General features: G+C 39.5%; 29 protein-coding genes and 1 long non-coding RNA gene across 43 annotated transcripts in view; 18 read left to right on the plus strand and 12 right to left on the minus strand.

Moving 5' to 3' along the window:
* Nucleotides 1-456: 456 nt before the first annotated feature.
* LOC120958412 (uncharacterized) lies at nt 457-6,992 on the minus strand. Of its 3 annotated transcripts, none has more exons than XM_040381202.2 (11): nt 6,905-6,992; nt 4,025-4,647; nt 3,759-3,846; nt 3,265-3,436; nt 3,007-3,178; nt 2,766-2,918; nt 2,210-2,296; nt 1,759-2,129; nt 1,603-1,680; nt 1,122-1,434; nt 457-984 (listed from the first exon to the last, which is right to left on the minus strand). In XM_040381202.2, the coding sequence occupies exons 2-11, from the start codon at nt 4,247-4,249 to the stop codon at nt 658-660; spliced, it is 1,986 nt and encodes a 661-aa protein (XP_040237136.2). In that variant the 5' UTR covers nt 4,250-4,647; nt 6,905-6,992; the 3' UTR covers nt 457-657. The 3 variants fall into 3 exon arrangements, with proteins under 3 accessions (XP_040237136.2, XP_040237137.2, XP_040237135.2); XM_040381203.2 differs by lacking the exon at nt 6,905-6,992 and adding an exon at nt 6,217-6,898 and having other exon boundaries at nt 3,265-3,400; XM_040381201.2 differs by lacking the exon at nt 6,905-6,992 and adding an exon at nt 6,217-6,898.
* Nucleotides 6,993-9,560: 2,568 nt separating this feature from the next.
* On the plus strand, nt 9,561-14,479 carry LOC120959632 (myosin-3-like). Its single transcript, XM_040383192.2, has 6 exons — nt 9,561-9,674; nt 9,745-10,044; nt 10,139-10,275; nt 10,345-10,484; nt 10,578-10,635; nt 13,208-14,479. Exons 1-6 carry the CDS (start codon nt 9,602-9,604, stop codon nt 13,355-13,357), a joined length of 858 nt encoding a protein of 285 aa, XP_040239126.2. The 5' UTR covers nt 9,561-9,601; the 3' UTR covers nt 13,358-14,479.
* Nucleotides 14,480-16,078: 1,599 nt separating this feature from the next.
* Nucleotides 16,079-17,255, plus strand: LOC120955457 (pupal cuticle protein Edg-84A-like). The gene is made up of 2 exons (XM_040376346.2): nt 16,079-16,246; nt 16,349-17,255. The coding sequence occupies exons 1-2, from the start codon at nt 16,235-16,237 to the stop codon at nt 17,078-17,080; spliced, it is 744 nt and encodes a 247-aa protein (XP_040232280.1). The 5' UTR covers nt 16,079-16,234; the 3' UTR covers nt 17,081-17,255.
* A 2,115-nt stretch (nt 17,256-19,370) lies between these two features.
* On the minus strand, nt 19,371-20,239 carry LOC120955462 (larval cuticle protein A2B-like). Its single transcript, XM_040376352.2, has 2 exons — nt 20,130-20,239; nt 19,371-20,066 (listed from the first exon to the last, which is right to left on the minus strand). Exons 1-2 carry the CDS (start codon nt 20,139-20,141, stop codon nt 19,536-19,538), a joined length of 543 nt encoding a protein of 180 aa, XP_040232286.1. The 5' UTR covers nt 20,142-20,239; the 3' UTR covers nt 19,371-19,535.
* A 4,184-nt stretch (nt 20,240-24,423) lies between these two features.
* On the minus strand, nt 24,424-25,416 carry LOC125907543 (cuticle protein 7-like). Its single transcript, XM_049610497.1, has 2 exons — nt 25,311-25,416; nt 24,424-25,176 (listed from the first exon to the last, which is right to left on the minus strand). The coding sequence occupies exons 1-2, from the start codon at nt 25,320-25,322 to the stop codon at nt 24,709-24,711; spliced, it is 480 nt and encodes a 159-aa protein (XP_049466454.1). The 5' UTR covers nt 25,323-25,416; the 3' UTR covers nt 24,424-24,708.
* A 3,166-nt stretch (nt 25,417-28,582) lies between these two features.
* Nucleotides 28,583-29,221, minus strand: LOC120955472 (larval cuticle protein A2B-like). The gene is made up of 2 exons (XM_040376365.2): nt 29,111-29,221; nt 28,583-29,049 (listed from the first exon to the last, which is right to left on the minus strand). The coding sequence occupies exons 1-2, from the start codon at nt 29,120-29,122 to the stop codon at nt 28,654-28,656; spliced, it is 408 nt and encodes a 135-aa protein (XP_040232299.2). The 5' UTR covers nt 29,123-29,221; the 3' UTR covers nt 28,583-28,653.
* Nucleotides 29,222-29,979: 758 nt separating this feature from the next.
* On the plus strand, nt 29,980-30,611 carry LOC120955466 (larval cuticle protein A2B-like). The gene is made up of 2 exons (XM_040376356.2): nt 29,980-30,078; nt 30,151-30,611. Exons 1-2 carry the CDS (start codon nt 30,067-30,069, stop codon nt 30,544-30,546), a joined length of 408 nt encoding a protein of 135 aa, XP_040232290.1. The 5' UTR covers nt 29,980-30,066; the 3' UTR covers nt 30,547-30,611.
* A 2,345-nt stretch (nt 30,612-32,956) lies between these two features.
* On the minus strand, nt 32,957-33,750 carry LOC120955463 (pupal cuticle protein Edg-84A-like). The gene is made up of 2 exons (XM_040376353.2): nt 33,599-33,750; nt 32,957-33,540 (listed from the first exon to the last, which is right to left on the minus strand). Exons 1-2 carry the CDS (start codon nt 33,608-33,610, stop codon nt 33,010-33,012), a joined length of 543 nt encoding a protein of 180 aa, XP_040232287.2. The 5' UTR covers nt 33,611-33,750; the 3' UTR covers nt 32,957-33,009.
* A 2,633-nt stretch (nt 33,751-36,383) lies between these two features.
* On the plus strand, nt 36,384-37,003 carry LOC120955470 (larval cuticle protein A2B-like). The gene is made up of 2 exons (XM_040376363.2): nt 36,384-36,482; nt 36,558-37,003. Exons 1-2 carry the CDS (start codon nt 36,471-36,473, stop codon nt 36,921-36,923), a joined length of 378 nt encoding a protein of 125 aa, XP_040232297.1. The 5' UTR covers nt 36,384-36,470; the 3' UTR covers nt 36,924-37,003.
* A 529-nt stretch (nt 37,004-37,532) lies between these two features.
* LOC120955464 (larval cuticle protein A2B-like) lies at nt 37,533-38,639 on the plus strand. Its single transcript, XM_040376354.2, has 2 exons — nt 37,533-37,790; nt 37,854-38,639. Exons 1-2 carry the CDS (start codon nt 37,779-37,781, stop codon nt 38,238-38,240), a joined length of 399 nt encoding a protein of 132 aa, XP_040232288.2. The 5' UTR covers nt 37,533-37,778; the 3' UTR covers nt 38,241-38,639.
* A 2,247-nt stretch (nt 38,640-40,886) lies between these two features.
* On the plus strand, nt 40,887-41,763 carry LOC120955469 (larval cuticle protein A2B-like). The gene is made up of 2 exons (XM_040376361.2): nt 40,887-40,954; nt 41,018-41,763. The coding sequence occupies exons 1-2, from the start codon at nt 40,943-40,945 to the stop codon at nt 41,402-41,404; spliced, it is 399 nt and encodes a 132-aa protein (XP_040232295.2). The 5' UTR covers nt 40,887-40,942; the 3' UTR covers nt 41,405-41,763.
* Nucleotides 41,764-45,966: 4,203 nt separating this feature from the next.
* Nucleotides 45,967-55,640, plus strand: LOC120955468 (larval cuticle protein A2B-like). 7 transcript variants are annotated; one of them, XM_049610500.1, is made up of 3 exons: nt 45,974-46,106; nt 51,474-51,758; nt 55,489-55,640. In XM_049610500.1, the coding sequence occupies exons 1-3, from the start codon at nt 46,095-46,097 to the stop codon at nt 55,564-55,566; spliced, it is 375 nt and encodes a 124-aa protein (XP_049466457.1). In that variant the 5' UTR covers nt 45,974-46,094; the 3' UTR covers nt 55,567-55,640. The 7 variants fall into 7 exon arrangements, with proteins under 7 accessions (XP_040232294.2, XP_049466457.1, XP_040232293.2 ...); XM_040376360.2 differs by lacking the exon at nt 55,489-55,640 and having other exon boundaries at nt 45,967-46,106; nt 51,474-51,916; XM_040376359.2 differs by lacking the exons at nt 51,474-51,758; nt 55,489-55,640 and adding an exon at nt 46,170-46,591 and having other exon boundaries at nt 45,984-46,106.
* Nucleotides 48,681-49,266, plus strand: LOC120955471 (larval cuticle protein A2B-like). The gene is made up of 2 exons (XM_040376364.2): nt 48,681-48,736; nt 48,804-49,266. The coding sequence occupies exons 1-2, from the start codon at nt 48,728-48,730 to the stop codon at nt 49,167-49,169; spliced, it is 375 nt and encodes a 124-aa protein (XP_040232298.2). The 5' UTR covers nt 48,681-48,727; the 3' UTR covers nt 49,170-49,266.
* Nucleotides 55,641-62,016: 6,376 nt separating the features above from the next.
* On the plus strand, nt 62,017-63,437 carry LOC120956050 (putative uncharacterized protein DDB_G0271606). Its single transcript, XM_049610493.1, has 2 exons — nt 62,017-62,107; nt 62,172-63,437. The coding sequence occupies exons 1-2, from the start codon at nt 62,096-62,098 to the stop codon at nt 63,231-63,233; spliced, it is 1,074 nt and encodes a 357-aa protein (XP_049466450.1). The 5' UTR covers nt 62,017-62,095; the 3' UTR covers nt 63,234-63,437.
* A 974-nt stretch (nt 63,438-64,411) lies between these two features.
* On the plus strand, nt 64,412-65,339 carry LOC120955461 (larval cuticle protein A2B-like). Its single transcript, XM_040376351.2, has 2 exons — nt 64,412-64,545; nt 64,624-65,339. Exons 1-2 carry the CDS (start codon nt 64,534-64,536, stop codon nt 65,173-65,175), a joined length of 564 nt encoding a protein of 187 aa, XP_040232285.2. The 5' UTR covers nt 64,412-64,533; the 3' UTR covers nt 65,176-65,339.
* A 2,186-nt stretch (nt 65,340-67,525) lies between these two features.
* Nucleotides 67,526-68,390, plus strand: LOC120955460 (cuticle protein 7-like). The gene is made up of 2 exons (XM_040376350.2): nt 67,526-67,616; nt 67,725-68,390. Exons 1-2 carry the CDS (start codon nt 67,605-67,607, stop codon nt 68,292-68,294), a joined length of 582 nt encoding a protein of 193 aa, XP_040232284.1. The 5' UTR covers nt 67,526-67,604; the 3' UTR covers nt 68,295-68,390.
* Nucleotides 68,391-70,687: 2,297 nt separating this feature from the next.
* On the plus strand, nt 70,688-73,562 carry LOC120955453 (uncharacterized). The gene is made up of 4 exons (XM_040376341.2): nt 70,688-71,042; nt 71,119-71,351; nt 71,430-71,627; nt 71,703-73,562. Exons 1-4 carry the CDS (start codon nt 70,791-70,793, stop codon nt 71,899-71,901), a joined length of 882 nt encoding a protein of 293 aa, XP_040232275.2. The 5' UTR covers nt 70,688-70,790; the 3' UTR covers nt 71,902-73,562.
* Nucleotides 73,563-73,998: 436 nt separating this feature from the next.
* Nucleotides 73,999-75,976, plus strand: LOC120955455 (uncharacterized). The gene is made up of 4 exons (XM_040376344.2): nt 73,999-74,407; nt 74,468-74,703; nt 75,396-75,593; nt 75,654-75,976. Exons 1-4 carry the CDS (start codon nt 74,168-74,170, stop codon nt 75,856-75,858), a joined length of 879 nt encoding a protein of 292 aa, XP_040232278.2. The 5' UTR covers nt 73,999-74,167; the 3' UTR covers nt 75,859-75,976.
* Nucleotides 75,977-76,034: 58 nt separating this feature from the next.
* Nucleotides 76,035-78,692, minus strand: LOC120955456 (cuticle protein 8-like). Its single transcript, XM_040376345.2, has 2 exons — nt 76,822-78,692; nt 76,035-76,733 (listed from the first exon to the last, which is right to left on the minus strand). Exons 1-2 carry the CDS (start codon nt 76,831-76,833, stop codon nt 76,047-76,049), a joined length of 699 nt encoding a protein of 232 aa, XP_040232279.2. The 5' UTR covers nt 76,834-78,692; the 3' UTR covers nt 76,035-76,046.
* Nucleotides 78,693-78,813: 121 nt separating this feature from the next.
* LOC120955452 (cuticle protein 7-like) lies at nt 78,814-83,055 on the minus strand. 2 transcript variants are annotated; one of them, XM_049610494.1, is made up of 2 exons: nt 82,977-83,055; nt 78,814-79,595 (listed from the first exon to the last, which is right to left on the minus strand). In XM_049610494.1, the coding sequence occupies exons 1-2, from the start codon at nt 82,986-82,988 to the stop codon at nt 78,912-78,914; spliced, it is 696 nt and encodes a 231-aa protein (XP_049466451.1). In that variant the 5' UTR covers nt 82,989-83,055; the 3' UTR covers nt 78,814-78,911. The 2 variants fall into 2 exon arrangements, with proteins under 2 accessions (XP_049466451.1, XP_040232274.2); XM_040376340.2 differs by lacking the exon at nt 82,977-83,055 and adding an exon at nt 79,684-80,080.
* LOC120955458 (cuticle protein 7-like) lies at nt 82,121-83,052 on the minus strand. The gene is made up of 2 exons (XM_040376348.2): nt 82,977-83,052; nt 82,121-82,887 (listed from the first exon to the last, which is right to left on the minus strand). Exons 1-2 carry the CDS (start codon nt 82,986-82,988, stop codon nt 82,204-82,206), a joined length of 696 nt encoding a protein of 231 aa, XP_040232282.2. The 5' UTR covers nt 82,989-83,052; the 3' UTR covers nt 82,121-82,203.
* A 2,576-nt stretch (nt 83,056-85,631) lies between the features above and the next one.
* LOC120955451 (serine/threonine-protein kinase dyf-5) lies at nt 85,632-93,972 on the plus strand. 3 transcript variants are annotated; one of them, XM_040376338.2, is made up of 8 exons: nt 85,632-85,988; nt 87,621-88,234; nt 88,317-88,651; nt 90,455-90,626; nt 90,733-92,048; nt 92,990-93,250; nt 93,318-93,427; nt 93,497-93,768. In XM_040376338.2, exons 2-8 carry the CDS (start codon nt 88,079-88,081, stop codon nt 93,571-93,573), a joined length of 2,427 nt encoding a protein of 808 aa, XP_040232272.2. In that variant the 5' UTR covers nt 85,632-85,988; nt 87,621-88,078; the 3' UTR covers nt 93,574-93,768. The 3 variants fall into 3 exon arrangements, with proteins under 3 accessions (XP_040232272.2, XP_040232269.2, XP_040232270.2); XM_040376335.2 differs by having other exon boundaries at nt 93,318-93,972; XM_040376336.2 differs by lacking the exon at nt 85,632-85,988 and adding an exon at nt 86,001-86,284 and having other exon boundaries at nt 93,318-93,972.
* A 2,706-nt stretch (nt 93,973-96,678) lies between these two features.
* Nucleotides 96,679-109,443, plus strand: LOC120959153 (histidine-rich protein PFHRP-II-like). Its single transcript, XM_049608908.1, has 4 exons — nt 96,679-96,836; nt 104,655-105,347; nt 108,485-108,622; nt 108,753-109,443. The coding sequence occupies exons 1-4, from the start codon at nt 96,825-96,827 to the stop codon at nt 109,422-109,424; spliced, it is 1,515 nt and encodes a 504-aa protein (XP_049464865.1). The 5' UTR covers nt 96,679-96,824; the 3' UTR covers nt 109,425-109,443.
* Nucleotides 97,694-102,153, plus strand: LOC120956051 (cuticle protein 8-like). Its single transcript, XM_049610496.1, has 2 exons — nt 97,694-99,480; nt 99,569-102,153. The coding sequence occupies exons 1-2, from the start codon at nt 99,469-99,471 to the stop codon at nt 100,271-100,273; spliced, it is 717 nt and encodes a 238-aa protein (XP_049466453.1). The 5' UTR covers nt 97,694-99,468; the 3' UTR covers nt 100,274-102,153.
* On the minus strand, nt 101,308-102,461 carry LOC125907544 (uncharacterized). Its single transcript, XR_007452761.1, has 2 exons — nt 102,252-102,461; nt 101,308-102,034 (listed from the first exon to the last, which is right to left on the minus strand). It is a non-coding gene; the product is annotated as an uncharacterized LOC125907544 (long non-coding RNA).
* LOC120955454 (uncharacterized) lies at nt 105,421-106,833 on the minus strand. Its single transcript, XM_040376343.2, has 4 exons — nt 106,532-106,833; nt 106,237-106,472; nt 105,804-106,001; nt 105,421-105,743 (listed from the first exon to the last, which is right to left on the minus strand). The coding sequence occupies exons 1-4, from the start codon at nt 106,769-106,771 to the stop codon at nt 105,539-105,541; spliced, it is 879 nt and encodes a 292-aa protein (XP_040232277.2). The 5' UTR covers nt 106,772-106,833; the 3' UTR covers nt 105,421-105,538.
* A 10,731-nt stretch (nt 109,444-120,174) lies between the features above and the next one.
* On the plus strand, nt 120,175-125,689 carry LOC120959152 (cuticle protein 8-like). 3 transcript variants are annotated; one of them, XM_049610495.1, is made up of 3 exons: nt 120,175-120,320; nt 120,409-120,885; nt 125,392-125,689. In XM_049610495.1, exons 1-3 carry the CDS (start codon nt 120,309-120,311, stop codon nt 125,620-125,622), a joined length of 720 nt encoding a protein of 239 aa, XP_049466452.1. In that variant the 5' UTR covers nt 120,175-120,308; the 3' UTR covers nt 125,623-125,689. The 3 variants fall into 3 exon arrangements, with proteins under 3 accessions (XP_049466452.1, XP_040238271.2, XP_040238272.2); XM_040382337.2 differs by lacking the exon at nt 125,392-125,689 and having other exon boundaries at nt 120,176-120,320; nt 120,409-121,199; XM_040382338.2 differs by lacking the exons at nt 120,175-120,320; nt 120,409-120,885 and adding an exon at nt 124,765-124,826 and having other exon boundaries at nt 124,915-125,689.
* Nucleotides 125,690-126,331: 642 nt separating this feature from the next.
* Nucleotides 126,332-128,704, minus strand: LOC120959751 (dynein regulatory complex subunit 3). Its single transcript, XM_040383383.2, has 8 exons — nt 128,458-128,704; nt 127,913-128,375; nt 127,610-127,819; nt 127,407-127,547; nt 127,116-127,338; nt 126,850-127,044; nt 126,639-126,778; nt 126,332-126,560 (listed from the first exon to the last, which is right to left on the minus strand). The coding sequence occupies exons 1-8, from the start codon at nt 128,639-128,641 to the stop codon at nt 126,446-126,448; spliced, it is 1,671 nt and encodes a 556-aa protein (XP_040239317.2). The 5' UTR covers nt 128,642-128,704; the 3' UTR covers nt 126,332-126,445.
* Nucleotides 128,705-130,369: 1,665 nt separating this feature from the next.
* Nucleotides 130,370-131,818, minus strand: LOC120958428 (enoyl-CoA delta isomerase 1, mitochondrial-like). The gene is made up of 4 exons (XM_040381247.2): nt 131,659-131,818; nt 131,269-131,516; nt 131,037-131,183; nt 130,370-130,963 (listed from the first exon to the last, which is right to left on the minus strand). The coding sequence occupies exons 2-4, from the start codon at nt 131,503-131,505 to the stop codon at nt 130,496-130,498; spliced, it is 852 nt and encodes a 283-aa protein (XP_040237181.1). The 5' UTR covers nt 131,506-131,516; nt 131,659-131,818; the 3' UTR covers nt 130,370-130,495.
* A 5,826-nt stretch (nt 131,819-137,644) lies between these two features.
* Nucleotides 137,645-138,858, plus strand: part of LOC120954782 (ornithine decarboxylase antizyme) — a 3,913-nt gene continuing 2,699 nt past the window's right edge. Inside the window, 3 exon segments of the mRNA XM_040375019.2 lie at nt 137,645-138,090; nt 138,637-138,757; nt 138,759-138,807. Of these exon segments, the coding sequence (XP_040230953.2) occupies nt 137,990-138,090; nt 138,637-138,757; nt 138,759-138,807 (271 nt within the window). The 5' untranslated portion in view covers nt 137,645-137,989.

The raw sequence follows: 138,858 nt of genomic DNA on the forward strand, positions 1-138,858 counted from the left end.
AGTTAGAAAATTCGTTTGCTCCTATGCTGCGTATTTGTTAGTTTGCTACATCGAGTCAATCAGCTCGAACGTTTTGAAACTATAAGGAACTGGTTATGCTACTGTAACAAGGTGTACAACGTATGACAGCTAACTGGAATATACGGTCAGCAGATGACAAACGGTAAACCAAACGTGTAAGGAACTTTTAGGGCCAATATTTAAATGTACTCATTGAAGCAATCGCCAATAGTGTAAAGATTCTTGTTCGCTAATTTAAAAAAAAAAACAATAATTTAAGATTCACTCCCACTGCGTACAGATTGCACATAAGTATTTTGAGAGATCGTTTTAAAACATACTAACATTCACAATAGAAAACTAAAAGGAAGCAATAATTTCGTACATCATACCTACACCTATTTCACTTTTCTGTGTTTAAATCGTGTACTCTAGCACATTGGAGTCACATTGGTGTTTCTCTCACCATATTTTATGCAAACTATCCCAGAATACAATAACGTTCGGAATTTCGCTACGCAATCCTTATCAGCTCTGTGGTCACTTTTCATTCTAGGCTGTATAGTTTAAGGAAACTGATAAAGTTATTGCAAATTATAAAAATCATTAAATGAGTATTTGCCCATGTTTCGACTTTTTTAGTTGTGATGTTCATCCTTAACGAGTCTTGAGGATGACTTCCATTGGAACGGTCGCCGATTGCTGTGTTATTGCGCCATTACTAATCCCGTTTGGATGGGGTTTGGTTGTTTCCGCCGTCTTCTTATCGCTTTCCGGTTTGAGTGGAATTCTTATTTTAAGTTCTTTTTTGCGCGTTGGAGGAGGCTTTGTAGGTGCCCTAGGAACATCAGGTAAACTACACACATCCTTCAGGTAGTTGTACACCGTTCCCACTCGATCCAGCAAGCGGTTAGAATAGCGATGAGCGGTACGATCGACGACCGATGGTGTTTTAATGCAATCATCTCCACCGAATTCACATACCTACAAATGTAAAAATAAAACATTTAAATCCAAACATATTTGATCGTAGGACAAAAAGATATTTCTAAAGAAAAGCAGAAGTAAATTCAAAAGAAGTCATGTTTTACAGGTGCGTTTCGATAGATTTTTCAGCCTACCCGGTAATGATGCAGAATAGCTGCATCCGCCGGAACGTTCAACGACCCTCGACCTGGACAAAACTCCCACACGAAATGATTCCCTGCCTCGACGACAGCTTCCGGTTTGCAGATGTATTTCGACCGCTGTTTCTGTGGATGCAGTTTCGATCTTCGGCGAGTCTTCCGTTGCGTGGTCAGCGCTGCCCGCAAGTGTGCCTGCCTGTCTGATGCCGTGTACATATGCTCATCGTCAGCAAATTGTAGATAGAAAAATGCGTTCTGAAAAGAATACGCTCCCGTGTTGCGATTATTGATGCGCTTCGACAACCATCTGAACCGGCGTAGCGTGGGTGACCAGGGCAGCATGTAAGAAGAAAACAAAACACGTAATTATCGTCATAAGCAGAGCATCAAGTGTCATTCAACACTCTCACTCTTGCGCTTCACCGTAGCATATTTTTCAAAGGCATACTGAAGTGCATACTTCGGAACCACTTACGTGATGAGATCGATCAAAGTGTCATTGTGGTGCGGTATGATAAACTCGTCCAAGTCAATCAAAGCAACATGTGAATATCTGCAGGATGGGATAGCATAATTGATTATTATCTCGCCTTTGCTGCAACTAGAAACTGCCCCAGAGCATCGCACTTACCTGTACATACTTCTATACAAGCAGTCATTGAGTGATGCAAATAGCCCCTCGGTACGAATCTCTTTTTGGGAACGCATTCGTAAATTCCATGGCAAAATATTTACAGTAATTTTTGGCTTTAGTTGTGCAGTATTGTCTTCATTGTATTTGGTAGGCATGTGATAAGAAGCATCGGTCGTATCGACCGTTGAGCTGTTGCGTGCCTTTGCCGGGCTAGCATCCTCGTACGGTACGATGTGCTGTGGCAGATCGCCATTTACGTAATGTTGTAGCACGCAGGACGCTTTTGGGCCAATCGTGTGGTTGTAGAAAGTAAAGTGACTTACGCCCAGCAAGTTATTGAGCTCCAGAAACTCCAACAAGTACAGGGCCTATGAAATAAAAAAAAAAAGAAATGAATACCATATTTTCAATGTGCAGTCTGCAAACAAGTGTTGATATGTGATATTACCTGATCATAGTTGAAATGTAAGGGTTTTACACACACCCCGATGCTGTTCGGAATGTTGCTAAATGTGCGATTTGTAAAATCAGGATCCTATATTGGCGAGTTGCAAAGAAAAGCATAAACAACAGGTAAAAAAGTTTATTTGTAGCATTAGGTCTTTTTTTATTTCCTGCATAATTGATAACTAAGTTCGATTTAAAGTTTAAGCTATGTTTAGCTATTGACAATCTTACTAATAATCTTACCACAACATAAATCAATTTCAATTTCTACAATACGAATCAAATTAACTAAAAGACATTAAGAAGATACTCTATATATGATGCCTGTGTCAAGAATACCTCATCAACCTAATATTTTTATTTTACAGAAACTATATGACCGCAATAAAACTTTACAAAAATCGGTAATATAGTGCACCTATGTAACAATTGATAAAAAAAAAAACATACAAACTCATTTTTTAATTTGTAATATTTCTTTAAAAAGAATTTATCTGTGTTTGAAAGGGTACGAGTATCACCTTACGTTATATCATTCATAGCAAGAAACTACTTACATTGTCTGTATTCCGCAGCATGAGTACGTTGCCCGGGGCCGCTCTTATCTTACTAACCACACTCACAGCGTGAGGAATTTCTGGGTACGGTCCCCTTATGGGACACAGGATAAAGCAAGCGCTATATTTAAGATTCCAGTTCTCTCGAATGATCTATAATGTAAGCGTTGGGAGAAGACAACCAAAAACCTTATTCTAGTAGCCAAATCACCATTACGGTGCAAACTCCCTGCTTACTCACCTTCACGCGTGCCATCACCGAAGCCGATCGATATTTCGTACTGTTTACCCCAGTTTGGTACCAAAACCGGCACCACACTTTTTCCGGACCACGTGTTTTGGTTGCCCCAATAACACGCACCAGCTTGCCGTCACGTCGATCATAAAAGGCGGAAAACACAAAAAACTTGTACCTGTCGAAAAAAGTAAAATATGCAGAACGAAACCGGGTTCATCGTCGCACTATCGTGTCGAATGCACTCGTATTCAAAGCAATTACCTTGTACCGTTAACTATCTCCCACGAGCCGTCCGTGGGCTTCATGTCGGCCGGAAAGCGGGGCAGCGTTTGCTCGATCTTCGACGGCAACATCTGACCCCAAGGCACAACGGGAGGGTTCCGCGGCTCGGCCGAATCTGTTAGCACGGATATGCCAATAGAGTTTTTCAGATCTTTGAAATTGATAGGAGAAAAGTACAACCATTCACTAACGGCAATGTCTACCCAAGGATTACACAGTGAGAATAGAACCAAGTGCGTAGCAAGCAAGGGAAATGCAGACTAAAGATTCTTGCATTAATTGAACCTTATGCTTAGTGAAATTATGTGTAGTTGAAATTAAAATAACATGAAAAGTGTAACGATTCAAACCCAACCGAGTGATACTGCTATTGGTAAAACAAATCGTTCAAATAAACATAATACAAGCAGCAAATATAGCAACCAAAAACTATGTATTCGCTAAAGTCGACTAGCCGACGCAAAGCAGTATACCTTTTTGATTCTTAAGAATGTTCTTCACAGCTGCACCGCCGTACTTGGTCTCCCGCACGAAGATTCCTGTGTCGTCTAGATAGTCATCCTGTGGAGGCACACACACACACGAGGCAAATCCCGAGCCCGATTCGAACGAGCAAGTAGAAAGCAAAGGGTTAGTGTCGATTGTTTCCGCTACCGTGTTACTACCCGGCTCATTTAGCTGTATCGACTGCTATCTTATTAAGCCTCCACGCTTACGGAATAATTTAGCTTCAGCTTACCTTCACGTCGTCATAGTCCGGGACAGATTCACCGAACCGGCCTCCATTGCTGCCGTGCCGCACGATGATGCTACCCGCCCGGCCCCGGTCATCTATCATGAGCACCTCCGTCAGGATGATCAGCCCGAAGACGGCGAAGAACGCTACGACAATCAGGAAGCTCATGCCCGCACGCTCCCGCGCTCCCCATGACGTTTTCTTCATGCGCTTCGTACGGGAGGACATCGCCGCTACTGCTGCTGCTACCTATCACTTCAATCGGCGTGGCGTGGATTATGCCTTCTCCTTCTCTGTGTCCGATGTCTGACGGTGTCTTAGCGAACGAAACCTCCGCAGCAGTCTTGGGTCGCAACGTGTCGTGACGTGTGGAGAGTCAAGGATACCGAGGACTCAATCAATGACGCCGTGTGGAAGGAGTCCTCTGATAGTGAACTGATGGTTGCATGCACCCACACACACGAACGCACAGCGATACATTCGTGAGGACAATGTCTCGTTAGCGGTGTCCTGATGGCCGGGCTGGTACACGAGTGATGGGCCGTTCGGTTTTATCCTTTCAACACGGCAGTCCACTTCCATCTGCTTTGCGGCATTGTGGTTGACATTTAACCCGTAGATCGTGGCTGTACGATACGGAAAGGACACGATCATATACATATGCATTAACAGAAGCTACATTGAATTCATGAAATTGCCGGTGGAGCCGACGGCTGCACTGCGAAGCCTTTGCAAACACTTGCAAAAGATAATGCTCATCGCAAATAACGACAAGCACATGCACTCGTTCCGTTGCCGGCTTCGGTTGCCTTGGCTGAGCGGGGGATCGCCAACCGTACCCGGATAGGCCATCCATTGCAGCCATCCTGTTGGCGCAATGATAATAATAGAGTGGAAAGCGTACAGCGCTTCGTTGTGCAAGGCTCGTAAAATTTTAAACATCACTTGCAGCGCACAACGCAAACCATGTGAACGTGGAGGACAACTTAAAGACGCTTTTGCGACGTGGCATGCAATCGGCGTCGAAGAAATCTTTTCAGTTTTGTAGTGTATCTTTAAAGACATCTGTTATGCAATCCTAGATATTGCAAACACGAACTTTTGCTTTCACTTATATCAATTACAAAACTAGATATGGTTTAAGATATGTTTTGGAAACAATAATAACTTGATAACATAATTTTATCAGAGTCAAAGATGTAAAAATATTACGATAAAGCAAAAGGCCTAATGTGACATATGAAGAGAACAGTTCTTTTGCTACATCATTTGAGGTTTTATCGTCATGCTCTCACAAACTCTAATAATCTTTTATCAGCTAGGAGTAGAAGCTTATCGTGCGTAGTAGCGGTCGGGATCGATAAATATTTACCATGCATCTGCCGCTACGTCTCCTAGGGAAATTATGCTGGTTTGCATACGAAATGCTCGAAAATGTTCCTCCCATCTCCTCCGCTTCAAACTTTCCACCCGCCTTGTGCACCTAATTTATTGTGTTCGTTGTGCCACACATTACGTTCTTCCGCAACAGGACCATCGAACTAACAAAGATATCGCTGCTGCATCACCGATGGGCTTGGCCGGTACGTCCGCTGTTCCGGTTGACACTCATCAATAAAGTATCTAATATATTGCCCCAAATAAACGGTACACCCCATCCTTTACCCCATCCAGTTGTCCGAAAAAGGATCCTTCTACTGCTGGTTTGATCTTGGTCAAACTTTTTCCGTTGTATAACAAAGTACAATCATTTCGTAGGACACATGAAAGTGAGCAGTATCAAAAGGGTGTGTTTCTAATGAATCCCATGACCACGATAAATGTCAAGGATCATCCACTTTCTCATTTCTATGCAATTCTTTGCTTCGAGTTGCTTGAAGCAAATGTGTCTTTCCTACGAAGAAATGTAGGTCACGGCTGGGTTTTTGTTTTCGCTTAGCAAACGCCTTGAAATGGCCGGTCGAGAGGCAAACTGTTGCCAGCAAGAATAGTCCGTGCGGATTAAATGTGTTGCAAATCTATTTTCCTCTTTGCTCAAACATCCAGTATGCTCGAAGGTATGGTATGGTCTGTTGAGCTTGTGCATATCTTAGTTTAGAAAACCATCCACTATTATGCTATGTTCATCCGAGATTCCGACAAACGTCATGCCGGTTATGAAACAAACAAATAACATAATGTAATCCACTACTTACGGTCGTCGTGTTAGGCCAAATATTAGCAAACGTAGCCTCCGGTGTTACCATCAACAACATTCGAAGCTGAAATTATTCTGTCGTTTGTCGAGTTATTTCACTTTTGCCACTTTAGTGGCACACACCATGCACAGCGGTAGATGTGTGGAACGGTGGGAGGATTTATGTTTGTCAACCAATAATAATTGAACGACAGCTCCGCTTCTGTGCAAATCTTCACGTTCAGTTCCCTTCACTTTAACAACCCCTCTCCGAAATAAGCATCAATTTCCACAATATCGGTAGGACTTTCTCTCACAACACTTTCCTGTCGCCGCACGAGCAGGACACATCCTTTGAGCACAAGCACATTTCACACCAGTCGGGGTGGAACCAACCCTAGACGGCCATATTTAGTAGCAAACAGCTAGCATTGTTTTGACGAGCAGCGTACAGGATGAACACTGACACTGGACCGACGAAAACTAGCTCTGTTTTCCGTGCACTGTTACGACAGTCTGAGTGCGTGTTGGTGTGTGACATAACGACGGTACATATCTATGCACAAAATCACTAACACCAATGGAAATCTCTTCGCTCTGTTCAGGGAAACGGCGCTAAAAGGATTGCCTCATTTTAGCTTCTGTCGTTGTTATTTCACATCTTTTTCACCAGCAGTATGTTTGTTGTATGTTTTTAATGTTTTTACCTTAAATTTTATATCCTTATGGGTGCTTTGTATGCTTCTCACACGAATGCAATAGATAATTTCAACACGTGCCATTTGTCATTGTGAGCAGGATGGAAGTTGGTATGTTTATGTACTACTGCGCAGGTGCACAGTGGGGTTTTCTTTTGAATCTACCAATACTTATACATTTATTTGACATCTATTAGCACGGAAAAATATTTTCGACAGTTGTCAGAATTTATTGTTATCATATTTTACAATTTCCTGATGACCAAATCAGTTCTTTTTCCTAATCATTGAAATTCTAGAGAGTTTTCAAAAATATGAAGAGCTGATTTTTTTATTTTTTTATTATTTCAGCTACACAACAACTATCATACTGGCTTTAATTATTAGTATCAAAGGTTGTCAAACTTAATTTTAGCAATCAAACTTATTCGAGTAGATGCTGCTCTCTTATTTTGCTTTGTTTGTTAATTGTTATTAATTTGAGTGGGTGATATTATTGAAATAATAGAATACTTTTTTTTTTATTTTGTGGTACATGTATTCCTCGAAACATACATGCCTATTGTGCATGAATTATGAGATATGCATTTTTTTTTAAATTTGACAGTTTTTCCACATTGCAATAGTTCAATTGATATATTTGTTATACCTAATACAAATATCCGTTATAGATCATTCAGAATCTAAAAAAAAATTCGCGTTGTTGAGAATCATCTTCTCATTCTATTTGGCGTAACGTCTTACGCGGACATGCCGCCCTATACAGCTTTCGAGATTTAAGAATCATATGGTATAGATAATTGACCTGCTAGAACCACCCTATTCAAACATAGCATATAATATTTTGATTACAGTAGGTAAATTCGTCTTAGGCGGAAAATGTAATATACACGGTTTAGCTTTACATCAGATTTATTAGACATGTTTGGTGAGACATTAACACGGTAAAATGTTAATACTACTACTAATCGTATCTATGTATCTAAAAGCACAATCAATCGTTTTGAAAATATATTTTATTATTTATTCGTAAAATTGTCAAATAAGATAAAAAGTTACATCATTCGAAAACCAAAACTATTAAAATAGTGTTTAAATGTGTGACGATCATTTTCACGATATAGATCATAGTTCTAATGATTTCAAGAACTAGCGGAATTTGGGGCAAGTGTGCCATACGGGGCAAGAGTACCACCAAGCATTTTTCCTTAAAAACTTTAGTTTAATGATCAATTGTATATACAGTTGGTTGCTTTCCAATGACTAGGTATACTGAGCCGAATTTCATATAGACCAATCGATATTTCCCATTGTTTTGAACTGATTTACGTTGAGTTTCAAAATTGAGCAGAATATTATAATTTTTTAATCCAACCAAATAAGCTCTCAAAAATCATGCGAACAATCAACCGAGGAAATATTTACACCACCGTATAGCTGAGAAAACGTGATTTTTTGTGGGGTTAGTTGAAAAAAACTTTCTTTTTGTCACTGAAAAATTCAATTTCAAAAAAGTTACAACTTTTGGGGCAAAAGAGCCATCTCTATTTGGGGCAAGTGTGCCACCATCTTTCATAGGCGCGAGCTGTCAAAAATGTAAACATTGTTGTAGCGTTCACCGGTATGGTGCGCTTTTACGAGCGGATTCTACTCCGGAAAAACAGACCAGCAACAACCCATATTGCGATACAGTTTGTGATGAAAATGGGTTCATTGGTGACTCAAGACATGTAGTAATACATACACTAGTGGTACAAACGTAATAATTTCCAATTACATTATCTAAGAAATACGGAAGAAATCTAAGAAATAAATATAATTATCTAAGAAATACGGTTATTTAACCAGGTGGCCATTTTGCCCCATACGAGTGGCACTCTTGCCCCATAGCCCAAAAAACAACGTCTTTTTGGACCCTTTTTAAAACGCTTCAAAAACTGTTTTGTTTGCAATTTTTTCAAGCGAAACTTAGTTATAAGTGAGGAAATAGATGTTAAATGGTTATGAGATTGAAATCGGCTTTCGAAAAACACGTTTTAGTGAGTTATAACTTGAAATGCTTAAGGTGGCACACTTGCCCCAAATTCCGCTACATGTTCATAGATAGAGCTACTCCCCTAATCACAACTAGTAACAACTTAAACGGCCTGTTTAAAATTCGATACAATTTGATACAATACTATGATACAATATTGTATATTCGTTTCAGACTTTACCAAATTAAGTCAAATTGTGTGACTTGATGTGTGATCCTGGAGTACGTTTAATTATACAAAATTATTTTTCTGTCAGTTTTCACATTTTTCACTCATGTTTCATTTATAGGTTTGACACCCTTATCGCCATGAAATATTTCATGAGTTTCGAAATGTTTCATTGAAAGTATCATAACGAAAGTATCTTGATGTTTATTTTTATTATTACTGTTGTTTGTGGTTCTAGTTACGTTCAATATAATGTAATTCACCATTTACTGCTTAATACGAATTATATTTCTTAAATTTTTAAAACAATACCGCTTTTCAAAGGGAAATCGCGAGAAACCCAGTATGTACCCGTATCTCCGTATTAGAGACTCGGAGTCAAAGTAATCTTATCAGCAAATCTTATGCTTTGGCTTGATGTTTTGATAAAAAATAGACCTTCCCTTCGTAGCCAAAGGTTGTTGATGCATTGATCGCATAAACGGTTTACTGTAAAGTCGTGATGGATAAATACGAGGAGAATTTGTTGAGGTTAAACATAAAAATACGTGACCTAATTACACAACTCGACTGTAGTGAGTGCGGCTCATTGCTTTTATTAAAGTGTGTAGTTAATAGTGTTCTGATATGATATCCTCATTTCAGTGGAAACCAAAAACCGGAAGCTTCAGCAAGAAAACAATGTGCTAGTAGAAGATGTGGCAAACTTTCGCGCACAGTATGCGTTATCCGAAGAGGGACGGCTGCGTTGTAAGTCGGTGCTGGAGAAAGAAATAGCTCGTAATAGTGAACAGTACGAGGCACAGGTGTTGCTCAAAAAACGATACAATGATCTAATTCGCGAGTACGTTGCGCAAAACCAGAAGCTTAAATCTTATGAACAAAATGCTTTGGAAGTGAAACAATCTAGAGCGAAAAGAAAGCAAGCCCCTGTTGAGATTATTGGCAAGTGGATAATACAACTCACACAAAATTTGACTTCCTTGGAAATGAAGTGACTATTAATATTATATCATTTTCTATTCTCATTTTCTGATAGGCAAGCTATCAGACATAGGAAAACCTAAGGCTATCGAAGACAAAGTAGCCTCACTCGAGCATCGCTGTTCTGTTCTGGAGAAGGAACTTTACAAAGCATATGCGACAATTGATGATTTAGAGTTTGAACTGGAATCGGTAATTATAAGCTGTGCCAAGTGATTAACCTAACAAATATTAAAAAAAGTTATTGATTTTCTATTTCAGATTGACCATCTCGAAAATACAAATGAACGGTTGGAGCAACAGATTAAAGTTTTAAAAGCTCAGCTAGACCAATGTCATTGTGAACCGCTAACACCTGACACTGCAAACAGTGTGACTTCACCATTGAGTCAAGATACATTGTAAGATACTTTACTTTACCCTCACGCTCAAATCATTGCACAGCTAAAGTTTTATGTTACTAATAACATTTTATTGGGTTTCTCATTCTTAAGCTACCCATTTGAAAGTGTAAAAGACGCCCAACAAAGTTCAACAGCAAAAGGACCAGAGGTAAGTTAGGCTTATGATGGAGTCTGAAATACATATTGAAAATAAAATCCATTCGCCAATTCGGCTCTGCGACCCAGCTAAGATTCCACGCCCATGCGGGTCGCCCATGAACGGTCTACAATGCCCACGGCGATCACAATCGCGTTCGGGAAGGACATCTAAAATATGGCAGCGATCGATTCATTAACTATCAACTAGTGTTGGCCTACCACCAGGTGACTTCGGCTGCGCAAACCATGCGAAAGCCATTTGCTTGCAATTCTTCCCGGTCAATTTAGACCACATTTCGGCGCTCATTGCCATGTTTTGGCAATCCGACATCCTTTCTGTCTTGTTCACCCGCTATCCCATAATGTGGTATGCCTGTACGCTGCGCTTTATCGGCACTTAAACGAACTGTTCCAATTTGGCACTGCACAGAATGGATACAAAAAAAAAGTTCCTCTTTCATAGCCGCGCAGGTCACTGCGGGTGTTCAAAGCCATACAGGCTGGTAAGTGAGAGCTTTTCAAGGCTGAACTCGGCTGAAGAAATGTTCAACAGGGCAGAGAAAGGGGTCGCGAAAACGACGTTTAATTTAAAAGCGTACGAAACAGCCCATGTCTGTCGACCTCTTTCGTCGGCGTTTCCATAAGGCGAAACGAACAACAACAACAAAATCCACACAAAAAACGGTACCGGCACAATCATCCACTGACAGATAGGTGCACCCGGTGAGTAAATAGTAAGCGATTGACTTCGCCACCGAGGTCGCTGTAACGATCATTCTTCAGGAGCAAGTTGTAGAAGAAACAAATGATAGTCCTAGCTCTGACATTCATTCGAGTTAGTTCACGCATTTCTGTCTTCTTGATTGCAAAGTCCTGCAATTAGTAACAATATCCTCAATCCAATTTTAAATAATATATGTGTATCAACAAAAAATATTCCACACGGAATTTCGTACCAGTTTAAAAATTATGGAAAATTAAGCTATTGAAGGTTGAACATGGTACGCTACAATTTATTCATTCCCAACACTGTTCAATCCTTTTACTCGTATCGTAATATTGCGCTAGGCAGGTAAATGAACCAATTACACGGAGTTCGCCAATAATCATTCAACATCGGCTCGCTTTTGCTCGTTCTTTAACGTGGACCCCGTTTGCTCCAGACGGCACCTTTGTACGTGGGTGATTGGTGACCTCTTTCTGTGCCACGTTTCGGCGGACGTATGTGACTTAAGATTGAAAGTGATCAAATCTCACAGATCGTAGCTTCAATTTTCACGGTCGAGGACTCAATCCAATATGGTGCAGCTTTTGCTGTTACATCACACAGTCGCTAAGAGGGCGAAAGTTTTGTTTTGTGGCAATTTACTATCACCATTTTTTAGATAATTTGGGATGAGGGAAGGTTTTCTTTACTTTGCTTTGCTTTGGAGCAGTCAGATGGCCAATAACCTATAGACGTCTGCATAAACAAAGCTAGTCAAGTTTAATTCTCATCTTTCACTTTAATAAGAACTGATCGTTTGTAGTTGCATGGTAAAATGAGTTTAGTAAGCATTTACTGACCGGCTTTACCAAGTTAACCGTTACTTCCAGCATACAGGGTTTCCCACGATTTATTGGTTGGCTCCCATCAGTTTTTGGAAAGTTCCCATATTTTTTGGTGCGTTTCTACAATTTTTGGGCCGTACCCTGTAACTTAAGTATTGCAATAAAATATTTATTTTTGTAGATAGTTAGATTTGTTTTTTTGAAATTACAACTTTTTTTCGAAGTTGAAAACATGCAAATTTAAGTGTTTTCTTTTATATGATTACTTATGTTTTTTACTTCGTACATGTTATTTTTAATTGTTTTTACAAATTTCATACATATTTACGTATATTCAGATTATAATACACCTATTGATCAACTATTGATTGATTTGAAAAAAAAATGCTAGGTTTTTGATAAATAAAAAATCCCCAAAGTTGTCCGAAATGTGACTGCATCGCAAAAAGGCGTCTGATTCCTCATGTTATAACGGTAAGCGCAAAGTCAAGTTCACGGCATTTCACTCACAAATCTTCTTCACAAGTTGCCTCTCCTACTTCGACGTTAATCTGCACTTTATTGGGAACCACAGTAGCGGGAACTGGTTTCCTCAAGAAAAAAACACACACAAAAGATCAGATTTCATCAAACGACATATCAGCAGTGAAGTAGATGAGCTGGCACACGTTGATGGCACATCCTCCGTTTGCCAATCATTGTCAAATTTGAATTTTATATTGTCTAATTATAACTGTTATTTTGTAACCTTTGAATAAAAATAAAATTAACTGTAATAATTTCTGTAGCTCAAAGGATTAGTTCTTGGAATCTACGTAACAAAATAACGCAACTGTATGTTTTATTTTTGTCTTACTATTTTTTGACAAAACTGTATGTGAATAGATTATCTTTCGTTGGACATTTCACAAAGACTTTATCAGGATAAAATACTGTACTGTAATATGAATATGAATACGTAATATGAATTATAAGTAATATGGACATATTTTGTAATTAATATACTACATATTTCCAACTCTTCTTTACAGATCTACCACAATTTGACTTTAGATGATCCGTTTTGTGTGATGGAAGAAAATTTAGATAATATACAAGAGCTAACAATACACCAATCAAGTGTAAATCGTGCCTCAGAAGCTATGGAAAGAGAAGGACATCATGAACCAAACCAAAACTAACCAAAACCAAACCAAACTAAACAGTAAAAAAAATATTGAACAAAACTCAAAGATACACTTGTTGAATTATTCAAACCAAATATTCAAGTATCAGTTATCATTCATGTCACACAGTTTTATTTTACTTAAATATGTAATCAAAATCAACTACTTCTGGAATATACTTCTGGGCGGTCCCGTGGTACAGTCATCAACTCGTACGACTGAATAACATGCCCGTCATGGATTCAAATCTAGAATGGACCGTCCCCCCGTAGCAAGGATTGACTATCCGACTGTGCGGTAATGAATTAAGTCTCGAAAGCCTGTGTAGTTCGGCATGTCCGCGTAGGACATTACGCCAAAGAGAAGAAGATATACCTCGTTAATAGTTCAATTGATTTTAAAATAAAAATGAAAATCTAATTAACCGCATTAAGCTCCATCATTCCAATCAACGTAAAAGGAAGAAATTGAGACATGTGTATGAATCAATCTTCAATTTTGTTTCATTTCTCAAGCTAGTATTAGCTGCAAACTGTCCCACTCTTCAATAATTGTGAATTGACGAAATAACACATTACAACAAGGTCAATCTGTTGATGACGAGTTGTATAAGATCTTTGTTGCTTATGTGCAAAAATATGTCTCCAACCATGCCACAGAGTAAAACTGAACGAAAAATGTACACACCGTTGATCATTACCATCGTTCGTTTGCAGATTGCAACGCAGCGGCTATAAAAGTCGTGTCGCGAGATGTCAATCAACTTTCGTTGCATGCCACACACAGCAACATGGCAGCTGGGGATGGATTGGGGAAGGATGAAAAAATGTAAGGAACGCATTTCCCGCTCCCCATTGCGATCTTACCATTCACAAATATCAGTGGTGCCGCATCGTTACACAACACCCAACTTCCATTGAATGACCATTTTCCAACGATCTGCTGGAATCTGGTATGAGCGGTTGGATCAATTCGATGCTAAGAGTGTCTGTTTACTTAACACACGTGGTACAGTCTATGATTTCTAATGAACAGTGTTAGTAAGAACACTGATTGCTTCTGTATCATTTTGGTAAAATAAAAATCATTTTTATTCAATATGCATTTGTGTGAGTGTGTTCGACATATACCACATGATCTACAGTATCAAAATGACTCATTGTCATTTGTGGTTCAATTTTATGTGGTTCAATTTTATTGTCTGCGGGTATATTCCAAAACGACTTCCAATCTTGTAGCCCTCTTTCGTTGTTTTTTTCATTTTTTTTTCAAATACGCTTTTCGTCTGATTGATTGATCCACTCTGCAGGAGTGAGACGCACCTCCAATTCAAAAATAATTGAGACATTCGGCATGCAGATTAATGATTATAACAAGCATGATTTATATCGCGACGCATATTCGCTTAGCAACACATTTGCCTGAACATTTTTATTTGATACTTTTGTCTTTCTTTGCTTCTTTGCATCATATGTAATCAATTGCAAATGATCAAAACTCGCCACATGACGGCATATACACATATCCATCTGTTGAAAACACATAATGCGCAAAAGTTGATATACACTTCTAAGCATAAGATCTGATTTAAATGTAAATTTCAAGGCCTGATTCTAGTTGGCACTAGGCTAAGTTGTTTCACCAAATTTCACATACCCTTTGTGTGAGCTCTACCAAACATCCATCCTCAGTGTGCAGTCGAAAACATGATGAATGCTTTTAAAGGGCTTTTGGCTTTGAAAATCCCAAGAGTATCTAAATATAGGTATCGGTTAAGCTGAAACAGCCATCCCATGTGTCCTCGAGCACGTGCCCTTTGATGCTTGACAAGAAATTCCGCCCATCGATCCATCTTCCATCGATCAGTCACTAATTGATAAACGTTTAAGCTTAGGCGTCTTTCAGGCGTCGTATCTCGATGCTTGCTGGCAGGGCGGGATTTTTCTGTTTCGAACGGACAAGTCCTTGCTAGAAGATTAATTAAAAAATACGTGGATTTGAAGCCACTTTGCAAGCATACAGTCCGGTTCACGTGGAAGGGTGTCAAAGAAAAAAAGGTTCATACATCACCTGAACTTGAACTGCGTGTGCTTCGTCAATGGCTGCATAGCAAAGGTACTCATTAATTATGTTTGCTTCTAACCATCCGGCGACCCACAACTATGGGTTGAATGTTTGTGAACGCGTTGCTCTAATCTGGACACACTTGCCGGAGGCAACGCCAATGGGCTGCATTTCCATGGGGGTAATATTGAAAAAAAAACCCAATGATCTCAAAATTGAAGCATTCGACGGATTCCACCACTCCGCATTACATGCTTTGACCCCCAAAATGCTTCCCCGTCAATGTGTGTGTCATATGGATCATTGTCCCTTCCCCGGTACGAGCCACTGGCAGCGGATGCTAATCCGGAGCAATGGCGTGGCGCTCTGAACCCTGCAGCAGCAAAAAGGTGTGGTTAACGCCCGGAATAATGATCTCATCGTTTGGCGTAGATCCCCTTCTCTGTGTGGTTTGTGCGGCTTCCACCTGCTAGCCTGCACGATCTCATGCTAGTTTGCCTTCTGAACCGTAGGGTGAGAGTGAACGAGACAACACGTAAAAGTAGTTGCGGCATTGTGACACATTTCACCGAAAATTAGTGCAACCCCTGGCGAGATTCAAACGGTTCGGTTTGTAGGCTGGAGGGCTTTTTGCCTCGTTGAGCTTCGGATGACGGGTGGATTCCATTGGTCCTATGAAGTTATATGGAGCAGTTTGCTGAAATCAGTATATAAAGTGAATGTTGACCCGAGAATTAGCACAGTTCACCAAAGCCTTCCAGTCAGCTAAGATCGTTGTCTGGTGTTTCAACTGGTCCTGAAAGCATACTTGCTAGTTTTTCGGTCGTGATGGCTTTCAAAGTGCGTATTTCCATGTGCAGTGACATTTAAGTGCATTGTGAAAAGTGCTATTTCTACTTGTTTGATTCTAACATACGTTTCATTGTTGTTCACTCTCTTCAGTACGTCGCTCTGTTCGCTATTATCGCTGTGGCCAGCGCCCAGCACTATCAGCAGTACCAGCAGCCACAGTACCATCATCAGCCCGAATACCACCAATACCAGCCACAGCAGGTTGTTTACAAGCAACCAGCGCTGCTCAAGACTGTCCAGCCCGCTCTGGTTAAAACTGTCCAGCCTGCTCTGGTCAAGACCGTGAAGCACGTCGAATATCCCGATGCTCCGGCCGAGTACCAGTTTGCGTACGATGTCCATGATGATCACACCGGAGATGTTAAGAGCCAGCAGGAGGAACGCCATGGGGATGTCGTCAAGGGACAGTACACCCTGATCGATGCTGATGGTTACCGCCGCATTGTCGATTACACTGCTGATGACCACAACGGATTCAACGCTGTTGTCCGTCGTGAACCAGTCGAAGGTCACAAAGTTGTAAAGACTCTGGCTCCTGTTGCTAAGGTTGTTGCTCCTGTCTATGCTGCTCCGGCTAAGGTCTATGCTGCTCCGGCAGTCACCAAGGTGTTTGCTCCCCAGCCAGTGCACTATCAGCACCAACCCGTCCAGCAGTACTACCAAGCTCCAGCTCCGGCTAAGGTGTATGCCCCTGTCGCCAAGGTAGCTCTTCCGGCCGTCACTAAGGTTGCTCTTCCAGTTGCCAAGGTGGCCTATGCTCCGCATCAAGAAGCTGTCAACCACGTCCAGTTCCACGGACCGTCCAGCAACTACAACTACTAAGTGAACTCCCGCTTGTCACACTGAGATGAACGAATCTGATCATAATGAAATTCGCGAATGAATGGCTGTTACGTTAACTAATTGTAAATACAAATGTAGATACAGTGCCTTCGATCAAGGCTGCAAATGTGCTATAATAAATGATAAAATCAAACATTTCTGTTTGAAATGATAACACTGGGTAAAACCATCTGGCCTTTTTTCTCACAATCTGGCCAAAAGCATCCCAAAATGTATTTGTTTCATAGTATTATAGTTATATTTTTCTGCTTTCAAATCATACATTGTTTGGATTATGCATATACCTTTAAGGCATGCAACGAAGATTTTCTACAGTTGAAGTTGATTGCTATAATAACATTAAATAACTACTTGATCTAAAACTTTGTATGATTCGTATCGAAGCTTTCCAATGTGATCTGTTTCTTTTTTGCTCTAAATGATGGTATTTTTATTGTCCTTAAAATGAATTTTCGTAAGAATAATCAAAGAAAATAAATGATATGTTTTTTTTAACATTCATGGTGAAAAGTAAGAACTTTGATAGTTGTAGAGCTTATGCATTCATATCATGCCATGTAGCTAGCCAATTTCACTTGTAGTTTTCCAATTCAGCTTCATATCATGTAGTTTCCCAATTTGAAAGCTAACATTATGGCATTTATTCAGCAATTAGAATTTACAGCATTAGAATTTAAGCCTAAAATATTTCAGATTACAAATATAAAAAAAAAAACTATATGCATTAAACATGCTCGATACAGAATTAACTAATGATTTATTTTTTACTGTCCAGGTAAAAATACGTTTTTAAGAAAAGTTAGAAACTGTTCGAAATTTTAATTGAAAGCATAATTAAAGCAATATGACCATTTCACAGCAAACAAAATATAAACCACAAACAAGTATTTCCAGAAAGATTTTTTTAAACTCATGCAATATCACGGTGAAGCATATTTTACTTCCACCAAATTAACATTTTTAAAAGGTATCCAAAATGAATTTTTTCATAATGTTCGTTGATACAATCCTGTGACCCGGGCACTTAAATGCGTTCCAACAAATAATATTAAGTACGCAAAAATAATGACAATAACAGGAAATGACTAACTAGATTGGTTTATCCAAGGCAGAATAGTAAATGTAAAAATAATTGAAATGTCAACAATATACCGTAATACAATAACAATAACAATAATAATAATAAAAATGTCAACAATAGTAAAAATTATATGTCAATTTTATTTTTAATATGTTCGAGCGCCGGATAAGTAAGTAAGTAATGTTCGAGCTGATATTGATTGTGAACAGCATTTGTTAGCAATAGTGAGTCCTTATCTTTGATGCTATCTAAGATACATAAGGTACAATACTACAGGTCGGTTCGTTCAGTGTACTTAGACAAGTTTTCATTGGACAGTCAAGGAGTTCCTCTTCTATTTGGCGTAACGTCCTATGCATACATGCCGGCGTATTCAGGCTTTCGAGACCTAATTAATTACCATGCAGCCGGATAGTCAATCCTTGCTATAGGAGAACGGTCCATTCTAAGCTTGAACCCATGAAGCAAAGTGTCATACAAGTCCTTAATAATCGTGACTCCTGCCAATCGCCATAGATGTCCCCATTCATTATGCCAACATCAGAACCATAAGCTTATCACATGCAATCTAAAGTAACACGTGTTTTTGCTGACATCTGGTTAGCTGCAACTATGCCTAAATAGGGGTTAGACCTGATACTTTCCCGAAACAATACGCCCAAAAAAGTGTCAAAGTTTGCGTTTTATATTCTTGTTGATTGAGCGATTTTGTTAATTGTTCGATGAAATTGATCTTTTGCTGACCAAGTACTCTGATTGATTGCTTAAAATTTCCAAAGCCACATAGGGTATATATCACTTAATTTCCAACATTTTGACATCTCTGGATTACAATATAAACATTTAAACATAAATTTTTTAATATAAACATAAACATTTAAATCAATCTAGAAAAAATTACAACAATTGTCGTTGAAAGTTGCTCAATTGGTAGAAAAAAAGGCAAATCCTCTTATAGGATTTGTTGAAGAAATATTATATTTGTTTTCTTAAGTAGCTTGTTCTATCGCAACAACAACCGCATTGGAATACAATTAGAGTTATCAAATTGTTGTCAATCAGTTTTTTGTTGTACTACACATCACTGCAGCATCAGAATGTTAATTACTTTTTGTTAAAGTATTACTGAGCAGCTATAACAGATTTTTCACATGATTGATGTACGTAGTACTCATTACTGCACACGAATTTAGTTTGTATACATTTGATATTTTATTTACATTGTATTTTCATTACAATTGAGCTAGCATGAATGGAAGATGAGGCAGCATAAGATGAGGGTGAAAATAGAGAGTTGGTTCGCTAGAATTCGCTCGGTAAATGGAAGCGCCGTCTTATCGATCCAGTGATCGTTTAATAGTGCTGGTCGTAGTGAGGCTGGTGGCTGTAATGGACCTGAGGGGCGACGACCTTAGTGATCGGGGCGCTGTATACCTTGGCGACCGGCAGAGGGGCAATCACTTTGGCAACTGGAGCGATCGTCTTGACGATCTTGTGTCCCTCCAGGGGCTCACGGCGGACGACGGCGTTGAAACCGTTGTGCTCATCGGCGGTGTAGTCAACCACACGACGGTGGCCATCGGCATCGATCAGAGTGTACTGTCCCTTGACGTCATCACCATGACGTTCCTCCTGCTGGCTCTTGATGTCACCAGTATGGTCATCATGTACGGAGTACTGGAACTGATACTCGGCCGGGGCTTCTGGGTATTCGACGTGCTTGACGGTCTTGACCAGAGCGGGCTGGACGGTCTTGATAAGAGCGGGCTGGATAGTCTTGACTACGGCTGGTTCATGGTGATACTGGTGGTACTGTGGCTGGTAATGGTGCGGATCGTAGTGCTGTGCACTGGCAACTGCCAGGAAAGCTACGACGGCCAAGAACTGTGAAAGGTTTGTGGAGTTTATAAAACGTTTGCTGTGATTATTCCCTGTTATCGTTCTTACTTTGAATGCCATTTTATGTATTTTTTTAGACGTGGTAGCTGTATGCTTCACTGCTCGATTGTGTTCCGCTGAAGGCTCTGAATGAACTGATGCTGATTTGTTGCCAAAATTCGCTATTTATATCCGATGCGATGCGAGCCCCCCAAATAGTTGAACTATCAACCCCAAGTGATCGGTGGCAGGTCGTGTCTTGTCAGTAATGCTGTACGGCATATTCTTGCATCTTTGCCACTTCCAATGCGCCACATTCGTATAATATTCGCGACCGAGTTTTTTGGCCCCCATTGATTATCTGTTTCCAATTTTTTGTAGGTTGCCCTCTCTACAATCCGTCCGATCAGATTGTTCGTTTTTGGCAGTACATGCAAAATATGATTTTTGTTATTTTTCTCCATTCCTTCTACCATTCCTCGCAAAATCACTCTCACAAAACGCTTGCGGGCATGATTCGTTGGTTGCAAAAATCTGTCTCCCCTCCTAATTGAAAGCCATCACGTCGAAGGCTTCACGTCACAAAGCGGGCAAGCGAATCAGTAAAATCTATTTAGTGAGTCACTTTGGTTGAGCAGCCCATCGTTTGAGTAGGACCATCTAGCAACGAACAAGTATTTACTTAATGTATCAGACATCAGCACTTGTATAATATAAGAAATACTACAAAAGCATATTAAAAAAAAAAAAACATATTTAGCTTCATCTCAAAAACCCTTGACTGGAATTCCTAAATATTTCACAAAATCTTTCAATTTCGACCTCAAAGTAATTAAAGTTATCGCTTTTAGACGTTAAATGACATCCTAAGGTAAGGTGCTTCGAGGCTGCCTAAAAACCAATCTTATGTGTACCTCTCACATTGGGACAAAGTTGCGTGTCCGATTATTTAACATGCATTCCCATTGAAAGATAGGAGATGTTATATGTACAAAACCAATGGCTAACGCTGCTTTGGGTTTATGGTTGATTCAAATTTGGCAGCAACGGGCCCGAAGCTATCCCAATCATGTCTACCATGACCTTAACATTCGATCCTTCGTTAAATTTCCCACGAAATCAATGCGTTGAAAATTATGCGTTTAAAAAAAGGGTTGTTTTGTGTTGATAATTTATCAATGATCAAATTTTGAACATCAAGAATAGACCATCATAGCACCATCATTAACAAAGTTCCATATTCATAACTCTTATTCCACATTACTAATTATTTTTAAAGTAATCATAGCGATGTAATATCTATCATATTGCATACTTATACACTTCATCGTAATGTTTGTTATTGCTCGATTAGCTTTTGATATTGTTTAAAATTTAGTAAAATTCAAAAATCAAGTTGTTTTAATTGTTTCCATTGACCCCAATTAAAATTACATATTACGCGCATATTATTTTTCTTCCTCTTTCGCGCAAAAACCGTTGTCGGCCAAGTTCTGCCTGTATCACTAATGCGCTTGGTTATGAGTGACATATTGATTACCCATAGCAGGATAGTCAGTCCTACGTATGGGCAGCACGGTTTATACGGGACTTGATCTCATGCCGGGTATATTGACCCAACAAGTATGAATGGAACACTGTACCAGAGGACCAACCTTTATGATTGTTTATTATTTTATTATGTTATTTTAAGTCTTCAAACATTGCTATGCTTTCAAATCATAAAATGACATCAAATTTTAAGATATTTCCAAACTATCTATCAAAATGAACATCAATCAACATCTGAGAAATCTGTTAAGGAGCAATCAATACAAACTTTTTTTCAAAAATTACATAACACAAGACATTTTTAAAGTTAAATCGGATATGTATTCCTGAAACTCGTTTACAAGATTCGACTATAGAAAGTTATAGAAAGTTATTTGTATTTCCATTGGTAAAAAAAATTATAAATAAATTAATGAATAAATAAACTTTACGTTTGACTCTCTTTTTATTTTCACACTTCAAAAACCCTATACGTGCTCAAGTTTACAAAAAAGTTTTCTTGTTTTTTTTATACAATGTGATGCTCAAAAATATCATTTATATTTATATATTTCTTGTGATGTTGAATCTTCGATAGTAACATACTTGTCTGATATTAAATTTTATATCGATTATTTTACAAACCAAGCTCACTATTGATACAGGCAGATCTTGTCCGACATCAGTTGTTGTGTCAAAGAAGAAGAAGAAGAAGAAGAAGAAGAATTCTGCGTTCTATCCTTGTAAATCCCAATAAATTTCTCAATTGACTTTAACCCTCAAACAAACATGAAATAATAATATCAACATGGCAACAAGTAGATTGTAGTGCCCAATACATTTTTAAATTCTTTCATATTCTAATCATTTTACAATAACACCAGTAAACGATAGAACACCATATTATCAAACAATCATAAAACATAAGACTGTTTTTTTTTCTCTACCAAGTTGGTAGTAGATTACCGACATGCAATAGCTCTTGGAATAATCTTTTCACTGTTTCTAAAGGAGATACAGAATGCTCGTTTTTAAAATTAGCTGTTGCTCATGCAATACTTTTTTATGCAACAGTTTTAATCTAGACTGATCTGACAGGTTTTTAATAAGTGCACATTGTTAGATTACAATCCAGTAGCAAATAAAATTATGCGTAAAGTATGGAATATTTAAATTCAAATTATCTAAATCTACAGCAAATTTAAACCATATCTCAAGACTGGTGCTTCCGAAATTTACTATGGTTATTCTTTGAAAAAAAAAAGGTTTTGAATGCTGCAAGAGTTCGTAAGAGCATTTAAGATATAGTGCAGTAAATGCACCGTAACATTATGTACACAATATGTGTTTACAGTAATCATTATGTTTATCACTGTATTTATTGGGTTGAATACACTAAACTCAATACATTGTTGAAACCATTACACAAGAAATGGTACATTATCCGTTCAGTTACATGTACTGTACTTAAATACTTTAGTATGCGATTTAAAAATATCCAATGTAACCATGCTTCCATCACTAAGGTGCAATTATATTTTGTAGCGATCCTTACACAGCATCGAACGTTTTCTGGCCGGTGACCTTCACGCAATGCTCATTAAAAGCTTCCAGGAACAAACTGGTAGGTGCCACTCCCAATTGTTACACGAGCAACATACGCATCGTACTTTTTTTAAACGAGGCCGCAGACATTGACATGCTCCTTTTATATCGTCCACGGGTATACAGACGTTTTCACTTTCATTCAATTGACACACATATTTTGCACCAGTCTGACTCGACCGAATGTTGTTCCTGTTACCCCAATCTTTCTCCCAAACATGCTGAGGACTTCACCTCACGCCGTTGCTCCGAAATAAAAACCCGTTTCCAGACCACCAGCATCCCATGATCTCCATCGAACAATTTGGGATCAAGAGTATCGTGTTTCGATTATATAACACCACCATTCGTCTGCTTTCAAGGTTGCCTTTTTGCTTGGCTGAACGGTACCCAGAAGAGTTTGCTCGCCAACTACTACCTGTAGGCGATCGCGATCTTTTCCTCGCACTAACTGGTACGCTCTTGAGAGAGAGAAAGAGTGAACGAGAACACTCCACTGCAGTCACCCCTTCTGTGTGTACAGCACGAATGCGAAAGAAAAAGCCCTATTTCTTCAATGACCGGGGAAGGAAGGTGGTCAGCACAAATCTATCTCCACCAAACTGGGAACTCGTATATGACCTGGAGCAAATATTTCGGCCATCCCTTCTCTTCGTTTTGGATCGACTCGACGGGTGGTAAGTGAGGGTTTGGCAGCAAACTACATGGTCGATACTGAATAGCCGGCTGCCAAAAGTTGCTCATTTTGATGCGGACTGAACACAAACCCTTTCCACCATGGCCCAGTCGGCTCACGAAGTTGTGCATGAGGCGTTATACTTTTACCGAAATTTCAAACCACCAACAGCCTACGGGCAAAACACCCGTATAACCCATGATTCGAGCGCCGTACGTTTTTGTTTTGTTTTGCCAGCATTTTGTGATCGGCGGAAACCTGTTTGGCCGTGTTTTGGAGGTTATTTTTTCTTCTTTTGGTTGCTTTAAATGGAGTATGCTTGACAAGTTCAGCACTTGACATGGTCACTTTCTTTGGTAATGTTTTTTTAACCGCCAGTCGTGCACACACGACGAACACTGTATGATACACAAGTTTCTGCATTTCTTGTTACAGGCGACATCAAAGAAGAATGTGAACAGCCTTTCCGACAGTCATTTACCAATACAACTACCATTTGCAGCATGCAACTTTAGTATGAAAACAACATGCGTTTGTTGCTAACACGGAATGAACGTGGTAAATAATCATTCATTATGCACATTACATTGCATCTACTTTAATTTGTAGCAGTCACTGTTATGCTTATGATATCGTACAGTTGAGGCAAGTAAAGTAATCGTAATTACGGAATACTATGTGTAGCTTTTCATGTGACATTTGTTATACTTCTGAGATTTATACTCAAATTATGATTATACACTCACTTTTTAAACACTTTTTTGAAAATAGAAACGAATTTTACTACATTTATTGCAAAGTACTGACACTATTTCATATACATCGCGTCAAACGTTCTTAGTAGTGGTAGGTAAGACTTGGTGCAGAGAAGCTCACAGTAGCTACATGAGCCGGAGCCAGAACCTTGGCAACCGGGACAGCATATTTGGCAACAGGAACCGCAACCTTCAGAGCAGGGGCAACATAGTGTGCCACTGGTACAGCAACTTTGTGCACTGGGACGACGGTCTTTACCAGCTTGTGTCCCTCCAAGGGCTCACGGCGGACGACGGCGTTGAATCCGTTGTGCTCATCGGCGGTGTAGTCAACCACACGACGGTGGCCATCGGCATCGATCAGAGTGTACTGTCCCTTGACGTCATCACCGTGACGTTCCTCCTGCTGGCTCTTGATGTCTCCGGTGTGATCGTCGTGTACGGAGTACGAGAACTGGTACTCGGCCGGTGCTTCCACTTCCACTTTCTTAACCAGCGTTGGCAGTAGAACCGCGTTGGCAACACCCATGATGGCCAAAATAACGCAAAGCTGATAAACAAACAAAAATACTATTATTCAATCTGCTCACAATCCCCATGCTCCCGGACTGATACTTTTCAAAACGTTTAAGTTTCAGAAGATTCTGAAAATTCTTGACAAATCATCACAAATCAGAAACTTACTTTGAACGCCATTGCAATAACTGCTGTAGGGGGACTGAATGTGTCTTGTAACGAAGCTCTAACTAACTGATGCAGTTCCGTTGATATCCAGTGCTTTTTATAGCTCAATTCCTTACAAATATCACTAAGCTTGCCTACTACGAAGCTATTGGCCGACTTACATCAAGTTCAACTGCTTCTGCGGTAAAACCTACATCTAGAGCATATCGCTATGACAGTGGCATGTATTATACATCAAAAATCAAATATCAAAAACCGGTGGCAGAAGCAACGGTCCACACGATTAGTCGTGCCCGAGTATTTGCTGTAATCGGGCCGTAAAATCAACTTCATTTCTTCTTAAACCCTAATGTAACGGAAACCTGTTCGGTGTACCAGCACCTTCACCCTCGCCTCGTCGTCGGCCAAATTTTGCTGTATTTCATACACGAATTAATCCGTCCCTCAATCCTGCAAGGAGCAAGATGTAACTAAAACCCGCTGACAACTAAACAACCTTGCATTAGCGGGCACATTTACCAGTAAACGACAACTTGCACCTACGCAAAGGCCGCAATAGCAACGCACTCTAAAAACTCGTTTCCAAAACGGTTCTTCTGTGCTGTCAATACACCGAAAAAAAATGTACTCAAAACGGGGGCAAAGGTGTAAGCGACTGTGCTTTTTTTCACACTCCCACCTTATGTTTCCCGCTCACGAAATACTGTCACCAGTGCTATTACTTATTAATTTGTCACTTCACGGCACACGTCTTATTTGTGCTTCGCAAATAATCCTATTACTGCGTGTCTCGCATGTCCATTTCACACTCGCAATATGCAAAGATTATGTAAGGCACAATTATACCAGCCATGGAATCATCCGCTCTTTGGTTTATTACCCAGCCCTGCCCGACATTACAAGACATGGTAATTGCTGCAGTTAATGTTAGGTATCATGCAGATGCAACCAACTCCAATTCTTGTCAGAATTGCCAGTACCAGGTGCAAGTGATCGTATTTTGCAAGGCAAAAGTAAAACCAAGTAATGAAGAGATCGAACGGCAACGGCAACGTAATGCAACCGACAACCATTAACTTAACTTTGCGTGTGAACATTTTGGCACATACTTTAGATTGGTACTTGAGCTTGAGCGTTGTCTTAGGTCTGATGAAAAATTCAAATGATTGAACAGTGCGTCAAACGATGATTTAAAAAAATCAGATAACTAAATTGTATCTATCAATTGATATATCAACTTGTATTAACATTTGTATATTTGTAGCTTTTTCAATGTAGAATCTTTATTTTGTTCCAGCGCTTTTGCATGCACAGTAGAAATGCTGCAAAGTTATGAAGCCAATAAATACATGTAATATAATAAAACCTGATAAAATAAAAATGCCATTTTTTTTATTTGAAGTAGGATAAAATAAATTCTCATCAATTTTATAATCAAAGCATCGAACAAAATCGTAGTATTCGTTATTTATTACCCGTTACAACAATTTATTTTAATACTTCTATATTCAAATAATAGAAATATTTAAATGTTTCGTAGCCAGGTTATCACTGATTCTTCAAGATCATTGTAAATTTGTTTACTCCTGTTACCTAACTCAAATCTTCCAAATCCTCTACGATTTGCGTCGAAAAACTAATAGCCGGCGAATAGCTTCCCGATGAGAACAAGGAATGTAAAATGCATCCAAATAAGGTTTTTAACCCCTTTACAGCTTTACCAGAGCAGTGCGTGAGCGGGCCTTTACAGTTTTGCCCGAACAGCATCCCCGGGTTGTCTCTTTAGGATTTACAAAATAAATATTTTTGACTCATTGTAGCCAAGTTAAAATTATTTGTACTCCCATTCTACAAGATGAATTAATGTACCTTCCAACCTCCCTAAAAATCAAAACCAAAATGAAATGTTTACGCTTAAGATAGAGGGATTTAGATTAGGGATTCAAATAATCGATAGCTTTTTAATAGATTACCTCACACAGTCCATACCTCAATACGCGAATCATTCAAGACACTTCAAGTACCAAAAAATATTTGCCGATCTTTATGGGATCACACACCACGAATCTTCGTCAGATAAAATTATCGTAATTTACCAAAAAGTTTCGTACTATACGAGTTCTTGTTATAAGAAATGAATAAACCACCACTTGGAACTTGGAAATTATTGAAAAATAATGTTTAAACACGTTATATTTCAATTTTTCTCTTGATCTGCCGAAAAATTGTAGGCCAATATGTTTTTATTCATCCAGCGATGGATAGCTTGGATTCATTGAAAATGATTCACAACAGGATGCTAGACTTCCCCTACCTCAGTGAAAAAGTGAAAATTTTCTTTTTTCTTTTTTAATAATAAGGATAAAAGATTTTGCATATAACGTTAAAAGTACATTAAAAAAAATTTAAATACAAAGGAACACAATGAAATATAACATCGCAAATTTGTAAATAAAAAACCATTCCAGATTTGAAGCGACGAGTACAAGAAGTCTATTTGTTTAACAATAATGATTTTCAATATTATTTTATATAAATATTGGGGTATATTTTTTATCAACTATGCAACCTTTGTCGGAAGCAAATATCATAATTTCACAAAATTACTCGTAACATCGCCAGCTCCTGTTCTAGGAAAAGCCCAATATAGCACAGTTACAACACTTTTGTCTTAGTGGAAATAACAAAATAATGTTTATACCCAAAACTATACGATTATGTTCTCACCCTATCAAAAGCTTACAAGTAAAATTGTTGTTCTCCATTTAATAGCGGATAGCTTTGATTTGAAATGATTCGTAGAAGTCAGCTCGACTTCCCTTACCTATGTGAAAATTGTGTTTGACAAAGACTCTCGAGTTAGTGAAGAAGGTTGTTGATGAACTTTGAAAATATAATCGAAGTCAACAAACATGATACTGCATGACAAACCCATCAATCGCTTTGTTCAATGTATAGATAGTCATAAATCATTATCAAAACCAAAATTCTCAGTGCATATACTCGATTACGAAGAGACCTGAAAAAATCATCAAATTTCCACCCAAAAGGTAATAATGTTCAGTTTTTGTATGATTCCTTAATTATAATGTAAACTACCATTTTTCATCTAAACACTTTATTAAAATTTGAATGGCTAATATGGCAGACATTTCAAAATGTTCCAGTTATAAATTATCTTATCATACGATGACATAACAACACTTCATTGGCATAAGCAAGTAAATAATTAAAATAAAAAATAATCGATAAAAACAAAATCACTCTACAAGTCATTTACGATTTCATAATTTATTTTTACACAATTTTTACTACTTAGGCAACAAAAATTTGGTATAACATCCTAGTAGTGGTACGCTGGGTAGGCAACCTTGGCAACCGGGACAGCGACCTTGGCGATAGGAGCAGCGTAAACCTTGGCAATGGGGGCAACGACCTTGGCGACTGGGATAGCAGTCTTCACAGGCTCACGGCGAACGACGGCGTTGAATCCGTTGTGCTCATCGGCGGTGTATTCGACCACTCGGCGGTAGCCATCAGCATCAATCAGAGTGTACTGTCCGACGACGTTGTCACCGTGACGCTCCTCGTGCTGGCTCTTGATGTCTCCGGTATGATCATCATGCACGGAGTACTCGAACTGGTACTCGGCCGGAGCATCCGCATATTCGATATGCTTCACGGCCACCGGAAGTACGGCAGCGCTGGCAGCGGCAACAACAGCGAACAGGATGCAGTACTGAAGAATTAAAAAAAGGTTACTCAATATTTGTATGGTGTATTTCGATTTATACTCTTACTTTGAATGCCATTTTGAAGGATTAATTTGTTATTTGCAGTAAGAGACTCTGATTTGAACGAGGTGTGCTGTTCGTTTGATGTCAATATCGTAATACCACCGTCCTTTTATACTACGATTTACAGTTCTAGGTATTTACTGCATCACGAAAGTACTGGTATGCCTTGCACTGATACTAAACTCAAACGTTAAACTTGATTCTGGCCGAACCAAGTATCCTTGATCAATTGCTTCAAAAAACTTACGTACATAAAATTCGTTTGCTCGCACACCACAATTTCGCGTATATACTAATAATCCCACGAGATTGAGGAAAGGGTTGGGGCTACTGCAGATATGTCCAAAGTCGCAGCACCCACTGTGTTGTGTGTGTGTGTTTTTTTTGGTAGTCGTCGTGCTCTGTGTAGTTTAATTTCATTGCAAATTTTACACACTAATTTCGATCAGACCCTGGCAGCCCCAGCGATAAACTAATCACGGATAAATGAGTAAAATGGACACACCGACAAGGTGACCTGTCTGGTCTGTCTGGTGTCATGTACGCATACCTTTCGTCCGCACGTGACTTTTGTGCAGGAATCGCGACAGCTAGTAGCACGGTTCCACCCCAGCCAATTGCGAAAGGCGTGGTAAAATCTGCTAAGAGGAAGAGAACATTGCTGTGATATAGTTGAACCTTTGAGTGTATGCGAGGTTTGCCACATCTGTAGGATAAAATTGTAGCATTTTCGATAAAATCTTGGGTGGGGACACCCCATTTTCGATTTCGCGGATACAATTTACATAGCATGTGGGAGGTTCACCGATACTTCCAATCTAAATAGCAAGGTTTGACATGCAGTTGCATAGAATCTGTAGCAAAACCGAGTATAAATATTCATGCAAAAGCGAATTCAAGTACCAGTTATCTACCAGCTTTCCAGCAGCTCACTGTAAAATCAAAAAACAAATTAAAAAATGGCATTCAAAGTAAGCACCATTGCTTAGAACCAAATAAATTGTCATAATCTGGATTAACAATAATATCAATTTATTTCACAGTACTGCATCCTGTTCGCTGTTGTTGCCGCTGCCAGCGCTGCCGTACTTCCGGTGGCCGTGAAGCATATCGAATATGCGGATGCTCCGGCCGAGTACCAGTTCGAGTACTCCGTGCATGATGATCATACCGGAGACATCAAGAGCCAGCACGAGGAGCGTCACGGTGACAACGTCGTCGGACAGTACACTCTGATTGATGCTGATGGTTACCGCCGAGTGGTCGAATACACCGCCGATGAGCACAACGGATTCAACGCTGTCGTTCGCCGTGAGCCTGTGAAGACTGCTATCCCAGTCGCCAAGGTCGTTGCCCCCATTGCCAAGGTTTACGCTGCTCCTATCGCCAAGGTCGCTGTCCCGGTTGCCAAGGTTGCCTACCCAGCGTACCACTACTAAGTTGGTTGAAAAATGTGTTGATAATAAGTTGGCTAGTTCAATAAATAAAATCCTGTTGTAAATAACATCGACTCTTTTCAAACATGTTGCTACTACTCATTTTACGACTTCGAACATGCATGTAATACATGCATTGCTTCCCTTCTAGTGTGTAGATTGTATCAAAATCCTTTAAAGAAAAATGGTACCAATTGGATAAAAAAAAACTATACAGCAGTTGTGACGCTAATAGTTTTCGCAAATCAAACACTGTATCACAAGCATAAAGTTAACCCGACCAAGGATTGACTTTCTCACTAATGGTTATGGAATATCAGTTATTTGATTTGTATACTTGTAGCACCTTCTGCGGGGAAGACTCGGTCATTGAAAATTGTATAGTTTCGGACTGTATCACGTCGATGACCCTACATAAAACAAGAACAAAAATTAATGAATAGAATCCATTTAGAATAGACCAATGGAGGTTTTTATTTAAATAGTAACATTATAGGACTATTGAAATGTATTTTTATGCGTATATAATCGTATGCTCTGTAAGTACCTTCTTTCAACTTTAGAATCTCCACTTTCTTGGTTTCTGACATACGCGATTTTCTAAATTTAACTGATCAAATGTCAAATCAGTACAATTTGCTTCAAGAATTGTCCATTGGAGTATAAATAGAATTTTTGCTAGAAATTTTAAACCCCTTTAAAGGCCAAAAATATCCAAATTTTGTACACGAACCTTGTCAAATAAATGATAAAGTGTTTTAAAGTACTAAATTTATTCAAAACTACCGAGTTATCAAATTTATTTTGGTAGAAAAACGTGAAATTCCACATACGCGGATATTCGAGTGACGCGGATTCCTCGGGAATGCAATAATTCCGTATCTCGGTTCTTGGTGCTCAATTCTAATGAGGAACAAATATGATAAAAATTTGTATATATTTCCATTATGCATGTATGCATGTATGTTCTCCATTATGCATGTATGCATGTATGTGTATGAAATGTTCTCTAGCCTTTCACGAATGGTTTAAAAGATGAATGGGGCCACATGCGATCCGCGAACCAATTGAATCCGGCCCGCGAATAACTTTGGCAGTTATTTGATTTAAACTGAAGTAGATTGTAGATTACGAGACAGGAAAAATGGGTGTATCAGATTTTATACACTGAGAAAGACGATTTCAACATTCAGTGTGGATAGTTCGATTAACGAAGTGAGTAGTAAGTTACTCATAGTGGCTATGTTGGGGAGGTGCCCTCGAAGATGGTATGTAGCATGTGTTTCAGTTCTTCTTTGCTGGCGGCTCCTCAAAGTCGGACTCATATTTTTCCACATTTTCTGACTTTGAGACTTTCTGAAAAATTCGGAAACCATGCATAACACTCGGAATACCACTTTCTTCTCTTAGTTGATGAGGGTACTCTTTCGATATATTGCTGCAAAAATCAGGTCGATGTATTAAAACCATGAAAAACCAAGCACTCAAAAAAGATATGAATTGTATGAGGTCGACTGTATGCTGGTAGTCTCTTTTCCTCAACAAAATGGTCACATATCTAGAAAATATTTGCCGATGTATCGATAAATTTTGATTTATCGTTATTAGTCATTACCGTTGTCAAAATGCAACATTAGTACTTGGTGTGTCGATATGTTGAGGCGATCGAGGTTTAATACGAGGTTTAAAAAACTGTCCACGTAGTCTCAAAGTTAGCATATACCCGGGATTGCATAAGAATGAAAAAATGTCCATGTTAGGGCGACCGCTGCTAAAGTTAAGTATGAGTTAATGTAAACTGCTGTGCGTATTATATATGCATTTCCATTTTTTTTCTACACAATCAGATATGGTAGATGATGGGGTTTGGTGGAGAATTTTTCATGAATAGTTTTATAGGAGGCTACGAAAAAATGTAGATACGATTCTAGGCCAAATAATAAGTCCTTAATGATTTTCGCCGATCGAAAGCCCCAGGTGGTATAGTGGGTGATGGAGAAAACAAAACCTGGACCCAATACTTCAAATATCTTAATGATATAGTTTGGTTTAAAAAGGTAGAATTTTATGCACCACATAATTGTCGCAGAACGTAATTGTCGAAGCGATACCATCCGGATGATGTATATGATTCCAGACTCCTATATAACCAGTTATTCGTACATGTGGTATAACGGGGGGTCATTATATTAGAATAATATATATTACACTCAAATATTGACAGTCCAACCAAAACATTTAACAAGCGTGAGATGATTTTCTTGTTTTATTTTTTTTTATTTTTTTCAATGTATTAAGTGTATTACCATTGCTATTAAGCTTATGGGTGGAAACTTACCCATGTGTAACGACATACAATTGAATTATTCAAAAGACTTCATCTGTGTCACATTAAACTATTTTCAAACGCACGTTTACAACATACACGATAATAATGTTTATTATTCTTTACAGATTTTACATTTTTTAATATTGATAGCTGATATTTCCACTTTTGAAACTGGTATGAGAATGCACAGTGTTACGGTTTTTAGATGTATAAACTATCGGCTCGCTCAACTTGGGGGTAACTTTATGAACCTTCACATAATGTGCCTGTTCGACAGGATGGAAAGATTCAATATGAGGGTTTATTGGAACCAAAGGTAATGATTTCAATAGCTCTACTACAGGAACTACAGCAGCTTTTGTAGACGAAGTAGTTTGATGGAATCCTTTTATTAGCTCACGACGTACGTTAGCCACAAATCCGGTATCCTTGTCTGAGGTATAATCCACAACACGTCGATATCCATCCGCATCGTTAAGACTATACTGTCCAGTAACTTTATCTCCGTGCCGTTCTTCTTGCTGATGCTTTATGTCTCCACTCCGATCATCATGTACAGAATATTTGAAGTGATATTCGACTGGGCCATGCTCACCGTAAAGCTGACGCGCTACTGGAAATGCTGCTGCAGTACTTGCAGCAACAGCCAGAAACACTGCAATGCACACCTTTAATTGAACAATGGTTAGTGTCAAATAATTTTGGAATTAATGATTATTGCTTTACCTTTTCCATCATGTTAGGTACTTTCTTTCTATTTTTATTGGGCAAGAGCTGATGTCTTTTTGCAAATGGCTAATTTTTGCCGGCTGCAAATGATTTTATATCCCACAAACGGAGAGAAAAATTAGATCAAACCCTACCTGTCTTGCCAACAATTCATTTCCAGTATACGCCTTCGCATGTCTGATGACATAACAACAACATTCGCAATACGAATCCTAAATATGCTTAATACCTGAACCACGGTTGACAAACCACAATCTCACTAATATGATCAGAGCCGGATTTTAATCCTGCCTAAAAACATGAACCAGTTTACTAGTTTACAAACAATGTGAGACTCACTAACGAGAAGAAATATTTACATGCTGGCTGTGTTTACATGACATAATCTCAATTTAGCAGCTGTTTTCAAATAAGTCTATCGCGTCAATGCTGTAATTGCCGTTCCAATTAGTAACACCATGCATCTTGCAATATGTCCCTTACAAAAAACCCTTCCAACTGCATTTTGTCACGCAATATGCAATCTGGGCTATTCCTCAGTCAATGTCGTATAAATATGATACGATCAAGCACACAGTTGTCATTTTCAAGTAGACAATCTGTAGGACTAAGTTTACCGAGTTAATTGTTGCTTTTTTAGTATCCATTTTACCTTATCGAAATCATATTGTAGAATGATAATAATGATATTAGGTAGCACACGAAAATCCCAGATAATATTAAGATGCTTTATCATGATTGGGCTAAATTGTAGTACTATACATGCAATTAATTTGAGTAGTGAACGAAAAGCAGATGATCTAAGTTACGGTTTTGGTTATGCTGTCAACAACTATGAAACTAATGACATAAAGTCACACGAAGAGAGAAGACTAGGAGATGCCGTCGTTGGAACATATTCTCTACTGGACCCAGATGGATACAACCGCACAGTAGTTTACAAAGTAGACGGAGCTAAAGGATTTCAAGCGAAAGTGTTTCGGCTACCAGTAAAAGGATTATTAAATAATATTTCGGAGAATATACCAAATCAGAACAGAACCCGTGATTGGGAAAGAAGGCGCAGGAGGTTATTTCGGTTTTATAACTTCAGAAAAAATAATGGAATCTTCAAAGGATTTTTTAGTTCAAAAAATTAACTATCTTTAAGAGTGTCTTTGGGTTGCGATTCACACATAGTTACGTTATAAATTAAGATACATGAAATAACATTCATCAATACAACATTTGTAACTTTTAACACACGTTTGAATACATCATAAAAATTTAATTTTAATTTTTAGAGATCTTTTTATTTATTCAGTAACAACGGCTTCGGCCATATTGTTTAGACCAAATGTTATCTATAAAACAGAAATTATGAGTATATTTGTTCTTGATAATATTTTTTGTTAAAGTTTAAAGATCAGGACATAAACTACTCCTGTATTAGGATGTGCATATAAACTCATGTGCCGATAAGCAACCGTCTATCCTCACTGGCACTTAATCGTCAAGTTTCTTCCATGTGCTAGGAACGCACTGTATGTTCCCTTTGATTCAGTATGTTTGATTCGACCGTTAATGATGGAAAAATGCCCAAATTATGATCCCAAATACTTCTCACGTATTCTCACGCATTCAAAAATACATTAATCAGGCATACAGATCTTCACATTCCTTCATCAAATCAATGAAATACATAACTTACACACTGAAAGTCTGTACGTTCCTCTTCTTTTCCTTTTCTGCCTTTTTTAACACTGTAGCAACGAGACAACCGAAGAATCCTGAAAATGTAAAAGCAATAAAATGAATATTTTAAAATAATTTCTATCATAATGAATATTAATGTAAAATACTTCCCTTGCATATTCAATACAGCTTAAGCTGATATTGCTTATTAGATAAAATAAGTTATGGAGTGAATTACTAAATTTACAAATTTATTCCGCAGAAGGAAGGCTCTTGCAAGTTCCTACTCGACAGAATTTTAATATTACATTAAGGTTAGAGCTCCTTTAATTAGATACAAAATAAATATAAATCTAAATCTTATATGTTTCAAATTTTGTTCCACTATAATGAGAAAACATTCGGAGAAAAAATGAGAAAAAAAGGGAAAATTTAGAATTTTAAATATGGTGTTGGATAATCTTACATTCATAATTAGCCGCACTACAGATGGCTTTGGTAAAAAAAGACCGTTTTTGTCTTATGTCAATCGTTCTTCGCAGATCAATCAGATTCATAGCTGCCATATCAAAATACAATGTTGTAAGTGCTTCCGGTACATAATTGCTGTATGTACGTTGAAAAATGTTTCTAACAACGTTTCTCCAATACTTCAGCTGCATGAATACCACAAACGTAGTTAATCATTTTCATCCCCACCGAAGAAAATCTGCCGTTTACCTCATATGCATTGCCTCATTTCATTGAGCATCACTTTCAACTGGTTGCAACTGATGATCTTCACATTGAAACCAGTTTCAATGTGAATTTCCTACTCAGGCGCAAACAGGCTTCATCTCGCAGCTAGCATCATCTCATAGTGTTTCCTGATTCACCACCAGTTGCAGACAAACCGGACCCCAAAACTCCTTTTCGATCGAACGAATGTAATATTGGTACAGTTTTATGACCGCCGATTGCCTAATTGAAGTTAAAGAAACGCTCACAGTTTAACTATCGGATAGAAGGAGATAGATGTCCCGGTTATGGTTCAAATGAGATATCCTGTTTGTGCATCGCACTTTCTCAATTGAAAGTGAAACCATCCCACGAAGATGTTTCAAACTTTGGTATAAATACCATCACAGGAAATGGACCAGGCATCAGTGATTGGTAGATAACCGTAAAACGACAAGCAGAAATTACATCAAACATCATGTTTCTAAAGGTATAAATATCTTCTACATCAAAACATATTGATTTTTCTAAACACAAATAACTAAGCAGTGCACTTTTTTGACAGATTGTGGGAATACTTGGACTAGTGGTTGTTGTTTGCAGCCAAAATCATTACGGTACACACAACGATGCACAACATGATGTAGTGCATTATCATCACGACGAAGAGCATCATGGACCAGCACATTATGAATATCACTACGACGTCCACGATGATCACACTGGCGATGTTCACGGCCAACATGAAGCGCGTAAAGATGATTCGACCCACGGTGAATATTATCTAATCGATGCCGATGGTCATAAGCGTACTGTGAAGTATCATGTTGAAGGAAAAAGCGGTTTCATTGCTGAAGTCCATCGAGAACCAGTCAAAGGCTTCCACGATGCACCTCTTAATTTCCATCACAAGTTCGAAGAGAAATACTGATCACATAATTTTAAGTCATTGTAACAAAGTTACGAAACAAATATTTTATAAATCGAATAAAATAGTCTAAAGCCACTTTACACTATGTTGCAGTTATGCAGAAAATGACATTGATGACGACAAAAAAACAGATACTTCGGCACCCATTCACAAAAACAAGTCCACATCAAGTATAAAAAAGCAAAAATGTATCGATAGTAGGAAAAAACACCATTATCTGGTATTAAATCCTTCCTGCTCAACCAGTCGGAGCACTTGACCAAATGTTACCATAATCTTTCGGTTACTTTCCTTATTTTTACTTTTAACGAAGAGGAGCGTCAACAACATGCATCGATCAACTCTTGGGGATCAATCTTCATCCCCAATGACGCGCCCGAGGACGACAATGACCACAAACTTACAAAGCTAATATTACATGCCGGATACGTGCAGCTCCAGCGGTGTTCCTTAGTTACTGATTTTCATAAAACATTTTTTCACCAATACTACATTGAATGATACAACAAATGTCTTCCGTTTAAATCATTTATGACCTTGACAATGAATATCATTCATTACATAACAGTACCCTGCTCCATTTCATTCCGATATGATTAAAGAGATAAATTGCCTAATTTTTTCTTCTTTCTACTCCCAATCCTTTCACTTCAACTAGAGCGGTCCGGTTCAACCGGTTGGTGCATTTGGCATGCCGTAGACCCTGCTGAATTTTGGTAACTTTTCTTTTTAGCAGTATTCCCGTATCATGATCAATACATTTCCTTTCGCTATATAATGACAGTTTACCCACATTGTCGGCATCAGTGACCATTTGTTCGCCCCATACACAACACCTCACAAGTATTTTGCAACATGTATTCCAAGGTATTTGCATGAGCGATTCTTGTGCTTTTGCAGCTGTTTTCTATAATCTTTCGTCCTTTGTAGATCATTGTTGTTCTGGCCCTTGTCGCCGCCGTCAGTGCTCAAAGCCACTACGGACATCAACAACACTACCAGCCCCAGCACTACCATCACGAAGAGGAGCATCACGGACCAGTGCACTACGAATATAACTACGATGTGCATGATGACCATACCGGTGATGTTCACGGCCAGAAGGAGGCTCGTAAGGACGACTCTACTCAGGGCGAGTACTACCTGATCGATGCCGACGGTCACAAGCGTACCGTCACGTACCACGTTGAGGGTAAGAGCGGATTCATCGCGGACGTGCACCGTGAGCCGATCAAGGGATACCAGGCACCGCAGCCACAGCACCACCAATATCAGCCGCAATACCATCATCAGGCTCCGGCTCACCACAAATACTAGTTTAAAACTGTGTATAGTATAGCCCTGTAAATCGAATTTAAAGCTATGATAAAATGTTTTATAAGTGATAAATCTAATCAAATTTGTGTTGGGCCCTAGATATATCTCATCCATTACTCCATAACTTCGTTATCTGATGCGTTGAGTTTGAATGTGGTTGATTTTCTCTGCGTTAGACGACGCAATATAAGATTCCCATGTCATAGAACTGCTGGGTGATGCACTGTAGGACCGTAGACATACATGTACTCGTTTACTGTTGTGCTCTTCGTCCAGCAACACGTGAGAAATGTTTTTGCGGATGTTTGTATTATTGTATGCATGCGCAGCTGATACTGTAGTGCTGCAAACCAAAGGTGCTTTCATGAATTACACCTGTTTCCAGGTACGATCGAATTTCGTGCCGTTCGCATCGAATAACGTGCCGTTTGCTCGAACTCGAATAACGAACCGCAGCTCACTATGATCGAATGCGTGGGATCGAACGCTTCCGTTCCGTTCCATCGCCAAACGTTGTGACCGACAGAGCCAAATTCTACAAATCTGTGCGTAGAATTTCACGTGAAGAGTCTAATTGTTAAATCAAGAGCAAAAATGTGTGAAAGTTTTATTAAATATATGAACTGTTTAGATCCGCCATTTAGAGCGGCTCGCGAGCTATACTTTGCCGATCGCTGGGTTATACAAAACGCGTATAATAATACTGGATAGTAGAGGCATACATACGGCAGAAGTCTAAAATGACATTTTCTCAAACTAACTCAAAAATACACAAAAACTGAAATTCCTAGCCCGCTGAGACGTGGTACATCTCACTGGGAATATATTGAACACTGTTAGGTTTGGTGCAAGATTTGATATCTGATTGAAGATGATTGATTTTTATATCCTCTGTACCCTTAATGACGGGGTATTCGTTGGAAACGATGGCGATTTTAGTTATTTAAAAACAAAGAAGTAACGAGACCAGTACCAAGCACAAGCCCCCCTCCCTCCGTTTGACAGTTTGTCGTCTTAGCTCTGAGTCGGTTCTTTTGGGATTTAGGTTCACGTTTCATTCCTTTTGAAAAATGAAGTAGTTACTTTGTTTTAAATTAAATTCCCAACACTATTTTGTAGTACGTCTCCGATTACTATACTATTTTTCTCTTTACTTATTGGATTAATTATCGTGATATTGGTGATATTTCATACCAGACATTTCTATTATATGACGACTATTGTTATGATCTGATCAAGTTTTAAAGGAATGTTTAGCAAAATTTATTTGTTTTATAATATATATTTTTCGTAAATTTATTTTCTCATTTATCTTTCATTTGTGCAGTAAATCGTTGGTTTTTTTCTGAGCTTTAATTTGTCAAAGTTATGTTCGATTTAGATGTATAATTATATTTGTTATGTAGGCAGTAATTTTCCAGATAATCTTAACCTAAATAAATAAATAGATAATGAAATAAATACATAAATAAATAAATAATGAAATATATAAATAAATTAATTAATACATAAAAAATAAATAAAAGGATAAATAAATAAATAAAAATTTAAGATAAAATCCAAAGTGAATTATTGTTACAAGTTTGGGCGGGAGCTTACAGCATTTAACAGTCAACAAATCAAAATTTACCGTGTATCGTTGAAAGTAAAAAATAACTTATTTATCGCGATTGACTGCAACATTACAATCTGTTATAGAAAAAAATCGTTCATTGGTTTACTGTTCTGGTTATCTTAACAACGAAACCTACCGAAATATTGGCTGACAGCAAATCTGCATAAAAATGATGAACTCTGCATATTTTGTTTGATATTTTTAAAAAATACGTAAGAAGATTATGTTACAGATGACCTTTTTTTTACTTCAAAATTGTATGCTGAGACTCTTTTATTTTGGAAACAAAATCTGATTAAGGAAAGGGGATTCTAGCACTATGCAAACTAAACAGCCACGTGCGGCCTAATTCTCGAATCACTGACCGCTCGAAACATCAACATGGCCGCAATACTGTGACTACTTAGGTGCTTATCTTTCCTTATCGCGCCCCAAATTAGCCATATGCAATTCACTATCATTAGAAAAAAGAGCCATCATCTTCATCACTTTGCCGGTTGAAGGATTTTGAGAGGAAACAGTGTTAAAAGACATTTTTTTAATATACTTCATGTAGCAAGAGTAAAAATCACTGAATTACTGATAAAACTAAGCTTAATCCTTTGAAAATTATTACATCTGTTACAATCTTACTGTCTGAAATTAATTAATCATCGTTCGAAACCCATTTTAAATTGCCCTATAACCAACAATGAAAACTAAAAAAAAACAGTATTTTAATAAGCATCCTTTCATTTCATGTCTGAAGTAACCTTGATCATGAATACCACGCCTTACATAATGAATCTATACACCATTTCGGTCCAAAAAAGTTTTGAAATTGTTTTAAATTTCTTCTTTCCTTCTGTCAATGTCCCTTTCACTTCAAATAGAGCGGTCTGGTTGAACCGGTTGGTGTATTTGGCAAGTCGGAATCCCCATGATACCGAATATCGTTACTTTGTTTTAATTTTCCTTTTGTTTTGCAACATTCCCCATACAATCTACTCGCTTTTTCATTCATTATATAAAGAAAGCTCACTCTCATTTTTGGCATCAGTGACCATTTGTTCGCCCCACACACAACACCTCACAAGTATTTTGCAACATGTATTCCAAGGTATTTGCATGAGCGATTCTCGTGCTTTTGCAGTTGTTTTCTATAATCTTTCGTCCTTTGTAGATCATTGTTGTTCTGGCCCTTGTCGCCGCCGTCAGTGCTCAAAGCCACTACGGACATCAACAACACTACCAGCCCCAGCACTACCATCACGAAGAGGAACATCACGGACCAGTGCACTACGAGTATCACTACGATGTGCATGATGACCACACTGGTGATGTTCACGGCCAGAAGGAGGCTCGTAAGGACGACTCTACTCAGGGCGAGTACTACCTGATCGATGCCGATGGCCACAAGCGTACCGTCACGTACCACGTTGAGGGTAAGAGCGGATTCATCGCGGAGGTGCACCGTGAGCCGATCAAGGGATACCAGGCACCGCAGCCCCAGCATCATCAATATCAGCCCCACCATCAGGTTCCGTCTCACTACAACTATCAACATTAAATAATAGTATAGTCATACAAATTTATCGAACAATGTTAATAAACTAACGATAAAACTTATCTATATGTGAACTTGTATATATTTTTTGCGATGGAATTTATAGACATGAATTGGGACCTAGAACTCGAACGACTTAATAACATGCCCATTATAGGCTCAAATCTCATATGAATGGTCTCCCGAAGCAAGGATTGACTATCTGATTGTGTGGTATTAAAATAAGTCTCGAAGGCCTGTTTAATCCGGCATCCGCCAAAAAGAAGAATAATGTGGAGGTTTCATTTATTGATAAGAATGTTTTATTCAAACCATCGTAGAAATTTTCTTATTACTAAACATTTGAAAGTGATCTATTGTGTTTTCCTTTAATCTGTATAGATCAGGAATATCCAGCTCACCCGACTATGTTGCCCAACATGCTACCAAAAAAGCAAAATGGTTTAAAAGTAAATTTATATTATTAATTACTTATTAATATTATTAATTTAATTCATAAATTTATATGAAGTATATGAAAAATACTTCACAAGCAGCTGAAAAATAAGACAAACAACTTGGTGTTGTTAAAAGGATAAATCATTTGGATACACCTATGGTACAGACTAAAAACTTTTAACGGGCTTGTACAACACAAAATTATTTTTTTGTAATACACGCGCTCAATTAAGCACTTATAATATACCACAAACGGAATTAAACTCGTTTGCTAGTTGTCTAGCTTACAGCATACTTAGTGCCTAGCATTTACAACCATAAAATTACTATTGTTGTTTTTTCAGGTATAACCAGAAGCGACCGATCTGGTAGTACCGTCGTCAACTCGTACGACTAACAACATGCCCGTCATGGGTTCAAGCCCCGAATAGACCGTGCCCCCATACGGTAGGACTGACTATCCTGCTATGGTAACAATAAGTCACTGAAAGCCAAGCTCACTTTACTAGTGGGTACAGGCAGGCCTTGACCGACAGCGGTTGTTGTGCCAAAGAAGAAGAAGAAGAAGAACCAGAGGCGAATTTTCCTATAAGTAGACTGAGCGGCCGCAAAGGGCCCCTGCCTAAAGGGGTCGCCGAGATAAACCTCTACATGTGTTAGTTCGCTTTAACAAGCGATTTTTTTATACATTTTTTTATAGCTCAGTTTTCAATGTGAACATCATCATTCAAAACTTTTTTGTTTTTCAACAGCTGTCATTATTTGTGACAGCTGGGCTGTTAAAAAAAACCCCGCGCGATTGTTGAATTCTTCTTCTTCTTCTTTTGGCACAACAACCGCTGCCGGTCAAGGCCTGCCTGTACCCACTAGTGAAATGGGCTTGGCTTTCAGGGACTTTTTGTTACAGTAGCAGGATAGTCAGTCCTGCGTATGGGGGCACGGTCTATTCGGGGCTTGAACCCATGACAGGCATGTTGTTAGAGTCGTACGAGTTGACGACTGTACCAGCAGACCGGCCCAATTTGTTTGATTTGGACCCAACCCGGATTGTTGAATTAGGCTTTCCAAATATGCCTTTTAGTTGTACTAGACCAATTGTCAGGTTGTTACCTTGGTCAAATTGGTGAAGGTCAGGGCAACTGAATCAAGTTAAACCAACTAGATCAGCACTAAAATTTGTAAAGTCAGTAGTTTTAATAACGACATTTTATCATTTCATTATTTGATTCATTTCCATGTAAAAAACTCTTAGTTCATATAAAAACAACGAAATGCGTATTTGTTTTGAAAAATTACTTTATAAAATAAACATTTTCTTACACCAAATACTGGCTAGTACGTGAATATAGTTTTGAAAAAAATTCACTACCGGAAACAACGATGATGGACAACCTAAATTATCGAAATAAGTCCGACTGCCGTCGCACAGGTTTTTTACCACTTAGATAACCAAAAATAAAAGTATCTGTCACGAAATTCACCGTGATCTTTTGCGAACTTGTTACCAATCCTTAAATTTTATATCCGAGTAGCGCGTCATTTTCACGTAGATTGTTTGTTTTCCGTTCTGACAAAGAGGCGTTTTAAATAGATGTGATATTATAAATAGATTTGAAAAATGTTTCATTGATCCGTTTGTAAGCTATTCTTATAGTATTTGTATTGGTTTTGCATTTAGAAGTTTTGGAGGATGCTGTCTGCTGCATCATTATCATACATTACATTACTTTATCCGGCGCTACAACCGCTTTGCGGTCTTGGCCTGCCTCAGGAGTGTCCGAAACCGCTCGCGGTCTCGCGCCTTCGTCTGCCAGTCCGTTATCCCGGCCTTAATGGCGGACGCCTCCACGCCATCTTGCCACCTCAATTAGGATCTACCACGCCTCCTCCGTCCTTGTGGACGGCCTAAAAAGACTTTACGGGCTGGGTCGTCCGGTTCCATGCGTAAATCATCGCCAGCCCACCGGAGCCTGGCGAGCTTGATACGCTGCACGACAATGAGGTCGCCGTACATCTCGTATAGCTCGTCATTATAGCGGCTGCTCCAATGTCCTTCCACACATACGGGGCCAAGTATCCTTCAGAGCATCTTCCTCTCGAACGCGGCTAAGAGGGTTTCGTCAGAATTGGACAGTGTCCATGTCTCAGAGGCGTATGTGAGTACCGCATGATCATACACTCAGACAATAAGATATTTGCGCATGTCAGTATTCTCTGATTCGGCTTGCCTAAAGATTGTTTCTTAATTATTGCATTTTTTTATTTAATGGGTCTTGTTACGCGTAGTCTTGCTGAGGCAGGGTGGCAGATGTTTGACGGGAATTTGGAGATATGCTAGAATTTAGAAATGAACTCGGACATAAACTGTGTAGAGATGAACTTCGGCAACGATTGAAGTCTATGAAATAATTTAGTAGCAAGAAAGAACTCGCAATAATAAGAGCAATCGAAACACGTCTTCTTATACTAAAGTGTCCAATCAAGTTAACTCTTCTCCTGATGCAAGACGTACTCCACATATGAAAGTATTATGTATTTTCAAAACATGAATCATACAAACATGAAGATGACTCTTTTATCTCTTGATGTTATTTTTTAAAACCCGTGTTGCTTTGGTTCAACTTTCTCAATTTTGTTCTTTTTTGTAGATCTCGCCGCGTTCCGTCCGCTAGTTATTTGTTAAAATTACGAAACTTGAAAAAAGTCCCAATACAAATGTTCGGAATGGGTTCAAAGATATCCGTTGTATTTAATTACAAAAAATAAACAGTGACATTATCAACCATTATGGTTTTTTCAAGTGGATTTTTGTTGTAATTTATTTATAGCCACTCATTGTAATGTATGTAAATAATGCAATGTAAAATGAATGGCTTCTTTATGCCACCTAAGTCAAACATGATAAAAAAAACGTTGGCTATCGTTGTAATATTTTTTGCATTAGAGACATGTTCCTTTAAATTGAAACCAGACCATTGAAACCATAGTATTCCAAGCATAGCGAAACCGTATTTCTTGCATTGAAATGAATCGACTGGATTACACTTTACACAATGCAAATTTAACTCCTTGCTGGTATTTAAAATAGTTTCAACTATCAATTTTTTTTTTTGCAAAAGAATTTCATTTTCAATGCCCGGTATCCTTCAAAGTGGTGCCCGGATTCCTTCTTTTCATTTTTTTAATTTACGGCCTAGTCGTAAGAACGACCTAGTTGACCGTGTCATCTTTTTATCTAATTAATTACTAAATTATCAAAATAATATATCATCATACTAATTTGATGATGATTGTTCAACTTTACTAACTAAGGTGGCTTTTACGATATCACCCAGCTGTTTTATATGGAGTTTGACACTTGACGGTTGAAATCATGTCAACACTCCATACAAAACCACAAGCATTAGCCTCTGTATTTCAGCCTACATTATTTCAACCTGAAAAAAATCTTAACAAACGCCGATGAAGGATTGATTTTTTTGCTATTGGCTGGAAATAGAAAACGGATATATAAAAGAATTTCTGACAACTGTTTCTTGATAGATTATTAGTCAGATTAATAGTACTTCAAATTTATTATAACAAATTTTTTTCAGATTAATAATATTTCCTTCATTCGTTCATTATTGATTATTTTTATAATTATCATGAAAACTTAAAGTGTGTTAAGCACTAGTTTTTTTTTCTTCTAAAAATAACATTGCTAGGGTATGTGGTACTTCCCTTCAAGTGGCTTCCATCATGATGGAATATAATAAAAACTTATCAACGTATAGACAAATAAACGTTTTAAATTAAAATTAAAATATACGATTCGACAAAAAATGCAAGAATCATTATCACAATAATCAATTGCGAGAAGATTTTCAACTAAATTAAAAATCTCATACATGCAATTTTACTATGACCTTGCCCATGAATATCATATGTTACGTAATAGAGCTATGCTCCATTTCAACCCTAGTTTGGAAAGATTTCCTTCTTTGATTTTTTTTTTACTTTCTGCCACTATCCCTTTCACTTCAAATGGAGCAGTCCAGCTCAACCGGTTGGCGCATTTGGAAAGTCGTGATCCCCATGAGTGGCCACAATATGTCGAATTTCGGTACATTGTCTTAATTTTCTTTTTGTTTTGCAACGTTCCTCAATATGATCTATGCTTTTACTCCACTATATAAAGAAAGCTCACCCATATTTTTGGCATCAGTGACCATTTGTTCGCCCCACACACAACACCTCACAAGTATTTTGCAACATGTATTCCAAGGTATTTGCATGAGCGATTCTTGTGCGTTTGCAGGTGTTTTCTATAATCTTTCGTCCTTTGTAGATCATTGTTGTTCTGGCCCTTGTCGCCGCCGTCAGTGCTCAAAGCCACTACGGACATCAACAACACTACCAGCCCCAGCACTACCATCACGAAGAGGAGCATCACGGACCAGTGCACTACGAATATAACTACGATGTGCATGATGACCACACCGGTGATGTTCACGGCCAGAAGGAGGCTCGTAAAGACGACTCTACTCAGGGCGAGTACTACCTGATCGATGCCGACGGTCACAAGCGTACCGTCACGTACCACGTTGAGGGCAAGAGCGGATTCATCGCGGAGGTGCACCGTGAGCCGATCAAGGGATACCAGGCACCGCAGCCCCAGCACCACCAATATCAGCCGCATCATGGAGCGTCCGTTCATCAAAATAACCATTATTAGAAACAAAATATTGAATTAGAGTATTAGTCGAATATTTCAAACGTTCTTTGTGATCAATTGTTTGCTTAATGTGTGTAAGTGAAAGAAAACTAGAAAAATAACGAATAATTTTCTAGTTGTGAGTTCGCAGGCTGAAATTTTAACCTGTCAGCTGTTTGCATTGTATAGCAGTTTTCGAGCAGCTATCTATGTGAGTTTAATATACAGGTTGGCTTATCTCAAGATGTATGAATATAGAAGGCTGATTTTTATCGCTTCTGCTTCTGAATGAAGATTTTAAGAGTGTTTTGAGTATTCGTCAAGCCTCAAGAAAGCTTGTTTGAACAAAAGTTTTCACCCATCCTGTCAAAAAATGATATTCAAATTTAGTTATAAAAAAACATAGTATGAGACCACCTGGACTACATACACTTTGACTTTAGATTCCACCACGTGATCTCTTTAATGCACCTTGGGATAAAAGTAGACAACACCGTGTTTTCGAGCAGGTACTCGAATCTAATTCTAGCTTAGAGGCTAGAATAATCTAGACTGAAAATTGCAGCCGAGTTTTGTGTGTGGTTTTGTATGGAGTGTTTACATGATTTCAGCCTCCAACTGTCAAACTCCATACAAAAAACTAACTAGAATCGTGAAGGGTCCCAATAATGATAATAGTCTGAAATTTAACGGCACATAAATGTAAAGGCAAATAACCCATACCCATACGTTTATTTTATTGGTTGACGAATAATAATGCGTCTTCGAATTCCGAACCCTGAAAGCTTACTTGTCTTGCTTTTTGCAGGAAGAGAATCCAAATTACCTGTGTTATCCGATGAAGACCAATGAAATTGATGCTAAGTCGGAAGGACACTTTTAAGATTCGCCTTGAGTGAAACCTGAAACTGCAGCACGATGCTTTTGAACGGTGACGTTTCGCGGTACTGCAGAACTTAAACACATGAACACGGAAAACTTTCTAGGACACAAAACCAGCGGCAGTGCCATTCAAATATACATCAATCTTGTCTTATTTTCCTTATTAATCAATAACTTTTATTGTATTTTGTCATACTCCTGTGTTACTATTACTATTGTTTTATTTTGTATAGTTGTTTTTTCCTAGTTGGCATCATTCTGTTTTTTCTTTCATAAATCTTTACCTATGTTTTCTTTGTTCATGGTGTTATGTTGTTGATTTTTTAGATTATATTTTAGGTTGATTGCTATTCTTACGTTGATGAATCATTATTAATCCGAATGTTTATAATTTAAACATAGATAGAACAATAAAATATTACAAATTATACACCAGCCAGATTTTAAACCCTTTTTGATACATATATCTATGTTGAATGAGTTAAGTTTATTCAGCTGTGTAGAGTCAAACCATTGAAAATAAAATAAAATAAATGAAATAAAATTGTCAATTCGAGTTACATTTCTTAACATGGTCGATACAAGAATGTGATTTTTTTGTACCTAGAATGACAAAATCAATCAAATTTATTATGTGCCATTTGGGAAATTTTAAATAAAACGAATGTACAACATGAGTTTTTGGTTCATGGTATGAAACCATTTAAAGTGTGATTAAATTTCATCAGTATCAGTAATCAAAAAAGCTTCCTTTCGAATTGTCTCTCTGAATAGCTTATCTTTATTGATCCTTTATTTAAAATTCATCCCACCTATAATCATTATCCTTATCTAATCACGAGGTTAATCTGGCAGTTTGGCTGATAGATGTGCACAACAAAAAATATAAGCTTGCTCAAAAGATGCAAGTACCTGCATCATAACCTTGACAATCAAATATTTTAAGTAGACATGCTTCCTGTTTGATGTCGTTTTTGCATAAAACAACAACCAGTGAAACGTGGACTCAAGTGTCTATATCGTAATATGTGATTATATAATCCTTCAACTCGGTGCTACTATTCCTTTCACATTAACCAGACCATACAACTGGTGCGTTTCTTTTCAGTAGTTTGAAATCGAACGAACGAATCGTGACTTTCCAAACTTCTTCTTGTAGAAAATTGTCTGCTTTATTTTCATCGTTTGCTCCTTTCACGTCAAAACGTCGGGGTATAAAAACGCATTCAAAAAGCGTTTTTCCTCCACAACAGCCGCAGTTGCCGAAACAGTTGGACCATTATTTCCAAAACATTACATCCAAATTCAAAATGATGAAGGTTTGTAAAGATTTACATAAACTAACTTTAGATTATTAATCCTGTATTGTGGATTTTCTTTGTGTAGTTCTTGGTACTTCTGGCTCTTGTTGCCGCCGTCAGTGCTCAAAGCCACTACGGACATCAACAACACTACCAGCCCCAGCACTACCATCACGAAGAGGAACATCACGGACCAGTGCACTACGAGTATCACTACGATGTGCATGATGACCATACCGGTGATGTTCACGGCCAGAAGGAGGCTCGTAAGGACGACTCTACTCAGGGCGAGTACTACCTGATCGATGCCGATGGCCACAAGCGTACCGTCACGTACCACGTTGAGGGTAAGAGCGGATTCATCGCGGAGGTGCACCGTGAGCCGATCAAGGGATACCAGGCACCACAGCCCCACCATCAGGCTCCGTCTCACTACAACTATCAGCATTAAAGAATAGCATAATATTAAAATAGATATCTGTACCTTTATCGTAGTAATAAACGTGGGGCACACTTAATTGAACATTGTGTCATTTTAACTCTCTTAATCATTCTCATGTCATTTGAATCTTGAATAACATAAGAAATAATCAGTAGTGTGCTGAAAATTAGCAAATCTGGTTTTATTGGGGTGTTATTTATGTGTATGATTTGATAGAACATTTTATTTAAAAAAATTAATAAGTCATATACTTTGAGAATTAATATTCCAAAATCATTTTTTAAATGATACATGTAATATTTCACTATTAATATCCCGAGTTCTATTCATGGTTTTGGAAAAAAAATTCTTTTGTTTATTTATGGTAACATTTTGCTCTTTATGTTATTTTAAACACACGGTATGTAGCAATTTATGAAAAGAATATTTTATGCTTTTTTGTAAGCTATCCTCAGGGTCTCAAATCTTATTTCTGCTTAGAGCCCCTGACACTGTAAACCCGCCACTGACTGCAGCTAAACATGACTTATAGTCTCAAATCCTTCTCATCTTTAATATCATCATCGCTTAACCCTACAAACTAATTTTGCCAAATAAATATATTAATTCTTAGTCTCAGATTTTACTGTATTTTTAGTTTTCCTGCTACAGTTTAGTTCATCTCGTTTTTATAACTCTTTTGTGCGCCATTTGTCTCTATTTCTATCCTTTTATCACTTCCTATTTATTTCTCTTTTTTCTATTTCTCTTTCTCTCTCTGTCTCTATCTCTCTCTATCTATCTCTTGCTCTCTCTTTGGCTCTCTGTTCTCGATCTTTCATGTAATCTTTTTCACTAAAAAGAATAGTTTGTCAAGCTTATGTAAACAAAGCTACTTTACAATTGAGATACATTTTAAGAACTAGATTAGAGCTAGAACTGGAATGTTTCAAGAATTGTCAAACTGTTTTAGCTTTACATTGAAAAAAATCTATACCAATGCAATGAGTCCTAATGCATGGTTACCCCTGGATATAACACTTTCAAGATGTTCATTAAAGTGTTATATCCAGAGGTAACCAGGCATTAGAACTCATAATAAAAATGTGTAAACAGTTTCACGATCCTATGTGCCTAAAAGTCGTATATTGCGCTATCTTTCGGTCCCTCGTAGAATATTGTTGAGTAGTATGGTGCCCCTTAGCAACCCGCTCAATCAATCGCCTGGAAAGTATTCAACGAAAGTTTACTAGGTACGCTTTATGATTCCTTCCTTGGTCTAAAGGAGTCCAACCTTCTTACTACCAACGGTGCCTGTTGCTTGGTTTGGAGACGCTTAATGTCAGGAAAAAAACATGCAGCGTGTATTTACATTTCGACTGTTGATTTTTTTTTGCACCATCTAGGATAGTTAGAACTAATTTTTACTTTTGCCCATAGCGAACGAGGACAAAATGTTGTGAGTGACCTGTTTGATTTTAATATTTCTACGTCAGTGTTCAAAGATCGTCTTCGTTAGCGTTTCCATTCTGGTAGTTTATAAGTAAAAGTATTAGTTAAGCTATTTGTGTAGACCTGCGGAGGTCCGACAATTCATCCTAAAAAATTAACTTAAATTAATTCTATACATATATGCAACAATAATTTCAATTATAGCTGTATCTGCAGCATTTGCCTTAGGCGACAAAGCACCATTACAATGTTTCAATTTTTTAGTTGTCTGAACCATTTTTTTATTGTACCTAATCTGGATCGTCCACAGCCCTAACTGGTATTGTGGTATCAAAAGACCTCCCAAAAGTCTGTTTTCAAGGATTTTTTTAACATTAGCCATTTTCACTCCAACAAATCACTTCAGAATGAGTACACGACAATATTCGTCGATTTCTAAAATAAATAAAAAAATTCTTCAGACTAGGATTTTCCAAAAGATTTTTTTTTTAATTTTTGATCAATCCATTGAAAAGATAATTTCCTTGATTTTTTTTTCTTTCGAATTCGCACAACCCTTTCACTTCTACTACAGTCATCCAGTTCAACCGGTTGGAGCATTTGGCAATTCCTTGTCTTCACGAGTGACCGTAGTCTTCATGAGCAAATCGACATTTCGGTACATTTTTTTACTTTTATCGTTTTTTTTAAATGTTTCTCGTGCATCAGTTCATTTCACTTTGCTATATAAAGAAATCTCACCCACATTTTTGGCATCAGTTAGCATTTGTTCGCCCCACGTACAACACCTCACAAGTATTTTGCAACATGTATTCCAAGGTATTTGCATGAGCGATTCTTGTGTTTCTGCAGTTGTTTTCTATAATCTTTCGTCCTTTGTAGATCATTGTTGTTCTGGCCCTTGTCGCCGCCGTCAGCGCTCAAAGCCACTACGGACATCAACAACACTACCAGCCCCAGCACTACCATCACGAAGAGGAGCACCATGGACCAGTGCACTACGAATATAACTACGATGTGCATGATGACCATACCGGTGATGTTCACGGCCAGAAGGAGGCTCGTAAGGACGACTCTACTCAGGGCGAGTACTACCTGATCGATGCCGACGGTCACAAGCGTACCGTCACGTACCACGTTGAGGGCAAGAGCGGATTCATCGCGGAGGTGCACCGCGAGCCGATCAAGGGATACCAGGCACCGCAGCCCCAGCATCATCAATATCAGCCCCATCATGAGGCTCCGGCTCACTACAACTATCAACACTAAAGAATAGTTTAGCTCTACACAATAACGATTATAAACTTACGATGTAACTTTGAAAACCTGATTCGGTGATTTAATTTATTTACATTGATCAGCTATTTATACATTTCATAGAGAGATGTTTAAGGGACGGACCCGTGGTACAGTCGTAAACTCGAACGACTCAATAACATGCCCGTCATGGATTCAATCCTAGAATTGACCGTCCCCCCGTAGCAAGGATTGACTATCCGATTGCGTGGTAATGAATCAATTCTCGAAAACCAGTATAGACCGGCATGTTCTCGCAGGCTTGGATTATTTATTGGTAGGGGCGCAGATGTTGCCACCAATAATTTAGTCTTTGCCTCGTTCATTTTCATTCCTAGATTCTCTGCCGCCCGCTCGATCCCTTGGTAGGCTACTGCTACATGGGACAACCGCAGACCAATGATGTCTATATTATCCCCGTATACCAGGATCTAGGTTGACTTTTAGAATATATGTTTAGACTGGGGAAATTCAACTCATTAGAATTTGCGCCAGAATACTACTTAACAAAACAGAATGATGCAAAAAGTTTAGTTTCTTAGGTATATGAAAAATGGATTGTAAGCAGCTGATGAAATAATTTAAATTATTTGAAATATTTAACCGTTTCAGTCCCTGGTGATCATATTTTACAAGGCATCATTCTAATATTCGTGTAATTAACTATCTTTGTTGTTAACAGCTACGTTATTTACATGTACATTATTCCCACAACAGTAAATGCTGAGTTATAACGTGAATTTAATTTTTTATATGGCACTCGCGGTATCGATTTTTGAAAATATTTGAACAATTATTTATTACAATTAAAACATTCAATAAATAAAAACTGAGATATATTTATCTTTTTGGAGTCACAGGCGATCCTACTTGCTTTAGTGTCCAGACCAGATTTAATTATCAAGGTATTTTTCACATTATCACATCACATTACATTCACTCTGTCGTACCACTTTAGGTCGGATCCGATTATAACGTTAATCTCTGACGAAGCCTTAGGACAAGTTTACAGTTTTGATGACTTTAGTATATGCGTTTCGTGAGCGTTTACGTGATAATCAATAAAATTAAACAAATAATTACTGTGTTTCTATAATGTTCTGTTATATAATAATAAAAATTGTTCATCAAGACGTGTACGATGAACCCAATAAATATTGTGAAATTTAGAAACTTTTACAAACCTTTTTCAAGTGCTAAAAAAATTGATCAATAGCGCTGCACACGCGCAGGCTTCAACACTGTTTTACGAAAGATGAGAAAGTAACTGCGACGTACACACGTGATCTTTTTCGTTTAAGATTTAAATAGCAAGTGATTCTTACGATTCTAAAATGTTCCATGCATTATATCTTATTTTCTATTCAAGTCTGATTTTCCGGGGCTTGTTTTCCCTTATCCTGCCTGAATCACTCGTCTCTTTCTTTTCGATCGATTACCGATGTTGGTAAACATTCCTTCGGCTAGTCCTTTATTTTGCATAACCTATTCATGAGTTTATTATTATTATTATTGTTGTTTTTACCAGAAACTAGGTTGACTTACAGAATATCTGTTTAGACTAATCTAATCTTTAGACTTATCTGTTCTATATTATAATTGATATTATTCTTATCATTATTATTATTATTATTATTATTATTATTTTTTTACTACAACGCGTACAGATACCTTATTGAGGATTTACACGTTCAGTAATAATGATGATGCACTACAGCAGTAGCTGTCACAGTAATGAAAGTAATGCAGCAGCATTATATTAACCATGGCAGCAGTCGAAATCCATCTTTGAACGGCTCTGAGGATACCCCAATGTTAAATGCAACGGAGCTAGCATTGGACTCCGAAGAAATACAAACCTAGGGTCTGACTGACCAGCACTGGATCGAAGCTTAGTTATCCGTCAAATGTTCCTAGTCCGGGGGAGATTGTGCAAACATGTTGATGCGGGGCAACAGAGACGGTGAGTCGATGGCACCGTTGAGCAGATCTCCAATGAAAAGGTTTGTTTCCCTATGCAAAATAGCTAGGTATTTCTTGCGATATTTTTATTTAGACTCTTACCATGATTTATGATTATGGCATGATTTATGTTCGTACACTTATGTTGTGCTTATCGCTAGCTTCGCAACAACTTTGCAACAATTATCCAACGCACGATTTACTTGCTAAGGCTGTGCGACATAGACAAAAAAAGGTCTGAAGCGCTTTGAGCGGGTTGCTCGGCTTTAATAATAATCGAAACAACATGGTGATGAGACGCAGCATCATGTCTCGCAAAGTAGACTAAAGATGTTGTTGGCGGATGTGGTTTCAACACTTCACCCAGTCTACTAATGATGATTTCGTCACAATCTTCACGTCATCAAGACTAGTAGCCTTCAAATGTCGAAAGAGTTTGGAAATGAGTCGGGCTGAAGATGGGATGTTTGCTAGTTCCTGTATAACTTTTCTCAGGAACTAGCAAACATGTTATAGAAATGTAGTTTGGAGCAATTCCTGTTCCATAACTTCCCGGTTAGCTAGCAGAACGTTTGAGACGATTATGGTAATGCGCAGTGTAAGGACCCCACAGATATGGAGATTTAATATTAAACATTATTAGCATGACTTTAAGTATTGACATAAACACATTGCATCATTATCATTGTAGAATATTGCATTACGCACAAATATCGAGTAAACTATTCCAGTGAAAGGTGAGTTTTGCTAGATTTCATACAATTTTGTTAATATTGTTTATACTAAAAACATATCAATTAGTTGAAAATAAAGCTCACTAGAGCTAATTTGACTAAATAAAATGTATGATCAAAACAACACAAAAATATATCGCAGGAAGAATTTTGACAAAACTTATCATCTCATATAAGACATTTGGATGTAACCTTGCCCATGAATACCATATGTTACGTAATAGAGCTATGTACCATTTCAATCCTATCTGTTTGGAAAGATACCTTCCTTGATTTTTCTTTTCTATATATTTGTACCCCTTTCACTTCAACTAGAGTGGTCCAGTTCAACCGGTTGACGCATTTGGCAAGCCATTATCCCCATGAGGGGACACGATACATGTCAAATTTCGGTACATTTTCTTAATTTACTTTTTGTTTTGAAACATTCCTCCAGTATGATCATTCTGCTTTTACCCCACTATATAAAGAAAATCCATTCACACTTTTGGCATCAGTTAGCATTTGTTCGCCCCACGCACAACACCTCACAAGTATTTTGCAACATGTATTCCAAGGTATTTGCATGAACGATTCTTGTGCTTTTGCAGTTGTTTTCTATAATCTTTCGTCCTTTGTAGATCATTGTTGTTCTGGCCCTTGTCGCCGCCGTCAGTGCTCAAAGCCACTACGGACATCAACAACACTACCAGCCCCAGCACTACCATCACGAAGAGGAGCATCACGGACCAGTGCACTACGAGTATCACTACGATGTGCATGATGACCATACCGGTGATGTTCACGGCCAGAAGGAGGCTCGTAAGGACGACTCTACTCAGGGCGAGTACTACCTGATCGATGCCGACGGTCACAAGCGTACCGTTACGTACCACGTTGAGGGCAAGAGCGGATTCATCGCGGAGGTGCACCGTGAGCCGATCAAGGGATACCAGGCACCGCAGCCCCAACATCATCAATATCAATCGCAATACCAACATTAGGTTGTTAATTGCACTATTGATAAAACTTTAGGAGTTAAAGAAATAAAGATAATGACCGAAGTTGTTTAAAATTATATTTCCTTTTTTTTTCCTTTGTTTTGCATTATACAATGTCTAAAGTGTTACATTATTAGGTATTCGAAATGGACATTACTACGAAATTTACAATAGAGTTCGGCCGCTCTTCCTTTTTTTTCTGACCTATATGTCAATTTCCTAGAATTATAAATCGTCATGGAAACTGTGCACTTGGCTTCTTTTATTACCTTTCTACACGAGAATGTGGAACAATAATCAAAAATTAACTTTTATATGCAAATATAATGAATTTCTTCATGGCAGGAAGATCGTTCTAATTGGAAGGGTCCGACCCAGCACTGTATGTTTGCCGGTATGAAACAGCTTCAATTTGGAAAGTCATTATAAGCATTCTTAAACATATTTAATTATTCCTTATGTATTCGAGTCACATAATCCTCATTGTTGGCTAAAACAATGTTGTGATTGATGAGAAAAAAGATCTGTAATACTTTTTATGGAAAATATTATTTAATTAAATGTATACTTTTTTACATGATTTAATGTGTTAGTTAGGGCGGTCCCGTGATACAGTCGTCAATTGTTATTGTTTTACTAAAATTATTTGCCTTTTGACCATATTTATGCATTTTTAAGTGTTTTTTACCATAGTGCCATTATAGGTGCACAAAACAGGCATGTTCCTATAGTGGTTATAGTTATAAAATCAATAAAAACAGGTCGTTTTAGATTGTTTCGAGGATATTTTTGACATGTCGTACTGTTTTCACTAAAATAAGCAACAGAAATGAGTTTTATGTAGGTAATTTACCAAAAACAGGCAAAAATTCGCTTATATGGCTGAATGAAAAATTGACTTCAAATTAAGCACACTCTTCCGGGTGTAGGTTGACGACAGGTGTGATGCAGTACTTTAGTCAATAGTTTCATCGATCAAATTTATACATTTTTTTACGATCAAATTACGTAAGCAACCAATATTATGGCAGTAATCCATGCTATTCATACGAAAACAGTTTCGAAACTAAGTTTCATTGATATTATACACCGTTTTTTATACATCTTTGTTAACCACCACTATAGGAACACAATACGACGACTATAGGAACCATACCACCATTATAGGTACAACGAAGCAGTCACAAAAATATGTATTTTTTCGTAAATTCGATGTATTTCATGGTAAAAATGGTTGTGATTGCGAAGATAAAACATTCCAATTGCGATGTGTTGAAATATTCAGAAAATGTCTTTCCTGACACTTTAAATCCATTAAAACACATCGGTACCACTACAAATTGCACCACTATTGGTACATTTACCCTATACCCTCTTGCATCCTTTTCTTTGCTTGTTAAGAACCAATAATGAATATGTCTCACCACTTTTCCACACAAAACTGAGCAATGTTATGGCTAGCGAGTGGTAGTATCAGAGAGTGGTTTCATTGCACAACATCCCCCGACTCGGGGGATCCTGTATTTAAAAAAAGGCCATTAGTGAATCTCGTTGTTACTTCCCAAACGGCATATGGAATTTGATGGAATATGCAAATATCGTATGGTGGCCAACTGCAGCGCGTCCGTTAGCTCGATTGGAATCATTCCAGCGCAAAATTTCACGATTTGCACTTCGCTCATGGAACCAAAGGCTCGATTACCGGACTAGGTGTTTACTACTCGGGCTACCCACCCTAAGTGAGCGAATACGAAAAGCCAGGTTGTCGTTCATCACGGGTCTTCTCGACGGCCTTATTGACTCTCCGTCACTACTGGCTGCCATCAACCTGTACGTTCCGGCCAGGCCGCAACGGACTCGGGCAATGTTGGCCCTCGACGACCGTAGAACGCAATTTGGCTCCTCTGACCCGTTCCTACTCATGTGCCGTGCTTTCAACGCAGTCAGCGACGCTTTTGAGCCGAGGGTTTCGAAAACTGAGTTTAATGATCGTGTTTCTGTGTTAAATTTGGTTCCATAGTGCACATTTTTATGTTCTATGTTATTGTAAATCGTTGTAAAGAACTCATTGTAAAACATTGCTAAAATGGTTCGAGAGGGCATTATTGTCCATCGATAGACAAATAAACATAAACATAAACATAAACATAAACATATAGACAATGCCCCAGTGTTTCTTTCTTTGTATATTTTAAACTAATTTAAGCCGTAATATTAAATAGTAAAAATATTATCATAATAATATTGATGATAAGCACAGTTCTAAATCAAAATTGGCATAGGACATCTACAGATATATTACATTAAACAGTTTGTTTCACATACACAGAACACTTTCGTATGAAATATGGAAAATAATTCGCGTTCCTAATATATGGAGGAAATCTGTTATACGATTTTGTGTCTTTTAAAAACAATGATCACTTTGGGTGAGTAAGGTGGTAACGACTATGGGTACGTTAGTAACTAAGAGAAATTATGTAATATGATCAATCCGCCAAAATGATCATATTAAATGTACGATTCATGAAATTGTTGCTTATAAAGATTGTACATTGTACAGTGGAACCCCGGCTGACAAGTTCAACCCATTAAAGTGACTCAATTGTTGTGCGAAAAAAGTATTCGTTATGATGGATTTCTCTGTACAGCGGAACCCTTCATAACGAATACTTTTTATTACCAGTTTTTATTCATAACGTGCAAATCTAAATGCTCTACAAATATTCCTCTTAATGAGTAATATCTCGTATAACGAGCAATTCCATTTTTGTCATTCCGAGTGTTTCAATACCATTAAATACAGTCAGAATTCAATAATTAAACGCTTGGCATGCTTTTTAGTTGGCATGCTTTTATACGCCCGATAGTTGGCTGACAGTTCAATTAAATAGCATGCGTTTGTATAAAAAAATCTGTTTTTGAAAAATTCACAAAAATCTCATGATCTGCCGTGAAAAATTTCAGATTTTTTGTATGGAAAACGTGCCAACTATAAAGCACATGTTCAATAGTTGTGAGTTCAATCAGTGAGTTCAGATTGTATCAAGCTATTTTCAAACGGAGCAGTGTATAAGTGAGAAGGAAAAGTGTAAGGGAGGTGACACACTAATGCCAACTACTAGTCCAAAAATCACAAAGTCATACAGAATCTGAACTCTGATCATTCTGAAAATAACTATTTTCTGAACAGATAGCGGAGATGAGAGTTTTTCTGCGCTTAACGATAGGTGGAGTAAGTGAGGTAGTGTATTCAGTTTAATTGGTCCATTTCCTTCCTTCTTATTTGACAATATTTTCACTTTTCGACTTTGGCCGTGGAAGTGGGTAGGGCGTGGATTTTAGTGTGTAGTATATCTTCCTAAGAAGCATATGTTTCACAAGTGTGAGGTGTATTGATGATTGTGTTCTTGCATGCATTCTTGATCTATTTGCTCTTGCAGGTGATAGTTTCGATACTAAGAATTGATTTCTTGACTTGGAACTAATTATTTTCTTGTCTTAGAATCAATTATTTCACTTTTCATACAAATTGTATGAACAAGAGCCTGCCACATAACGAGCTTTTAGCATAAAAAGTGAGTCATTGGAACGGATTACACTCGTTATGTGGGGTTTTTCTATATATGATGATCAAAACGCATTTATGCTGGTATATTAGTTACAATTCCCCTTTACCTGAGAACGCGACACTTTATCGGACACAAGAAACAAATTTTACAACATGCTTACTTACTTACTTATCCGGCGCTATAACCGCTTTGCGGTGTTGGGCTGCCTCAGGAGTGTCCGAAACCGCTGACGATCTCGCGGCCTCGCCTACCAGTCCATTATCCCGTCCTTAATGGAGGACGCTTCCACGCCATCTTGCCACCTCACCTTGTGCACGGCCTAAAAGGACTTTACGGGCTGGGTCGTCCGTTTCCATGCGTACATCATGGCCAGCCCATCGGAGCCTAGCGAGCTTGATACGCTGCACGACAGTGAGGTCGCTTTAACAGCTCCTCCATTGTCCTGCCACACACATGAGGCCAAGAATCCTTCTAAGCATCTTTCTCGCGAACGCGGCCAAGAGAGTTTACAACATACTAACAAGGATTAATTCCGGATCACTTGGCAATGATACCAGATGTCCCTTCTAAAATATAGCATATTCGCCTGTTGCAGCTTGGAATACCTGTTGTAAAGCTTCAATCAAAATATTCAGAGCTCAATAGATAAATGCTTTTTAAGTGGCATACTTTAGCTCTCTGTTAGATAATTGGCTAACAGTTCAATTAAAATGTACGTATTTACATAAACAATTCCCATTTTTCTTTAAAATCTAATGGAACAGTTTAAAAGGTGCTTTTTTATACATAAATACGTGCCAATTAAAACGCTCAAACTCAATACTTGGCAGGCTGTTCACGTTTACTTGATGAGTTCAGGTTGTATAAAAAATATTGAAGATATTGAAAAATCAATCTTGGTCTTGTACTTTGATCATATTAATGAAACAGTATAGGTTTACTTTTCTAGGCTAAATTCATTAAAACAAATTTTAAATAGTATCATATTATTTTTCTAATAGAGAGCACTAGTTTTCACTAAGTTTGTTAAAATATATGACTCACACTTGTTTTAGTAATTAGCTATCTTTATTACGGTAATAGCTATCTGGATATATTTTTTTTACTGCCGTTTTTTAAGTTCAGCACGTTAGCACTATTTCTACACACAATTAACACCGTATAACCACAACCTATCACACTTATTCTTTTACCACACTAGCTACGAAATTCACTTTTCTCTTATCTCTTAAGATGATCTCTTTCCATATTTCTTTCGACACAACACACACTCAATTTGTTCTCATCTTATGCTCGAACGTTACACTACCACGTGTGAATACATACTGCGCATCTTATGTGCAGAAAAGCTACAATTAACTTCGGCTCCCATCCAAAATACTTTTTAATCCAGTTCAACACCATGCTCTAGGCTGATGCAACTTTTAGCAACCCAAAATCAGCCAACCTTACTCGATGGTCTGAAGAACTGTACCAGTTTCGTACAGGCGACTGAATTGTTTTCAATATTGTGTACTACATTTCACTTTTTCAGTCTTGAGCTTTGATTCGGTTGCGATCAAAATGTCAACCGAGTTCACGACCATTCATGAGTACACTTTCAATTTAGCTTCGCTGTTACTCCGTAACGGTTAATGTTTTATAGTTTTCTTTATTGTTCTAGAATTCCTGGCACACATTGCAAGCTGTACCAGCTATGGACTCATGGGCAGTGTTGTACCGTATCTACCCCACCTTTTTACGCGCTATTTATTTTTTTTGGGTTTTTACTTTTTCTGTTTTTACCCGGGTAAATATAGGGCATTTTCGTTTGAATGGAATTTAAATTAATGATTGTCATTTTTATTTACATCTGTTTCGAAAGTGTATAAACAACACAATTTTTCGTATACTTAAACGGACTTTAGGCATATACATTTTTGCTTTACCGAAATATTTAAACAATTTTATTTTATTTTTAACGAGATTATGGTTCAACTTTTTTTCCTGTTTCCCGAAATTTAAAATGCCCAATTTAGTGCATCCCTGCTCATTGGTATGCTCAAAATATCATAAATTAAAAATGTTGTGTTTTACGAATTACTTTCTAGTTATTCGATTTTTGATATTGATTTTCTTCCTAAAATGTTTCGTACGATAGTACTGACAATACAAGATGCAGGAACCATACAAAAACCATCCTATGACGGCGATAGAACTCACATTTTATTTGCATAACGTGTTCATTGAATAATACCATTCCACACATTTTAATTACGCTAACATTGCGTTAACTTTGAGGTTTATTTTGTGTACTGCAGTTCTCTAAGTTAAAGTTTGATTACACGTGCTAAGGTCGTGTTAAATCCTTCGATTTCGGATTTAATCATTTTCGGTGTTACGGTCTAACTTTTTAGCGTTTTATGTTTATCGGCTGTTGTTTCTAGTAGCGCAAAATTAAAAGAGAGTTTATTTCACACTATCAAACTGACAGTGCTTCCGTGTCTGTGACTGAACAGACCGCTTTGTTCTGCGTATTATTGACAATAATAATTAATACACATCACCTTTCAGCTAACGTTGATTGAACTACAATGACATTCAGAGATGTATATGTTACCTAGCAGTTCCTATTACAATCAGAGTAAGTGAATGAAAACTTAACCCTCTCTATCGGTAAACCACAGTTTACCGTTAAAAGTACTAAGATATGTTCAAGGCAATGGAAAGGTTGTTTAGGATATTTGATATCATCCATGATACTTAGAGCCACCTAGAAATAGTAGTGAACTCAAAACACCGCATCAATCACGCCCAGTGTCATCTTACCATGTACCTTACTTGTCGCCATAGACTAAGAAGACACCTAGAACTAGAATGATTAGCACTATAAAAGGGCCACATTTCTCAGCAAACGGTATCAGTTTGATCGCAGCTTGGTTCTTACACATTACTAGAATCCAAACACCATCAACGTTGCGATGGCGTTGAAGGTAATTTTGGAAAGCAAACTTTTTCATTGTATGAATCACAAATAATGTATATTACTGTTTTCAGTTTACGATATTCTTAATCGCAGCTGTGAGCGCTGCTAGTCTGCAAGACTATCATCAACAATCTCAGCAGCAACAGCATCAACAGCTGCAACAACAACCACAACTACAACAGCAACAACAGCTACAACAACAACAACAGCAGCAGCAACAACAACAGCAGCAACAACAGCAGCAACAACAGCAGAACGATCCATGGGATTTAAAACGATATGCCACCGATGCGCACGATCAAAGCGATGAACAAGTTGGATACGATTTTTCATATTCGGTTCACGACCCAGTTACCGGAGACCAGAAAAGCCAGGAAGAATCTCGCCGTAATGGACACGTCCGTGGACAGTACTCTTGGGTTGATGCTGACGGTATCCGGCAAATTGTCAACTACCGTGCTGATGACCGCACTGGATTCAATGCCGAACAACGCCGTGAACCTGCCCATCGCCCACGACTGAATCACATTTTGCAATTCATCCCTGCCCAAACAGTTGCTCCTCTTTATACTATTGATACTATTATAGCTCCAGCTTATACATCCGTTTCACGAGTCGATCAAATTCGTCGCCGAGATCAAACATCGCGTGTTAATAGAGAAGAAATCAGCGAAGATGAGCGTAACGGCCGTGAAGATCGCCACGAAACTGTTCGAAACGATCGTCCTGAGGAGCCGCGTGAAGATCGACGAAATGAACGCCGGAATGATGATGGACGCGATGAACGACATGACGATCGCCGAGAAGACCGCCATGAAGAGCGCCGTGAGGAACGTCGTGAGGAACGCCGTGAGGACCGCCGGGAGGATCGCCGCGAGGACCGCCGTGAAGACCGACGCGATACTACCCGTGAAGACAACCGCCAAAGCAGTGCTCGCGATGACCGAGTCGATGAACGTCACGAAGAACGCCGAACAGATCGCCTTAACGAGCACCGTGAAGAGCGACGAGACGAACGCCGGGAAGAGGGACGTGACAATCGAGATGATCGTCGTCAAGTCGTACAAGAAACTGCATCTCAATCGGAGGTTCGATTCCAAGCGCCCTCAGTTTCTTATCAGTACAGTAACTGATCTGCTACGCTGTATCACTGCCAGACGCGAAACGTTCTCACCGCCATACCTGACATGTTAATGATTTGATTTTGCAAATAATCACATAGACCCATCCATCACAGCGATGATTTCCCTAGTAATGTGATGTTGTATAATGCCATTCATATAACAATTTAATAAAGCAAACGATGTTCGACGGAAAATAAACAAAAACGTGTTTGTCCAACTATACAGCGAATTTATAAATTTGCTCTTATAATCATTTTTATTAAGAAAACCAAATCGCTTAAAAAATAAGTTTCAATAAATACTGGAAAGTCTTCATAGTCAATCGTTACTAACAACGTAAGATGGAACATAACTTTGTAAAAAACACTAGCTGAAAATGAAAGCTATCTTCTCCGTTCGGGTCCGGTGCATCTGTTAACAATCGACCTTGACGCGCAGCGAAGTGTAAAGTCTCTGCTCACTGTCCCAGAAAATGGCACATTCGATGTTCCCAACCATTTGTTTGCAATACTAAAATGAATTTAAATAGATGCTCTTATGACAGGAAAAAGTGGGCTTCGTTCAAGAGCTTTAGGTAAATAGGGTGCTTCCGTCCACTGATCATGCCCATGGTCAGGGATGTTCACATCACGTATGTTTCTTGCTTTTCCTCTCACAAGATCACCGGCCGTAATATGTGCGGTTTTTTAATGATTGTTCCATTTTCACCTTTTCTGTCCCACCCTTCTACAGTGCGCAGTGAGACAAAAAAACAAGCAGACGAAGAAAAAAATAGCTCGAAATGGGTTCCCGAACACGCTAGCACAAAAACTCCCCTCAGGCGATTCATTCGCATGGTTATGCAACATCTGAACTTGTATCTTGAAAAGCGAAACTGAAAGTACCGTCTCGCATCGCTGGCCGAATCGGAACCGGTCTACCGATACGTTAAGCTAAGAAGAAGATAATAAAACAGGCCTCCCAATTACTACAATTCCAAAGGCAACAAATGTTGCGAGAAATGTGTTACTCCTTTTGGAGCCGAGAATTGCAGCGATGCAAATAAAATGTGCAAAAAATGAATTAACAAAAAAAATACCAGTCTCGACATGCAAAAAGAACGGCTAATAGCAACCGCAGAGAAATTACTAGACCGTTCCAGGGTCTGACAGGACGCCCGCTTGTTGAGGACCCTTCGACTGTGACAGCCGGCGTTCATCGATCATTCGGCAAGCAGCCGAGAGACTGTATAAAAGCGTTGGGCCTACCAACTTGAAGCATCAGTTTAGGTTGACTCTTCAGATCTAGTGCACTTGGAAAAGCATACAAGATGGCGTTCAAAGTAGGTGTTTCGGCTATTATCACACGATTATCACAGTGAAAGCCTAACTCATTTGACTTCTTTCTTCACCGTCTACAGTTTGTAGCCCTTTTCGCTGTTCTGGCTGTAGCAAGTGCCGGAGTGATTCCCGTCGAGCAAATTCATACATCGTATCAGCCAGCTTCCTACTCTACTCACTTGGCCCAGCCAGCAGCTATCGTCAAAACAATTGCACAGCCCACGATCGTGAAAACCATTGCTCAACCGACCCTCGTAAAACACATCGATGAAGATCACGATGCACAGTACGATTTCTCCTACGGTGTTCACGATGACCATACCGGCGACATCAAGGAGCAGCGTGAATCTCGCCATGGTGATCAAGTGCACGGTCAATACAGTCTGATCGACTCGGATGGACACAAGCGTACCGTCGAGTACACCGCCGATGACCACAATGGTTTCAACGCGGTCGTCCATCGCGAACCAACCGATATCAAGATCCCGCAGCCAATTGTTCAGAAAGTCATCGCCCAACCAGCCATTGCCAAAGTTATCGCTCAGCCAGCTAAAATTATTGCTGCCCAGCCAACGTACTACAGCCAACCAGCTCCAGCTGTTGTCAAAACCGTCGGTCTCTCTCATTACTAATTTTGAAAGGGGCATAGATGTTACAGGACGCTGATTCAAACTACCAGTTTCAAAGTGCACTTTTACTCTTTCTCTATCTCATTATCATCCTTGTTACACGACATTTATCTTTAACGCTCATAGGTTAAACAGTACAAATACAAGTGACATGTTTTAAGACAAAATGTGAGGTGATTTGCAATTATTACGCAATGTTGGTATACATTACCGTATCATCAGCGCAAATATTCCCTATAATCATATCGGCTAAGCTAATTAGAAAGAAAGAAAAATGTGAACTGAACGCTTTCTGTACTGAAAATTTACTAATTTGGGGAACTGCTCTAATATGATCGTGTAGGTCAATAAACACACTTCCATTACACTTTTATCTGCACCTCTTATGCGGAAATCCAGATTAGAGTTGAATCGATACTTGATTCACTCAGTGGAATGTTTCAAATCGTCATTGGAAATTTGCTATGTTGCTATGGAGGTTGGCAAGCATATATTGGAATCTATCAAACGCTCAGGAGAATGGCTCAGAGCAGCAGTGGATTTTTGCAACCAGCTATTTAACGCTCGCTTGTAGCGCTGTAAACATTAAAATTAGAATAAAAAAAAACATATAATTTTTACGCATTTGGAGTAATGTATGGGAAAACATACGTTATTGGCATCATATTTCCAACATAATAATTCATACGTATTTGGAATTTATTATTCCAACATTCTTCTATTTTACACTTTGCTTCCCTAATTCTTCTAAGTGCAAAAACATTTCTTTTTATTTGAAAATACATATTTTAATAGTTTCCATCGCAGTCCTTCCTTATAATCAACATTACCCTTTCATTAATTATCCTCAAATTTGTACCAGCGTGGAATTACTAGATGCAGTTCTTTGTCACACGATTTCTTTGCTTTGAACTTGAACGAACTTTGAAAAAGCTTATGATGCGTAAGAAAATGCTCATGATGAGAAGAAATAGTAGAATAAAATATTGAATAGGATAGGATGTAGGAAACACGTATAGTATAGCGAATAGTTCTAATATCATATATGTATAGGTAATTGGAAGCCGTCCTCGTAGTACAGTCGTCAACGACTTAACAACATGCCCGTCGTGGGTTCAACGTTCAAATATGTATTGTCCTCCTACGTGGAACTGACTATCCTGCTATAGGTACTCAATAAGTTACTAAAAGCCAAGCCCACTAGCGGTTCAAGCAGACCTTGACCGACAACGGTACTTTGTGCCAAAGAAGAAGAAGATATTAATTACTCTTTCCTAATAATGTTTGTAAAACATGTGTATAATATCTCCGAATTCATTAAACATGGTGGAGTTATTATTTTAAAAAATACTAAGTTTATTTTCTACCGCGCTACAAGCCAACTCTCCATAGCTGTTTTCATAAATCCACAGCTGTTTGAATCAAACTCGTCTTATATACTAAATGTACTTGTTGCAGAAGTGTTATAAAAAATTCAGAAACTCCCAACTGCATAATATAAGTAAGTACAAAATTAATTTCCTTATTTAAGTTATATATTTTTAAAGTACTTATTGTAATACCTTTTTTCGCATTTATATCATATAAAATTATCGAGCATTTCAACATCAAACATCAAAGCGGTATTTAATTATTTTCACTAACTCTCTTTCCACGTACGACACTCGATTTCACAATCTAAATACCCCCAATATGCCTGAGCTTATTAACTCAAAGTGCTAAGCAGATATTTTCCAACATCTACTTACCTATGACCTCATAACAGTATCTCAATTTAAGTCATAAAGTCACTGAAAATATTACTCACATCATGACTCGTTCAGTGCTTCAAACTATTACAGTTGCATTGACCTACCGCCACAATTGAGATCACGCTCTTACCATATGGAAAGTAAATCTCTTACACTTATCGGTCAGCCACGAGATCGTCGCCAACCAGTGTACCTTCAAGTAATAACTGGCCAGTACGCCCCAATTTCGTTTTCACCTACATCGTAAATTGAATCAATCCCCAAAAACAGCAAGACCCAATCAAGTAACACTTTGTCTTGCTGTCTACACCACCTGAGGCATAACACCACATGCCAGCTTGCCCTTGAAGAAATACTGCTCTGCTTCATGTTACCGCTTTCAACTTCCGAAAATACTGCACACACGTTCTGGGGCACAATGTTTCGCCTGGGGACGCAACTTGATCAAGCTTACTCAGCTGTCTCCATTCCCCTTCGTCCGGAGAGTGGCTACGCCGTAAGCCGGCTGCGCACAAGGACCTTCCCAGTGCTTGAGTCTTCCAAGGAAATGCTTCAAGGAACTTTGCCCCGAACTGTGCAACGCATATATAAAGACAATGTGGAATTCAAGAACGCTGTCATTCGTCTGATTTCTTTTGGTTGGAAAGGTGATATTTGGTTAGGCATATACGGCTAGACAGAATGGCTTTCAAAGTAAGTATGCGCACTATCTCCTTAGGAGTTGTACCACAAATGTGCACGAGAGATAGCTTTTGGTTTGTTTTCTTTAATAAATAATTGTATACATATTCTCTTTTTTAGTTTTTTGCACTGTGCGCTGTGTTTGCCGTAGCAAATGCCGGTTTACAACAACCAATAAACCCAGTCTACCATGCAGCACCGATCAATTTCGCACAGCCAGCTCTTTTCAAGCCACAACCACAACAGACAGTGTACGCACAGCCAGCTTTAATCAAAACAGTTCAGCAACCAGCGATTCTTAAAACCTATGCCCAGCCTGCGATCGTCAAAAATTACGTACAACCAGCCGTGGTAAAAAGTTACGCACAGCCTGCACTCGTAAAGAGCTATGCCCAGCCCACCTACGTCAAGCAAGTCGAAGAGTATGCACCAGCTAACTATGAATTCTCGTACTCCGTGCACGATTCGCACACTGGAGATGTGAAAAGTCAGCACGAGACACGCCACGGTGACCAGGTGCAGGGCCAATACAGTTTGCTGGATGCCGATGGTCATCAGCGCATTGTGGATTACACTGCTGACGACCATAATGGATTCAACGCTGTTGTACGCCGCGAACCAGCCAATGTTAAAGTCGCTCAACCCGTTCAGAAGGTTATAGCTCAGCCACTTTACACTGGACATTACTAAAGTAAAAAAGACTTGACAAATGTGTAATAAGTTAATGGATGGAATAATAGTTCAAAATATCAAATGTTAAAATAAACTGATAATTGTTATATTTCAGCTTTTTATATTGTAATTCTTGTGAGGTTTCTGAAAATAGTAAGTTGTTTATTCAAAACCAGTTGACTGTTATGATTGAAACTATTGGGAAAACTCCAACTATTATTTGCAACAACTAATACATCTACAATTCGACCCCGCCGATCCACCCTTTTTAGTAAATTTCAAAGAACATTAATTTTCTCCGAATCCTTTTTACCACAAATGACACAGGCTATCTGTGAATAATTTTATTCAGTTATAAGTGATGATCAGTCTCTCTGAAAACTCACTAAGGTAATAGTGACTTACTTTGTACAAATTAGAATTTATTTATTTATTTATTTATTTATTTATTTATTTTATACTATCAACTACATGGCCTCCAGCTTGACTTAAACAACTTAAAAACTATCTTAAGTTTTGTACAAACAATCTACTTAAAAAGCTGATGAATAAAATTAAAATTTGATGTTGTGTAATTCAAACTGAAAAGACGTGAACAAAAATAGTTTATTAGAGCTATGCTGTAACATCCAAAAGGCTACTTTAGAATACGAGCTATTATGGTGTTCAGGTTGGTATATTAATATTAAATGTATACAACAGATCTCTATGTAACCAGGTACAAATAATATTTGCTAAAACTGCGCTTTCGACAACCCTGCATTTCTGTTTTAGGAACTGAATTTCTAACACCAAACACTGTGTGTGATAAAGAAGAACGTATCAAGGCAACTCTTGTAACATGTAAACATGTAAGCATCTTCATTCAACTGACGCAAGTTTACAGCATATAATAAAACAGTTGTTTTTGTATAATTTCTCTTGCACAAAAATAAAAAGAGAGATTTGATTAAAATACATATGTTACAGTACGATGATATCGCTATTGATATTACAGGAAATATGTTTTATATTTTATAGAAAACAACATGCCCTTTATCGGTTCAATCCCCATATGGGCTGTTCTTTCCAAACGTAGTACTCATGTTAATAATTTTAACATATATTTTTTTTTTATATTCAGCTTTGCCGTATTGCTTAGTTTTAACATATTTTTTTCGTAATAAATTATAAAATTGAAATACATCGTTGCCAAAAAATATACACAGCGTCAATTCAATTGTTTCTTTGTAAAATACGTGTAGTTGCAACTTCATGATGGTGCTTTTAATAGCTGAGTTATTACAGGGTTTACCTAGCCAATCGGGCGTCGTCAAAGTGTTATCGGTCGCCGTAAATACTTTTTCGGGCGGCGTCAACCCTCAATTGGGCACTGTCATTTCTATTCGGGCCTTGTACAGAATGAAAGCGTCCTACTCTTGAAGGTGTCAAATCGGTAGTTCCGGTGTATTTGATCCATTAAGTTGTTTAAAAATACGTATTTTGCATGTTGTTTAACTTAGTATGTATTATTTTAAACAGTTAATCTAATTTAATCACCAAACATATTTTATGTTTAAAAAAATATAAAACCAAATTGCATTGTACAGGTTTGAATTAAAAAATTTAATTGGGATTTTGAATCATTTTTTATGTAATTTAACTTTTAAATAGTGAATTTTCTTACATATCAGTTAAACTACTCGCAAAAAAGTATTGTTTTACAACTAGAAAGCAACAAAATACAAAGTAGGACGCTTTCATTCTGTACTTTGCCCGATTCATACTTCACAAGGCCCGAATAGAAATGACAGTGCCCAATTGAGGGTTGACGTCGCCCGAAAAAGTATTTACGGCGACCGATAACGCTTTGACGACGCCCGATTAGCTAGGTAAACCCTGTAACGGCTTATCGGTACGCACAAGCTCTTATCATTTATTTACTTGCCCGCGGCAATGTCAAAGACCGTAAAAGACAATGCTGTAGGTCCCAAGTGGTATTCGAGAAATATTTTACTTTCTCTCAGCTAAAGCTTTTATGTGAGAGTTTTGCTCACCAGTTCCATTACCCATTTACATGTACACTAGCACTACAAGAGGACCAAAGTCAAACTAAGACCTGAAAGCTAAAGTTAGAAGTGCCAACTGCTGTTAACTCATGAAAATACACGATCATTGATTCACTGTCCAGCACATCTTTTGTTTTGACATCCACATCGTTTAATTGCTGAAGTGCTCGTTAATCTGGACATAAAAAATTGAAATGTAATCTGTTCTAAATTGCACACAACATTTAAATACTACACACGTCACCGTTTCTCAGCACAACGATGGCATCGTTGAAGAGTGAGCCTCTGCTGCGGAGTTTGATAACTAATACAAACTTAAGCGATTCACATGTACGAAGTCACCCGAAGTTAAGTCTCTCTCCATTGCTGCTTGGGGAGTTTGTAATACGTTGCATCCAACAGATGAGCTACGTGTTTTCTCGCGAAATCATATTTTCAGTTTGGTCCTGTTATTGACAAAATTGAGATGGGTGGTACGATGGAACCGCTACGACCAGCTAGTACAGAAGAAATAAAACAACTCATTGAAAACTACCAGGAAAAGATTCCAGAGCATGTTCAGTTTGTGTTAATATTGCAAAACATTTTGCGAATAAACAAAACAATTCCTGAGCATATTCGCGAAGAACTATCGCATAGAGTACAAAAGACGATTTACATTCCAACAGGAGGAAATTTCAACCAAAGTGCCACGTTTGTGGCCATCAGTCGTGAGGAGGTACGTTTCTATACATGTTTTTTGTAGCTTTTGCCGATTTTTTATCACTCAACCAATATGTTATTATGTCCTCAAGGATTTATACATCATGGCTCATTCACTAGAATCGCCTCCCTATGAGCTATGTAACGCAATTCGAACAACTAAATATATTAAGTGGAATCTGAAACCTGTCTTTGTCATTGGTGGTGCAAAAGAACTTCAAACCGAAATTCACCACAAGGCATTCGAGTTTAAACATAAAGTACATACATCTGATTTCATTAATTACTGGATTCCGCCAAATGAAGCCTCTAAGCTCGAAGTTGTGTAAGTATTACGACAAATTAAATAAGTACTATTAGTTATTATGTGGTAATAGATATTAATGCCTCTTTTTAAATGTAGTGTTCCAAACGAGGTACAGCTAAAACCATTAGAAAAAATGCATGGAAAACAAATCAACGATTGGTGGCCCTATCGTTACAAAACATCGCAAAGCTATATTGAATCGGCAATTCAATATAATGGAAGTCTCGGTTTATTCGACAAAGTATCGGGAAATCTCGTGGCTTGTGTATTTAAAAATGATCTCGATGGTATCGCGTAAGATAGGCAAACCATATTTTATATATTTATTATGAAGCTATTCTAATAACAACTGTTTTTCGTCCTTTACAGTCACCTGTACACAGTTCCACATTGTAGCAATAGAGGCTATGGTAGTACGTTAGTCAAAGCAATGACACATCTGATAGCACATGACCATAAACAGCATGTGCAAACATTCATTAGCTCAAATAATGAAAAGTCAATCCGAATATTTGAAAAACTTGGATTCCTACCAGTCAACAACATACAATGGTTAGTCATGGATTAAATTGAACTCACAAACATCGACAAAATTGCGTATCTTTCAGATGCAAAACTATATAATTACACTTTACTGCATTATCTACCTACAATACGATACCTATATGCGTATGCCCATATTTAGAACACCACTCATCTTATCAAGGCGAGCTTTACTGTTTTGACATCAACTTAAGCTAATTTACATTTCACATGTGAATTCAATACAAAATAAAATCAAGTGCTATCAACATACTCTAATATCAAGAAAAACGAGGATTGTACAGACACTGGCTTTAAGAGGAGAACAAAAGGTCTTCTATTATATTTCATGTCCAACCTCATAGTTCCAACTCAATTATAATTTAGCCAAATATGGGACCTTTCACGATGCTAGCCAGCTTTTTATATGGAGATTGACATTTTGCGGCTGAAATTAGTTGTTGACAACTCCATACAAAACCACACACAAAACTAGCCTACGATTTTCAGCCTAGATTATTTCAGCCTCAAAGTTAGAATCAGATTTGAGTACCAGCTTGAAAAAATGTAAATACAAGGTTGTTTTTTTCTTCATCCCAAGGTGTATTAAAGAGATCAGGAGGTAGAATTTAGAATCAAAGTGTATGTAGACCAGGTGGTCCCGTCCCATATAGCTTGACAACTAATTTCTGAATAAAAAAAAAAGTTCTATTTGACAGAAAGGATAGGATTCCATAGGATTTGAACGTTTGCCATAGCAGCACCTACGTAATAGACATTAGTTACTAATCGAAGATGTTGTATTGAATCAAAAACGGATGTTACATCATTCATATTTAATTTAGCTTACAAATCGCAGTCTTTCACGTGTTTGAAGTGCTTTTACTAAAGAGAACGTAGATTTTAAAAGTGTTTTGTACGTCAAGTTACCGGTTTTGTCAAAAAGTGGCCTTCTAATTTTGTTTTAAAAAACAGGCTATGAGACCACCGTGTAGGAACGTTGAAAATTTGTATGCAGAGTTTGACAATTGTCTCCCACAATATCACCCAGCAGAAGCAGTAAAAATCAACCTTCTAAATACATACACTTTTTGATAAGTCCACTTGAATATTATACCCAGTTTTATAGCTGCTCGAATACTGCTATACAATACAAAGATCTGATAGACTGCAACTTCAGCCTACGGTCTTAAAAGGGAAAAGTGCCCTAAGATGGAATCCAATAATTTTTATTTGTTTTAAAGTGGTCATTAACAAAGTAATTCGTAGAAACGAAAAATAATCTATGTCTCACGAATAACTCCTTTGCATTTGTTTTTTATCTCTTTAAAAATGGTAAGTAGTCACATAACTTGGTTCGGATATTTAAAAAATTAAATCTGAAATTTTATTGATCTTTTAGCTCCACCCAATGCATTACACACTTTCAGATTTTCGAATGGTGCCTGTGCATTATCATGTTCAAGCGACAGTGAAATACTTGATGGTTCATTTATTTTATACAGCTGCCCTGATTATCTTATCACAAATAATACCAAATATTAACCTTCACCTCTTATAATATCTTATCTCGCGATCATGTACCTGGACTAAGCATGTCATCCATGGTTTTTTTGTGTAGCTAATTGTGTGTAAAAGTAGATAATAATTAAACGTGTATCGATGCTTTGTGCGCCGAATAAAGAAGATTGGTGTTGTGAACAGGAAGCTGAAGATTTTGATTTCTACTTGATCGTGCAAATAATATTATCGCATGATATTTCGTATCACCCAAAAATGTGTTTGGGGTTTGTGGTTGGACACATCCTCATTAATACTAATTCTTTACATTTTGCCTCAACGGCGTCAACGACAAACGAGAGCGAACCCACAAAGTAAGAGAGGAATGTTGTTTATTACGTCTCGTGAAAGTTTTGAGGTTTGAGAATTAAACGTGTGTTGATGCTTTGTGCGTCGATTAAAGAAGATTTGTGATGTGAACAGGAAGCTGAAAATTTTGATTTCATCATTTGATCGTACAAATTATATTATCACATGAAATTTCGTATGAGGGTATGAAGTTCGACATGTGTATGAAGTTCGACAAACCAAACATGCGTTTATGGTTGAAGCTCGACACATCGTCATCAACAATAATTCTTAACATTTTGCACGGCATCAACGAGACGGCACCAATGGCAAACGAGAGCGAAACAACATTCTAAGAGAGGAATGTTGTTTATCACGTTTCGTTGATGGTTTGAGTGGGAGCGACAAATAAGTGGTACTCTCAGTTTATTTCGGTCATCGACACAATCAAGACGGACTGTGTAATGGATCCGTTACGTCCAGCACGCGTGGAAGAATTGAAACATCTCATTGGCATATACAAACAATTCCTTCCACAGTCGATACAGTTTGTGTCACTGTTGCAAAATATTTTACACACCAATCTCACACTTCACGACACTGATAAGGAGCAAGTCTCCCATCGACTACAAAAAACTGTTTACATTCCCAACAATGAGAAAGGAAATCGTTTGGCAACCTTTGTAGCCATCAGTCGTGAAGAGGTATATATTCTTGGTGGTTTATAGTGACACATGTGTTTAATACAAATCCAACACTTTCAGGACCTATTCATCTTTATGAATACATTGGAAGTTCCTCCTACGGAGCTTACGCACGCTCTCGAGCACACCACTTACATTAAATGGGGAATCAAACCTATGTTTGTGATAGGTGATAACAGTGAAATTCGTGCAAAGCTATCTCAATTAACAGTGGAACCCAAAGTTCAGTTCGAAAGTTGGTCCGATTGTGTTAACTATTGGATACCACAAACAGAAGCTGCTAAGCTTAGTTACATGTAAGTGATAAGATAAATCATTACAAAATTGCTACGTGTTTGTGTATCACAAGCGATCATATGCAATGGATCCTCGCATAACGAGTTCGTTCTACAACTTACATATTATAGCAGATACTCTTTACGCAAAAAGATAGATTTCATTTGATTTGTTTGATACATGAAACATTTTTGTTCCAGTAGCAAACGAGGGTTTTAACGAATCATTTTATATGAATCTTAAAACGTTCAAAAGCTTTAAAATATTTCAACAAATTTTGCATTCGTTATTGATAATGTACTCTGGTATTTTCTGTTTATTTTTACTGATCACTTCTGTACCACATATCTCCAACTGACATACGAAACAGATTAATGGATTGGAAACATCAAAACTCTATCGCTTTATTTTGCGTGAAAGCACCTAATCCTTCTTATTCAGGGTGCTCTATTTCTAATAGTGTTTTCAATCGTACCTCATTCGAATACATGGTTCAAAGATCCGTGGATCAATACACCAAATTACCTCGTTATCAAAATCTTACTCGTTTGTGAGGCAATTAGAATTGCACGTAACGTAAAAAATAAGCTAGTACAAAAATTCATTATGAGAGGGTCCAATGTATTAATCATGTAACAAAAATTGAACATTAATAACAGCGAATGAATGAATAAATGAAACCTCTCAATTTGATCCATTTTTCGATATTTAGCGTTCCAGCCGACGTAGATTTAAAGCCATTACAAGTTCAACATGCCAAACAATTAAACGAATGGTGGCCATATCGCTACAGGACATCGCAGCAATACTTCGAATCTGCCATTAAATATTTTGGGGCTTTCGGTTTGTTTGACAAAACATCGGGAGAACTAGTAGCATGTGTGTTCCAGAATGATCATGACGCTGTGGGGTAAGCTATTTTTCTTCATCTTGGTAATATAAAATAAAGCTACTCTGTTTATACTTGTAGACACCTATATACAGTTCACGAACGTTGCAATCGAGGCTACGGATGTACTCTTGCAAAAGCTATAACTAAACATATTGCTGTTCAATACAAGCAAGATGTGCATACTTTCATCGATGGAAATAATGAAAGATCAATAAGACTGTTCAACAAAATAGGATACAAAGCTGTTAGCCGAACTGAATGGCTTGTTGCATCGAAACATTGATACAAAACATTGATTCGCATGGCAAATCAGCATGAAACAATGCTCTTGGAATAAAAATTTCTTCTCAAAATCTATAGAACTACGAAAATAAATTTCAAAATTGCCATTTCCAATGAAATTGAAATGTTTGCACTTATTTTATTAACATTCAACCTAAACAACACATTAATCTAGTTTTAAATTAACGCTTAGTAATGATGATGGCTCAGATGGCTCGGTCCATGGACGATGCTGGAGGTTGAGTGCGCGATCGGAGCAGCGTGGTGCGCGATCGGAGCAGCATGGTGCGCGATCGGGGCAGCGTAGTGCGCGATCGGGGCAGCATGGTGGTGCTGGACAGTGGCGTGAGCTACTGGAGCATGGGCATAGCTGGACACATGCACGGGCTGGGCGATCACCTTGTGCACGGGCTGAGCGATCTTCACAGCCGATGGCTCACGGCGCACGACGGCGTTGAATCCGGTGTGATGATCAGCATGGTAGTCGACGATGCGCTGGTGACCGTCGGAGTCCAACAGCGAGTACTGTCCGTGGACTTCGTCTCCGTGGCGAGTTTCGTGCTGGCTCTTGATGTCTCCGGTGTGCTCGTCATGGACGGAGTACGAGAACTCGTAGTTGGCCGGAGCGTGGTGCTCTACAGACTTGATGATCGTGGGCTGAGCAATGGTCTTGACGATAGCCGGGGCCGAGTGCTGGTAGATAGCCGGGGCCGAGTGCTGGTAGATAGCCGGAGCGGCATGGACCGATCCGACATGATGGATAGCGGGAGCAGCATGGTGCTGGATGGTGGAGTGAGACGTAGCGATCGATCCATGATGGGCCACAGGAAGCAGACCAGCGCTGGCGGCAGCTACCAGAGTAGCGAGCAGAACGAACTGCAAGATGGACAGGAATAAGGGTTAACTTTTCTTATAGCTATAGGTGTGTGTTTCATATTGTTCTAGTTATTGTAGTGATTCTTACTTTGAACGCCATTATTGGAGCAGGATTGTTTACTAGTTGAGGTTCAGTGTGACTGTGACGTGTGATATCGTGACCAACGCCTTTTATACTCAGTGAAAATGGGAGACTCCAACGCTTGATAAAGTTGAAATCGAGACTTCGGTATACGTCCTTGAGACAAGGCTACCACGAAATTGCACTACTTTTACTTGCCAAAACTGATCTACATCAAGTATACAAAGAAGCAAAAGATAAACAAGTACATAGTCAACAAGTGCAACATATTGGTCACCGAAAATACGATGAAAGTAAAAGAACCAGTCTGCAATGGACACACCTCCATCGGCTACGGCTAGGAATACGTTCTTTTCAGCATAGACGGCCAGATCACATTTGCTAGCGAACGATTGGTAGAAACGTGTATAATTTTAAAATAATTTTTATAAATGAAACAAAGGTACAAAGGTACTATCTACCTGTATAGCCTAATTGTTTATAGGATACTTTTCATTTTTATATTTATTTACAGTTGCACCACTTTGAAACATGTATAAAAAGGAAAGTAGAATTAAGTCGTAGATAAAAACGAACTCCGTGGATGTAGACATTGCCGTGATATTGAATTTCACATTCATATTTTTGTTGAATAATTGCGAATAATTTTTAACATTTCTTACAGTTTGAAAAACTGAAACGATTCCTCTTACTATAAAAGCTTATCTAAGTTTGTTCTACCTTTCATTTCAATGAATATGTTTTCTTGTTTAACTCGTTTTCTTCTTTTGTAACGCATTTTGACACACCGATTCCAATTCCATCTACAAAATGTAATGGCAATGTATTAGCAGCTGGTTCGCTGACGTTCACTAGTAGGAGTAACTATTTAAAAATAACTAGTCAAAAGTAACTGTCCAAAAATAAATAAAAGCTGTTCGTAAAAACTAAATGGTAATTGATGATTTCAACCACTTAATTAGTTATTTGATATAATTCGGATTTTGATTATTATTATTATTTTTATTCATTAGGAATGGCTTTGCCGTATTGCTTATGATTCTGATTATTTGATATGATATAATTTACTCATAGAACTGTCAAAGAGGCCCTTCACGATTCTAGTCAGGTTTTTGTATGGAGTTTGACAGTTGGAGGCTGAAATCATGTGAACACTCCATACAAAACGACACACAAAACTAGCCTGCAATTTTCAGTCTAGATTATTCTAGCCTCAAAGCTAGAATTAAATTCGAATACCTGCTCGAAAACACGGTGTTGTCTACATTTATCCCAAGGTGCATTAAAGAGATCACGTGGTGGAATCTAAAGTCAAAGTGTATGTAGTCCAGGTGGTCTCATACTATGTTTTTATAACTAAATTTGAATATCATTTTTGGACAGGATGGGTGAAAACTTTTGTTCAAACAAGCTTTCTTGAGGCTTGACGAATACTCAAAACACTCTTAAAATCTTCATTCAGAAGCAGAAGCGATAAAAATCAGCCTTCTATATTCATACATCTTGAGATAAGCCAACCTGTATATTAAACTCACATAGATAGCTGCTCGAAAACTGCTATACAATGCAAACAGCTGACAGGTTGAAATTTCAGCCTACGAACTTAAAACGGAAAGGACCCCAAATTTAGAAACCCGCGTATCTTCGAATTCGCGTATAATTGGTACAGCATATTTCGAGGCTACCTGGTAACAACAAGAACGTTAACAAGAATAAAACAAAAATACAAATGTTTCAAATGTAGGATAAAAAAGTGAGAATCAGGTTCATTTTAAGCTTTTCGTAAGGATATAACAGATTTTTTACATAATCACAAAAAAGCCGTGAGAAAAAACAGTAGAGGTAAACGAAAGTAAAATCAATTGGAAATTCATTACAGAAAATACTCAGGCTATAGGCGAGATTGACTTACAAAAAAGAATATTAGTAATAAGAATAAGATTTCAAATTAGATACATCTTGAGATGTGATTTAAAGTCTCGAGTAGACATCTAAATAAATATTTCACAGCTATAATTTTTAATCGCTTTTTATTTATGCTTTTATAAACTATCTGGTTTGTTGCTGAAGACCTTGTTACACCACTAGAATTATTCTTAGTAATGATGATGGCTCAGATGGCTCGGTCCATGGACGATGCTGGAGGTTGAGTGCGCGATCGGAGCAGCGTGGTGCGCGATCGGGGCAGCGTAGTGCGCGATCGGAGCAGCATGGTGCGCGATCGGGGCAGCGTAGTGCGCGATCGGGGCAGCATGGTGGTGCTGGACAGTGGCGTGAGCTACTGGAGCATGGGCATAGCTGGACACATGCACGGGCTGGGCGATCACCTTGTGCACGGGCTGAGCGATCTTCACAGCCGAGGGCTCACGGCGCACGACGGCGTTGAATCCGGTGTGATGATCAGCATGGTAGTCGACGATGCGCTGGTGACCGTCGGAGTCCAACAGCGAGTACTGTCCGTGGACTTCGTCTCCGTGGCGAGTTTCGTGCTGGCTCTTGATGTCTCCGGTGTGCTCGTCATGGACGGAGTACGAGAACTCGTAGTTGGCCGGAGCGTGGTGCTCTACAGACTTGATGATCGTGGGCTGAGCAATGGTCTTGACGATAGCCGGGGCCGAGTGCTGGTAGATAGCCGGGGCGGCGTGGACCGATCCGACATGATGGATAGCGGGAGCAGCATGGTGCTGGATGGTGGAGTGCGACGTGGCGATCGATCCATGGTGAGCCACAGGAAGCAGACCAGCGCTGGCGGCAGCTACCAGAGTAGCGAGCAGAACGAACTGCAAGATGGAAGGGAATAAGGGTTAACTTTTCTTATAGCTATAGTTGTGTGTTTCATATTGTTCTAGTTATTGTAGTGATTCTTACTTTGAACGCCATTATTGGAGCAGGATTGTTTACTCGTTGAGGTTCAGTGTGACTGTGCTGTGTGATATCGTAACCAACGCCTTTTATACTCAGTGTAAAATGAGAGACTCCAACGCTTGATACAGTTGAAATCGAGAATTCTGTATACGTCCTTGAGACAAGGCTATCACAAACTGCACGAAACTGCACTACTTTTACTTGCCAAAACTGATCTACATCAAGTATACGAAGAAGCAAAAGATAAACAAGTACATAGTCAACAAGTGCAACATATTGGTCACCGAAAATACGATGAAAGTAAAAGAACCAGTCTGGATTGGACACACCTCCATCGGCTACGGCTAGGAATACGTTCATTTCAGGATTGACGGCCAGATCACATTTGCTAGTGGACGGTTGGTACAAAAATGTATGATTACAAATTATTTTTCATTAATAAAACGTAAAACAAATTATTGAAAATAGCAGAAAATATTTACTCACTAAAAAGGTACTATCTGCATGTATAGACTAATTGTTTATACTTTGAAGAAATATGATTCTTTTCAGACCTTTAGGTTTTTTTTTTATTTTTATTTCTGTTGCAACACTTCGAAACATGTTCAAAAATAAGAAAGTATAATTAAGTCGTAGTTAAAGGCGAACTCCGTGAGTATAGACAGTGCCGTGATATTGAATTTCACATTCATATTTTTGTTGAATAATTACGAATAATTTTTGAAAATTTCTTACTGTGTAGCATATCTGCTATACAGAACATATTATAATACACACTATCAGCTATAGACACATTCCAACACAAACTTTGGAAGCCAAACCACACTATTGTAACACATTCATTACACATTCAGTAAATCAGATCATACCATACACACCCGGAAGAGCTCAGGCCACACCGTTCATATAAAAACAATTGTGACACACTTAACAGAAGCAACCGGAACGTACAACATAAGCAGGAACAATTTATACATTATAACCCAAAGCAGGAACAGTATAAGCATTAAGCCCAAAACAAGAACTTAGCGAAAAAAAAATCATTGGTTTTGTCAACAAAAGACAAACGTAACTAGTTGAGTGAAAACAATAACTTTCCAACATAAAACCCGGAACCAAATGTGCGAAACCCTTAACTTCTTTTGAGTATAAATAAAACCAATCAAACGATTATGGCAGATCAGGTTCGTTCGGACTGTCAGGATAGGACTATGCCCATCCAACATCTATCGACTTCTCATTTAAAGAGTTTAGTTATGTCCCCCTACCCAAGGTAAATTCCAACGTTTCCAGAAAGGGAAACCTCCTAAAGGTTTCTATGATCGCCTGAATGATCAAGTGTCGAAACGTCCGCTCGAACGAAGTTTTATTCCACCTCGGCTCGGCTGTTTGAACGACTGAAACGCTTTCTCTTACGATAAAAGCTTATCTAAGTTTGTTCTGCTTTTCATTTCAATGCATATGGTTTTTTGTTCTACTCTTTTTCTTCTTTGGTAACGCATTTTGACACACCGATTCCAATTCCATCTACAAAATGTAATAGCAATGTATTAGCTGCTGGTTCGCAGATGTTCACTAGTAGGTGTAACTATTTAAAAATAACTAGTCAAAAGTAACTATCCAAAAATAAATAATAACTGGTTGTCAGAACGGAATTGGAATGGAATGGGTTATCAAACGTATTTTGTTAACATTATCTAGTTTAAATAACTTGTCGTCGGAATGAATTAACATTACTAAGAATTATAATTACTCTAAATGGTTGTAACTGGATGTTTTTTTCAAAGCTGGGTCATTAGTTATGACCCGTGAAGAATCGATAATGAACCACGTATTTAAGATTTCCGCGTAAGTCGAACTCGCTTTCCATCCAAAATGTTGAAAATTTTTGTGTAATTGTACATGTAACGGGTGATTTTAACCACTAAATTAGTTATTTGACACGATTCTAATTTTACTCAATATTATTATTTTTATTCAGGAGGAGCGGCTTTGCCGTGTTGCTTATGATTCTGATTATTTGGTATGATACAATTTACTCATAGAACTGTCATATATAGAAAACCGCGTATCTCCGAATTCGCGTATAATTGGTACAGCATATTTCGAGGCTACCTGTAAATGCAAACGCTAACAAGAATAAAAAATACAAATCCGGTATTCAGGATAAAAAAGCGAGAATCAGGTTCATTTTGAGTTTTTCATTAGGATATAACAGATTTTTTACATAATCACAAAAAAGCCATGAGAAAAAACAGTAGAGGTAAACGAAAGTAAAATCAATTGGAAATCCAATACAGTAAATACTCTGGGTGAGGCTATAGGCGAAAATGGCTTAAGAAAAATAATATTATTGAGAAGGATAAGTTTTCAAATTATAAACATCTTGAGATATGGTTAAAAGTCTCGAGTGGACATCTAAATAAATAATTCACAGCTGTAATTTTTAATCGCTTTTTATTTATGCTTTCATAAACTATCTGTTTTGTAACTGAAGTCCTTACTACACCACTAGAATGATTCTTAGTAATGATGATGGCTCAGATGGCTCGGTCCATGGACGATGCTAGAGGTTGAGTGCGCGATCGGAGCAGCGTGGTGCGCGATCGGGGCAGCATAGTGCGCGATCGGAGCAGCATGGTGCGCGATTGGTGCGGAGTAGTGCGCGATCGGGGCAGCATGGTGGTGCTGGACAGTTGCGTGAGCTACTGGAGCATGGGCATAGCTGGACACATGCACGGGCTGGGCGATCACCTTGTGCACGGGCTGAGCGATCTTCACAGCCGATGGCTCACGGCGCACGACGGCGTTGAATCCGGTGTGATGATCAGCATGGTAGTCGACGATGCGCTGATGACCGTCAGAGTCCAACAGCGAGTACTGTCCGTGGACTTCGTCTCCGTGGCGAGTTTCGTGCTGGCTCTTGATGTCTCCGGTGTGCTCGTCATGGACAGAGTACGAGAACTCGTAGTTGGCCGGAGCGTGGTGCTCTACAGACTTGATGATCGTGGGCTGAGCAATGGTCTTGACGATAGCCGGGGCCGAGTGCTGGTAGATAGCCGGAGCGGCGTGGACCGATCCGACATGATGGATAGCGGGAGCAGCATGGTGCTGGATGGAGGAGTGAGACGTAGCGATCGATCCATGATGAGCCACAGGAAGCAGACCAGCGCTGGCGGCAGCTACCAGAGTAGCGAGCAGAACGAACTGCAAGATGGAAAGGAATAAGGGTTAACTTTTCGTATAGCTATAGTTGTGTGTGTTCATATTGTTCTAGTTATTGTAGTGATTCTTACTTTGAACGCCATTATTGGAGCAGTATTGTTTACTCGTTGAGGTTCAGTGTGACTGTGACATGTGATATCGTGACCAACGCCTTTTATACTCAGGATATTACAGTTGAAACCGCTACTCTCAGCGTCCTTGGAATAAAGCTATCACGAAACTGCACTACTTTTACTAGCCAAAATTGATCTGCAGCAACAGTTATTTGCAGTTCACTTTTATTGACGACAAGTTGTTGGCGCAATGAACGAGACACAACATTCTCAATATAGACACACGCTCACATCAGTTAATACAAATTTATGAAATATGTTCCATTGCCTGCTTAGAAAGTACCTACTGTTCTGTTAACTAGTACCTACACTAGATTTTGTTTGACGCTTTTCCATTTGACTCAGATAATTGGCACCATAACCTTAAACTTACAATAATGAATAACATCAAATACCCATTTCAACATGTTACAAATGTTACAAATGTTACATAAAATGGAAAGTGTTAACGGATTCATGGTAAGTTAAAAAAAAAACTGTAGCATCGCAAAAAAACAGAAACTATATTGCGACAGAAAACAGAAACGGCCCTTGACTCTTTGCTACAGGACGCAGCCATTTGCGAAAAACAAAAGAAATAAGTCGAAATAACAAACTGGAATTTCACGTAGCTTATTGGATACGTTGGCAAAATGCGAAAGGAATGAATGAACAGGTCAAGAAACGAAACTGTGCTTAAGGAAATAATGAAAGTGATTATGTATGTTGATCGTACATGATTCGTGCCATGATTCTTCTTCATTGTATTCCTTGTATGATATTTAGAGTAAAATAGTTCTTATGTTACTCGTTTCGAGCTATGTTAAAAATATTAAACAATTAAATAATGTTTTTAGGACGAGTCTGTGGTACAATCTAGTTATGGTTCATCGGAATCCCACCCACTGCTCGGAATCGCTTCCGAGCATTGCTACTCCGTCTCCGATTCCGACAAATTCAAACCGTCGATTCCGCCCGGAGCCGTCGGAGCCGTTCGGAGCCGTTGGAGCCGTCCGGAGCCGGCGGAGTCGTTGTAACAGCCTAAAGTCTGAACGACTCCGACAGCTCTCTAACCAGCTCCGTCAGCTACGACAGCTCCGACAGCTCCAACCGGCTCTGTCGATTACGACGGCTCCGATGGCTCAACGATTCCGACGGCTCCGACCGGGTCCGGCTGCCGACTAGCGATTCCGGACGGCTCCAGACGGCTCCGAGTTCGAATTTTTGTACCTACCATCCGGAACCGCTTCCGATTTTAGCGGAGTCATTCCGAAGCGTTTCCGGATTTTTGTTGAATTTACCCATCACTTGTACAATCGTCAACTCGCATGATTTTGTAACATGTTGATCAGGGTTCAACCTCCGAATGGACCCGGCCACATTAGTCACCTTCTATAAGTCTCTTATAATCAAGCTCATTAGTCATACAGCAGGCATTAATTTAGGTTTTATTAAAGGTTGTTGCGTCGAAGGAGAAAAATATGAAAAAAAAATAATATATTAATAATATGTAGGTAAGGTAATATTTCTTCTTCAGTTAAGTTTGCTAATTTAAAAACATTTTAAATTGTTGAATCTTAATGTAAACGAAAAAAATAACAATGAGCAATACCCGCCAACAATGAGCAAACGGCCAAAGCCGTTCCTCATTAAAAAATATTTCGACCTAACCACATCCTGACATTCGGCATGATTATCAAACCTTGAAGTAAATGTGATTCGCATTAAAACTTTTTTCTATTTTTTTAAATTGGAAATTAAAAAAGCTATACAATTGCAAATCTCACGTGATCTAGCTCCTGTAATAGCAACGACTGATAAATATTGAGAAATAAATAAGTTTAATTAATAAGTCGAGATCAAAACGTAGATCCAAAAAAAAATTAGTAAAACACATAGAATAAAAAAACCCAATACAAAAATAAATCGAAAAGTAGCTAAATAGATAATTCAATATATCAATGAATAAACGAATAAATAAATAATTCAATTCAATTCAATAAGTAAATAAATAAATAAGTAAAAAAATAAATAAGTAAATAAATAAATAAATAAATAAATAAATAAATAAATAAATAAATAAATAAATAAATACATAAATAAATAAATAAATAAATAAATAAATAAATAAATAAATAAATAAATAAATAAATAAATAAATAAATAAATAAATAAATAAATAAATAAATAAATAAATAAATAAATAAATAAATAAATAAATAAGCAAATAAAAAAAATAAATGAATAAATAAATAAATGTATAAATAAATAAATAAATAAACAATTAAAAAAAAATAAATAAATAAATAACAAATAAATAAATAAATGAATAAACTAAATATATAAATAAATCAATATTATCATACACATACATATGTTGGAAGAGCATAAAATATAATAAATCAATTTTATTTGTATCAATTTCAGTGCATTTCTGATGCTGAATACACCCTTGGTTGTTGTCCGTCTGTTGTTCGGCTCAAGTTCATAACAGTTGATGCATGAAAAACACCGCTGTTATGTGTCAATAGAACAGTACAATTGTGGCACATGCGTGGAGTAAGTCTCTTTTATTTACCAAACGATCGTATCGCAATACAATTTGAAAAAAAATAAATCTTGTGCAGCGTTTGTGCAATCATAGCCAAAAAGTTCCATGGTCAGAAGTGTTGTCTAAATGAGACAGAAAGCAGATCCTTCGGAAATTAAACAGAAATGTTCCTACCATATTAAGGAGAGGCTTGCAACGCACGTAGTGGTTGTCTAGGAAACGGATAAACAAACACGAGCTGGTTGGTACGCGGCTGTTCGGCAGTGTTTGCTAGAGACTAGTTGTAAGGGTTCGTTTTTCCTTAATGGTCGCTACGGTTGATTCATTGCGTTATTAGTAAGATTGCACTGAAAGTCTTGTGCGTAATCGAATGTGTAAAGCTATACACATTATGAAAAAAAGTGTTGGTGTCGATGGCGTACAATATATTCTAATTTTTTGTAAGCTTCCAAAGGATTATATTGGTGTCGTTGTTCTATGTGTTATTGTAGTTGCGAGAAAGATGGATGTGGCCATATTGTGTGGATTCATTTGTTATATCAAAAGAACAGTTTTTTAACATTAAAATAATGAAAACATGTTGCGGTGAAATGTGTCGGAATAAAAGTGTAATGAAATTGATCTATATGATGGTTTGATGGTTCGAGTTGATGCGAGTGGTTTAACACGCTGGCCTCGTTCCATGGTATCCTATTGCAGCCCAAAGTCTACGTTTATGGTGTATCAAATTTCGACCGTGAGGATAATTTTACACCTCTTTTACCTGGGCCCTCTGTGTAGCATTATGAGTTAGAACGAATTATAGAACTTAGTGCAGTATAAGTGTACAAACAGACAAAGAGATTGATATTGTATTAAAAAAACCATACTTTAACAAAACAGTGGTGTTGAGGGTGACAGATAGTCTAAAAACGAGGTCAAACACAACGTTCACATCGTTCAGCGCACCTGTACGGCGTGAGGGATTTGCAATGAAAGCGTAGCCATGGTCTTAGCAGTCCTTATTATTTTTTGCCAATATCGAACAGAGGTCTACGGTTGGTGTGTTGGTGTTTGTGTGTGTGTGTGTGTGTGTGTGTGTGTTATGTAAAAAAGTTTCGGCGAGAGCACTAATTGGCGGAAAAGTTCGACGGCACCGAGAGCTCGACAATGTACGCATCGTCAAATGTAATGTTTGGGCACGCAAATGTAACGCTATCAGAAGTTGCGTGATATTTTGTGGGTTAAAAGGTTAATGATGTTCCCACCTAGTCCACATTCGAAACGCTTTACTGTAATTCGATTAAAAGATAGCATAACGAAAATTTCAATGGAAATGAAATAACGGTTAAACAAAAATAGTGTGTACGTAAATGAATAATTATGCATAGTTTTATCGGAAAATAACACATTAGTAAAGTATGTTCAACCAGTCATTGACTAAAGATAACTAGAAATCTATACGTGCATATATCCCGTATATTGTATCGGCTTACAAAACAATCACGAGCTTATCTGTGTGAACATCTTTCATGTGAAAGCTATGTTTAATTTTGTCTTTTGCGTGACGCGAGAAATACATGTTCCTGACCTTCCTGAAGGTCCACAGGAGCAACGACTGTTGGTCAGAATATCATGATATGTTATCAATAGTTTAGTTTCCGACGGTGATAGCTAATCGATTTCCTATGGCATTTACTGGGGTAACATAACACTTGATACAGGGCAGAATAGAGAACTCATGTCGTTGTTACTAGCTGTTATGTTATGTAGGGAAGTTGAGTAGTAATTGATGAAACTGCTTGATGAAATATTATTAAAATATCTAATATAACTGCTTTCGAGATGTTTGAAGCTTTGTCGAAGATAGAAAAAGCTACGCTTTTTTAAACAATAAGTTAAGTATTTACTAAATTATTCAACGTGTTTAAATATAAGTCCTTTACATTAGACTAGAAAACAATAGTGCGCTATGGAGAGTTCCTTAAAGCTAGCACAACCAAAATAATGACAACCCAACGAGATAGTTTCGCTTTATATTATTCCGTCTCACTTTTCTAATTCAATCAATAATTCAACCCCAAACACTGAAGGTTTCTACTGGACGGCTGGCTGGACTGAATGCAGACACAAATGCACCGAATATTTATGGACCCTCTGAGCAAATAAATTGGTTGAACCTTTTAGTGAGCCAGTAAGAAAAAGGGTCAGTTTTAAACGTAAGCAAACGTTTCAAGACCTAGGACTATCCAGCTGCGGTGTTGTTTCGTTTGAAATGCGACATTGAACGGAAGTGGTAGTGCTGTGGTGTACCAATGGTGAACTTAAAGCTGCCTGTTTTACAAGTGTTTGTGAATTTTCGGCCAGGCAAGAACGAAAAACTAGAACATGCATGAGCCTGTGGGTAGTGTTGAATGTTGGTGTTTTACCCATTAAACCGTTGAAAAATAACAATTCATCTCTGTACAACATCCGCTGTGCTTTGGAATGTGATGGTGCAAGTGGTGTAGAACAATAGTTTAGTCAAGGTACACGGGCGGGGGTTGCAGCTATGAATCGATACCTGACGCTAAGTCAACTGGGAGACGGTACCTACGGTACCGTTGTCCTTGGCCAGCGGAAGGACACCGGCGAAAAGGTCGCCATCAAGCGCATGAAGCGGAAGTATTATTCCTGGGAGGAAGCGATGAGCCTGCGGGAGGTGAAGGTAATGCAGTTTCTTTGCGGGCTACTCACTGTGCAACTGATTCAAACATCGTTTCCGTGTGCCTGTATTCTTTTCCTTCCAGTCTCTGAAAAAGCTTTCCCACGCCAATGTGGTAAAGCTCAAGGAGGTGATACGGGAAAACGACGTGCTGTACTTTGTGTTTGAGTACATGCAGGAGAACCTGTACCAGCTGATAAAGGACCGTGATACCCATTTTCCGGAAGCGACCGTAAGACTGATACTGCAGCAGATTCTAACCGGGTTGGCGTTTATGCACCGACACGGTTTCTTCCACCGGGACTTGAAACCAGAAAACGTTCTGTGCAGTGGTCCGGAAACGGTAAAAATAGCCGACTTTGGATTGGCTCGCGAGATACGTTCGCGGCCTCCGTACACGGACTACGTTTCGACGAGATGGTAAGGGCGATGGTGTAAATACGCTGCTGGATCGGGTTATCCGATCATCCTTGTGTGTGAATAGTGTACAAATAGACATGTTTAAATGATGGGAGCGCGTACACATTGCGTGTTGCGTGGCCAATGTTGAAACATCATATGCTTATGAATTATTTAATCTCCTTTGAGTAGGGTATAAAATTATACCCTTAATTTTATCGGATGAGTTTTAGAATTTTGGGTTCTTCGTGATTTTTGTCATGCAATACACAATGACGCACGTAAAAACCAATGCTTTACCGAACGAATTTTAATCGACTTGTTACAACATCTACAGGGTCATACGTTTTATTAGCATTAGTAATTCATCATTAATGGTATTTTGTTCCTAAAGGAGTATAATAAACAGTTTTGTATTTGTTAAAAAATGCTGTATTGCATTTTTTCTCAATTTATCACATGATCAGAACAGATCAGATGGTGAGTCCTTGATACTGGCGACGTTACGACATGGGATCCTACCCGTTCGGACTTCGAAGTCAAGTAAAATCCCTTAACGCTTATTTAACGATGCTGATTAAGCATACAAATTATTAAACGAGCTGCTACCCTGATAAAAAATACTACCCTGATATTTTCTAAACTCTGCATTACTTATTGCAAGAAAATAGTTTTGTGTTTTTATTAGAGTATGAGTTAAAAAACATGACAAGCTTAATAATAAAGATTCTTAAATTGAATTACACATAAAACAAATATTTTATGCAACAAATAAAAACTAAAATTGTGTACGCTGAGGACAGATGATATTAGTTATAATTAGAAAAAGCAAAATAATTAAATTGCTTACAGTCGTTGCCACCAAATTTCGGCTCTAAGGCATCAACGTATGATAGTGCGCATCAATTTTTACCTCTAAGGCATACATTTTTGACAGTGCTCGTCTATATTTGACTTTAATGCAATTATTTTGATATTATGGTAATTTTACAAGATGTTTGGGAGATTCATAACAATTGTTATTTTATTTCGTATAAACAATTCAACCGTGTTTACCGTGTAATTGAGCCGGTCTCGTAATACAGTCGTCAACTCGTACGACTTAACAAAATGCCCGTCATGGGTTCAATCCTCTATCCTGCTGTGGGGGGGGAATCAATTAGTCACTGAAAGCCAAGCCCACAAGTGGGTACAGGCAGGCCTTGACCGACATCGGTTGTTGAGCCAAAGAAGAAGAAGAAGAACTACCGTGTAATTTGTCATTTTTTGTGAAAAATAATGAATTTTATAAATTCATACGCCATTGTTTTCACTTGAACATACATGCCAACTATATTTACACCATTAAAACGTTCAACATTGGCATAGCAATTGTTATATTTTAAATTTTACCATTATAATCATTAGCTACTTAACTTAAATTAAATAATATTGCAATTCTAAGTTTTAGATATTAAGTTAAGTGTTATAAATAAAACAAGCGACAAGCAAGCGATTGGTCCGTACTGTGAAAAATTTGATGCCTAAGAGGCAAACATTGTGACACGTTGTCAAATATTGGTACCTTAGAAACAAAAATAGGTGAGCAGCAGACAAAATTTTGTAGTAACAACTGTAAAACAGAACAGAAAAACCATTTTATGAAAGAATATAAGATCGAAAAAAGCCTAATTTTAATAACAGTTCCACTAAACATTAAGTTCAGATTATTGGTGTGTAACACATCAATCAAGCATTGAAATGTTAGCTTATAATATATAAACTCGTTCCAACTGACCTATTCTAGCATGAATTATTCGAGATTATCTGCTGTTTCTATTTCAGGTATCGGGCACCAGAAGTGCTCTTACACTCGACTCGGTACGGCAGTTCCATAGATCTTTGGGCAGTGGGATGCATCATGGCGGAGTTATACACGTTCCGACCACTATTTCCTGGATCCAGTGAAGTGGATCAACTGTTTAAAATATGTTCCGTCCTAGGCACACCGGACAAGGTGAGATGTTATTGCCGTTTCCATTTTGCGCAGTTCAAACTGAAATGCGTGAAAATACGTTCTTGTAAATTAAATTTTAAATTAAAAAACTTGTTTTTTCTTTCAGTCCGACTGGCCCGATGGTCACAAGCTTGCTGCTACGATACAGTTCCGATTTCCGGAATGCCCCAAAATACCGCTGGCAACTTTGGTGACGCGTGCCAGTTCCTCTGGAATACAACTATTAGAAGATTTGCTTCTGTGGGAACCGGAAAAGCGACCAACCGCTCAGCAATCCATGAGATATCCATACTTTAGTTCGATAAAAGCTCGTAACTCGGCAAACATCGCAACGAATGGTTTAACACAGCACAATCAATCACACAATGGTAACATAAACGGTGGTCCCGTGCTTGGCGTTCCGAATGCACGAGTATCTATTGTAGAACTAGCTACCAACACGAAGCATACGCGTGAGGCGAATGGGAGTAATGGACATTTCAATCCAATTAGCCATAACGAGCTGAACGATCTAAACTCAACGCTAAGCCTATCACGCGTGTCCGAAACGTCTGTCGAACGGACGTCTCACCAAACGCAACTGACTCAGGCCAGTCAGCAAGCGTACACCGAGGATGAGAAGGAAACTGCTAAGCTTCAGAGTGGTATAAACTATAGCTTGCTGAACGACATGCTTAATGGTTACAGTGTTGGAATTGGATCTGCAGCTCAACAGAACGGACAGGGATTGACTAAGGTACTTCGAAACGGCCAATCGAGTACGTTCATCAAGTCTAACGCTTCCTACGACACCAATAATGTTGCAAGCGAGATGGACAAGGGTACTAATCCCGGATCCGTTGTCAGTTATGCTATCATTAAGCCCGCCGTAGTGCGAATTGATGATAACCGACTAGCGGACGCACCCATAAAGCCAGCGGATGGTATCGGAATCGGTGGTAGAAAAGAAAAGGTGAACGATATATTCGTTACACGAAACAATGACTATCAGCAGGATCAGAGTGGAAATGGTATCACGAAGGTGGTAGGGCAACGCACTTTTCCGATCATTGACAGTGACGATTCGAGTTACTTCGGAAGCGGTTTCTATTTGCATAAGAAAACCTCTGGACAGGTGTTGAAAAATGGAACATCGGCCGTAAGCATTGGAGGTGGGAGTGACGGTGGAGGTGTCGGACTTGGCCGAAGAGCTGTTGGTAGTGGAGTATACAATGGTAGCTTTCTTAACGACGGCAAGGCATACAATTCATTTTCAAAACAACCGATGCTAATGACGCGGAAGACGGACGAAGACTTGAAGGTGTACCGTAACCGAAATGGACCCATGGATCGTGCAATCCACGGCCATTTTAGCAAAAGCTGGGAGCCATCACAACATCTAAGCGAGAGGCAGGAAGATGACTCGTTAGAAGACATTTTAGGGTAAGCTTTATATTTTTTTTTAAAGTTAGTAAATTATAGTGCCGATTATGTGACTCAACTGCTTGAGAAAAAGTATCAAAAATGCTCATATTCTATTATGATCCGTGTTAGAGCACTCGATTTGTCTCTGGTTTGATATATCGAACTGAACGAAGGTCATTTGCATTACCTGACTCAAACGGAGACCGTTTTTTGTCAAACAGCTTTCCGTCAGGTTAAACCTACGGAAAGCGTTTTGTTTTACGGTTTAACTACCAAATACATATATTTAAACCACACGAATTGTATGTAATTACATTCAAAAGGGATTTTTTGTAATTGTTCACTGCAAAAAGGGTGGGATTAACAAAATACACAGAAATTAGAAAATCATACCACAAGCGCTACTTTTCATGACATTGCCAAACACATTTAAAGAACAATAATATGCCACACGTAGAAATAATTATAAATTGGTACGATACTTCCTGCGTTACGCGTTGCAGTTTGTTTTGACAAACAAATCCATTTCAGATCAATTTGGTAGCAATGTCTCGAGTCAACGAAAGAAGTCTCTAACAACCTTGTATAATACCGATTTCGTTGCAGTTAGTGTAGCGCGATTATGTTTGACACATTTTCGTTTGAATCAGATAATCGACACTTATATCATCAGTCTCGTAGTGCAGTCGTCAACTCGCACGACTTAACAACATGCTCGTCATGGGTTCAAGCCCCAAATGGACCATGTCGCCATACGTAGGACTGACTATCCTGCTATGGGGAGTAGTCCATAAGTCACCGTAAGCCAAGCCCACACGTGGTGCAGGCAGGCCTTGACCGACAACGGTTGTTGAGCCAAAAGAAGAAAAAGAAATTATCACACGCTTTAAATAAGCCTACGGGGCATAATCGTGACGAGAAAAACAAACAAGTAAAATTATATTTTTTTTTCTTTCCAGAAGTCGAATAAAAGCATCTAAAAAACCTGCACACGATTTCAAGCTGGAGGATCTTTTTGGAACGCTATCGTTTAACAAAGATTCAACTGCTTCCAAATACCCGAATACCGTCCCGTTTGCCAAGAGCTCTACCAAAACGATCGGACCCAGTGGTGGGATGGCAGACATTTTCGACAACTCAGATACTAAACCTTCCCATTCTAGTGCAAATGTGGTGCCACGGCGCAAAAATCAGCAGCAAGTATTCGTATCAGATACCAGGTATGTGAGGGTGAGATACCTTGGTCTGGTCGGTTAGTAACATCTGATCATTTTTGTGTACTTTAAGTAACCTTAGCTCCGACAAATACAACGGTATTAATGCATCATTCAAGCTGTTCCCTTGGGATGACATACCGAAGAATGGTGTAGAAAAGAAACAATGGATACCCGATGGAGGTGAGCAAGATGTCGGTTGGTTGTACGGGAAAGTTGCATTGAATGTAAGTGTGTTAAATAATATTTCAGGGGTGTTTTCATACGTTGGTACCGGTAACGAACACACAGGACGAACGGACTGGGCCGCCAAGTACCTGAGCAAATAAGACATGTCTCCAGTTGCACGTCTCATAGCATTATAAGATTCGTTCTTGTTCTGTCTAGCAACCTATCTGTGATAGATCAGCGTAACTTTAGACAATTTTGGTAGTTGTTATGTTTGAGTTGTATTAATGAAGTTATAAATGAACGCCTTGTACAAATATATGATACACGATATCTTATATGATACACGATTGTAATAGTTGGTAGTATGAATAAAAGTAATGATTTTTTCTTAAAAATATGTATGGGAGAATTTATTGAAATGAAGAAAGGATTATGAATGCATTTAAACGTGAGGTCCAACTTTCTTTCTTGCTGGACGTAGTGGAAGGTAGGTAAAGACAGACACCTTAAGGAAAATGTTAAAGATTTATGAATATGTAAATACAACGACCCTGAAAATGTGCATACATTATCTTAAACTCATGGTTTATGAGAAAATGTGTTAAAACTTTTAACTTTTCTATCGATTTTTATGTTTTTTTTTTCATTAAATAAAAACATGTTTTTTCGTGCAGTTTTGAAATTTTCGGGAAAGACGGACAATTTCAACGATTCGTTCAGCCGTGAATTTAGGAATTGTAAGCGGCGCTTCTAATAGATTGTATAATGCAGAATCTAAGGCGATATTTTAAATATCGGGCACTAACAGTGGACGTTGCACCAGCTTACAGAACAACAGTTTAAAACTTCGGAAAGTTCGTGACCACAGTATTCATGAGGGACTTGTTAGTAGTTAAAGCCATTTTTCCACCAAGTCCAAATTGAACTTTGTGATATTTTTAATCCCATAGAATCTCTCATCTATCTATCACCAAAAGCTATCGGTCGGCTGAAAAATAACAATGCTCCCGGAACCGCCGGAACTGCAGCTGAACTGGTCAAAAATGGAGGCGCACGACTAGAAAACAAAAATCATTTAATTGCTACTGAGATGTGGGATAGCTAATCAATGCCTTGTGATTGGAATCTCGGCATCATCTACCCCATATACAAGAAGGGAGACAGGTTGAACTGCAACAACTACAGGGGAATTGCGGTGTAGAATACCGCCTATACAATATTTTTCCTGGTCCTTCAGGATCGTCTTGTTCCGCACGTCGAAAAGAGAGTCGAAAACTATCAAAGAGTATTCCGAAATGGAAAATCGACCATCTTCACCATGCAGATCTTGGAGAAACGAATACAGAAACGACACATACCATCTCTTCATTGACTACAAAGCCGTATATGATAGCATAGCCGGGGTAAAACTGTACGACACTATGAGCGCATTTTACTCCCGGCCAAACTGATAAGGTTAGTTAGAATGACTATCACCAACGTCACTTGTTAGGTGAAGGTGGATGGAAAACTCTCATGGCCTTTTGCTACTACCAAAGGTCTCCGCTAGGGGGACGGGCTCGCCTGTCTGCTATTCAACCTGGCGCTAGAGAGGGCCATCCGTGACTCGAGGGTAGAGGCTACGGGAACCATCTTCTATATGTCAACCCAGATCCTGGCATACGCTGATGATATAGACATCATTGGTCTGTTACTGTCCTATACGCCTCTGAGACATGGACACTGTCCAAATCTGACGAAGCCCTCTTAGCCGCGTTCGAGAGGAAGATGCTCAGAAGGATATTTGGCCCCGTTTGTGTCGAAGGACAATGGAGGAGCCGCTATAATAACGACCTATACGAAATGTACGACGATCTCACTATCGTACAGCGTATCAAGCTCGCCAGACACCGGTGGGCTGGCCATGTTGTACGCATGGAAACAGACGAGGAGGGTTGTCTGTTTAGGCCGTCCACAAGGATAGAGGAGGCGTGATAGACCCGAATTGAGGTGACAAGATGGCGTGGAGGTGTCCGCTTTTAAGGCCGGGATAACGGACTGGCAGACAAAGGCGCGAGACTGTGAGTGGTTTCGAACACTCCTGAGGCAGGCTAAGACGGCAAAGCGGTTGTAGCGCCGGATAAGTAAGTAAGTAAGTATCTCTCATCTGTTCCTGAACGCTGTCGTATCAATGCCTCATCTTTTTATTGCTTAAAGTTGTCCAAGGCGTGACAAAATATTGGATTTTGTGAAGCGCCTCATCAGCGTCAAACGAGTTACAGCATAACCAGTGTTGTACCGCGGGGTAAACACCTTTTTACCAGTTATTTATCTTTTGGGTTTTTACCGGGTTTTTAAACTTTTCGTTTTTGCCCGGGTAAATATTGGGTATTTTCGATTGAATTGGATTTGTAATGCTTTGTATCACTTATATTGAAAATATTTCTGCAAAGTTTACATAAAATAGACTTTTCCATATCCTACCTGTACTATATACAGTTTGGGTTAATACAAGGTTTACCTACTCATTTAATAAATGTTGTTCTATTGCTAACGAGACTATGATGAAATACCTATTTCTTTCATGTAAGATGTTGTGCACACAATTGAAGATTTGTTTTGTTCGTGAACTTAACCAATTTAGCATATATTACACAAAATATGTTCTCAAATGTGTTGTTTTACCTTTAGTTTGGATTCTGCATAGTTGAATGATTTGAAACGACATTTCAATGCAAAGGTGACATTCCTTGCGGTGGAGGATATTTGAAGAAACCATTATCAGAGCACATAGTCATCACTACAAACACTAAAATTTATAGCAAATTTTGAAATATTTTCATTGAAAAAACAAAACGATCATAAAAACTAACAATTTTTTATCCAAAATAATACAACATTAAATATTCTCTTTCTTCTTCTTTGGCTCAACAACCGTTGTCGGTCAAGGCCTGCCTGCACCACGTGTGGGCTTGGCTTTCAGTGACTAATTAATTTCCCCCCATAGCAGGATAGTCAGTCCTACGTATGGCGGCACGGTCCATTTGGGGATTGAACCCATGACGGGCATGTTGTTAAGTCGTACGAGTTGACGACTGTACTACGAGACCGGACAACATTAAATATAAATTGTGATAAAAATCATACTTTAACGTGTTGCAATGATTACTGTTTAAAAAGATACAGCGCTTACATGCCTAGCGTGAAAACACGTGAATTAATCCGGAAAAGTAAACTAACAAAAAAGTACTGGTGCAACATGCTTTAGGTTAAGGCAAGTAAAAGTAGTGCAGTTTCTAGATAGTCTCGACCCAAGGTCGCAGAGAGTAGCGGTTTCAGCTGTAATATCCTGAGTATAAAAGGCGTTGGTTACGATATCACACAGCACAGTCACACTGAACCTCAACGAGTAAACAATCCTGCTCCAATAATGGCGTTCAAAGTAAGAATCACTACAATAACTAGAACAATATGAAACACACAACTAGAGCTTTATTAAAGGATAACACATTTTCCTGTCCATCTTGCAGTTCGTTCTGCTCGCTACTCTGGTAGCTGCCGCCAGCGCTGGTCTCCTTCCTCTGGCTCACCATGAATCAATCGCCACGTCACACTCCACCATCCAGCACCATGCTGCTCCCGCTATCCAACATGTCGGATCGGTCCACGCCGCCCCGGCTATCTACCAGCACTCGGCCCCAGCTATCGTCAAGACCATTGCTCAGCCCACGATCATCAAGTCTGTAGAGCACCACGCTCCGGCCAACTACGAGTTCTCGTACTCCGTCCATGACGAGCACACCGGAGACATCAAGAGCCAGCACGAAACTCGCCACGGAGACGAAGTCCACGGACAGTACTCGCTGTTGGACTCCGACGGTCACCAGCGCATCGTCGACTACCATGCTGATCATCACACCGGATTCAACGCCGTCGTGCGCCGTGAGCCATCGGCTGTGAAGATCGCTCAGCCCGTGCACAAGGTGATCGCCCAGCCCGTGCATGTGTCCAGCTATGCCCATGCTCCAGTAGCTCACGCCACTGTCCAGCACCACCATGCTGCCCCGATCGCGCACTACTCCGCACCGATCGCGCACCACGCTGCTCCGATCGCGCACTACGCTGCCCCGATCGCGCACCACCCTGCTCCGATCGCGCACTCAACCTCCAGTATCGTCCATGGACCGAGCCATCTGAGCCATCATCATTACTAAGAATCATTTTAGTGGTGTAGTAAAGACTTCAGTTACAAAACAGATAGTTTATAAAAGCATAAATATAAAGCGATTAAAAATTATATATCGTGTAAGTCACGTCAAACACGTTTTTCAGCCAAAATATAAATGAGAAAAATTGTTTTTATTAAATTAATAATTTCATGTTCATTACTACTTATTCCTGTTTGTTGTTCATGCAGTCCCTGAAGAAAATTCGTTTAGTTCTGTGTTTTTAGCAATTTTTAACTTCTAGCAAAACTGCAATTTATTTGAATTTGGCAATTGTTGGAGGAAATAATACCAATTTGACGTATGAAGTGTTAATACTTAGCGTAACTCGAATTCGCTTAGCTCGAGTGTCGCGTAACTCGGGGAAAGACTGTAGTTATTTTTAAACACCGCTGTGAACATCAGCGAATCAGCTGCTAAATGATCGATGCGTTCTCTCCTCCTCTTTCTCAGATGTTTTGCGATCGGGAGCTTGTTTACTCTGGATGGTTAAGAGCGTAGCTGTTAATGTTCTATGTCTACAGCTTGGGTAAATATCAACGGGCAATTTCATTTTTTTAACACTGATTAAATGTTAAATTGCTGTAGATATTTCCGTGTTGTGTCTATGACAATTTTCGATTTGTACCATAAAATTCCATAATGATTGTTTTGTGCACGGTCTGGACAGCTCGCAATTATTCATATAGACATGTTCAGCGAGTGGTAGTTTTGTTCAGGCATATAATACACTCTTACAGCGAGATATAGAATTGTTCGGATCGGAAGTAGGCGTTGATATGATCGGCTATATTGTATAGCTGTCTCTTTCGTACCCTTTGGACTGCAGCTTAGATCATTCTCATCAGTAGGTAAACAAACGATTCAAACAAATGTTCTGGTTTCAACATATTTTTGCATTGAAAAGCTTGGGAATTGATTATGTGCTACTTTTAAGAAATTTAAGAATGCAACATTAAACGCTGTGACGCAGGGTGTAAACAAAACATATGACAGCAGTACAGAACCGCCGATCATGTCAACACATACTTCCGAACAATTCTATACCTCGCTGAAAGAGTCTGTTATATGCCTGAACAAAACTACAATTCACTGATCATATCTATAAAATCCTCGAAAATCCTGTATTACCCTGCACATGCTTATAGTCACGATTATAACATTGTAATTTTTATTTGTGTATGCCGTATCTATTCAGTTGCAACCTGGTAAATAAGATTTTGCTCTATATATTTTTAATTTGTTATCTACTCACTTTTATAAACTTTGTTTTGACTGGACCTTATCAATTAAGGTTAGGGTTAACTTTAAGTTTAGATTTAGTATCTAAGTATAAATTAGCAATTGTATAGCCCATGACGGAAACATTTTTCTATTAGTAAATAAAATAAATAAACAAATATTTAACAAAAACTAGGGTTCGACGATATAGGAAGTACTTAACGTTAGCAAAAATACAGTTAAAAATTTTACATGTTTGTACCAACCGTTCACTAAGAAATACAATCTGGCCGTCCAATGTGATAAAAAACGTGCCGATGGAGGTGTGTCCATTCCAGACTGGTTCTTTTACTTTCATCGTATTTTCGGTGACCAATATGTTGTTCTTGTTGGGTATGCACTTGTTTCTATTTTACTTCTTCGTATACGTAATGTAGATCAGTTTTGGCAAGTAAAAGTAGTGCAGTTTCGTGGTAGCCTTGTCTCAAGGACGTATACAGAAGTCTCGATTTCAACTGTATCAAGCGTTGGAGTCTCCTATTTTCACTGAGTATAAAAGGCGTTGGTTACGATATCACACAGCACAGTCACACTGAACCTCAACCAGTAAACAATCCCGCTCCAATAATGGCGTTCAAAGTAAGAATCACTACAGTATTTACAAAAATATGAAACACACAACAAGAGCTTTATTAAAGGATAACACGTTTTCCTGTCCATCTTGCAGTTCGTTCTGCTCGCTACTCTGGTAGCTGCCGCCAGCGCTGGTCTGCTTCCTGTGGCTCACCATGGATCGATCGCTACGTCGCACTCCACCATCCAGCACCATGCTGCTCCCGCTATCCAACATGTCGGATCGGTCCACGCCGCTCCGGCTATCTACCAGCACTCGGCCCCGGCTATCTACCAGCACTCGGCCCCGGCTATCGTCAAGACCATTGCTCAGCCCACGATCATCAAGTCTGTAGAGCACCACGCTCCGGCCAACTACGAGTTCTCGTACTCCGTCCATGACGAGCACACCGGAGACATCAAGAGCCAGCACGAAACTCGCCACGGAGACGAAGTCCACGGACAGTACTCGCTGTTGGACTCCGACGGTCACCAGCGCATCGTCGACTACCATGCTGATCATCACACCGGATTCAACGCCGTCGTGCGCCGTGAGCCCTCGGCTGTGAAGATCGCTCAGCCCGTGCACAAGGTGATTGCCCAGCCCGTGCATGTGTCCAGCTATGCCCATGCTCCAGTAGCTCACGCCACTGTCCAGCACCATGCTACCCCGATCGCGCACTACTCCGCACCGATCGCGCACCACGCTGCTCCGATCGCGCACTACGCTGCCCCGATCGCGCACCACGCTGCTCCGATCGCGCACTCAACCTCCAGCATCGTCCATGGACCGAGCCATCTGAGCCATCATCATTACTAAGAATCATTCTATTGGTGTAGTAAGGACTTCAGTTACAAAACAGATAGTTTATAAAAGCATAAATAAAAAGCGATTTAAAATTATAGCTGTGTCTTATTTATTTAGATGTTCACTCGAGATTCATTTGGCTAGATACACATTTATAATCAAATTATTAATAGTATCATTATCATCATCGTATCGTATTGGTCGTAGACCTGGTTTTTAGACACGACGTTTTACTAGCTACTTTTTACTGTATATTTGTATAGTTACGTTTGACTACAGTCTTTCCCCGAGTTACGCGAATAATTCGGTCTAGGGATATTCGTGTAAATTGGATTTTCGTGGAAGTCAAATATCACGTTTTCAGCCAAAATATAAATGGAGAAAAAATGTTATTAAATTTAATAATTTCATGTTCATTACTACTTATTCCTGTTTGTTGTTCATGCAGTCCCTGAAGAAAATTCGTTTAGTTCTGTGTTTTTAGCAATTTTTAACTTCTAGCAAAACTGCAATTTATTTGAATTTGGCAATTGTTGGAGGAAATAATACCAATTTGACGTATGAGGTGTTAATACTTAGCGTAACTCGAATCGTTTAGCTCGAGTATCGCGTAACTCACCGAAAGACTGTAGTTATTTTTAAACACCGCTGTGAACATCAGCGAATCAGCTGCTAAATGATCGATGCGTTCTCTCCTCCTCTTTCTCAGATGTTTTGCGATCGGGAACTTTTTCACTCTGGATGGTTCTGTTAATGTTCTATGTCTACAGCTTGGGTAAATATCAACGGCCAATTTCATTTTTTTGACACTGATTAAATGTTAAATTGCTGTAGATATTTCCGTGTTGTGTCTATTACATTTTTCGATTTGTACCATAACATTCCATAATGATTGTTTTGTGCACGGTCTGGACAGCTCGCAATTATTCAACAAAAAATTTACAATTTATAATCACGACACGACAAAGGCCTGAAAAGGATTAAATTTCTACAACGTAATTGATAAACAAAAAGGTTATAGAGGCATATAGTATGTTTGCAGTGTCTCATGTTTAGTTTAGTTTAGTTTAGTTTATTAATCGATGGACTATGAAGCCCTCTCGAGTCAAAATTTGTTTACAATACACATTAGATAACGAACAGAACATTTACATATTGTTATTGTTGAACGCATTCCGAACACTTAAAAGCGAAGTCAGTTCCGTTATCGTCATTCCAGGCTCGTAAATATCGTCAGCTGAATTTAAAAGACGGCACATACAAAGAAGGGGATTGCGAGAGCCAAATGTTGTTCGGGTTTGAGCGACTGCCAGCATTGGTCGACGACGAAGTATTCTGGCAGGAACATAGAGGTAAATCCTTGAAAGCAGCTCGGGACAGTCAATGGTTCCGTTTAAGATTCCCGTGATAAATGCCAGTCTGGCGTGCTCAACACGTTCGGCGAGAGGCGGGATCCCAAGCAGCAAACACCTAGTTCTGTAGTCGAGACGACGCGGCCAATCACGAAGGGCGAAGCGCGTTGCCTTCCGTTGGATGGACTCTAGCCACGCAAGTGCCCGAGTAGATGCTGGCCACCAAACAATGCTAGCATATTCCAGCAGTGGTCTGATAAGTGTCAGTCGCAGTACAGTGTCTTGAAACACATAGGATCACGAAGCTCGCGCGTCATGTTTATGACCAAGCCAAGTAGACGATTGCCACTAGCGACTACTTGGTCTATCTGTTCTTCGAAGGAGAGTTTAGCATCTAGGAGGACTCCTAGATCCTTTACTTCTTCTTTGGCTCAACAACCGATGTCGGTCAAACGGCCTGCCTGTGCCCACTTGTAGGCTTGGCTTTCAGTGACTAATTGATTTCCCCCCATAGCAGGATAGTCAGTCCTACGTATGGCGGCGCGGTCTATTTGGGGATTGAACCCATGACGGGCATGTTGTTCAGTCGTACGAGTTGACGACTGTACTACGAGACCGGCTCCCTAGATCCTTTACACAGTTCACTATTTCGAGGTTCTGACTATCAAGCGTATAATTAAACAGCTCTGGAGCTCTTGAACGGCTGAATGAGATTATGGCACATTTATCGATACAGATGCTTAGTGCGTTACGCTTGCACCAGGAGACAAATTCAGTCAAAGTGGCTTGAAGTTGAAGATGGTCCTCGGACTCACGGATTTCACGATAGATTTTAGCATCATCTGCGTAGAGTATGCAACTATTATCCGGGAGTGCCGTGCACAAGTCGTTTATGTAGAGCAGAAACAACAGAGGCCCCAGGTTGCTGCCCTGGGGTACGCCGGAAGAGGCACCGATAGATTTAGATTGGTGGGAACCCATTCTAACTGCATATGAACGACCACATAAATACGATTTCATCCACTTTACCAGGGGTGGTGATAATCCAAGTCTTGCCAAGTTTTGCCAGAAGAATGTTGTGGGACACACTGTCAAAAGCCGCCTTAATGTCCGTGTAAATGGCATACACCTGCATACCATCATCAATGGACTTATAACAGCCGCTAACGAATTGCATCAGATTTGTCGTAGTAGATCTCTTAGGCATGAATCCATGTTGGTTGGTGCTGATGTATTTGCCGGCAGATGCTGTTAATGGTTCATAGATGAGGAGCTCGAACACTTTGGCGCAGGCAGCTAAAGAGGTAATACCTCGATAGTTCACTGCTTCGTTTTTGCTGCCCTTTCTGTGGATGGGTGTTAGCCATGAGACCTTCCACAGTGATGGAAAGGTTCCTGTGCGCAGAGATTCGTTAAAAATCTTAGTTAAAACAGGAGCTACCGATACGGCACAACGCTTGAGAATTGTCGCTGGGATACCATCTGGCCCCTCGGAGTATGACGATTTGAGACGCTCGATTTTTTGGGTAACCAGGGTCTCGGTGACGATAGGTAGTGTGACATGAATTGCATCTGCCGGAGTGTTCACGAATGCGGAAGCAACAGCCTCCGGATTTGTGATGTTAGAAATGAAGCTATCCTCGAAATGCGTGGCGAACAGTTCACAAATATCTAATGGCGACCGTCGGTTCCTCTGCTAATTTCTATAAAAGTTTTTACGTTTTATTGATAAAATAAATAAATACAGCCTGGTGATCATCAGTATTATACAGACATGTTCAGCGAGTGGTAGTTTTGTTCAGGCATATAATAAACTCTTACAGCGAGATATAGAATTGTTCGGATCGGAAGTAGGCGTTGATATGATCGGCTATATTGTATAGCTGTCTCTTTCGTACCCTTTGGACTGCAGCTTAGATCATTCTCATCAGTAGGTAAACAAACGATTCAAACAAATGTTCTGGTTTCAACATATTTTTGCATTGAAAAGCTTGGGAATTGATTATGTGCTACTTGTAAGAAATTTAAGAATGCAACATTAAACGCTGTGACGCAGGGTGTAAACAAAACATATGACAGCAGTACAGAACCGCCGATCATGTCAACACATACTTCCGAACAATTCTATACCTCGCTGAAAGAGTCTGTTATATGCCTGAACAAAACTACAATTCACTGATCATATCTATAAAATCCTCGAAAATCCTGTATTACCCTGCACATGCTTATAGTCACGATTATAACATTGTAATTTTTATTTGTGTATGCCGTATCTATTCAGTTGCAACCTGGTAAATAAGATTTTGCTCTATATATTTTTAATTTGTTATCTACTCACTTTTATAAACTTTGTTTTGACTGGACCTTATCAATTAAGGTTAGGGTTAACTTTAAGTTTAGATTTAGTATCTAAGTATAAATTAGCAATTGTATAGCCCTTGACGGAAACATTTTTCTATTAGTAAATAAAATAAATAAATAAATATTTAAAAAAAACTAGGGTTCGACAATATAGGAAGTACTTAACGTTAGCAAAAATACAGTTAAAAATTTTACATGTTTGTACCAACCGTTCACTAAGAAATACAATCTGGCCGTCCAATGTGATAAAAAACGTGCCGATGGAGGTGTGTCCAATCCAGACTGGTTCTTTTACTTTCATCGTATTTTCGGTGACCAATATGTTGTTCTTGTTGGGTATGCACTTGTTTCTATTTTACTTCTTCATATACTTGATGTAGATCAATTTTGGCAAGTAAAAGTAATGCAGTTTCATGCAGTTTCGTGGTAGCCTTGTCTCAAGGACGTATACAGAAGTATCGATTTCAACTGTATCAAGCGTTGGAGTCTCCTATTTTCACTGAGTATAAAAGGCGTTGGTTACGATATCACACAGCACAGTCACACTGAACCTCAACCAGTAAACAATCCCGCTCCAATAATGGCGTTCAAAGTAAGAATCACTACAGTATTTACAAAAATATGAAACACACAACTAGAGCTTTATTAAAGGATAACACGTTTTCCTGTCCATCTTGCAGTTCGTTCTGCTCGCTACTCTGGTAGCTGCCGCCAGCGCTGGTCTGCTTCCTGTGGCTCACCATGGATCGATCGCTACGTCTCACTCCACCATCCAGCACCATGCTGCTCCCGCTATCCATCATGTCGGATCGGTCCACGCCGCTCCGGCTATCTACCAGCACTCAGCCCCGGCTATCTACCAGCACTCGGCCCCGGCTATCGTCAAGACCATTGCTCAGCCCACGATCATCAAGTCTGTAGAGCACCACGCTCCGGCCAACTACGAGTTCTCGTACTCCGTCCATGACGAGCACACCGGAGACATCAAGAGCCAGCACGAAACTCGCCACGGAGACGAAGTCCACGGACAGTACTCGCTGTTGGACTCCGACGGTCACCAGCGCATCGTCGACTACCATGCTGATCATCACACCGGATTCAACGCCGTCGTGCGCCGTGAGCCATCGGCTGTGAAGATCGCTCAGCCCGTGCACAAGGTGATCGCCCAGCCCGTGCATGTGCATGCTCCAGTAGCTCACGCCACTGTCCAGCACCACCATGCTGCCCCGATCGCGCACTACTCCGCACCGATCGCGCACCATGCTGCTCCGATCGCGCACTACGCTGCCCCGATCGCGCACCACGCTGCTCCGATCGCGCACTCAACCTCCAGCATCGTCCATGGACCGAGCCATCTGAGCCATCACCATTACTAAGCGTTAATTCAAAGCTAGTTTAATGTGCTGTTTAGGTTGAATGTTAATAAAATAAGTGCAAACATTTCAATGTCATTATAAATGGAAATTTTTAATTTTATTTTCGTAGTTCTATAGATTTTGAGAAGAAATTATTTTTCCAACAGCATTGTTTCATGCTGATTTGCCATGCGAATCAATGTTTTGTATCAATATTTCGATGCAACAAGCCATTCAGTTCGGCTAACAGCTTTGTATCCTATTTTGTTGAACAGTCTTATTGATCTTTCGTTATTTCCATCGATGAAAGTATGCACATCTTGCTTGTATTGAACAGCAATATGTTTAGTTATAGCTTTTGCAAGAGTACATCCGTAGCCTCGATTGCAACGTTCGGGAACTGTATATAGGTGTCTACAAGTATAAACAGAGTAGCTTTATTTTATATTACCAAGATGAAGAAAAATAGCTTACCCCACAGCGTCATGATCATTCTGGAACACACATGCTACTAGTTCTCCCGATGTTTTGTCAAACAAACCGAAAGCCCCAAAATATTTAATGGCAGATTCGAAGTATTGCTGCGATGTCCTGTAGCGATATGGCCACCATTCGTTTAATTGTTTGGCATGTTGAACTTGTAATGGCTTTAAATCTACGTCGGCTGGAACGCTGAATATCAGAGAACGAGGTTTCAAATTAATTCAAAATGCTTCGTTAAAACCCTTGTTTTCTTATGGAACAAAAATATTTCATGTATCAAACAAATCAAATGAAAACTATATTTTCGCGTAAAGAGTATCTACTATAATAAGTGAGTTATGGAACGAATTTTACTCGTTATGCCAGGATTCATTGTGATACACAAACACGTAGCAATTTTGTAATGATTTATCTTATCACTTACATATAACTAAGCTTAGCAGCTTCTGTTTGTGGCATCCAATAGTTAACACAATCTGACGAACTTTTGAACTGAACTTTGGGTTCCACTATTAATTGAGATAGCTTTGCACGAATTTCACTGTTATCACCTATCACAAACATAGGTTTGATTCCCCATTTAATGTAAGTGGTGTTCTCGAGAGCGTGCGTAAGCTCCGTAGGAGGAACTTCCAATGTATTTATAAATATGTATTGGTCCTGAAAGGGTTGAATTTGTTTAAACACATGTTTCACTATAAACCACCAAGAATATATACCTCTTCACGACTGATGGCTACAAAGGTTGCCAAACGATTTCCTTTCTCATTGTTGGGAATGTAAACAGTTTTTTGTAGTCGATGGGAGACTTGCTCCTCATCAGTGTCGTGAAGTGTGAGATTGGTGCGTAAAATATTTTGCAACAGTGACACAAATTGGATCGACTGTGGAAGAAATTGTTTGTAGATGCCAATGAGATGTTTCAATTCCTCCACGTTTGCTGGACGTAACGGATCCATTACACAGTCCGTCTTGATTGTGTCGATGACCGAAATAAACTGAGAGTACCACTTATTTGTCGCTCCCACTCAAAACATCAACGAGACGTAATGAACAACACTACAACCTCTTACACCATCTCGTGAAATGCACGAGAGTGGTTTTACTCTCGTTTCTGGGTGATTAAAAGTGAAGAAGTGATAAGATAGGCAAGTACCTAATTGTGATAAAATGCTCTAGCAAGCTGTTATCAAGTTGTTGCTAACAAGTCTGTTGCTATGGCATACAAATTGATGATACACAGAAATTAATCATTTTAATATTAAGGGAAAGTGTGTGATTACAATTCCTGATGCTTCATAATTCGCAAGTCAATTCACGCCATCATATAATTTTTCATATGTTTAGGAGTGATCTAGAAATACGCATGATTGAAAGGTAAACATTAAATAGGCCATGGATGGATTAAATAACAAAACAATGGAAAATCATAAATAACTCAAATAAGAGCTAACCAAAGAAACCATGGCATTGATACCAGTGTATCGATACTTACACATAGAAATAAGATATACATATACAACCAACACATACGAATAACATAAACGAATAACACGTAAAACAGGGTTTTGTAAAACAAAGGAGAGATTTATACATACTATCAAATAACATGTACGTGTTTCATTTCATGCGCTCAGAATGTTTCCCTTACTTAAGATAAAGCCTCTAGCTCCAGCTCCAGCTGCAGCTTGTAAACAATTATAAAAAAATAGAAAAGATAACCACACATCGTTAGTGACTAAAAAAGACCAAAACCAAAAACGGTAGATTCACTAAATAAGATCAAATATTCCTAAAACATTCCGAAATTCAGCAGGCTTCAAACTACACCGTTCTTTGATTTAATTATACAATATATTTGTATGTGATTGTGACGATTAAAAAGAAGTATGCATGCGTTAATTAACTCTCGTTTCATTTTCATGATCCCTGTCGATCTCGTATAATACGAAAGGATTTAAAGAAAATTTATATTTTCATATTTAATTCAAAACTGAACAAGAGAACGGTTCGATTTTCTTTAGAATTGTTTTCGCCTCTCCTAGGATTTGTATAAACCTCGCCCGAGCAGTGGCGATTTTAACGCTAAGCAAAGTAAGCAATTGTGGGAGGCCCCGTCAATGAGGGGCCCCGCGGACATTGACATCTGTACTACATTATCTATAACAATTGATAGAATATGGCACTGTATTAGCAAGGGGGGCCCCGTGCGTGATGGACGTTGGGGCCCCGTGCTGGACGAACCCTAAGCAATCCCCCCGGCAGTATCAAAATTTAAGTTGAAATGTTACATAATCCAAGACGGATGCCGGGTACCCCCCGGTAATTATGTACAGAGGGCTTCAATAATTCTTACTGCTTAGAGCCTCCGACACTGTAAACCCGCCACTGCGCCCGAGTCACTCTGTCCTATTCGAAAAGTTGTTATTTTAATTGCACTACTTTTGCAGTACGAATCCACTGAATCGAGAACACTTGCAGAAAGTTAAATGCTCAATTTGGGATAATAACGCCTCCGTTATTCTTAAACCCGTTTTCGATTTAAGGCTTGGGACTCTAAAGGCCTTCAGACTTCAGGACTCTTCGCATGGCCTGCTCCGAGTTCCGCCGTCTACAGTATATGTTTGGTGTAGATCAATTTGTCAAGTAAAAGCAGTTCAGTTTCGTGAAAGTTATGTCTGAAGGACGCAGAGAGTAACGGTTTCAGTTGTATTATCCTAAGTATAAAAACCGATGGTCTCAATACCAGACGGCACAATCACAAACAGCCTCAACCAGTAAACAGTTCTGTTCCAATAATGGCATTCAAAGTAAGAATCCCTACTTTATTCAGAATTTTCTCTTTTTGTTTTTTCATAAGCCTGATGAAAACAAAAGAAACACAACAACAAAAACAATCTCAGCACTCATAAATATCACTTTTTCCTTTCCATGTTATAGTTTGTTCTGTTCACTACTCTGGTAGCTGCCGCCAGCGCTGGTCTGCTTCCTGTGGCTCACCATGGATCGATCGCCACGTCGCACTCCACCATCCAGCACCATGCTGCTCCCGCTATCCAACATGTCGGATCGATCCACGCCGCTCCGGCTATCTACCAGCACTCGGCCCCGGCTATCGTCAAGACCATTGCTCAGCCCACGATCATCAAGTCTGTAGAGCACCACGCTCCGGCCAACTACGAGTTCTCGTACTCCGTCCATGACGAGCACACCGGAGACATCAAGAGCCAGCACGAAACTCGCCACGGAGACGAAGTCCACGGACAGTACTCGCTGTTGGACTCCGACGGTCACCAGCGCATCGTCGACTACCATGCTGATCATCACACCGGATTCAACGCCGTCGTGCGCCGTGAGTCATCGGCTGTGAAGATCGCTCAGCCCGTGCACAAGGTGATCGCCCAGCCCGTGCATGTGCATGCTCCAGTAGCTCACGCCACTGTCCAGCACCACCATGCTGCCCCGATCGCGCACTACTCCGCACCGATCGCGCACCATGCTGCTCCGATCCCGCACTACGCTGCCCCGATCGCGCACCACGCTGCTCCGATCGCGCACTCAACCTCCAGCATCGTCCATGGACCGAGCCATCTGAGCCATCATCATTACTAAGAATCATTCTAGTGTTGTAGTAAGGACGTCAAAAATTATAGCTTTGATTTATTTATTGAAATGTCCACTTTTAACAATTTTGTGTGGATTTCTGTAAATCTTTAAATCAATATTAAATATTTCATTTCTCATAACTTTTATTATGTAAATAAATATTCTTACAAAAACCTCTTTACAAAAGGCTTTGAAAAATTCACATTCTTGCTTTTTTATCGTACATGTTACGAATAGAGTTGAGCGGCACTGACAGTGTAGGATGGCTAGAGCTATGCCATAGGATTGAGAGATCGGAAGCGTGAAATATTAGCGAAGGATAATCGGCAAAAACGATAGAAAAAGGTTTGATGGAAACGGAATGGCGGTAAACGGAGAGATTATAAATAGGAGCGAATGCTATACGAACGTTCTTTTCGGATCGAATCCTTTGGTAAATAGATTTTAATTTTGGCGCTCGCCTCAAGCTGCCTAAAATAAGTCTACGGCTTGCAGAAGTTTGAACGACATCCGAAAGCAGTTATAACATTCCAAAATTAAATCTGTAGTTGTGAAGAAATCCGCTGAGTTTTTGTTTGTGAGTGCAGTTCAACGGAAAATGTTCGGTGTCACGTCCGGCCAGCAGAAGGAAACCCGAGAGGTTGCCAGTTCGGTGGTGAGGCAGGAGAGTGGCCAAGTTGAAGCGGTTGTGCCGCGAAGCGACAAAGTCGTTGGTGGAATTGCGAGCGGAGGTTTTCCGACTGCGGAAGGGTTATCGAACACGGAATCGAGCACGGCACAGCCGAACGGCCCACGGAACGAGGCGGATTTGCGATCACCGTTGCGCAACTCAATGGCGGAGTGCATTGCGACGCCAGAGGAGTCAGTTTGGTTGATTGAAGAGGAGTTAGCAGAAGGTCATGTGACGGAAAAACGCACCGCCGTTCCTACGGCACACCATTCTCGGCGTGCCGAGATTTTAAGAAAGAGAGTTGAAGTGGAGAAGCAGCAGTTGAAGTTGAGACAGATGGAACTGGAGTTGATAGAGCTTGAAGACGCAGGCTACACAGAAGCCAGTGAGCGCGATGGCGCAGCGCAACGGGTTAAAGCAGAAGAATGGCTGTCCGCTACCGATCACTGTGGCGCAAACTCGGCTCCGGGTATGGTACCCCCTACTCCATGTTTCGCTAGCACCGCCAACCCACCACGAATGTTATATCAGGATCATCCCCAGGTTCCTGATTATACTACCTGGAGAAAGTACCATGATGAGGCTCATAGAAGAACTTCCTTCCAAATGCCACCGAGTTATCGCTCTAGAACGTACGCTGGCGCCACCATATATTCAAGCGCTAACCTCACACAATCGCAAATTTCGGCCCGACAAGGTGCTGTTGGAAAAGAACTACCGGTATTCAGTGGTGCGGTGGAAGAGTGGCCGATGTTCATTCGGATGTTTGAGCGATCGACGGAGTTATGTGGTTTTTCGGAGGCAGAAAACTTACTACGGCTTCAGCGAGCGTTGATCGGAGAGGCTAAAGAAAGTGTTGGACATTTGCTGCTATTGCCCGATGGGCTGAATGAAGTGATGGAAACGCTGGAGGTGCAGTTCGGTCGTCCCGACCAGATCATCGAAGCGACGGTTGAGAAAGTGAGAAGAATGCCGGCTCCTAATCCTGGTTGTTTAAGGTCCCTTGCGAAATTTGGGTTTTCTGTGCGAAATATGTGCGCGACAATAGAGGCTCTCAAACTACCCGAATATGCATACGATGTTGCACTACTACGTGAGCTCGTTTCGAAACTACCATCGGAAGCCGCACTTGATTGGGCACGGTACAAACGGCAGCTGCGGTTTGTAAGTTTGTCAGAATTTGGCCACTGGATTAGTCAATTGGCACGTGACGCTAGCGACGCTATCGTAGACCCTCCTAGTCGTATCGCAAACGAGCAGCGGATTAGTACGGGAAGGCGGCAGCCATCTCAAGACTTTCGTTCACAAAATCATCAAGCGTCTCGTCAGCCTCCTCGAATTCACCCACCAGCGATTCGTGCACCTCAAACCGCCTACTGGAACACACACACGACAGTTGGCAATTCGATACGGTCACCACAAACGTCATCGGGAGAAGGTTCATCGGGCGTACAAATCCAGTGCAAGTTGTGCAAAGGAACGTGTCAATCTTTATCTAACTGCAGTGCGTTTTTGCAGTTTTCGGTAGCAGCACGCAGAGCGTTCGTTCACTCAAGGCAACTTTGCATGAAGTGTCTAGTTGCCCACCAGACACCTTGTCTTATAACTGCTCTTTGCGGAATGGATGGGTGCGAAGCTGTGCACCATGCTCTGTTACACGACGGTGTTCCGGTACAGGCGCCCAGGTCATCAGTGGAACTCTGCAGCACGCATTCAGGTACCGAGGATCGAGTTCTATTGAAATACCTGCCAATTAAAGTGTACGGACCTCGTGGCTCCGTAGACACCTATGCGTTTATAGACGACGGATCGTCGGCAACACTTATGGACAGCGCGCTTCTAAACGAAGTTGGAGTAACTGGCACTCCCTCCCCCCTTTGCCTGCAATGGACTGGGGGAGTGACTCGTCAGGAAAACGATTCAGTAAGGCTGAAAATCGTCGTATCTGGAAAGAACGGAAATCGTAAATACGAGTTACATAACACCAGAACGGTAAATAATCTTGCCTTACCTAAACAGTCGTTGCTAGTGCCCCAGTTGACTTCTAGTTACGAACACTTAAAGGGCCTTCCGATCGACTCATACGCCACCATCCAGCCACGAATTCTTATAGGAATTGATAATTGTCACGTGACAAGACCACTCAATAGCGTTGAAAGAAGGTATAACGAGCCCGTTGCTTCCAAAACTCGGCTAGGATGGGTTATATACGGTTCCTGTCCAATCGCCAAGAACGTCCCAGGCGCGACATACTCGAACGTTCATGTGCGCTCGTGTGATGGAGTAAGTGAAGAGCTACAAAATACAGCGTTGAAGAAGCATTCTGCACTAGAAACCATCAGAGCCGAAAGACCGTCTCAAGAGAGGCGGCGTAGAGAAGATGCAATGTTGACGCAACAGGAGCTAGCGGATGCAGAAAACACTTTGGTTAAGCAGATCGAACCGGGAGCATACTCACGTGATAGCTGTAGTTCCATGCGTCAAACTGAGATCGTTCATTCCAGGCATAGCGATTCGGAGAAGGACAGTTCGCTTCACACCGTCCTCGACGGCCGAGGGCTACTGGCAGTGGATGGGCGTTTGATCAACGCCAGTGCACGCAACCCGCCAACGAGTAGTCGAATCAAATTGCTTTCAAAACATCGTGGTACACTTATATTAATCCATGAGTTTTGTGATCGTTTCAGGCACCGCAACGATATTCCTATCATCAACGAAGTCCGTCCGCGCTTCAGAATACCGCGGTTGCCGAAAACGTGTGCGGATGCCTCCCAAGCCTGTCGAGTCTACCGCATTCGGGCCAAGCTCGATCCCCCGATGAAGGAAAGTCAACTGGATCCCGGAACTTTGATGAGACAGCGAGCATTCGTGAACATCGCGATCGTCCTCGTCAGGCCTATAAGCACTTCGATAGGACGACGCACAGAGAAGCGGCGGGGCGTATGGTACATGTACGTTACGGTCAGAGCGGTACACTCGGGAGCAGCGCCGTCACTCTCCACCGGCCACGGAACAAACAGTGCGGAAGCAGCCCGCGAGTTGATGGAAGGGGTTGCCGAGGTTGACTACGAAGCGCCTATGATGGAGTTCTTCGTTCCGGCGTAAAGTGGCCGTTTAACCGTGTCGGCCAGCCTCCCGGCCGATCCATGAAGACGATAGTTGTTGATGAATACTTACCACGTAACTTCGGCCTAATGGGTGGGTGGAATCCGTAGTTTATGCGAAAGATGTACAAGTCAGACGAGCCACGGCAGGTACGCAAAGGGTATTTACAAAGGGCCAGCAACGTAATTGGCCGTATTAGACGTGAGAGGTGGGAAAACAGAAGTAGATTTTAGCACCGGCGAGACGGAATAGTGGCGTGGTCGAGCACATGGTAGCAGCTGTCAGTGTGCATGAGAGGGAGTGAGACGCAAGAATTTGTTTACCTTGACGTCACACTGCGGAAGGGAATGTTACGAATAGAGTTGAGCGGCACTGACAGTGTAGGATGGCTAGAGCTATGCCATAGGATTGAGAGATCGGAAGCGTGAAATATTAGCGAAGGATAATCGGCAAAAACGATAGAAAAAGGTTTGATGGAAACGGAATGGCGGTAAACGGAGAGATTATAAATAGGAGCGAATGCTATACGAACGTTCTTTTCGGATCGAATCCTTTGGTAAATAGATTTTAATTTTGGCGCTCGCCTCAAGCTGCCTAAAATAAGTCTACGGCTTGCAGAAGTTTGAACGACATCCGAAAGCAGTTATAACAGTACAAATAGGTCTGTTTTTTTTTTATTTGTTTTTATGGTTATGATTTTGATTTTTGTATACTTGTTTGCTTTTGCATTTACAGATGAGCATGTTTTGCTATAGCTGGTATTAATAACTAGTGACTCTGCTTTGAAAAAGTAACCAGTTACGTTTCATTAGAGTCACTATAGTTTTTCCTGCTCTTTTAATAAATATTAATTCATTTTGACGACCAGTTACTTGTGACTAACTACTTTTACTAATTATTTTTTAATACATACTCCTAGCAGTGAGGGTTATCGAACCAGCTGGTAAACGAGCGATGCATTCTCTCCTCCTCTTTCTGATTGGGGACTTTTTCATGCTGGATGGTTAAGAGCGTTAATGTTCTATGTCTACAGCTTGGGTAAATATGAACGAGAAATGTCTTTCTCTTTTTGATCTCAGTAATTGTAAGAATTCAACGAAATTCATCAAACGAAAACAACGAAAACGAAATTCATCAAATTGTTACTGAGGTGTGGGATAGCGAATCGATGCCTTGTGATTGGAATCTCGACATCATCTAACCCATATACAAGAAGGGAGACAGGTTGGACTGCAACAACTACAGGGATATTACGGTGTTGAACACCGCCTATAAAATATTCTCCCTGATCCTTCAAGATCGTCTTGTTCCGCACGTCGAAGAGATAGTCGGAAACTATTAAAGAGGATTCCGAAACGGAAAATCAACCACTGATCAGATCTTCACCATGCAGCAGATCTTGGAGAAGATGGCTGAATACAGAAACGACACATACCATCTCTTCATTGACTTCAAAGCCGCATATGATAGCATAACCAGGGTAAAACTGTATGACGCTATGAGCTCTTTTGAAATCCTGGCCAAACTGATAAGGCTAGTTAGAATGACTATCACCAACGTCACTTGCCAGTTGAGGGTGGATGGAAAACTCTCAGGACCTTTTACTACCATCAAAGGTCTGCGCCAGGTGGACGGGCTTGCCTGTCTCCTATTCAACCTGGACGCTAGAGAGGGTCATCCGCGACTCGAGGGTAGAGACGACGGGAACCATCTTCTATATGTCAACCCAGATCCTGGCATACGCTGATGATATAGACATCATTGGTCTGCGGCTCTCCTATGTAGCAGAAGCCTACCAAGGGATCGAGGAGGCGGCAGAGAACCTCGGATTGCAGATAAACGAGGCAAAGACCAAACTGATGGTGGCAACATCAGCGGGCCTACCAATAACAAACCTAAACTTACGTAGGTGTTATGTACAGATAGGTGAGCGCACAGCATGCGACAATAACATGGAAGTTGAGCGCGCAAGGATGCTGGCTGCCAACCGCTCATTCTACAGCCTGAAAAATCAGTTTACCTCAAAGAACCTGTCGCGACGGACGAAGCTGAGACTATATACAGTGGAGCGCCGTTAATCCGGGTACCTTTTATCCGGCTGTCCGTTAATCCGTGCTGTAGAAAATGACAGTTCAATACAAAAGGTGACATTGCGTTATGAGGAGGTTATTTGAAAAAGCGGTTATAAGAGCACATTTTCATCACAAAAAACGCTATAATTCATGGCAAATTTGTAATATTCTCATTGGGAAAACATGAAGTTAATAAAATCTGGGTTATTTTTATTAAAAAATAAGATAATGTTCCAATAAACAATCTGGAATTCGTGATGAAATATATCATTTGACTCATTTGGTGAGCTGGCCATGTTGTACGCATGGAAACGGACGACCCAGCCCGTAAAGTCTTTTTAGGCCGTCCACAAAGACAGAGGAGGCGTGGTAGGCCCAAATTTAGGTGGCAAGATGGCGTGGAGGCGTCCGCCATTAAGGTTGGGATAACGAACGAAGACGACAGACAAAGGCGCGAGATCGTCAGCGGTTTCGGACACTCCTGTGGCAGGCCAAGACCGCAAAGCGGTTGTAACGCCGGATAAGTAAGTAAGTAAGTAATTGTAAGAATGGTAGCGAAATTGGAGGCAAGAGCGTCATGCCAGGCAATTGCGCCTGTCACTTACTAACATGTTTGATACAAGCCGATTTTGCTTACTATGCCATTTTTTACTTGTCTTTTTCTTCTTCTTCTTCTTTGGCGCAACAACCGCTGTTGTTCAAGGCCTGCCTTTACCCACTAGTAAAGTGAGCTTGGCTTTCAGTAACTTATTGTTAACATAGTCCTAGGACATAGTCAGTCCTATGGGGGCACGGTCTATTCGGGCCTTGAACTCATGACGGGCATGTTGTTACGTCGTACGAGTTGACGAATGTACCACCAGACCGGCCCAACTTGTCTTTTTACTTATTAATAAATCAGAAAGAATAAATTAAAACATAAAGTTTTTTAAGTGTTATTTAAAAATTGAAAGTTTTTAAAAAAACGTGATTTTTTAGGCTATAGGGCAAGAGTGCAATCCGTTTGGTGCAAGACGGCCACCTAAATAAAATAAAAGACATTCTTCAATTACTGGAAATTTTAAAGTGTGTCACACTAGTGTTTGTGTTCCTACATGTCACCAATGTGCCATTTTTGGCTTCAAACTGTATCGTAATATCTTAGATGCTGGCCAGCTTTTCCGAGCGGAATACGCTTATAATATAGCGCACCATACCGTTACACCCCACAACAATGTTAACATTTTTAAGCGCTCCGCTCCCAAGAAAAATAATGATATACTTAGGGTAAATTTACCAATGGTTCAATTTGTAGTGGTACAGATGTGTTTTAATAGATTTAAAGTGTCAAGAAGGACATTTTCTGAAAATTTTAACACATAGCAATTGGAACATGTATTATCTTTGCAATCACAACCATTTTTACCATCAATCTGCTTCGTTGTAAATTTAATGGTGATATGGTTCCTATAGTCGTCGTATTGTGTTACTATAGTGGTGGTAAATAAAGATGTATCAAAAACAGGGTATAATATCAAAGAAAATTATTTTTGAAGCCATTTTCATAAGAATAGCAAGGAATACTGCCATAATTTAGATTTCTTACCTAATTTATCGACTAAAGTCTAAAGGACTAAAGTCCTGTCGTCAACCCACACCTAGAAAAGTTCGCTTGATTTGAAGTCGATTTTTCACTCAGCCAGATAAGCGAATGTTAACCTGTGTTTGGTAAATGACTTCCAGAAAACTGATTTCTGTTGCATATTTTTATGAAAAACAGTACAACATGTCAAAAATGTTGTCGAAAAAATCTAAAATTACCCTAAAAAATCTAAAAAATTAAAATTTTATTGATTTAAGAACTAAGATCACTGTAGGAACATGCCTGTTTGGTGTACCTATAATGGCACTATCGTAAAAAGCGTTAAAAAATACGTAAATATGGTGAAAAGGCAATGAATTTAAATAAAACAATATCATTTGATAACAATTATGTTTAAAAATAATAATTGCGTAATTATGTGGTCATTTAGAACGTAAACAAAAATATGAGTATCGTTATGAAATCCTAAGGATTTTGGAAAAATGTTAACACCTTTCACAAAATATCGGATTTTTCGGTCACTAAGGAACGGCCTCATTTAACTTTTAAATCCTTTGTAAAAGGCCAGAAAACATTTCACACAATCATAAATAACTTAACTACTGTTAATTTATCGTGTGAGACGCATTTTATTGCAATACCACCACTACTGGTTTACCACCTTTATAGGTACGTTTTCCCTAAATGTAAATATACTGGCCCCAAATATAGGTGACTCTTTTGCTACAGAAGTTTTTTTATTAGATTTTTTAGTGACATAAACATATTTATTTTTGGTCACTTTCCCCTCTTTTTTCTCGAAAAGCTTATCTTTTTTCAGTTTTACGATGGTATAAAGATTTTCTCAATTATTTTTTAATATGTGTTTTAAGAGCTTATTTGATATGGTAGAAATATTATAGTTTTCTGATCAATTGTGCTTCTGCTTCTTCTTCTTTGGCACAACAACCGCTGTCGGTCAAGGCCTGCCTGTACCCACTAGTGAAGTGAGCTTGGCTTTCAGTGACTTATTGTTACCATAGCAGAATGGTCCTACGTATGGGGGCACGGTCTATTCGGGGCTTGTACCCATGACGGGCATGTTGTTAAGTCGTATGAGTTGGCGACTGTACCACCAGGCCGGCCCGATCAATTGTGCTACACACTATAAAAAAGTTCAAAACAATGAGAAAAATCAACTAATCTCGCTCATATCTTATGCTGTGGATTTACAAATCATTGTTTCATCCCTGCATTTCTATGTTCCAATTCGTTCCTTACACCCTCGTGATCCTCTATTGGTTCCAAATCGTCGCACTTCAGTTGGTTTAAATGATCCTTTATTACGTGCTGTGAGATTGTTTAATTCCTGCGCACATTAGTGATGGGCAAAACGGCTCCGAAGCCAGAGCCGGCTCCGACCGGCTCCAGACAATTTCGCTGACGGCTCCGGAGCCGGCTCGGCACCCACGGCTCCGGAGCCGGCTCCGCTCCGACGGCTCCGGAGCCGGCTCCGCTCCGACGGCTCCGGAGCCGGCTCCGCACCAACAGCTCCGGAGCCGGCTCCGTATTAACGGCTTTGCACTCACGGCTCCATTCCAATGGCTTTGGAGCCAGCTTCAGGCCCACCGTTCCGGGGCCGGCGACGAATCAACGGCTCCATCACTAGCGCACATCTGTTTGACTATCACTTCTCCTTACCATCCTCCCGATCCATCCTCCGAGCGAATATTCAATAAGTTTAGTTAGTACGTATGTTGTTAAGAATTCAATTCAGACAGCAGTTATGTAAATGAATATGTAAATAATTTTAACTACCACAAGTATTAATAAAACAAGAATCCAGAAATCGACAAGAAAAATATCTTTTTAGAATTCCAAAATATGTGTGTATGCCCAATCACCCAACGCAAGATGATTGTAAAGATTTGCACATGTGTAGTTTATCCAGATCTTTGACACTAGCATTAAAAAATTTCTAATATAAAATAATATCATTACCAAAAAGGATTTTTCTTCCTCCCATTTAAAGAAAAACATATTTTTTTTGTGAACGACATAGACAGCTCGAAACTACTCAACAATGAATTGAATGTGTGACTTGAATAGAAAATCATGGCATCGTCTATATTTACAAAGTTCGGCTATATCTACAACTTAATTCCATGTCCCTATTTAAAAAAAATCCTCAATATGTATTTTTTTAAGTTAAGCTAGTGTTTACCCAGTTACAGTAAAAAAAACAGGAGTGTAAAAAGTTACAGGACATCTGAGAAAATATTAGTATTATCAAATTAAGATATAAATATAATGTTGACCTACTACAAATAAGCATTCAACTACTAAAAAGGGTGGTCGACTGTACCCCCATTGGCCACACTAGTTTTGGTGACGTCTTATACTACATAGTTTAATATAAATATTAAGCATTTTGATACATAACTAATCAATACGTGTTTATAAAACAATACTATTAACATAAAAACTGTAATTTTGTTGAATAAACGCCACAATTCCTTAAGTCCCAGAAATAAAAAATTACATCTGCTGTCAATCACAAGCACCATGTTTTTGTTTTATTGTTAATTTTGACGATTGACAGGTTTATGAACAGTAAAGTGTGACTCAAATATTCGAAACATTTTATTTAAATATGGTGTACAAATTTTTATTTTCAAAAGGCTCTATAAATACTAAAACGGCGAGGTGTCGATCTTACCCACAGTGTCAAACCAACCCTGACATCCCCTACGTTTTATTGATGAAACTTCCAATGTAACCTGGTCATAACAAAAGTCCGTGATTATACTTCTTTGAATGATATCCTGCCCATGGCCACGCTTGCAACATTCTAATATCTAAACTCGAACGACTCAATAACATGCCTGGTTCATGGGTTCAAGCCTAGAATGGACCGTCCCCCCGTAGCAAGGATTAACTATCCGGCTGAACGGTAATGAATAAAGTCTCGAAAGCATGTATAAGCCGACATGTCCGCGTTGAACGTAATGCCAAATAGAAGAAGAAGAAGGGTCCCATGATTTAGAAGCGAAACCGTGATAAAATTACCACATTATCACTTTTTACTATTTCAAAGATCACTAGCAAATATGATATGGACGTCCATCCTGAAAAAATTAAATATCCACCTCACAGTAACCGATGGAGGTGTGTCCATTCCAGACTGGTTCTTTTACTTTCATCATATTTTCGGTGACCAATATGTTGCACTTGTTGACTATGTACTTGTTTATCTTTTGTTCCTTCGTATACGTGTTGTAGATCAGTCTTGGTAAGTAAAAGTAGTGCAGTTTCGTGCAGTTTCGCGATAGCCTTTTCTCAAGGACGTATACAGAAGTCGCGATTTCAACTGTATCAAGCGTTGGAGTCTCCTATTTTCACTGAGTATAAAAGGCGTTGGTTACGATATCACACAGCACAGTCACACTAAATCTCAACCAGTAAACAATCCTGCTCCAATAATGGCGTTCAAAGTAAGAACCACTACAGTATTTACAAAAATATGAAACACACAACTAGAGCTATACGAAAAAATAACCCTTATTCCTTTCCATCTTGCAGTTCGTTCTGCTCGCTACTCTGGTAGCTGCCGCCAGCGCTGGTCTGCTTCCTGTGGCTCACCATGGATCGATCGCTACGTCGCACTCCACCATCCAGCACCATGCTGCTCCCACTATCCAACATGTCGGATCGGTCCACGCTGCCCCAGCTATCTACCAGCACTCGGCCCCGGCTATCTACCAGCACTCGGCCCCGGCTATCGTCAAGACCATTGCTCAGCCCACGATCATCAAGTCGGTAGAGCACCACGCTCCGGCCAACTACGAGTTCTCGTACTCCGTCCATGACGAGCACACCGGAGACATCAAGAGCCAGAACGAAACTCGCCACGGAGACGAAGTCCACGGACAGTACTCGCTGTTGGACTCCGACGGTCACCAGCGCATCGTCGACTACCATGCTGATCATCACACCGGATTCAACGCCGTCGTGCGCCGTGAGCCATCGGCTGTGAAGATCGCTCAGCCCGTGCACAAGGTGATTGCGCAGCCCGTGCATGTGTCCAGCTATGCCCATGCTCCAGTAGCTCACGCCACTGTCCAGCACCACCATGCTGCCCCGATCGCGCACTACTCCGCACCGATCGCGCACCACGCTGCTCCGATCGCGCACTACGCTGCCCCGATCGCGCACCACGCTGCTCCGATCGCGCACTCAACCTCCAGCATCGTCCATGGACCGAGCCATCTGAGCCATCATCATTACTAAGAATCATTCTAGTGGTGTAATAAGGACTTCAGTTACAAAACAGATAGTTTATAAAAGCATAAATAAAAAGCGATTAAAAATTATAGCTGGGAATTATTTATTTAGATGTCCACTAGTTCAAGACATTCCACGCAACTTTATATTTGTTTCAAACACTTTGATTATTTGTCAGTTTGTTCAATCAACGGCGTTTTAGCAATGTCATTTGTTACAGAGTTAAAAAGAAATAGTACAGTTGTTTGTTTTCTTTTATATTGCATATAATACATTAAAGGTAATTAATGATACTGGCTCAGGAGCTACGGATTCCAATGGATTTAACACTCTAATAGCATTTTAGATTCGTTCAAATTTAATTTAATACCTAGACGTGAAACATGTACAAACAGTGAAAATTTAAAAAAAAAAACAGTGTGAATTTTTGTTTATTAATCTGAATGAATTGAAGAAACGATTATATTTATAGAAAAGGTATAGTTCAGTGATGTCAAACTCGTTTTGGGTCACGGACCGGATTACGGTTCAAAATATTCTCGCGGGCCGCTGTTGGCGGTGGGGTGGGGGTGCTTTCAATCGGCAAAAATCATTAAGGACTTATTCTTGAACCTAGAAGCTTATCTACATTTTTTCCAATAAACAGTTCATGAATTCATGAATTTACTCATACTGTACTTCAGTGGCGGTCGTGCCTACTCGGAAATTTAATTATTCATATTCAATTGCTCCAGATATCTGCAGTGGCAGATTTAGGGTATCGGGGACCCTAGGTGATCCGACGAGATGAGGCCGTTGTAGTTATTAAGCGGGAGGGGGGGGGGGGGGGGAGATTGTTGAATTGGCATTAAGCTTAATGTTGGGAGATGTTATAGTCTACTATAATTGATAACGGGGGAGAAGGGGGGTACAAATGGTTCGCCAGTCTCGGGGCCCCAATGTCCATCCTTCAGGGACCCCCAGTAGCAATACTCTGTCAACTTTTATACATACATACAGGGTTTTCGAGGATTATATAGACATGTTCAGCGAGTTGTAGATTCGTTCAGGCATATAATAGACTCTTTCAGCGAGATATAGAATTGTTCAGATGTAGGTGTAGACATGTTCAGCGATTCTGTAGAGCTGTCATTTGTTTTGTTTACACACTGTGCCGCAGGGTTCAATTTTTCATTCTTAAAAGTCCTAAAAGTAGCTAATAATCATTCTCCAAGCTGTTTAATACATAAATTAGTTGAAAAAAGTATATTTTTTCGAAAACCGTTTGTTTACCTTCTGATGAGAATGATGCAACTTGCAGTCCAAGGGGTACGAAAGTGACAGCTCTACAGTATAACCGAACATGTCTACACCTACTTCCGAACAATTCTATATCTCGCTGAAAGAGTCTATTATATGCCTGAACGAATCTACAACTCGCTGAACATGTCTATATAATCCTCGAAAACCCTGTATCCATACATCGGCAAATATTTTCTAGATATGTAGCCATTTTGTTGAGAAAAAGACACTACCGGCATACAGTCGACCTCAAACAGTTCATACCTTTTTTGACTGCTTGGTTTTTCATGCAGTATATCGACCGTATCGTGTAAATATATCGACCTGATTGTTGCAGCAGCATATCTAAAGAGTACCCTCATCAGTGAAGGAAGTGGTATTCCAATACATGATTTTCGAACTTTCCAGAAAGCCTCAATGTCAGAAAATGAGTTAAAATATTGGAAACAACTACTAAAACACTTGCTATATGCCAACAGTATTGGCGGATACCTTCCCAAACAAGTAACTATGCGTAATTTACTTCACTCTTGAATAATCGAACTATTAAATCTGAATGTTTAATACACCCGTTTTTCTTTTCTTATAATTTATAATCTATTTGTGCTTCATTCAAATAACTGAGAAGTTATTCGCGGGCCACATGTGGCCCAGCGGGCCGTGGCAACTTCACCTGGCAAGTGACGTTGGTCATAGTCACTCTAACTAGCCTTATCAGTTTGGCCGGGATTCCAAATGAGCTAATAGCGTCGTACAATTTTACACTGACTATGCTATCATGAAGAATGAACCTTCAATGAAACCAACATGCACGTCTGAGGTTCAAGCCTCACATGGACCGTCTCCCTATGATATAATGAGATTCACGAATCTTTGCAATCGAAATTCAGATTCATTGAATCGTTTCAAAGATTCATTCAGATTCATGGATCTTGACCCAACACTAGTTTGAACCCATGACGGGCATGTTGTTAAGTCAAAATTCATATTTACATTGGAAAAAGAGAAAGAAAGAAAAACCCTCGTATATGGGAAGATACATGCAGTTCACTAGTTATCATTATTATAGGAACTTTTTCTTAGAAAAGAGGTCGATTCTATTTTATATTTGATTTAATATAACATCAAAATTAACATATTCCATTATTTTTTACACGTGATTTCTGTGCTCAATTACGAATCAAGGTTTGCATTGCTGCATAATAACAATATTAAACGATCTTTCATCGGGTTGAGTCAGATAAGAGTATGTTGTTCATCTGCTAGACATTTCTTCCTAGACTTTTTTATTCCAAAATGAGCCAATATCATTAAAATTGAGGATTAGTTATTGCTAAATATGTCTTCTTCTATTTGGCGTAACGTCCTACGCGGATATGCCGGCCTATACAGGCTTTCGAGACTTTATTCATTATCACGCATCCGGATAGTCAATCCTTGCTACGGGGAGACGGTCCATTCTGGGCTTGAACCCATGACGGGCATGTTATTGAGTCGTTCGATCAATAAATCATAAACGAAATAAATAAATTTTTATTCATTGACTTAATATTGACTTTCAATCTACATCCTGAGGCCCGCAGGACAATATCGAATGAAGGAATTACAAATCTAAAACTGACAAACAAACATATTGTAGAAGAAGTTTAAACATTTGAACATAGAAAACATCCGTGCTATAACTGCTAGCAAAAAGAGCGTAAGTACATGTAGTTATGAGCATTAGCGTATATAATAATAAATCAAATGATCAAAGTTTCTCATTATTTCTTGTCGAGAATTATTATGGCCCGCAACTCGAAAACGTTGCTCACTCCTGGCTTTAACTTTATAAATAAGGTATGGATCATCTGGAAGATGAAGAATACACAAATGAGTTACCAATGACATGCAGGCATGCAGCAAAAGAACAATTCACACCCACGACTGTTTTAATGCCCTGCGTAAAATGGCAAATAATTGTAAATATAACGAAGGTGCAGGATTAAGCATTTAAACATATAATTTCCAATTTTTACATTTTTTACTATTTCAAATGATCAGTAGCAACTATGATATGGCCGTCCATCCTGAAAAAATTAAATATCCACCTCACAGTAACCGATGGAGGTGTGTCCATTCCAGACTGGTTCTTTTACTTTCATTATATTTTCGGTGACCAATATGTTGCACTTGTTGACTATGTACTTGTTTATCTTTTGCTTCTTCGTATGCTTGATGTAGATCAGTTTTGGCAAGTAAAAGTAGTGCAGTTTCGTGCAGTTTCGCGATAGCCTTTTCTCAAGGACGTATACAGAAGACGCGATTTCAACTGTATCAAGCGTTGGAGTCTCCTATTTTCACTGAGTATAAAAGGCGTTGGTTACGATATCACACAGCACAGTCACACTAAATCTCAACCAGTAAACAATCCTGCTCCAATAATGGCGTTCAAAGTAAGAACCACTACAGTATTTACAAAAATATGAAACACACAACTAGAGCTTTATTAAAGGATAACACGTTTTCCTTTCCTTCTTCCAGTTCGTTCTGCTCGCTACTCTGGTAGCTGCCGCCAGCGCTGGTCTGCTTCCTGTGGCTCACCATGGATCGATCGCTACGTCTCACTCCACCATCCAGCACCATGCTGCTCCCGCTATCCATCATGTCGGATCGGTCCACGCCGCCCCGGCTATCTACCAGCACTCGGCCCCGGCTATCTACCAGCACTCGGCCCCAGCTATCGTCAAGACCATTGCTCAGCCCACGATCATCAAGTCGGTAGAGCACCACGCTCCGGCCAACTACGAGTTCTCGTACTCCGTCCATGACGAGCACACCGGAGACATCAAGAGCCAGCACGAAACTCGCCACGGAGACGAAGTCCACGGACAGTACTCGCTGTTGGACTCCGACGGTCACCAGCGCATCGTCGACTACCATGCTGATCATCACACCGGATTCAACGCCGTCGTGCGCCGTGAGCCATCGGCTGTGAAGATCGCTCAACCCGTGCACAAGGTGATTGCCCAGCCCGTGCATGTGTCCAGCTATGCCCATGCTCCAGTAGCTCACGCCACTGTCCAGCACCACCATGCTGCCCCGATCGCGCACTACTCCGCACCGATCGCGCACCACGCTGCTCCGATCGCGCACTACGCTGCCCCGATCGCGCACCACGCTGCTCCGATCGCGCACTCAACCTCCAGCATCGTCCATGGACCGAGCCATCTGAGCCATCATCATTACTAAACGCCAGTTTTGTACGATCTAGATTAAAACTTGTTAGTAAAAATAAATTGCATTCATACATTTCAAACCAGCTCTGAGTATAACTCGCTTAGCTCGGAAGTTTAAATCGCGTACTTTGGCTTCGCAGCGGCAAACTATGACGCCAAAACTCGATGCGATCATTTCAGGTAAATTTCGGCAGAACATCGATATAACAACAAAGCCCACCAGTCCAACATCCCCCAGATGCATCCCATCGATTTCTCGAATCTCGATCGAAAGCTCTGCTCCAACAGTTTTGTAGCGAAAACTGGGGAGAAATTGATAAAAATCGAGTGTAGATCATGAAACATGCCTACACGCATGCCTTTGTCCGCCATGGTGAAAATTCCGGATAACTGAAGACAGGCAGACATAAATGTCAAAGGAAGTTCATGGAAATAAGTTATTTCGAATAATATTTTTTCTACAGCCACCTGAAAAAAGTCCTTTTATCATGCAAACGTTATTGTAAATTTATGTATTGTTATTGTAAATTAGAGATTTTATAAAATTGATAAACATGTAAATTCTAAAATATTTTTTTTTTTAATTGTAACATAATAAAAACAGAAAAATCACTGGTAACATCGGAATAATAAAAAATGTAGATAAATGGCAAAGAAGACAATTAATATAATTAAGTAAATGTGAGAAGCAGACCTTTAAAAGTATCAAAGAATAAGCAAAGTATGAAATACATCTTTATTAAATGAACAATCAAACCAACTCTTTCGTGATTATTAATCAAAATATATGCAAAACACCTCAATACTAGTAGCTTACATTTGAACTTTCATCAACACTACACTTCCAATTTGTTTGCCACCTCATCTAAAGCACTCATGAAAGACTGACGATGTTGATCCAAGAAGTATGTAATTTCCAGCACTTTAGCTCTGTTACGTTTGATTTCGGAGCTAAAAATAAGCACAATACAATACAGCACAATTGTATTAACCATCTTTTCCAGCAGGTGTGCAACATTTGTTCCTTACTTTTGAAGATCATCGCATAGCTCTTTGACCCAGTTACGACTGCGAGTAATAAGTTTATCTTCCCGTGCATCGATTTGCTGCATATGCTGGTCGCGCATACCCGCTGCCATGTTGCTGATAACGTCCTTGTCGTCTAAGGACTAGAGGGGAAAAAAACATTACCGATTTAGTACAATATGTTTGAAACTGACATTAACTGGCTAGCTCAAACCTCCTTCAGCGCGTCGGGCAACTGATCCGCTTGCCCAGAAGCCGCCTTAAACGTTACAAACTGCTGAACCGTATCGACCAAAGCATCGCTAAAATTTATCTCAGCCTCGCGCAACAGCACAAACTGACCCTGGGCCATCTCGATGAACTCATTCGTCATTTCTTTGATAGTATTTTCAAATGTTGAATTTCCTTCCTGCAAGCAAACGAAACACATATGCCAATTAACTACCACCTCTCTGGCGACAGAGCTTCCGGCTGAAGAACCTCCGTCCGTTCAAATAGCTGCATTTCAAATCCCATCAGAGTGTGCCAGGTGTCTTCGAACAGCGAATTGAAACCGCTTTTGCACAGGTTCAGCTCATCGAGCAGCTTCTCCGTTTCAGCATTATACGCTTTGCTGTTCAAATCTCGCCCTTTCAATGCGCCAACGATATCCTTTGCTAGTTTGTACAAACTTTTGTATGATTCTAGAAAATTCTTGATAATGCTGCAACAAAGACAACAACAGCCCATATATGCCTAAATTCTCTCTTGGTAATAATTCAAATATCTTACGTTTGACCTTGCAACTGCGCTTTTTTACGCTCATCACGGATGCATCGACTGTAGAGCTCGATTTCTGCTTGACGCTTTTCCTGCTGCTCTAAACCCATCTTGTAAATGTTTTGGGTAAACGAGTACGCTTCATTTCGATAGCTGCAACAGTTTTCATTCGCATAAGCATATGCTTAGGGGAATAAAATCATTAAAATACTCACTCATTTTTGAGATCTACTGCTTCTGCCCCAATGCTCAATAGGGCGGCTCCTTCAGGATCTCCTTGAAACAGGGACTCAAACAGCTGATGACCATTCAAATGTTCTACAAAACTTTTGGATAGCCGTATTTCGTCGTCTCGTTCTTTAGCCGCTTTGGTGCGCTCGATGATTTCGATTCGTTCATGCTCCAGAATATCGATCAGCTCTCGTCTTTTAAAATACATCCCGGTTACCAGGTTAGCATCTTCTTTTCATAGCCGATTGGAAACAAATCCCGATTCAATATTAAACTATTTTACTTACTGAAATTTATCTTTTCCCGCATCACGTTCCGCGGGACGAATCAAAACGTACTCATAGTATTTCAAGTGAGGCAGCAACGTCGCTAGGTACAATCGTAAAGGCTTATCCTGGTCCTGAGCAATTGGGTTTTCGGCAAGATTAAGCGATCGTAGATCTTTTAAAAACCTTAGCCGTTCCAACCCGTCAAGGGTATTGATATTGTTTCGTCCCACGCTCAGTATTACCAAGCGCTCCAGCTTATCGACGTTTTCCACGCGTGTGATACGATTGCCATACAGAGACAGTATGCGTAAATTTTCCAACTTTTCCAGATTTTCCATTTTTTCAATAAAGTTAAAGGACAGATTCAGTTCCTTCAGCTTTGGCAAGCGTGAAAGATTTTCGATCTTGTCAATTTTGTTAAACGATAGCGAAAGTACTTCCAAATTTTTCATAACCCATAAATGATCAATTTTAAGTATATCTATGAAGCAAATAAATATTATCAACTGAGAATTATGCATTTCATGCCAAATTGAAAAACACACACACACTTATACACTTACTTTGGAACTCCAAACGAATCACGGTAACTGTTTCCAAGTGCAGCTGATTCAACTGCGCTAGCCGACCGGCTTCCCCTTTATGGCCTTGCTCTAAAATAGCTTTCGTTAACATTTCATTGCTAATTACGCCTGGTTCTAGTTCCTTGTTGAAGGATGTATCTGTCGATAAAGTAGTTTCACCCATTTTTAATGCAAATATGAACGAACTTTTGACCAATACTTGCTATCGCCAGCGCTCACAACGTTTCACTGCACTGATGTGCTGTGTTGTTTATACAACAAACACTCCATCCGGTGGCAGTAAGATTTCCATGGCAACGCATTCGCTTGCGGTGCTTAAACCCGTTGACATAGTTGATCGACACTACGTTTCAATGCAAACGATTGCGTTTTATCTTCTCAGGTAATCTTTTTGTTTTTTTTTAATAATTATTTTTATCTATTATTAATTAATTAATCACTACACACATTCTACTATATTTTCAACGCTATTTCATACGCTAATTCCTATGCTAATTCCTACGCCGAATTCTTATGCTATTTCTTCACTTTTCATACTCTGCCCATTTACTACCGGGTATGGTTTGTCGACGGGAACTGGAACTGTATCTGTTTCAGACCCGGACCAGGTATCGTTCCGAATCCGAATCCGGAACAGTTTCAGGTACTGATTGAGAAATAAATGTAATAGTGAGCTATTTCTGGATCAGTATGGGTTCATGGTCGGTTACAGAGCCAGTATAGGTTCATGATAGGTTCCAGGGCCGGTATGGGTTCAACACAGGTTACAGGGCCTGTTATGAAGAAACCGTTCGACACCTTTGGCGTTTGAGCACCCCTGATGAGGCGAAAGTCACACAGGGCGCACGCCAAGAGAAACGCAACGAAACGGAGTAGAATGTTTTCAGGAGAGAAGCAATCCAACCTGCGAGGAGAAAGGACCAGTGACGAAGCCAACAGATTTAATAAGTGTAAGTCAGATTATCAAAGGGACGAGAAAAGTGAGTAAAGGTGAAAATGTGATTGTGGAATATATAATAATATAATTGAAATATACTTTCAGAACCGTTCTTTTACGATTATCGAGTAATCCATCCCAACAGGGCTGTAATGGGTTTATGATAGTTTCTAGAACCGGTGCGAGTTCATGTTCGATACCAGGACCGGTATGGCCTCCTGAATGGGTCCAGGCCCGGTATGGGGTTCATGATAGGTTCCAGGACCGGTATGGGTTCATGATAGATTCCAGGACCGATATAGGTTCATGATAGGTTCTAAGACTGTGATGGCTTCATGTGCGGTTTTAGGATCGGTATGGGTTTATGATGGATTCTAGAACCAGTATGGGTTCATCATAGATTCCATGGCCGGCATGGGTTTATGATAGGTTCTAGGTATGGGTTTATGATGGATTCCAAAACCGGCATGGGTTCATGATAGGTTCCAGGGTAGGTATAGGTTCATGATCAGTTCTTGGAACGGTATAACCAGTATTGGTTCCTGAATCGGTATGGATTCAATATCGATTCCAGGACCGGGATAGGTTCAGTATTAGATTCAGGACCGTTATGGTAGGACTCTGGATGTTGATATGAACAGAAATTTGAATTATCTGCAATACACTACAAGCATCTATTGTTCTACATCTAGTATTTTTTGTAACAACAGATTTTTTGTTTTGATCAAAACTTATGCTGTAGGTGTAGTGCGTTTCTCTCTAGTGCGCTGTTTATACGTACTGTAATTGACTGAAGCATAACATAACTTAAAGTAAACATTGCATATTGAAGAATTTACCTATTTTAGACCCTTTTTGTGTGCTTCATTAAGATTGAACTATCTTTTGCAGATCCCTTAACATAGTCATTTGTTTGAATAGTCAATCAAAATAAAAAAAAACACATTTTTCACATTATAGTTTATAAAAAATGTATATTTCATCCACTTTCAAGATAAGAAAAAAAGAGTTACAAGAAAAATGCTAAGTGGATGTTGCTACTCTGCTCGGCTGCACGACCCTTCCCATCCGTATGTTGTCTCATTTTTGCGCTTTCTTCTTCAGACTTTCGAGGTAAACTTCCAGCCCTTTTTGTACGGCAGGCTGATTAACGGCATAGACAAAGAGATCGATATCCTGGGAGCGGTTGTCTTCCAGCTCGACGATGTCTTTGCTGCGCAGCGCTTGCTTCGTCATTGCACGTGCCATGGGAGAAATCTTGCGGAAGCGATTCAGAAAGGCGACGGCCTGTTCCAACGCTTTCTCTTTGTTCTCTGCAATCTCGTCGATCATCCCCACTTTCAGTGCTTCGTCCGTGGTGTACATCTTGCCTAACGTCAGCGCTAATTCGGACTCTCGTCGGGAGATGGTGTTGCGAAGCGATGCTTGGAACCAGGTCGGTGCCACAATACCCAACTGCGTTTCGTTCAACCCGATCGTATAGTTAGGACACATCACGCGATACTCACAGCAAAGTGATAGCAGACACCCTCCGGCCGGTGCATGACCCTGTAAATAATCAAAAGAAAGTTGTATGGCTGTGTAATTCACTTTTTCGCGTCCGGAATCTTATCACACGCACATTAATAGCAGCTGCAGTTGGAAATGGTGATCCGTACAGCTTGAACCACACATCTTGAAGGGTGGACCAAAAGTCTCTCAATCGTTCCTGGTTCGGTTTGTACATCTCCATGATGTCCAAACCAGCGCTGAACACGGTGTTGGACGACTGTAAAAGAAACAAAAAGATCAACATAAAATCTCATGAACAGCATGATCATAGCGTATGCGAACGGAATTAGACTATTTCTTACCGAAGTTAGTATCATGCCACGGGATTTGTTATTTTGTAGATCGTCCAGTGTTTGCGAGATGGCTCGTAGCAATTCCAGACTTAAGCTATTTACCGGTGGCCTATTTAATGTAACAGTGGCATACCCCGTTTTATCGTCAACTTCTGTTATTACCAACTTATTGTTGCCAGCTTCACTGCTGAAATTACGGGCTGCTGGAGCCACCATACGGGAGGAACGTTGCAAAACACGCAGCATCTTGGAAAGCGCTGAAATGGAACAAATTGGTTTACGGTAGGTAAAGAAGTTGTATCGTTTTGATCAAGGGTTACCCGTGTTCGAATTGGACTTTGGACTTCGGCTCTTATCACCAAATAAGAAAGCCTGGCGGTAGCAAAAAGTAAAACTTACCTTATTACAATCAACTTGCTAGTTAGAGTAGTGCTACAACTTCAAACTCCAAAGCGCACAGAAGCACATAAACTTAAAATCGTACCAAAAGAAACTAAATTTTTACAAGAAATACGTACCTCAGAAGGAGCATAAAATGTAAATAAAATAGCTGTCAAAATATCATCGCATTCCGCAGAAAATGTTAAATGGGGCTAGATACCCTAGTAACGAAAGCAGCATACTCGTTTGAGATAGGGCACAGTTTTGAATGAAAGTTTAGGCTGTGCTCTGTTAGCCATCGAACAAGACAAATAAACAAGTCTCTGCTCAATAGGTGCTCTAACATTTGTTCGAGTAACAAACTCAAAATTATGGAGTTTTCGAAAAATGTATACACTTGTCATGAACTCTACAGGTTTGAACCGAACACGAACTTTATTGGTTACGCATTGGAACCTAAAATTAATAACTTTGTTAACAAAAAGATTCAATTTTTTGGTAAAAGATTTTTTAAGGCCTTCTTACACGGAGGAAAATACATTCATTTCTCGATTGACATTTATCTGTCAAATTTAAACTTTGGCACAAAAATGCCTCTCGTACGTGTAATAAGGCAAGGTAATTGTTCTGTCACCTTTCACATTTATTTATTAATTTATTGATTATATTGGCTTTATCCGATAAAATCATTCGTTGTTTCCCATTTTTGATGTTTTTATTCATCATCAAGAAAATTCAATTCGCTCTATCGACATGGATAGACAAAATCTACTCAGGAGCAAATCGGAAATGAGCACGCCGAATTCCGACTATCTGACTGGCATCTATCTGTCAAACCCTGTCTGAAGGATATACAGTCTTTCCCCGAGTTACGCGAATAATGCGTTCCGGAGACATTCGCGTAACTCGGATTTTCGCGTAAGTCGAATATCACATGTTACAGCAAAAATATACTTTATTTATCATAATTTTTGATTGAATTTAGTTCATTTATGTAATTTAATACTTATTTGATGCAATTGGTGTAGAAAATTTGATTATTTATCGGTAATTATTTTTCATTTGACAATTGATGGAGAAAATTGTACTGATTTGACATCTGAACTGTCAAAAATAAAAATTCGCGTAACTCGAATTCGCGTAACTCGAGTGTCGCGTAACTCGGGGAAAGACTGTATTCCAAAACCGAGTGACAGTATTTTCCTCCGTCTATTAGGGCCTTTATGGAACTAGACACTTTTTAAATTTTCTGAATACTTTTTTATACAAAAGAATGCTTTTAAATCGAACTTCCAGCCTATTGAGCAGATTTGAGCGTACAATTAAAAAGCATACCGCCTAGAAACCTTAAATTATTGATTACCGACTGCAGTTCATTCGATGTTTTTTCGTCGGCTTTATTTGACGATGAACTTGTGACTTTTTGCTCCTTGGGTTACTCTTGGAGGTTGATAATCGTTTGACAGCTGGCACGTTCACGTATTCTTAAACACAAAGTTGTGCAAGCAAGTGATGATTTATCCCCGTGGCTACAGCAGCTCCAGAATTAAAAGTAAAGAAAATCAACAACCATCATTCTCCAGTAAAATGCCGTCGTTAAGTTTTAACATGCGGTAAGTAAAAACATTTCGTATTGTCTGATACTTGTCTTAATGCTAAATGAAAGTGGACTACGTGTTACGGTACCAAGTGTTAATGGTGGTGGAAGATTTTTTTTGGCTTTCCCTTTTCTTACCGAAATCTCCTTTAAACTTAAACAAAGAAAGCAATTCAAGCAAAACTAAAGATACTGCTTTTCCAATATCCCTTAAGGTTGATAAAATTGCTCAACTGCGAGGATTCCGTTTTATTGCAACTGGAAATTGGATCGCCATCGTGAAGTATATCGCCATTTTGTTTGTTCCGTATGCGCCCCCGATATATTGTGTGTGCGTGTGAATTGGTACGATTGTGTTGGTTGGTTACATCGCGAAAGTTTTTTTTTGTTACCAACCGGAGTCTGCGTACGCGCACCCAAGGGAAGGGAAAATTTGTAATGTTACTGTTGCATTTTGTTTTGTTTTGTTTTTCGCAGTGCCACCAAATTTTACATCTCAATTTTACAGTCATATAACTTGTGCGCAATGTGTACACTGAGGCATTGTAGATAAGGGTTGGAATTTAAATGTAGCAGCAAGTTGGCCTAGGTCGTAATATAATGCACCGTTAGTGTGCAGAGGCATCTGTATTAGTGCACTGCGAATTGTAAGCACTTTCCTTTCCTCTCCTTTGTTCTCGACGAATGATGGGCGCATGATTTCTCTCAGCTGTATTCCAAAGGATGCGCATCTAGATGATTCGATGCGTTGCCATGGAGATAAGCTTCAGTATGGAAAGAAGCATTAGAAACGATAGTGCAATTTTTTTTCTATAGTGAATTGCATGGACATCTGTTGATCACTGTGATCGGAGCCACTGGCACTGGCTTCCAGAAAATACCATTTCCTAAGACGTCACCATCTCTGTAGTTGACCTTAGCTTGTCTAAGTTCATCAATAGTACTGCACGACGCCATTCCATACTAGTTGAGCGTGATTACATGTATTCTATTTTTGGAACCGCGTTGCAGTGTAATATTAACGCGACATGGCTCGTTTTCGATGCATTACGCGTTTCGTTTCGTGATCGCGTGAATTTGTTTGGGTACATCCGTCAACAAAATTGTTCCATTGTGTAGGGTAAATGAAGCTATCAGCGGAGATCAAGAAGCAAGATTCAAACTGGAAGTATTTGCCCTCAATTACGATCACTCAGAACGACACATCATCAACATGTTGTCCGTCTGTTCACAATTAGTCCAATTGATCGGACAATTGATGGCACAAACAGTATTTAAAAAAGCTCCCCTGCCCTCTTCCCCCTAGCCGTAAAAACCAATTTCCATGAGTTCTAGCCAGATTGTTGAACGTTCCAGACGATCGAATCTCGTTTAATCCAATTAGACATTGATCGATCACTTCCCTACACCGACGGGATGAGTGGATGTAAAAACACGATGACGAAACATGCTAACATAATAAGTAATGTCCTCGTTATCGATCGCTAGACTGTCTCTTTTAGTTGTCATGCGACAATCCTTTAAATTTGATGTGCAATATGTACAGTATTACGGTTGTGCTCCGCCATTGCGGTGCAACCTTTTGCCCAATCCGTATGTGCATGCAGTCACGTGTAATTTATATGCCATTTCCTGTATTGTCTACTCTTTATCTTATCTGGCAAATACTGTGCCGACTCTTCATTAATATGCCACTCTTATATTAGTTTGAGCGTTTTGTTACCATCGATCGTTCATACCAACCTACTCCAGCACGCGCGCGCTATCTTAGCCAGCGTATCGCTGGCGGGGGCGAAACTTTGATAACAAATGTATTACTTTTGAAGGAAGCAAAACAACAAACCACTTTTCTCTTTGTCATCGCTCCAACTGCGTCACACAAACGAGAAGGTGTGCGTTTGGAGGATTGTGACGAGCTTCTCCTCGCCATCGGACCATATCCATCCATCGCATGTTTTGACATGGAGCGTTCCTCCTGCTTTGCCATGTGGTTCACCTTGAAGTCTCGCGGACGTTCGCGCTTTTCACCGTACCAGTTTTTGGCAAGTTTGTTATACCACAATAGACGTGCCCTCTGATTCTTTATTAGATCGTCCATATGCGGTGTGGAGGTTGGTTCACATTGTATGTAAACATTCTCTTTTCAGACAGATTAGGTTTTCTTATTTTGAAAACTAATTGCACGCCCAATTTCGAGGGCTTACCGTGTCCGAATACCCACAAAATCGCAGGCCAATATAAAGAAAACCACCAAAACAAGCTGTGCCAGGAAGCAAATAATTCATTAAAAATGTATTTTTTGCCTTACCCCGGGCCTTCAAAACAGAACCACCCGCAACACGGCAACGAGAGCGTTTGGAACTATTTTTGGCAGTAAAATAAAATGGTTTGGCTGTTGAATTTTAAGCCGCACACAACAGCCCCCCACCCCGACTGCGTCATACAAAGTAGATGTTTAATTTTAAATGCGCTCACACATACGCACGGACGCGCTATGGTGGGTCCGTTAACACAGCGTTAGTGTAAAACTTCCCCAAGTAATGACGTTGGAGACACCAAACGACAGTGGCTTATCTTTCTCACGTGCACAATGGTATGTGTGATGATGATATGGAACATAATACAGAAGGAAACTTAATTTGATCGTTCAAAGATGAAAAGAAACAATTTTGAAAATGGCAATACAACAAACCTTTGGTACTTTGGATCGAATGGAAGAGGATGGGTGCCATGGAATGTTTTTAGATTTTAGAATACCACGTGTTGTTTTGTACCGCATCAACAACGCAAATTTGAAGAGCATTACTTACACCTGGCCCGTTTCTTGTACTATATGGCTTCGGTGTTTATTTTGCACGTAAATTGGCACAAGTTCAAGGTAAGAACCGGGCGTGTCTTTCCGCGTGCGTTTAATCGCACCCACGTGTTATCCACACTGGGAAGATACTGTTGACCCCGCCAAAAACAGCATACCCCACAGCCCGCCCTGCTCTCTTTCTTTCGGTGCCGGAATATTGCCGGTTTATTTTAATTCTTTCATGCGCTCGGTTGTAAACTTGGAAAAACGAGACGGAAAACATATTTCGCCATACGCCCGGCTTGAATCGTTGAAAAGGTAGTATCGTTTTCTGCTCTACTACAGCTGCAATTCCGCTTAGTTGGTAGTATAAGTGCTTTTCTAAATTTATCAAATAACGTTGAAGCCAATAGCCGCCATCATACGGTGTGCTCTTCTATCTGTATCTTTGATGTGACCACCCTGCCTAGCGTGTAATTTTGACCTCTATCAGCCTCGGAAAGCTTAGCCTTTTAACGATACATTGATTTGTTTTTAAATGGTGTGCAGCACTGGCTGTTGTTGGTTTGGTTGATGTGTTGTGTTAGATGCATACCAACACTCCACCATTACCACCACCAGAAGAGGAAAAGGTCGATCGTGCCCCGTGCTCTGTTGTTTATATTTGGCAGGGGAATGAACGCCGCGCGCTCTCGTGGACGAAATGGCCGAACCTGAAATCAGGCAAGTGCGCAATTTGCTAAATGACACCGAGAGAAGAAGACAGCGAAGCAGCGCAGTACTTGTAGTAGAGCCACTCGTTTACTCGCACAGTCAGTCAGCCAGACAGAGGGGGGGGGGGGCATTTTTACCATCCATACTACCAAAGATTGAGATAAAAATACTCGAGAATGACACATTTCTTTTCTTATGTGTGGTTCTGGTGGGTTTTGCATGCAATGTCGAGGTGCGCGTTGTTAAATGCGTAATTTACTTTTAGTATTACTTTTCCGCGAACAACTGTATTTTAATATTAATCCAAATAATTCAGTATCACTTTTCACCATGCTAGGTAGTAGTACAGGTTTCGTAAGATTTCTTTCTAAAATTCCTTAAAGACCGGAAGGGAGTCTTTATGGTATTCTTGTAAGCATACGAAGCAGTGATTTATTCGCAAAATTAAAACGGTTGCAATATATTTTCAAGCCTGTGTAAGAATTTGATTTGGAGGAGAGATTTTGCTTGCTTGCAAAATGTATCCACGGTCACACCACCGCGTTACCCTGCTCTTCTACATACAAACACAAACATTCTATCAAAACCAAAACATTTGCAGATCGTAGTGTAGTTGTGTTGTAGCCCTCGGTGTATGTGTGCGCGAGTTTGGCTGTGTTTGACTATTCTGTTTTTACTTATTATTTGCCATCCGAATGTGATGTGAAGCTCTTTGCGAAGCGGACAATGTAGTTGTGTTTAGCGTAAACACACTCGCAGTGTATGGCAAGGCATCCTTCGTTCGATACTACTGTCTTGGCAGGAAAAAAGCATATACACAGCACTTTTTTGCAACCGTCAATGTGTTGGTGATGAAGGTTTGTCCGAGGGTGCGATCATGCGATCCCTTTCAACGCCTTGGCTCGCGGGAAAGACAATCAGTCGGCATCTGTCCGAGAAAATGAGCGCTATTATATTCGATGAGATATCGCGGTGAAGTCATTTCGAAAGATTTCCTTTGAAGCAACTTGAAGTGTTTTTACAATTTTGTGTGAAAAATTTTCATCGTATTTGCAACCATTATACCATCGGAGCTATTACCACTTACAGTTTAGTGCTGAAATCTGTTGTAAAAAATAAAAGAAAGACACAACCGGCAAACAAAATAACTTTCAAACGCAACAAACGCTTCGAACCACCGTGATCGTGTGTGTGTGTGTGTTTTTGTTTAATTTGCTGTGTAAAGTTTGAACGTTTTCAACATGAAAGTGCCAACTTCTGCATTTGTTGCCGCCGCTACTGAGGTTGCCGATACATCTGAAACGGCACATTCTGGCCGTACGATGGCGAGAACTATGACAATGTAAGCGTACTTCTATCGCCGTACATGAAACAAAATGATTGCCAGTTTGGAAAGAGTATCACCTATTAATAAACAAACATAGCTGGAATTGATTAAATACCACCACGGGAACGTGTGATTCACGATGCACTGCATAATACTTTCCATGTAATCACCAGGGTTATGTAAAGATTTGTGCTATCAAGATTGTGTGTATAATTTCAACCACACATTCGTTTACATAACAGCGTGTAGCGGATCTTGATCGTATAATATTTACCGTATCTGAGGTTACCACTGCAATAAAGCGGGGTTCTCGCTTGGTGTGACAAAATGCAAATTATTCGGAATTATTCACTAATACTAGTAGAAGTACGTGCACGACCTCAAATTTATTATCTTGTTTTTTTTTTATATATAAACGATCGTACATTAGCTATGCACAATGAAGAATGATACTTACGAATTCTAAGTTGTCTTTGTCTGTCATGGATTTATTATTCTTTGTTCATTGAATAAACTAACGTTTATATGTATTCATTTATTTTTTTATCTATATTGTTTCAGTGAGCCAAGTCTTAGTAGTAGTAATCGTACCAGTAAACGTACGATTTCCTCCTCCTCCTCGTCGTCGGCGGGCTCCGACTCTTACTGTGTTTCGTTGGCTGTAGGACCGCTGTGGTGGTCCTGATGTCCCAACAATCAGGACCGATCACGATAGGGCCTCTCCCTTGAAGGGTAAGGATTATTTTCTCCCCGATATATTTTCAGCAGGACTGAAGAGGCCGC

The sequence above is a fragment of the Anopheles coluzzii genome, chromosome 3 (genome assembly GCF_943734685.1).
Source record: "Anopheles coluzzii chromosome 3, AcolN3, whole genome shotgun sequence".
Taxonomy (NCBI): Eukaryota; Metazoa; Arthropoda; class Insecta; order Diptera; family Culicidae; genus Anopheles; species Anopheles coluzzii.

Bases quoted from the DNA above. Each gene is read 5' to 3' on its own strand.
- LOC120958412 (XM_040381202.2), bottom strand. From the start codon at position 4,249: ATGTCCTCCCGTACGAAGCGCATGAAGAAAACGTCATGGGGAGCGCGG. The intron at 3,179-3,264 runs GTAATTGCTTTG...TTTTTTCGACAG, and splicing joins GAGATAGTTAACGGTACAAG to GTACAAGTTTTTTGTGTTTT. The intron at 2,130-2,209 runs GTAATATCACAT...TTTATTTCATAG, and splicing joins TACATTTCAACTATGATCAG to GCCCTGTACTTGTTGGAGTT.
- LOC120959632 (XM_040383192.2), top strand. From the start codon at position 9,602: ATGGATAAATACGAGGAGAATTTGTTGAGGTTAAACATAAAAATACGT. The intron at 10,045-10,138 runs GCAAGTGGATAA...ATTTTCTGATAG, and splicing joins AGCCCCTGTTGAGATTATTG to GCAAGCTATCAGACATAGGA. The intron at 10,636-13,207 runs GTAAGTTAGGCT...TCTTCTTTACAG, and splicing joins CAACAGCAAAAGGACCAGAG to ATCTACCACAATTTGACTTT.
- LOC120955453 (XM_040376341.2), top strand. From the start codon at position 70,791: ATGGGTGGTACGATGGAACCGCTACGACCAGCTAGTACAGAAGAAATA. The intron at 71,043-71,118 runs GTACGTTTCTAT...TATGTCCTCAAG, and splicing joins TGGCCATCAGTCGTGAGGAG to GATTTATACATCATGGCTCA. The intron at 71,352-71,429 runs GTAAGTATTACG...TTTTAAATGTAG, and splicing joins GCCTCTAAGCTCGAAGTTGT to TGTTCCAAACGAGGTACAGC.
- LOC120955455 (XM_040376344.2), top strand. From the start codon at position 74,168: ATGGATCCGTTACGTCCAGCACGCGTGGAAGAATTGAAACATCTCATT. The intron at 74,408-74,467 runs GTATATATTCTT...CAACACTTTCAG, and splicing joins TAGCCATCAGTCGTGAAGAG to GACCTATTCATCTTTATGAA. The intron at 75,594-75,653 runs GTAAGCTATTTT...TTATACTTGTAG, and splicing joins AATGATCATGACGCTGTGGG to ACACCTATATACAGTTCACG.
- LOC120955452 (XM_040376340.2), bottom strand. From the start codon at position 80,040: ATGAACGTATTCCTAGCCGTAGCCGATGGAGGTGTGTCCAATCCAGAC. The intron at 79,596-79,683 runs GTAAGAATCACT...TCCATCTTGCAG, and splicing joins CTCCAATAATGGCGTTCAAA to TTCGTTCTGCTCGCTACTCT.
- LOC120955451 (XM_040376335.2), top strand. From the start codon at position 88,079: ATGAATCGATACCTGACGCTAAGTCAACTGGGAGACGGTACCTACGGT. The intron at 88,652-90,454 runs GTAAGGGCGATG...TTTCTATTTCAG, and splicing joins GACTACGTTTCGACGAGATG to GTATCGGGCACCAGAAGTGC. The intron at 92,049-92,989 runs GTAAGCTTTATA...TTTTCTTTCCAG, and splicing joins TCGTTAGAAGACATTTTAGG to AAGTCGAATAAAAGCATCTA.
- LOC120959153 (XM_049608908.1), top strand. The intron at 105,348-108,484 runs TAAGCGTTAATT...GTTTCGTGAAAG, and splicing joins ATCTGAGCCATCACCATTAC to TTATGTCTGAAGGACGCAGA. The intron at 108,623-108,752 runs GTAAGAATCCCT...TCCATGTTATAG, and splicing joins TTCCAATAATGGCATTCAAA to TTTGTTCTGTTCACTACTCT.
- LOC120955454 (XM_040376343.2), bottom strand. From the start codon at position 106,771: ATGGATCCGTTACGTCCAGCAAACGTGGAGGAATTGAAACATCTCATT. The intron at 106,473-106,531 runs GTATATATTCTT...CAACCCTTTCAG, and splicing joins TAGCCATCAGTCGTGAAGAG to GACCAATACATATTTATAAA. The intron at 106,002-106,236 runs GTAAGTGATAAG...TCTGATATTCAG, and splicing joins GCTGCTAAGCTTAGTTATAT to CGTTCCAGCCGACGTAGATT.
- LOC120959152 (XM_049610495.1), top strand. The intron at 120,886-125,391 runs GTGATTGCGCAG...CCCGTGCACAAG, and splicing joins TCGCTCAGCCCGTGCACAAG to GTGATTGCCCAGCCCGTGCA.
- LOC120959751 (XM_040383383.2), bottom strand. From the start codon at position 128,641: ATGGGTGAAACTACTTTATCGACAGATACATCCTTCAACAAGGAACTA. The intron at 127,045-127,115 runs GTTCTTCAGCCG...GTTTGCTTGCAG, and splicing joins AGCTATTTGAACGGACGGAG to GAAGGAAATTCAACATTTGA. The intron at 126,779-126,849 runs GTTTGAGCTAGC...TTTCCCCTCTAG, and splicing joins TGCCCGACGCGCTGAAGGAG to TCCTTAGACGACAAGGACGT.
- LOC120958428 (XM_040381247.2), bottom strand. From the start codon at position 131,505: ATGCTGCGTGTTTTGCAACGTTCCTCCCGTATGGTGGCTCCAGCAGCC. The intron at 131,184-131,268 runs GTAAGAAATAGT...TTTCTTTTACAG, and splicing joins GTGGCATGATACTAACTTCG to TCGTCCAACACCGTGTTCAG. The intron at 130,964-131,036 runs GTGCGTGTGATA...GATTATTTACAG, and splicing joins CAACTGCAGCTGCTATTAAT to GGTCATGCACCGGCCGGAGG.